Source organism: Schistocerca nitens, chromosome 9 (genome assembly GCF_023898315.1).
Source record: "Schistocerca nitens isolate TAMUIC-IGC-003100 chromosome 9, iqSchNite1.1, whole genome shotgun sequence".
NCBI lineage: Eukaryota > Metazoa > Arthropoda > Insecta > Orthoptera > Acrididae > Schistocerca > Schistocerca nitens.
The window spans coordinates 211,070,701-211,214,879 of NC_064622.1; the positions used below are offsets into that span (position 1 = coordinate 211,070,701).

Sequence of the window (144,179 nt, forward strand, 5' to 3'; positions counted from 1 at the left end):
TAAATTTTTTTTCTTAAATTTATATTGGGTGCGGTATTAAATCGACGTCGTGAGAATACTCGTGACAGAGAAATTAAGACTTTCTTACTGATTTCGAACTTGCAAACAGAGAAAGTAAAAACTGACAAACTGTTTAGGTCTCTAGCGAATTTGGAAACAAGGCGTAACATATAGTTCCATCCACATAGGGGACACGTTACAACTTAGGTAGCGAGGGAGGGCTGCCGATTGGACGCTATCATTGACATGCTGATTGATAACACACATAATTCACAACATGAAATATGAGAATAGTTGTACATTCAGCATGGAAACATCTCCCTGGAATCAAATCACGCATTTTATAACTCAGTGCGATGTCCTAAATGAGAATCATTCACATGATTTATTGGAAATAACAAGGATGTATCAAATGAATTTAGCAGAACAATTCTGAATTAATCCAGGGAGTAACTCGGCGGTAGCGTAGTTGCCACACATATTCTATAAAGTTTCCAATTATCCGGCAGAGAAGCCATAGGAAGAATATAATTACTCTTACAAAGTGTTTCTTGAGATAGCTGATTAATATATCCTGTAATGGTACAACTGTATTACGGAGCGAGACTGCATACTTAGGGAGGCAATGAATAGCGTTTGATCTCGAAATTTTTAGTTTATTGCGTCAACTGCATATAATCTAAAACCGGTGGCTTATTTCAAGTTCATGTCAAGTGCGAGGTGTGTAATTTCCAAGTCTCTTCGTTGTTCTGGTTTGTCTTTTTTACGTGTCGCCCAATATTTTGGACCGGATGAGCAACAGCAGAGATATGCCAATGCTGGACTACATATGCAGCTACCCATATTGAATCTAACAGGAACGTGTTTTTCCAAGAAAAAGCAATACACACCTGGTGTAGAGACTGGTAAATGATGGAGCTGCACCTGCTGCGTTCTGCTAGATGCCGCGTTTTGTACAGAGGAGGAATACTTTGGAAAGGGAGAAATTTGTCTAACTGGCACAACAAGAGTAACACACTTGTGGGAAAATCTGATCTTTGGCTTGCAGAAAGAATGACTTCAACAACTACTTATAGAGAGTCAGCAGCTGAGAAAGGATGATATTTGAAGACATCGCAATTCAATGTTGAGATACCAGTACTTGCAAATCCGGTCATGGCAGATGCAATAGCAGCTGCTTTCCCGCAGGCATCTCTAAAGATTACTGTAATCTGAAACTCTTTGACACTTTTTCCGATGTTCTCCGCCAGCCACAACCAAATTTACATTTCACTTGTTTAGTAAGTGCTCAAAGGCTTGAAAAATGCGACGTCCAGTGGTGTCAGCCTCTGAGTGGTGTGGCCAGATAGTGGCAAGAGGATCACGACATTATCACGTGTTAGATATGGGGTTTCCATATCTTTTAGTGTGCATTGAACTGGCCACCTAAGAGGAAAAACACTTCGCCCTCTTCACTTAGATTAGCTTTCTAGGAAATGCTTCAGGCGGACTACAAACGAATACTTGTTGACGTACCAATTTTCACTATTCAATGCAAGTAAAAGCGGTGCTCCAATCATTTTACCTCGTTACCTCGAGCATATTTAAATAGCATCACTAGTGGCACATAGTGACGCGATTCACTGACACAGAGAACTGCCGTAGTATGTGTTCCCCTTTCACCACTGGAAACAGATAAGAATTGTTCTTTACTTTTCAGTGCTAGAATTTTCCTTTTGAACTGACGATAATCCTGATTTGCCAACAATATAGCATCCACGAAACTCTCGTGGACAGATTTCTTCAATATGTCGAAGAACTCATAGACCATTGTTTCACTGAAACTTCTAGCTCTGGGAAGACACCTAATCTCAGAGTGCCTTGGGCTGGGTACAGGATGCTTTTTCTTGAAAGGTAAGTACCTTCATTTACATGCTCACTTTTTTTTCGTGTTGAATCTTGTTTGTATATCATTTTGTGTACCCACTTGACATGCAAGACATCGCAAATCTTAAGACATTATATCAAATTTACAGCTCTTTAGTTCTAACGTGTACTTATCTATCTCCGCTTCTATGTCATGAGGCAAATCACTGAGACTTCCTGCTACCTTCCTTCCATCGACACGTTGGTATTCATGCCATAATGATGATGATTAAGCGTAGCTTTTGGAACGTTGTATGTTCTTGCTGCGGCGTTAAGGTCCATGTCACTCTTCCGAAATGCACGTAAAGAACGCTGCATATTCTCCTCTTCCCATTTCAGCACAGCACTCCCTTCGACAATGAAAAATACATAATGGAATAGATAATGTTTAACTAGGCCTAAGATGTCAAAAATACTGGATCTTTTAAAAATAGTACTATAGACATATTTATTTATTTATTTATGCATTTATTTTACCTGGCAAGATTAGGGCCTTCAGGCCCTCTCTTACACCTAACCAGGCATACTCAGATTCAACAAATTTCAGTTTCTACAGAACATTAGGGACATACAGTATTAATGTTAAAGAAAAGAAATAGATTATGAAAGTAGTGCAATGATAATTATAACAATCAAAAAATAATTATAACAATCAAGAATAATAATAATAATAATAATGAATATGTATATGAAAGTAAACATATTTTTCTTTTATGAATGTCAGTCCTATTGCTATTTGGGAATTTTCTCGTTATATTCTTGCAGCTTGTGAGTTATTCTCATCAAGCCGAGACATAAGACGATAGAATGGGCTGAAAGAGATATAGAAGAGGTAGATAGGTTAGAGGAAGAGAAATAGAATGGTAAATTTCGGAGCTATGATGGAGAGGAGAAAGAAAAAGATGAGAGGGGCACAACAATGGTGGCTATACCGTCCCTAATATGTAAGTTTTGAGTTCCCTCTTGAATGTTGAGTGGTTCTGGATAAGACGCAGATCACAGGGGAGCGCGTTCCATAGTCGTATGGCTGAGATGGAGAATGACACGGAGAAAGATTTTGTGTTATGTAAAGGTACAGCCAAGATGCTGGACGTATCCGATCTGGTATTGCGGTTGTGGAATGATGATAGGTGTTTAATGTGAGAAGTATTGGCGGCACCAGTGGCTAAGAAATCGATGAAGTAAGCACATCGTGTGGAGATCACTTGCCTTATGTGGGCGTATCCAACCTAGCTGGGAGTATGAGGGACTTATATGATCATACAACCGTATATTGCATACGTATCTAACGCAAGCATTCATCACTAGCTCGAGGCATCTCGAATTTTCACTATTTGTGCCGTGTTGAACTACATCACAGTAGTAAAGATTAGGCAAGACTAGTGTTTGGACTAATTTTTGTTTAACATGGGTTGGAAATATTTTTCTAAATTTTTGAATTGCATGTAGGGAGGAGAGCGATTTCCGGCAAGCTGTGACTGTTTGTTCTTCCCAGTTTAGGTGTTCATCCAAGATTATTCCAAGGTCTTTTACTGTTTTCGCTACTGCGTCAGCAATGTTCTTGGGGCTTGCACTTATGTACAGTTGGATGTCGTCGACATATAGATGGTAGCTGCAGGAGTGAATCACTGATGAAATATCATTAATGTACAGTGAGAAGAGTAATGGACCAAGGACGGAGCCTTGGGGAACTCCAGAGCGCACGTTTTTCCATGATGACTTTTCCGACCCACAAATGACTTGTTGACTTCTGTTTTTGAGGTAGCTGTCGAACCAGTGTATTGCGCTGTTTGAGAAGTTCAGCTGCTTCAGTTTAATTAGTAATATATCAAAGTCAACTGTATCAAAAGACTTGCTAAAGTCAAGCAGTGTTAGGATGGTAGCTTCACGTCTGTCCATAGCATGTTTAATGTCATCAGTTACTTTGATTAATGCAGTTGCTGTACTATGGTGCTTTCGAAAGCCTGACTGATATTTGTCGTGGATGTTATGAGTTTTGAGGTAATCCGTCAGCTGTTCATGGACGATGTATTCTAGGGCTTTAGATATTGCAGGTAGTATGCTGATCGGCCTGTAGTCACCTGGCGACTTAGGGTTGTCAGTCTTGGGTATAGGTTGTATTAAACTTTGCTTCCTCTCAGTATGATATGTACTACTGACAAGCGACAGGTTGAAGATGTCTGTGATAACTGGAGTAATAGTGTTTACGACGTTCTTAATCATGCCAATGCTCACTCCATCATTACCTACTGCCTCGGAAGAGATTCTCATGATTGCCTTGTGTACTGTGCCAGTAGTGACATGTTTTAGGAAGAACTTGTCTCTCTAGAGATTGATATCTTGGGGCTGGTAATTTGTCGCTGTGTGGCAGTTTACAGCTGTTGAGAAGAAATCGTTTAATTCTTCTGCAGACGCTTGATAAACAGCGTCAGATCTTCGCTTCCCTATACCGAGACTGCGCAGCTTTTTCCACAGTGCAGCAGGTTTTGATATGCCGCATACGACAGAGCGGGCATGTCTGATTTTGGCATTCCTCACGCTTTGCTTGGTTCTATTTCGGAGTTTCCTATAAGCTTCGTACGCCTCAGGGGTTGGGTTACGCTTGAAGGCCCTATATGCAGCATCACGTTTATTCATTAACTGGCGTAATGCAGTGGTGAGCCACGGAGCTGGAGCTCTCTTTACCTTGACAGTGCGTTGAGGAGCATGTTTATCATACAGTGCAATAATTTTGCGACATAATTCCCGAATTTTTCCGTCTAAAGTCGGTTCATTGCCTATATCATGCCAAGGGATGTCTGAGCAATCCTTTTGAAGAGCGTCATGGTTAACATTTTTTAGGTTTCTGTACGTTACCAGGTGAGATTTTTCTTTGGTAGTATGTACTGAGTAATTTAAGAATATCACGTCATGAGCAGAGAGTCCTGGAGCGGATGTCTGATTGGCGCGAATTATTTTATCTGATCGCTTTGTTGCTATTATATCTATGAGTGTATGGCTGTGTGGCGTGTGATGAGTTGGGTCCAGCGGTGTTAAACTCATATCATTGGAGTGGAACAGTCTCCTTAGTTTTTCTGCAGAGGGAGATTTTAACTGTAAGTCGATGTTTGTGTCGCCCATAATGATTATGTGTTCATACAGTGTCACGAGCGAGGACAGGGCAGACTGAAAGGAGGACATAGCACCAACGTTTGGAGGTTTATAGATTACTCCAATTAGCAGTTTCTGATTTGATGTATTTATTTCGAGAAACAAGAACTCTGCTTCTCCTTCGCCCTTTGCATCCGATGTGCATAGTATAGTAGGTCTCAGATCAGAGCGAACATAGGCACCCACACCACCCCCGCGTCGTGTTTCACGATCTGCCCTTAGGACAGAGTAACCAGTGATTCGGATAGCGTCGGAAGAAGTGTTTGGTTTCAACCAAGTTTCAGAGACGAGGATAATGTGGAACAGCGATTGGCAGAACAGGTCACAGAACTCGTCGAAGTGAGCCGTTAGCGACTGAGCGTTCGCGTGGGCCACAAAGAGCCCGCCGCCGGAACCGACCCGTCCCATTGTGGCCGCCTGTAGGACCGAGAGCGCTCCGTCTACCTGCTGGCCGGAAGAGGGACAAAAGCTGGATTTCGCGGGGGAAGACATATTTACAGGTGTGTCAAAGGTCGTGACTGACTCAAGCGTCTGTGGGCTAAAGGTGAAAGACAAGCTGGAGGTATCGGAGAAGGTAGCGAAAAGAAAGATGGAAAGTGGCAGTAGTGGTTACGAAAAAGATAATAGTAGTAGTAGTGGTAGTGACGAGGATGAAAATAACAGATATAGAAAGGCGGTTTTAAGGAGATTCCTGTTAATGGAGATTGTTAATTCCCGTTTGACTGACAATATGAATATACATGAGCACTTATGATAGACAAATAAAGAAGCAATATTTATGTGAAACAATTGACTGATTTTAAATAGAGTACTTATGGTACTTATAGAAATAACGAAGCAATATTTACGTAAAAAAATGAAAAGAAAGAATAAAAATTAACTTATATTAGACAGAGTACAACATGAGAATTTGTGTCTCGCGAGATTTCGCTCAGTCTTTCAGTTCGGACATGTTCGTCACCGTTTTCCTCCCTCCTTCCGTCTTGACTACGATCCTGCCATCCTGGGTCCATACATTTTGAAGGCCGAACTGTGTGATCGCAGTGTTCAAATCTTTTAGTCTTTCGCGCGTCAGATCTTCCCTCAGGGTAATCCCACTCTTGGCGAATTTTCTTTTCTGAGCAAACACTTCAGCTCTTTTCCGGTATGACACAAATTTAATTACTATGGGCCTGGGTTTCATCGCACCTGGTATCCTGCGCCCAACACGGTGGCTTCTGTCAATATCGGCCACGTCGATCTGCACGCCAAGTTTCTCACGCACGAGGCTAATGGCCAGGTCGTCGGTGTTTTCACGATCGTTTTCAGCTACCCCGAACAAGCGCAAGCTGTTCCTTCGCTGATACTGCTCAATTTCATCGGTGGCCGCAGACAGTTTAGCTTCTAGGTCGGCGGCTTTTTTCTCTTGTGCGGCCAGGGACTTTTTACGAGACTGGATTTCGGTGCTGTTGCGCCCGACAGACTCTTGCAGTTTGTCCATGACCGCGGCCGTCACAGAGTCCGTGATGGATTGCACTATTACGTCTAGCGTGTCTTTACTGTGCAGCGCCGCACTCACCTGGGACCGGACGAGCTCCCCGATGTCTGGAAGCGAGGCCTGACCTGCCGCCGGAGACCGGGCGCCCGCGCTGCCTGCGCCCCTGTAGCCTCGCCTGCTGCCGCTTACTCGTGCTCTTCCCATTTTTCACTCACTTATCACTTATCACTTGTGGTAATCAACGGAGAACAACACACCACGGCAAGTAACACTTGTTTAGTCGGATGCACACGTTGTGGACTGCCGCACTTCTCTGTAACACCTTCAATGAGCGGAAAAACTCGCGAGCCAAAGAAACGCGCGTCACTCAGTGGCCGCCATCTTACTCTTAGTCTACATATTGGCCTAATTAATTTCAAGAAATAAGTTTAGGATCCGTTTTCAAATCATTATTACAGATTGAAAGAAAAATCATACTAATTAGAAACACACGCGAATTTTCTTATTTAAAAGATACGTAGCACTTCGTCCCAATCAGGAGTTTTTAGTGAAAAGGTTTTTACAACTTCGTTTTTGCAGTGAAAAGTGATTTTATTCTGAAATACGTTAAAATGTACGATAAATGCCTTCAAATAAACCTGAGATATCGTAATAGTTAAAAATATAATATATATATATATATATATATATATATATATATATATATATATATATATATATATATATATATATATATATATTATGTGTTTACTTTCAATTATTTCTGCATTTATAAATCTATTCCAAAAAATAAGCAAGGTACTGAATGTTTCATAACTTCAAAATATATATATATATATATATATATATATATATATATATATATCAGTAGTCTACATCCCTTGCCCTTTTGGGGTGAATTTAATATATTTTTAGCCTATAGTCGTATACATTTATGCAACACGTATCTTGCTACAGTGAATAAATACTAAACAATTAAAAGTAATGAGATTTTTTCCTATAAATAAGTGCTAAATGTAGGTAAATTTTGAAGTTATGAAACATTCAGTACCTTGCTTATTTTTTGGAATAGATTTATAAGTGCAGAAATAATTGAAAGTAAACACAAAACTTAATAAAAATCGATCTTTACTTGTTAACGGTTATTAGTGTTTATCGAACGATTGATACCATTTAATGTGCATAAATGCACAAGAAGAAAATTTGCAAGTTCCGTGAATGGTCTGGTCCATTCATAGCAATCAGAAGTGTTCCAGTCATGACAAATGCTATGATTTTAAACACGCACTACTTGTTTTTCAAAACGAAGAAGAAATAAATCCAATCCATCATGGACAAACAAATAATATATATCACTTTGTAGAAGAACAAGTGAAAAAAATTTATATCAGTATTTTATACATCTGAAAAGCTGTTGAAAATATTCAGAAATTACACAAAAATTTAACCCTTACCTTGTCATCTCTTTTCATTACCATACATTCAAACCTAAACAACTCAGTATGACACCTTCAACTACTCAAGTACTACATGAAAATATATAGATGCTGAACAGTTTTAAAAAAGTTAATGGACCATTGAAGGCAATGATACATCGATAGCGTACTTCCTCTGTAATCAGGAGACAAGTTGATATGCACAGAGGCTGTCTTAATAGCCTTTCTTCCCATAATTTATGTTGCAAATTATGCGTATTATCGATAACTATGTCAATCAGAGAGTGCTGTGGGCGGTCCTGGCTCGATAGTTAGTAATAATGCGTCCCCTATGTGAAGATTTGTTGAGTATTGGTTCCAAACCCGCTAGAGAAATAACCAGTTTCTCGATCTTTTACTTGTTCTCTTACCGATTAACAAGGATCCAGATCGAAAATGAGCAAGACTATCTTAATTTCTCCATCTAAAATATCCTCATAAGATCGATTTAGTACCGCCTAGATCTGTAGGTGAAAAAGTTAAGAATTTGTGACATTGCACCCCCGTTAGAACTTACGTTCTTCTGTCTGTACGGTTATCATTTTTAGTGTTTGTGAACACACGGTTTGACTGATTTATGTGTGCCACTGAATAAATAGTTAACTGAATACCTTTTAAGGTCTACTCTCACTGCTAGCTTTACAGATGTTTATTGTGGCTCCAAATTACTACTTGGGTAGAATACGTAGTTTAAGTTAAGTACTGGGATGTCCTTTTTAAAGGAGATAGTACGTTGGCCTCCAATTACTCCCAATTCTAGATTCTGATTAGAACCTAATGACCACTGTCGATGGAATGTTCAGTACAACTCATTCTTTCTTCCTTCTTTTCACCAAAACAGCCGACTGAAAGTAATTCTCTCGCAACGGTTAAATGGTGATGATTTTTCACATATGATAATATTCAGGTGGACGACAGCGCTAAACTGTAACGACGACCCTCATCAAAACCCATTGGTTTCTCGAAACGATTCTACTTCAAACAATAAAACCATTTTCTTACCGATCTCTCCTATACACTTGCTTGCCCCACAATTGGCAGTTTTTTCGAGCTGCCTCCGCTGGCTGAAATCCTTTATTCAAGCCAAAGATAGTAAAAATGTCACACATCAGTAAATGACAAAAAACAATTTAAAAGCAATGAAGAGAAAAGTGCTCCATATCCCTATTTTGGGCTTACACAGCGCTATACTTACCACTAGGTCGTAAATACCACAATCACAACGCCTTACATGGCAACACTTGTTGCAGAAATTTCTGCAACTTATCGTGTTACCAGTTAGTTCAGATGGCTGATATTAGATTTTATTTCAGTGATTACAAAACCAAGTCAGGAAGCTGGTGACGGACTATGGAGACGAACCAGGAAGTGAAAGGCTCTGGTCTGTCGCCAGGGAGCCATTGTTGTCATCCAGTGTGGAGCTTCACTCCTCACGACAAAATCATGAATCAGACATACGTACAGTATGGTGGTATGTTGGAATGTTGGGGTCACATATATATATAGGTAATCAGTTTTACCGAGCACGAATAGACCCCTTTGACCTCTAGTTAATCCAAGATGATTAACACGGAACTGCACCTTGGTTCAGATCAACGTTGCACATTATGTCTCTTCGATATCGACTGGAGGTGAAGTGTTGTAGTCTGGGGCACGACAGAGACGAAAGTGACGACAAATAGGAAGTCGGTCGCCAGTAAGCTTCTTAAGTCGGGAATTTTATTTTATAAGTGAACCAATGATCACATAAGGTCAGAGGTACTAATGACTCATTGGAGCTGAACTTGAGATGCCGAAAATGTTAGTATTGCAGTAGGATTCGATCCCTGATCTGTCCTTTCGCGTGACTTGTCCCCTTCAGGACGATATATCAGATTGGTGTATAAGTTCTTGGCGGTTTTCTTTTGCATGTTGTTGTTCCAGCTGATAATGGTTTATTTATAGATTGTCACTATTTATCTATAGTTCACTATTGTTGTTTGAGTTTACATATTGTCATTCGGAGCTAGTGAGCGGAACTGTGGACGTAAGAATATGAAGTGCGAAATGGAGAAATCTGACGTATTTTTCTGTTGAGTTTAGTAGTGGGGTAACAGCAGTGTAGGCAGCCAGAAACATTTGAGTTTTGTATTGGGACAATGCCATTGGACATAGCATGGTAACATAAGTTATCTCGTTTTAAGAGGGATCGTTTTGACCTTAGTGACTCTCCACGTTCACGAAGAACTTCGGGGTTCGATGAAGAACGTTTAAAGCCATTAACCCACGATCTATCCGTGTCAGTGTACTCGAGAAGTGGTAAATGTGATGAACGGTGATCATTTCGTCGTTGTATGACATTTTCAAGCAATGGAGAAAGTTCAAAAATCCTATTTATGGGTATCGCATGCTCCAGGCCAAAATCAAAAACATCAGTGCTTGGCCGCATGTGCATCTCTGCTTGCTCCTCGTCATTTGACTCTTGAACAACAGACCATTCCTATCCTGTATTGTTACTGGTGACGAGAAATGGTGTCATGAGGAAACGAAAGGAATGGTTGATCCAAAACAAAGCAGCAACTTCCCGCACAAAGAGACACAAAAGATAATGTTATGCATCTGGTGGGACGGCGACATTGTGGTGCACTACGAGTTGCTTCCCGGAAAGTGTAACCATCACTGCTGACATATATTGTCAACTACTGAGACGTCTTGTAGACGCAGTCCAAGAACGACGTCCAGGAAGACTGTGTGAAGTGCTGCTACTCTACAGTAACGCCTGCCCGCATTCTGCTAGACTGACAAGAAACACTACAAAGAAGTATATTTGGGACGTCAATCCGCACCCGCCCTAATCACCTGATCGTGCGCCCGCAGATTTTCACATTCTCCGCAATCTACCGAACAGCTTTCAAGAAACTTCCTTACTGGATGAAAATGCGCTCCGAATATGGCTCAACGAGTTCTTTGCCTCAAAACCACGTGGTTTATGCAATACCTGAATCGGTAAGATACCCCAGCGTTGGCAGGCTGTTGTAAATGACTAAATTCTTTGCTATGTGTGTCTGTTGTATTTATAAAACGAATGGAAAAACGCTACCAACTTACGCACCAACCAGATAATTCCATCGTTTTGTCGTCTGTCGAAGATCCTAAACTCAACAAGATATCCACGAAAATCGCATGTCTCGGTTCGCATTCCTGTCCAGTCTGAAACCTTTCATGGTATGATTTCCAGCTGTAGGTTGCGCACACCTAACTATAGGTGAAAAATAATCAACAATTTTAATGTTTCTCCATGTAGTGTCAACAACAACTGCTGGAGGTTTAGAGACCCAACTTAGGCACAGAAATTTTCATCACTTCATTTCAGGTTCAAACGTGCCGCGCCCAGCTACAGGTGAAATGGATTCAATAGTTAACGTCTCTTCGTGTGCAGTCAACAAGGATGGCATATAAATAGGGTTTGTTTCCCTTTCTGCACAGATCATTTTCTTACTTTATTTTCATTTCAGACTCACACACATCTCACTGCTGCTGAAATAAACTGATGCTTGACGTCTACACATGGCTCAGAAAATGATGTCGGTAGGTGCCGGGATCGAGTCCCAGTAAGGCAAAACTTTCACTCATTATTTTACAGTGTCACCTCATTAATGGTGAGAAAATTCTACCATTTGATTCTACTTAGTTATCAGTTTATTAAATGCTGTGTTCGAATCTCCATCCAAGGCTAAGTTTACATGACGTCATTTTAAGTTTAGAGACACAGACCCCCTTTTGTTTCAGATTGAAATGATATTTAAGACCTTCCGTGATTAGTTAATAGGGATAGTGATTGCTGGGCAGGAGTTTCAGGTCCTGATCCAGAATAACACTATTCGACTTGTAATCTGAAGTTGAAACTTGCTTTTGAAATGTTATTTATTGTAACAAATTTGAGTTCACATGCTTTGAAGTCTGTGTCATCTGAATTAACATGTTAACAGTAATTGATTCATTGTGTTATCATTTGCATCTCCACTGATGGCCATTTCTTGTAGTCGAAGGACATCGCCAAATAGAAATTAGCGGACCTGTAAGACAATTTAGTTAAATATGGTACATACAAATAAGGCAGAATATAATTTGGACGTTCGGATACATTTTAGCATGATACTACGACGGTAAGTCAGTAAATAAAAATCGCAAACACCAGACTATTATTTACATCAGTCTGCCAACGCTGGGGTACCTTTCCGATTCAGCTACTGCATAAATCGTTTTAAATTTCACACTCTTTATGTATCCAAAAGATGGCAGCACATGTCGCGTGGAAGGTATCCGATGCACAGTATTCCGCGGCCAGTGATTATGATTTGCAGTCAGACGAAGGTGACAGTTGTGCTCTGAGGGCGTATCCGAGAAGATTAACGCCATTTTTGAGCCGAGGGAACTTCCACACAGCACACTGAGACGCCATGTAAAACCCGCAGGATGGGACAGGTGGTTTAAATTGTGGAAAGGGGCCAGAATAAGCGGCTGTCCGTTACACTCGAACATACAACTTTATTTATTTGACCAAACATTACCAGAGCCAAGAAAATTAAAAAAAAAAAAAAACGCTGCTTTAATTTTTGGAACAAAATTACCGGCTGAATGCGCCATACAATCTCATGCCTTAAGCGCAAAACCACTTTAATTTAAAATCGGTTGAAAGCCAATAACTTAAGACTCAAACCAAAACCAGAAATTTAAAAGGCAGAAGCCTTTATCTTAAATCAGTTCTTTCAATTAGGCTGAAGGCCCAAACAATCTTACGCCTTAAGGGCAAAACAACCCTAATTGAAAAATCGGCTAGCAGCTAAGCCATACAAATACAAACAACAAGAACAAATAAGAAAAGGCAGCACACCAAACGGCTCTCCTAAGTTTCCGAGGGCTGGCCTGGAATTCAAACACTAACGCTCGCTTAGGTGAGACAGGCAGTTGGTACAACCACTCTCGATCGGACGACAGTCAACGGACACACCGACAAGATAACTTCCGCTCCACCCGACCATCACACAACAGGGAGTTCAATGGAACTACGTAGAAGGTATTGGCGCCCACAGCCAATTATACATTCAGCTGTCAAAGTGCACACCGTTCTGTACAGCGACAACACGATGAGGAAACTACAGTGCCTGAATTTACGTCAACGGCCAAGGCTGGTAACATGTCACAAGGCAGAAGATTCCGCTGGTGCACTTCAATTCAAAATAGCAAAGTACAGTTGAACTCCACCGGAGGGGGGCTAAAATTTGCCAACTTGAAAAACACACGTTGTTGCTCACGGGAATGACTCAACAGTCGACAACGAAATTCAAACGACACAATGTGAACAGTCGTGACTTGCTGGTAGATTAAGTCAAAACTCAACTTTTGTGTCCAGGGTCGGTGAGCCACGGACCTCGTAGCAATGGGAACAGCTCCACACACTCCGACACCATGTAGAGGCCGCCACCGGGCTCGGCCAAACTACGCGCCACAGAGATTTCCTCGCTGAAACACGCCAACCGATCAACTGCCGAGGCCCGGAAACGGTGAAAGGGCCAAATATACGTCGGCGATGAGACGACCAACCGAATAACCATCCAACGGTTGTCCCGCTCCAATCTCCCTCCGCTGGACAGTACATGTATGTCGCCAGCGGTCGGCGATCACTGGCTGTCGGCACCTCACCGGCGCTCCGTGCCCGACTTCACTGCTGCTGTGTCCGTAGTGCACTGCTGGTCCGTCCCGAACTGATTGCCAGACTCACAACGACCCGGAAGTACAATCGGTCGCTCCAGAGATGGTACGACAATGCACTTATCCGTACGCGCTGCTGCTGCCACTCACGGGCAAGTAAGGCAGGAAGTTAGTGACGCCAGTAAATGGAACAAGAAAACGAGGCTGCAGTACCGTAATAAAAGATGACAAACAATAAATAGGATAAACTCCAGCCATGCTCGGCTCACACATCATGCCGAAATTCGTCTCATATATGGCTAGAGCTAAACTGCCTGAAATTTGTGTTCAATTTGATTCAGCAATTCAGCACAGGACAAGAAAAATCACAAGCAAGGATCTTCCTCGCAGCCCTGGTTAAAAATGGTTCAAATGGTTCTGAGCACTATGGGACAACTTCAAAAATGGCTCTGAGCACTATGGGACTCAACTGCTGAGGTCATTAGTCCCCTAGAACTTAGAACTAGTTAAACCTAACTAACCTAAGGACATCACAAACATCCATGCCCGAGGCAGGATTCGAACCTGCGACCGTAGCGGTCTTGCGGTTCCAGACTGCAGCGCCTTTAACCGCACGGCCACTTCGGCCGGCTATGGGACAACTGCTGAGGTCATCAGACCCCTAGAACTTACAACTACTTAAACCTAAATAACCTAAGAACATCACACACATCCATGCCCGAGGCAGGATTCGAACCTGCGACCGTAGCGGTCGCGCGGTTCCAGACTGTAGCGCCTAGAACCGCTCGGGTATTTAGGCCCGCCCTAGTTATCCAGCTATGGAATATTATTTTTTCCCCTTGTTGGGGTATTTCGCTACCCCAGGACACATATGTCTTGAGGGTTGCAGCAGTTTAAGGACACAAATCAACCTGTATCCCTAGATGATGATGATGATGATGTTTGGATGGCGGAGCGCTCAACTGCGTGGTTATCAGCGCCCGTATAAATTGCCAACCTTTGCTCAGCCCAATTTCCCTACTTTCATGAATGATGATGAAATGATGAGGACGACACAAACACCCAGTCATCTCGAGGCAGGAGGAAATCCCTGACCCCGCCGGTAATCGAACTCGGGATCCCGTGCTCGGGAAGCGAGAACGCAACAAGACCACGAACTGCGGACTGTATCCCTAGAGGTAACTCGTTCGACACGAAGTCTTCCACAAAATTTTATGCTGAAGGTTTTCAACGCCCTATCGAACTATGAGACACGAGTTTAAGTTTACAAGTGCAGTACGTCGAGATGGAAAATAAATTTTAAGCTGGTACACTCTGCTCTGACATCTCTAATCCAGTTTGCCGACTTATTTATTAAGTCATCCTCGTACATTTCGAGTACGGACTGCCACCAATATTTATTTTGCATAAGAACTGTGAAGACAAGATGAGAGAAATTAGCCTTGTACTTTGGCATATAGGCCGTTTTTTCCATAGGTCCATTTGCGATAGCAACAGGAAATGAGGTGATTCGGATTAGTACAGGGTACCCTCCGCCTTGCACAGCATAGTGACATGCGGACTATAAATGTAGATGTAGCTGTAGCCAAAGAAGCATATTATTTCCCATCTCATTGGACAATACTAGACCTATAGTAAAATTACAATCATATCCAGCATTGTGTGAAAATTCTGTAACTTGTAGAAAACCTGTGGCTATGACATTAGAAGGGCCGTTGTTTTTGAGAGTTTACGATGATATGAATGAAGATGGACAGACTTTAACGTATATGCTTTCTATCAGTCGCATTTACACTTTTGTTATATTTAACAACTAACATCATTGACAATAATCGTGATTCAGGGTGGATCGCTTATAGTGTTTCCTTATGCGAATGCAGTTCCGTGTCGTATCGTTGCTGTTTTTCTCCGCATATCAGCGGAACTGAAACCAATCACCGTGACGACTGTCCACCGTCCCGTGTCAGGGTCCATTCCCTCGTGTCGTCGTCGTCCGACGACTCACCTCCCCACTTATCTTTCTTGTAGTGAGGTGGCGAATGCCTCGGCAGTGTCTGACCACCACCCGGCTGTACATGTGAGTGCTCCTCTTCCTACGCTGTCCCGCCACCGTGGCGAGACTTCTGGACACCCTGACCCAGTCGGAAAGTCCTCTGGCCGTCGCTCCAGATACTCCTCCACCCATACATGCTGTGGTGACAGCGGATCGTGTTCCGATACCTCCTTCCCGGTAGCCACTGCACTGGATGGTCCTGTGGATGAGGAAATGACTCATGCTCCTGACCCTCCTACTCAAGAGACCCCGTCAAGCCCTCTGAAGAAAGAGATGATACCCTCATTGTGGTTTATAATGTCACTAATTATACAAAACTGAACACTGAGCTTCAGCAGTTCATTTGTACCCAATTGCGAGCTGTTTACCAAAAAGATCATGTGAAATAGCTGCTTGACAGTAGGGACGACTATCTTACCAGTTTCGACTTTTTTAGATCAAAGGTGATGCCTTACTTTACCCACAATACGTCAGGTAGTCGCCGAACCAAAATATTCATCAAAAACTTGGCACCAGAGGCTACAGCAGAGGAAGAGGAACTGCTTCGGCTCCATTTCGAAGGTCCTTTGGTTCACCAGTATAGCAAGAGGGATCCTGAGACCCAGGCGTTGATACCCTGCCCTACTCACGTCGTCTCCCTTTCCCGGATAGAGGACATAGAGCGGATTTACCAAATCTGGTATCTTCCGTATATGAAAGTCCGGATTGAATCGTAAGGGGGCCCCAACGGGTCAGTCATCTGTCGCTCCATGCCGTTGCAGTGTGTTGTGTGGTGGCCCACGTTTAGTAGAGAACTGTACATTCCCCACTTTGGAGAAACCTACCTGCACCAGCTGTTTGGGCACAACTCACGATCCCCACCACATGGCATGCTGGAGGGGGTGCCCTGTTTAAAAGAAGGCACTGAAGTCTTCTCGTCCTCCCAAAAAGAAACCATGAAGAAATCACCTCACCCAATATAATTGGAAGCGACCAACTATCCTGTTTTGCGGGGCCAGCCTGGTGCACCACCCTCAGCACCCACTCTGGTACCAACCACTCAGGCACCGGATGGTTCTGTAGCTCCTGTGCTCCTTTCTGCCCAGACTGCCGTGACATCCTTTTTCTGTCTTCCATGATGGCTTCCACTGCTCACTGACTACAGGAGCCAGCTGCAGCTCGCTCCAGTCCACCTGTGGCTGTATCCCAACCCTCCGCCCCTATCCCCACTCTGCCTATTACTACACCCGCCACTGCCTACCGCAGGAGCGAGCATACCACCCATGACCCTCCCCCAATGGTGGAGACCGATGCGTCCTTTCGGGATGACGTACGAAATCTTTCATCTCATCTCCTTTTTCATGAAACCCCACATCTGGGCTATTATTCGTGACACTGCACAAAAAATCCGTTGATCTGAAGACGTGCTCGGCAAGGTCATCGACCTAGTGGAATGGCTTAGTCAAAAATTGTTATAATAGCAAATCGACTACCACACCACCACCAGCCCTCTTCGGGTCTTGTAATCTGCATTTTAATGCCAATGGCATAAAATAGATGAAGATGAATGCCTTCCTCCATGACCATCCTGTGGATGTTTTACTAGCCACAGAAACACACTTTAAACCATTGGACGATTTCCGCCTTCACAACACGGTGTGCTATCGCTCAGACTGCCTCGACCACCTTGGTGGAGGCATGGCAGTGTTCCTCAACAAACCTCTTGTCGATACCCAAGAGACTCTCCAGCCAATGGAACACATAGAGGACACAGCAGTTACCATGTCCATACGCCTTGATGCCATTACCTTTGCAGCAGCATATTTGAGCCACTGCTGGAAGCGGACCTCCGTACATTGGCATCCTTCAACACGATCATCATTGGGACAGATCTCAATGCCAAGCACCCATTCTCCTCCTTGACCTGGATGATACTTTAGCGCTATCGGTCTATAGCCCCCACGAACCTATCCACATCCCATTCCGTTCTGTGAGCCAGACGTTGTGGATGTGGCCATCTTCAAAAATATCACTGCTCAGTTTTCACTGGAAGTTCTCCACAAACTGGCCTCCGACAATGAGCCAGTACTCCTGCACCTCACCGATGCTGCCCTTTCAGTTGGTGTTTGTTCCACTGTGACCCTCGCCAATGGGGACAAGTTTTCCAGGGTACTTAATAACACCAGCCAATATGGTCTGTGCTGTGGATTGCCTTACCGCCAAAATACAGGAAGCAGTGAAACTCTCCACCTCCACTGCACCTCGAGATATAACCCCTCTCGACGATTGGCCTCCCCTGTTATGGGAGCTGAAGGTACAAAAGAACCACTAGTGCCAGCGTTGGAAGCAGTTTCACTATCCTCGAAGACAAATGCCAAATGACACGCCTCCAGCGCGAATTCTCCTACCGGCTCGCGGACTGGAGGTCCGAACGATGGGAGGACAGGATTTCCGCTTTCCTCCTCCACCATAAGTCTGACTGGGCTGTCATTCGTACCCTGCAGTGTTCTATGCCAGAGATCGCCCATCCTATTCTCACGGCAGTGGGCTTGTCGTATGATACCCTCCAAATTGTGGTAACGCTGGCGGATGCATTCGATATTCGATACCCAAAACCGCCCCCGTGTCCAGGACCTTTCTCCGGACGAAGTACAGGACAATCATGAAGTCCTGACAGCTGTTACTGCTTTTCGCTACCGCCCACCCCCGTCTGTCCCCTTCCTTACGTCCATGGCAGAAATTCAGCGTATCCTTCGACGGAAACGTGGCCGGTCGGCCCCTGGATTGGACGGAATTTTAAATTAACACCTTTGCCACCTTCCCTGCACGCCTCTCGTCTTCTTCACCAAGATTTTAAACTGTTTTCTCACATTTGGCCCTTCCCCCCCCCCCCCCCCCTTGTGGAAACAAGCCACGCTGATTGTGATCCCCAAGAGGTTCAAGGACACTATGGTACCCGCCAACTACAGGCCCATCAGCCTCCTAAATACTATGGTGATGGTCCTTGAGTCTGTGATCCTCCATCAACTTTCCCAACCTCTGGCGGCTCCTGGGACGATCCGTCCTGAACAATTTTGATTCACTTCGCACCTCTCTACCGAACTTCAGGTCCTATGTATTCCTCAACACGTGACTAAAGGCATCAACACCGCGAAGTCGACAGCTGCCTTTTTTATGGACTTGCAGAACGCCTACGCCAAGATCTGGCAAGACACATACCCCTATACTGGATATTTATGTCAAGATCGTGGACGACTTCCTCCGCAGTAGGACTTTCCTAGTGGCTCCATCGGGAATGCGTTCTGGCATTCGCCAATTGTCGGCAGGTACTCCACAAGGATCAGTGTTATCTCGCATCCTTTTTAATAACTATGTGAATGATATGCCAGTCATCCTCGAGTGCCATCTATCACAATATGCTGACGACACAGCACTATAAACCACTGGCTGCATTACTGACTCCGTCGTCGCCCGCCTCCAGCGACAGGTGGACGCCATTATCACCTGGTGCCGGACAAACAAAATAGCTCTCAATGCCGCCAAAACTATGTCAGTCTATCTCACCGAACGGCGCCCAGTCCTCCGCCGCAATATTTCGATTTTAGGCGTGCAGGTGCCCTGGTCCCCCACAACCACCTATCTCGGGGTCCAGATGGACTACAAGTTGGTCTTCAATTGCCATGCGGAGTATGTCGCCAACAAGGGGCAAAACCTCACCATGGCTTTATATCCACTCTTCCGCAGTAGGGAACTTAACCTGCATACCAAGCTCCGCATCTACCGAACAGTTATCCTGCCTGCCCTAACGTATGGCTCTGCTGCATGGGCCACGATTAGTGTCACCAGGATGCGGACGTTGCAGCGTTTGCACAACAAGGTTCTCAGGTGGAGCCTACACGCCGCGTCACTCACGAGAATTGTCACTATTCACGAGGAAGTGGATATCGTCCCCCTCACGACCAATGCGCGGCGGCTCCATGATAAAGTGGATGCCCTGCGGGACACTGTCCGTGAGTTACGCCAAGTTGGGACCACACTTCCACGCCACTGGCATCGTCATCCAGTTCCCCTAACCATCCTAGAGGAATCAGATTCCGACCGTGGCTAACGATAGGCCTGGCACGCCCACCACGGTTACATACTTTGGTGGGACTAGCCCCCCAAATCTACTTCCAGTACTTTCCCACCCCACGTGCCCATGTTGGTCAAAATGTAGCACTGTCACCGTCGGAGGATGGTACGGGGGTCCAAGTCCCACCGCCACACCTCCAAAGTGTATTGCAGTTACGCAGTGTCATTGCCCTATGGATAAATTTACTGCCCCACCAACACAATTAGACCTCAAAAGACCGGTGATGCTGTACTGTAACATATCACAAGAAAAGACGACAGCAATCATTGCAACGAATGGCAGGTATTTTTAATGAATAATTGAGAGTAATTTCAAACGATATCTAAATAAATTAACGAATTCGTGACAATCCAAACGAGGCGCATAATGGATGACAGACAGATTAGAATTGCGTTACTGAATGTGGATGCCCTTGTAGCAGTAATACCATTTGGATATTTTTATAACGTGTGTCTGTGAGTCAGTCTGAAAGCACATACTTTTCATTTTTGAACCTTGTCTGAACGAATGTTTTGTTGACTGATGTAGCGGACAACTTCTACATTCTACTGAAACATTGTTAGGCACCGTTAAACTGTCAAAAATCTCTGACAATGCTATGATAAAAGCTAGGACCACTTTCAACTTTTGTAAACATTACGATAAAAGTACACTGTTCAAATATTTTACAAAACTTCCTTTGTAAACGAGGTCTTACAAAGCCTTAGGTTTAAGATTCCGTGCTCAGTCGAGCGACTGAAGTGGAAAGTGTAAACGTTGATCTCAGTTGATCACTTGACGTCCATTCACAATTGCTTTGATCCTCAGTTTTGTTCGACATTGCTCTTCACTTTGCTTCCCATTATACAGGGTGTAATGGGTATGTGTGCAGATATTTTTATTGGTAGCTGAGAAAAGTTTTTTTTTTTTTTTTTTTTTTTTTTTTTTTGTCATCAGTTTATTGACTGGTTTGATGTGGCCCGCCACGAATTCCTTTCCTGTGCTAACCTCTTCATCTCAGAGTAGCACTTGCAACCTACGTCCTCAATTATTTGCTTGACGTATTCCAATCTCTGTCTTCCTCTACAGTTTTTGCCCTCTACCGCTCCCTCTAGTACCATGGAAGTCATTCCCTCATGTCTTAGTAGATGTCCTATCATCCTGTCGCGTCTCCTTATCAGTGTTTTCCACATATTCCTTTCCTCTCCGATTCTTCGTAGAACCTCCTCATTCCTTACCTTATCAGTCCACCTAATTTTCAACATTCGTCTGTAGCACCACATCTCACATGCTTCGATTCTCTTCTGTTCCGGTTTTCCCACAGTCCATGTTCCACTGCCATACAATGCTGTACTCCAGACGTACATCCTCAGAAATTTCTTCCTCAAATTAAGGCCGGTATTTGATATTAGTAGACTTCTCTTGGCCAGAAATGCCTTTTTTGCCATAGCGAGTCTGCTTTTGATGTCCTCCTTGCTCCGTCCGTCATTGGTTATTTTACTGCCTAGGTAGCAGAATTCCTTATCTTCATTGACTTCGTGACCATCAATCCTGATTAAAAGTTTCTTGCTGTTCTCATTTCTACTACTTCTCATTACCTTCGTCTTTCTCCGATTTACTCTCAAACCATACTGTGTACTCATTAGACTGTTCATTCCGTTCAGCAGATCATTTAATTCTTCTTCTCTTTCACTCAGGATAGCAATGTCATCAGCGAATCGTATCATTGATATCCTTTCACCTTGTATTTTAATTCCACTCCTGAACCTTTCTTTTATTTCCATCATTGCTTCCTCGATGTACAGATTGAAGAGTAGGGGCAAAAGGCTACAGCCTTGTCTTACACCCTTCTTAATACGAGCACTTCGTTCTTGATCGTCCACTCTTATTATTCCCTCTTGGTTGTTGTGCATATTGTATATGACCCGTCTCTCCCTATAGCTTACCCCTACTTTTTTCAGAATCTCGAACAGCTTGCACCATTTTATATTGTCGAACGCTTTTTCCAGGTCGACAAATCCTATGAAAGTGTCTTGATTTTCTTTAGCCTTGCTTCCATTATTAGCCGTAACGTCAGAATTGCCTCTCTCGTCCCTTTACTTTTCCTAAAGCCAAACTGATCGTCACCTAGCGCATTCTCAATTTTCTTTTCCATTCTTCTGTATATTATTCTTGTAAGCAGCTTCGATGCATGAGCTGTTAAGCTGACTGTACGATAATTCTCGCACTTGTCAGCTCTTGCCGTCTTCGGAATTGTGTGGATGATGCTTTTCCGAAAGTCAGATGGTATCGCCAGACTCATATATTCTACACACCAACGTGAATAGTCGTTTTGTTGCCACTTCCCCCAATGATTTTAGAAATTCTGATGGGTTGTTATCTATCCCTTCTGCCTTATTTGACCGTAAGTCGTCCAAAGCTCTTTTAAATTCCGATTCTAATACTGGATCCCCTATCTCTTCTAAATCGACTCCTGTCTTCTATCACATCAGACAAATCTTCACCCTCATAGAGGCTTTCAATGTATTCTTTCCATCTATCTGCTCTCTCCTCTGCATTTAACAGTGCAATTCCCGTTGCACTCTTAATGTTACCACCGTTGCTTTTAATGTCACCGAAGGTTGTTTTGACTTTCCTGTATGCTGAGTCTGTCCTTCCGACAATCATATCTTTTTCGATGTCTTCACATTTTTCCTGCAGCCATTTCGTCTTAGCTTCCCTGCACTTCCTATTTATTTCATTCCTCTGCGACTTGTATTTCTGTATTCCTGATTTTCCCGGAACATGTTTGTACTTCCTCCTTTCATCAATCAACTGAAGTATTTCTTCTGTTACCCATGGTTTCTTCGCAGCTACCTTCTTTGTGCCTGTGTTTTCCTTCTGTGATGGCCATTTTTAGAGATGTCCATTCCTCTTCAACTGTACTGCCTACTGCGCTATTCCTTATTGCTGTATCTATAACGTTAGAGAACTTCAAACGTATCTCGTCATTCCTTAGTACTTCCGTATCCCACTCCTTTGCGTATTGATTCTTCCTGACTAATGTCTTGAACTTCAGCCTACTCTTCATCACTACTATATTGTGATTTGAGTATATATCTGCTCCTGGGCACGCCTTACAATCCAGTGTCTGATTTCGGAATCTCTGTCTGACCATGATGTAATCTAATTGAAATCCTCCCGTATCTCCCGGCCTTTTCCACGTGTACCTCCTCCTCTTTTGATTCTTGAACAGGGTATTCGCTATTACTAGCTGAAACTTGTTACAGTACTCAATTAGTCTTTCTCCTCTTTCATTCCTTGTTCCAAGCCCATATTCTCCTGTAACCTTTTCTTCTACTCCTTCCCCTACAACTGCATTCCAGTCGCCCATGACTATTAGATTTTCGTCCCCCTTTACGTACTGCATTACCCTTTCAATATCCTCATACACTTTCTCTATCTGTTCATCTTCGGCTTGCGACGTCGGCATGTATACCTGAACCATCGTTGTCGGTGTTGGTCTGCTGTCGATTCTGATTAGACCAACCCGGTCACTGAACTGTTCACAGTAACACACCCTCTGCCATACCTTCCTATTCATAACGAATCCTACACCTGTTAAACCATTTTCTGCTGCTGTTGATATTACCCGATACTCATCTGACCGGAAATCCTTGTCTTCCTTCCACTTCACTTCACTGACCCCTACTATATCTAGATTGAGCCTTTGCCTTTCCCTTTTCAGATTTTCTAGTTTTCTTACCACGTTCAAGCTTCTGAGATTCCACGCCCCGACTCGTAGAACGTTATCCTTTCGTTGATTATTAAATCTTTTTCTCATGGTAACCTCCCTCTTTGCAGTCCCCTCCCGGAGATCCGAATGGGGGACTATTCCGGAATCTTTTGCCAATGAAGAGATCATCATGACACTTCTTCAATTACAGGCCACATATCCTGTGGATACACGTTACGTGTCTTTAATGCAGTGGTTTCCATTGCCTTCGGCATCCTCATGTCGTTGATCATTGCTGATTCTTCCGCCTTTAGGGGCAATTTCCCACCTCTAGGACAAGAGAGTGCCCTGAACCTCTAACCGCTCCTCCGCCCTCTTTGACAAGGCCGAGAAAAGTGTACTGAACCATATGACACCAGCATTTACTTCGTTTTCAAGACTAACAATTATAGATATTAACAGTAGTATGTTTTTATTTGGGTTAGTATCTCGAACTACATGTGGAAAGAAGAAGGCATTAAAGCTTATTTTTCCCTGGATAGCAGGTCAGATGTTGAATTGTAGTCAAATGGACGGAAAATGGTTAGGTTACACTGACAGGCGTGCAGTTACCATAGTGCAAAAAACGTCAGGTAGTAAATAATGTGATGCGTTTGTGGGAAAACTGTTCGACACAGTGAAAGAAACAACAACCAACACAATTATGTGTGTACACCACGTACAAAGTGTCTGCACACATATATGTTACACGATATAATGTTTAAGAGAATATACATACATATATCGTCAAAATGAATGACTGACGATTTAAATTTCGCAACTTGGACTTTTCTTAACAGGAAGGAAAGTAGTAAGGAAGAGTGAGGTTTAACATCTTGATAATGGTCTGGTAATTACAGAAGGAACAAACAATCGAACTGTCTAATCATTTAGAAGGAAACAGGAACTCTCCCCTCAAGATTCTACATCTGCATCTACGTGATTACTCTGCAGTTCACAATCAAGTGCCTGGCAGAGGGTTCAATGAACCACCTTCTTCTGTCTCTCTACCATTACACTCTTAACGGTGCGCGGGAGAAACGAGCACTTAAATTTCTGTGTGGGGGCCCTGATTTCTCTTATTTTATCATTATGCTGATTTCTCCCCATGTAGATAGGTGTCAACAGAATATTTTGGCAATCGGAGGAGAAACCTGGTGACTGAAATTTAATGAGAAGATCCCGTCGCAACGAAAAAAGGCATCGTTTTAATGATTGCTACTCCATTTCACGTATCATGTCTGTGGCACTATCTCCCCGATTTCGCGATAATGCAAAACGATCTGCTCTGTCAAGCTCGTCTCCTGATAGTAATTGAGAGTAGTGGTCTCCGTAGTGCATTTCTCGCCAGAGTTAAATAACATTCACCAGCTGAGGAATGGTTACTTTAAGGCGGCCTTCAGAAGTGCTGTGCAAAAAGTGCATTGGGGTGTTATCCGTTGCTCACGGTGGTAAACACGATATACAACATCATTTAACATCTGACAAACATAAAAGGGCAGGTACATCTGCGCTCTCAACTTATTTCTGCCAGGGAAACTTCGGTCACTACGACGGTTTGTGGGCTTTCCACACGGTAAGTCACTGAGTTTTAGATCGATGGTATGGACTTCTAAATTGAATCAAAAAGTGTTTCAAAAGAAGTTTCGCTTCGGGAAAACAAAGTGCGAAGTAAATATAAGGAATGTGATTGATAATTGTTCTTTAGATAACCTACAGACCTGACTTCAAAGACGTTCCATTTACAGACGTTTAAAACCACCAAGAACTCAAAAATATTTCCAATACTAGTGCGGTACTTTCATCCAAAGACTGGAATTATTGTAAAAATATTAGATACTCTGAATTTACTTGGTAAACCTGCAGTTATTATATATGATTCTTTAATGGACATTCTAGAAATCATGGGCTTAAGGAGAAAGTCATGAGAATTAGTGTAGATAATGCCAATACAAATTTTGCCGGAGTTCAACGTGAAGGACAACATAATGTTTCCTTCAAACTTCAAGAGGACTCAGGGCGAAAAGTAGTTGGCATGGGGTGTGCAGCGCATATTGCACACAACGGTATACAAACATCAGCAGAGTTGTTACCAGTGGGCGTTGAATATACTGTGACGAAGATTTATTCGTACTTTTATACATATACCTTGCTTGTAGAAGCTCCCAAACATTTTTGCGAAGAAGCAGAAATGCAATACAAAACAAATCCGGGTATATAGTAAAACACGATGGCTTGCTCTTTTACCTGCAGTAGAGAGAGTCCTGCAAATGTATGCACCATTGAAATCTTACTTTCTATCGAAAGTAAAATGCCCAGCTGTGCTACACGCATCATTTTCTAATGAATGTTCGCAGCCATGGTTATAATTTGAACATGTACAGGGCGCTTTATTTAATGACTCTGTGAAATTGATGGAAGGAGATAAAATTTGCTTTTCACAAGTTTCACAATTGTTTATGGATCTCAAAAAAAGTACACAAAACGATTATATTCCCCTGAGCATACGAAATGAGTTAAGAAGTCTTGTGGAGGGTGGGCAAATCAACAAAAATTATTTTGTCGCACATATACATAACTTCCATGAAATCTGCAACAAGTTCCTACAGACGTATATGCATCAGTACAACGAATTCAAAGCATATGACTAGATTGCGTTAAAAATAGTCTGAAATACATACCAACAATTAGTTGTGCAAATGCCAATGACGGCAACAACAACAGCAGAAAATAGATTGTTTGACGGGGTAAACTACATTTCATATTACGTCAGTCACGATGTTCTGAACAAACGGGAAGATACGAAGAGCAGCACGGAGGAACGGTGGTTAGAGGTGTTCAATAAACTTAATGAACACCACATAGAACATACAAACTGCCTGGCCGTAGTCCAATATGTAATCGGCTTATCGGGGACGAAGTCACCTTCAGGACGAGTATTTTCGTTGATGAATACCATGTGGACATCGGAAAAACTTCACTTAAAGTTGAAACACTTCGTGAAATGCTGATTGTAAAATCCTGTATGGGAACTTGTGAAAATTTTTTATGACATTCGAAATCAAAACAAAGAGTAAAAAATGTCACTCATCTCAGGAATATGATTTTAGAAATAAGTGAAAAATTAATAAACTATGTTTCATTTCTAATTTTAGCACCGTCAGGATACATGGTAACTTACCGTCAATTTCCATCCACATGCGACAAAACGTCCTACATTGAGCTTGGCCATCTTAAGCAAAAACCATTCAAAAATTAATAAATGAAAAACACCAGATTGCTTTTCTTCTACAGTATTACTTTTATTGCGTTAAGCGGTTTTCGGTTTACAAGGCGCTTGCGAAAATATTTATGAAACTAAAATAAAGATCTAAAATTCAAAATAGAACGTCACTTATGCTAGATATATTATTAGAAAAGTAAATGAGTTCTTTTGTCACCTAGTTTCAGAATAACCGAAACACTGAATCACGTGTTCATAGTCTCCATCAACATCCTCGAAACGTCCCGTGTTGGGACTTGAAAAAGTTGGCCACCTTAGGTTACTTCAGTAACAAGATTTATTGAACAGCGGGCATCTATTAAGTACCCACTCCCTTTTCATTATAAACTAGGGCAGTACTGAATATTAACAACCTGTTGCCTCCGTAAGAATTGCATTTCAAACAAAAAAAAAAAAAAGGCAATACTTACAGTATTACAAGCCGCCAGTTACGTTGTAAGGCACTGAATAGTTAACACTTTCACTAGTAACATGCCACAAGCATTCAGCGCAGCATATCCGCCACGAAAGATCATGAAATTTCATGTAATGAAATTTAAGTTTATGTGAAGTGCATATTATCTTTGCGTTACTTTTCGTAAATGCAGTTTACACGTTTCTGTACTAATTTTTAGTTGTATGTTGACTGCTGTGTTAGTCTGAGGAGCTACTGCACCTCAGGTTTACCACAGCTCAATAATATTGCAAGATCTAGAGAGAACAACAAATGAGAAATCTTACTTGTTTTAGAGAATATCCATTTACGCACCATGCAATGACGCCATGTGTTAAGCCCTCATAAAGGTTACAAAAATTGAATTTACTGCAATACACAATTCTCCTGGGAGCATACGTCCATCGTCCGAAAAGACTACGTGGTGACAGCACCGCTCAAGTGCTTTTGTCGGTCTCACTATTGTCGCCATGGCTCTCTCTGCTGGAGCACAAAAGGGAGCCGCAACAATGTAAACTGCGCTGACAATACGTCAGCCCACTCACATTGCGGATATTTGTCGTGCTGCAAGGAAACCTTTTTCCTGACTCAGGGAACGTGACTTGGCAAGACGATCATGCACTCCCAAGCGAACAAAAACCCTGTTCTCTCGGGCGATAGCCGCGCAGGGGCCGTTCTTATGCTGCAAAATTCTGAGCGATTCCCCACTCGCAAAGCAGTCGTTAGATCCCGACCAAAGTGAGCAACAATGTCGCTGAACAATGACCGACAAACTCGAGATCACGACCCTGACCGAACTGTGATATCTCCAGGTAGAACGTTCATCGCCTTACTGCAAGGATAACGCGATCTTCTCACAAACAAACGACTTTAAAATGAAAAACTTGAATGATTCAGGACTGCCATACTTCTGGGTTCCGCAGTTCTGTCCTGTTTTTGACTGTGGCCGGGAGAGTCCCGGGGTGGAGAAATTGTGCAATGTCCAATGCAAATCCGGACTGCCTTCGGTTTCTGGAGAAATTCAGTGGACTGGAAAGTAACACATTTCAATAAATCACAGCAAAAATGGACTAAGTGATAACTGCCGTGTAGGTAGTTCCATCAGTTTTGTTTTAAAAGTTCATCGTGAACCACTCAAAGATGCTTTCCTAATCAAACATGTTTTCATATTTCTTAAGTGAGAACAATGACAAGTCGACCATCTCATGCATCCCACAGCCACCCATTGCCAGTGCTGTGTATAAGTGTACGTTTCACTCCACATGTCTGTGCCACAAACACAATAACTCTATACTGCATCACAGCGACATATATAACTTTGTATCATTAACATTCGTTAACCTTCGTAATACCAGAGAGGGGGAGCGGGGGGGAGGGAGGGTACTGTATACCCACCTGTCGAAAATATTCTACTGTAGTCATGTAATCAATGTTTTACAAATTTCGAACAATATTTATTGTTTTTAATGATTTTTATTTATTTACAGAGTTACAGAAAAAAATCCACATCGTTTGCTACTAATTTTCTAAAGTTATTTCGCGACCGTTTTCGTAGCTTAAAGCTTCATCATCAGATGCAACCAAATAATTACGAAAACATAAATATGTGGGTCTTGGGCCAATCAGCCACTGGGCATCATACTCACGTGAAACAAACGCATGGGATCATAGTATCAGGAATCACACCACCCACCAGGACAGCACGATTTATTTTACCTGTTTTAATTTTTTTAATAAAACCTAACCCATAATTTTTGTCTTAGTAGTGAATTCGTTTTTCCCCAATAAATTTCGTATTCATATTTTCATGTTCAGGGCACTTATTACACATCTGTAATCTTTAAAAAGTGAATAAAGCAATGACAATTAACAAAATTTGTATTTTCATTTAATTGTTTTCGTTGGTCATAAGGTAACCCTCGAATAAGTGCACCCTCGAATAAGTGCACCCTCGAATAAGTGCACATTACGGAAAAATCGTTGATATTGCTAAGATCGCATTAAATGATATTTTATGGCTGTGGGCCCTACTTATACATCAGCAGCTACTTAAAAACGATGTTGTTAACAAAAGGTGCCATCACGTAACGACATTGTTTCTTATTTTTTTTGTAGACACCATAAACTACCCCACCTCCATATTAAACATCATGGAATAAGCGTTGATATTGGAAGGGTTAAGATCATCTAACGCCATGATGTTATTTGTATGAAAGCTGCTGATCGGTACACTGCACGCGTACTCAGGCGTTGTCAGCTCTGAAATATAAACGAGGATACAATCATGTCCCCACTGTCCGCTGGGAAATTCCGCCGATAGCTACACTATTGATGAAATACACCTGGAGACAGCGTCTGCCATAAAACGTTTTGGCGTAACTATCCAGAGAGACCTAAAATGGAATGGTCATATAAAACAGATAATGTGGAAAGCAGACACCTGACTCAGATTCATCCTAAGCAAATGTAACTCATCCACGAAAAAAGTGGCTTATAAGACGCTTTTTCGGCCGATTCTTGAGTATTTTTCAACTATATGAGGTCCCTATCAGGTAGGACTGATAGAGGAGATAGAGAAGATCTAACGAAGAAGGGCGCGTTTCGTCACGGGATCGTTTAGCTGGCGAGAGGGCGTTACGGAGATGCTAAACAAACTCCACTGGCAGACGTTACAAGAGAGGCGTTGTGCATCACGGAGAGATTTACTGTTGAAATTTCGGGACAGCACTTTTCAGGAGGAGTCGGACAACATATTACATCACCCCCCCCCCACCCATGCCTCCTTCCCCACCCCTCCCACATATACATCTCGCATATGACCACGAGGAGAAAATTCGAGAGATTAGAGCCAATACAAAGGCTTACTGTCCGTCAATCTTCCCACACATTATTCGCGAGTGGAACAGGGTTGGAGGTATCAGATAGTGATACCGAAGGTACTTTCCGTTACACACCATTATGTGGCTTGTGGAGTATGATGTAGATGTACTAGGTCTACGTGTCCGGAAAAATAAATCACCTTGACCCGAACGTCCCGTTTCTTCTAAATCTTACGCCGGGTTAAGTAATTTCAATGATGGCAGGTGTATGAATAAGTAACGCACTATACGATCTTTCCATATACACGGGATGTAGATGGATTCACTCCCAGCTGCTTCGTAAGATTGAACTGAAATGCCAATTTTTCGCGTTTCGAAGCATGTGCTACACTTTCCGCCCATTTGATGCTTCTTGTATTCCTTCTTCAAGGTGTTTCAAATACGTTGGTAACCTGATTACTTAACTGTATCAACAGCGAATAATTCACAGTAACAAAAATCAGGATGAGATGTGAATAGCGGTAGTTCACTTTAATAGTCCTCAAAATCTTTTCGTTACTCACTTTGTGCTGACGAAACGAATGTCGTGGAGTAGCAATATGCACATATAAGATGGCGGTAGTATCGCGTACACAAGGTATAAAAGGGCAATGCGTCTGCGGAGCTGTCATTTGTACTCCAGTGATTCGTGTGAAACGGTTTCCAATATGAATTAATAGACTTTGAACGCGGAATGGTAGGTACAGGTAGTCGCATGGGTCAGTCCATCGTTGGGGAATTCAGTTCTTCGAGATCTACAGTGTGAAGATTGCTCTGAGAATTCCAGATTTCCGGCATTACTTCTCAACACGGAAAACGGATTGGCTGATGACCTTCACTTAACGATCGAGAGCAGCGGCGTTTGTCTAGAGTTGTCAATGTTAAGAAGCGAGTCACACTGCGTGAAATAAATCGTGAATAAATCAATGTGGGTTGTACGATGGACGTATCCCTTAGGACACAGCAGTGAAATCTGGGGTTAATGGACTATGGCAGCAGCCGATCGACGGGAGTGCCTGCAGCTCCTCTCCCGGGCTCGTGACCATATCGGTTTGACCTTAGACAACTGGAAATCTGTGATCAGGTCAGACTGGTCATAATTGCTAAGAGCTGATGGTAGAGTTCGAGTGTGGCGCAGACACCAAGAAACCATGGAGCCAAAACATCAACAAGGTACTGTGCGAGCTGGTGGTGGCTTCATAAGGGTTTGTGCTGTTTGTACATGGAATAGATTGGATCCTTTGGTTCATCTGAAACTGTCATTGACTGGAAATGGATATGTTCGGTTTCATGGAGACCAAGCAATGATAGAGTTTGTATGAATGACAATATGCCGTATCACCGGGCCAAAACTGTTCGCGACTGGTTTGAAGAACATTCTGGACAATTCTCCCGAATCATTTGGTCACTCAGGTCGCCCGCAATCAGTCCCATCGAACGTTTATCAAAGATAATCGAGAGGTCAGTTCGTGTACAAATCCTGCGCTCTCAACACTTTCCCATTTGTGGACGGCTACAGAAGCAAAATGGCTCAATATTTCTGCAGGGGCTTTCCAACAACTTTTGGAGTCTATGCCACGTCGATTTACTGCACTATGGCGGGCAAAAGGGGGTGCGACACGATGTTAGGTATTATACCGTGATTTTTGTGACCTCAGTGTACGTGTGAAAATCTATCAGTTTACAGAGCAATTTTTGGTACTCCATCTCCACATCATTTTACTTCACGCACGTCGCGTTGACTCTTTACCTGGTTCAAATAATAATTGTGTAAGTTATTGATTCGTCACAGTAAGCTTAGAGTTTGTTCCTTTTCGAAATTATTTCAATTCCTATTGAGCTGTGTTACTCGATTACAATGTAAATTATCCTCTAGCTCCTTTTGTATCAATCTTACATAATTATACAGTTTTCCAGCCATTCATTGCAGTATTTTTACGTCTCTATAACACAAAAACATTTCCTGAACACTGTTTAATCTCTAAATCACTGTTATTGCGATCCTTCTCAAATACTAATGTTGTGCAGTCCAATGAATGCCCGTCTACACTCCTTTACGCCTAATACTCACTACTCAGGGTATCTGTCTCTTTCAGACCTACGACTTGTTCCGTTTAGCACACTTGTAACCGGCAATAATTTTCTGCATTCTGATTCTGCAGCGCTTAATGAGGTACAGCCTGCTAACTTCTTCGAGGTTTCTCTTTTATGTAGGGCTTATACAATCAGTAATCAACTTTTTCCTGATTTTCTTCACTACTGTCAATTATGGCTGCCGACCTATATTAGAAAAATTCTCAAACTGTTCTTGCGAGGTGCAGATTAATAATTCATTGCTACAATTGATCCAGATTTTGTGTTTTCGAAAATTAGGGCCGATTCTGGGATGTTTTCTGAATGATCAGAGATGCCATTAGTTCTCCGATGACTATGTTATCGATATAACGTCAAAAAAAACTTGAGGAACTTCCGTGGTGTTCAAAGCAGTTCCACTTCTGCTGACATATTACACATTCTCGGCCAATACCGAGCTACCTCCGGCTCCATTATCATTGTTCGGTTGACCATTCTTTCTACTCTGACGCGCGGTGGCTAATGGAGGGATTGTACTCTAGATCGACATACGTACATCGCTCAGTACTGTTTGGTGGCGGTTTCTGTATCCGCTTTAAAATTTTTGCCTCACTCTGTCCGAAAGCAAACAATGTGAACGTACTACGTTCACATTTACTTCAGATTAACTAAGTCAGACTTAATGAACTTAATGTTACTTACACCGAAGGAGTTAATATTTCGTGTTATCCATGCTTCGTTCATTAATCCTTCAATTCGGTATCATTTAACATTTTTTATCTCTGCCTCCTTCCTGAACAAAATAATCTTTTCCATTACAAAAACTTTAATCGCAAGAGACTCAAGTCGTGCTTTTAACACCTGATATCCCCAGTGCTAGAGATAACATTTTGATAGAGGATAACTTTCTATTCCGTACTACTTCGGGGCATTCTGAACGGGTCCTCCTGGGATATATAAAACCCGGTTTCAAAGAGGTCGAAAACTGTCTGACAGACAGGATGCAGATACCGAAACTGCATCTCGTGAGCCCCAGGCAGTGTAGTAGGGTGTTTGGTTTTCAAGATACACGTCAATGACTTTGCGGCCGAACTTAATTACAAATCTAAGGCTCTTCGAAAATGATGCAGTTGTCACTGAGGAAATTCTGTACGGTAAAAATGACAATAATGTGCAATTATATCTCGAAGAATTATCGGACTGCTGTAGAGAAAAGGGTAGTTGTGCTCTTTACGAAGTGGTACAAGAGTTGTTTCATTTGACTACTGGGTTAACTAACATTTGTATCTGGTTTACTGGAGATGCAATACCATACCGCTACTGCGAAATGCCGAAAATTTGTTTCCAGTGTATGTTAATATCAGGGCCGGTTCTAGAAGGTGTTAATCCACAAAAGTGATATATGATTACCACCCTTTTTTCTATACAACATCAGATTTAGCATCTTTATCCCTTTACTTCCCTCTCATATACAGTTTTTGCCTTTATTTGGGTTCTTTGTAAGATCTTTACAGATAAACTTACATCTTTTTGGCGTGAAAATGGGTTAATTTTGCCATTATTTATGATGCGGCCTTTGTGAAAATATCGCACTATGGGTGATCCTGGCGCTACTCTGAACTTGCCCCTCCTTTCCTCCCCCCCCTCACCCCCCCCCCCTTCCCCAGTGATCGAGTGTATCGCTTCATGCTTTAAACGGGCCCAGGGTAATATGCACAATCTGTCGTCCTGGCCTGCACAAGGGTGCACATTTCGTTGCCAAGCAACAGACATAGGGGCCATGTGCACAGTTGATGCCACACATACGGCGAAGCGAAACCATTTCCCTGTACTGGACACAGCCTTTACGGAATCACAAACTATATCACTAATTTGTTTAGTTTGAACAGCGTTTCATGTTACATTAGATACGGTACAGTCATTACCATGCACAGTTTTAAAACAAAAATATTCCCCATCTTTTTTTCCGTATAATCACGCTTCTTTATGAGGTACATATCCTGTAGTTTGACGGCGGGTTCTGTGACGTAAATATTTTAATAATTCATACACGGTGTTAAATTTCATATATCTGTCAATATTTTATTCAGCTTAATAATGGTCTTGCGTTGTCACACCTTCATATAAATGTTTTAAATGTGAAAACTAAATTTTTAAATTAAAAGCTGCCATCGAACTGTTTGAGAGTTTAGAAGAATGATAAGTTTTCATAATTTACGTCCATCGACGAATTACGTTTGTTTCCTATTATATAACTCAGTCGACACTGTCTGCAAACGAATCTAAATAACTCATCCACAAAATGCTGCAGTCTGCCTTGATAATTCACAACTTACTTCCGCCACTGCAATTTGTAATAGTTGCAGCCATATAGATGTATTCATATATAAAAGACAGCCTCGCCCTCAGTGACAGAAGAGAATTAGAGGAATGCAGAAGCGTTCAGTCGACTTTCTTCGTCTCCGTATCTCACGATCCACATCTGGCAGGGGCAGAAGGTTGTTAGCACACGGTTTCCCGACAGGAACTGTAGTAACGTCAAAAAGATCTTAAGTACTCGCTGTAAGACGGGCCGGATAAGAGATACAAAGGGTCTTAAAATGAAGGATAATTTGTCCTGGGCAGCCAGTGGCAACTCCGTTCTCAAGCTTAACATCCGACACCTGTGGCTGTTGGGAGTTTGGGAACTGGGTGAATCCCGCCTGTTCAAATTCCAATCTACTATCGCATTCGGATTAAGCTTATGGAGCACCGTGGAGTGTGCCCTAGCTGTTTACTTCATCTGGGGAGATCTGGAGCAAACCACCCTTGTTCTCCTGATCACCTTCACCTGCGGCAGCGGCGTCGCTAAAATGGCCGTCTTTCTGTACGACAGACGGCAGTACAACTCCCTGGCTCATCAGCTCGACAAGCTGCTGTCGCTCCAAAGCGAGTCCTGCTCAGAGGACCCTAACTTGGCAGCCATTTCTGAATGGTCCCGCCGGAAAGCTGCCCGCCTCACGCTGGGTCTGCTGCTCTTCATGCTGTCGCAGAGCTTCTTGTGGAACTTTGTGCCCCTCTTAGTCTACCCAGAGGAGCGGCGTCTGCCCTATGTTCAGCACCAATGGGACAACAACAGCCTGTACGAGTTCTCCTACACCGTGCAGGGCCTGTCGGCTATTTGGGTGAGCCAGATAAGCTTCGGTGTGGACTGCCTGTTCGCGGTCGTCATGATTCTGGTCGCGGCCCAGCTGGAGATCCTCGGACAGCGTCTTGTGAAGCTGAGAAACGACGTGGACATCGTCGGCGAGGAGAAAGCAGTTTCTGAGAAGAAGGAACTTGACAGCGAAACTGGTGAAACCATGTACGACGATTTGTGCCTTTGTATTGAAACTCACCAAGAAATCCTCAGGTAGGTTACTTGGCGCGATATCTGATTGCAAATACATTTCGATAGGTTACAGTTTTTGTTCCTTGCAAAACAATTTCCTAAATATTTCTCTAACCGCTATTTATTTTGAAGTATAAATGGTGTACCTATAATTTGACAGATTTCGATGTCATGTAGCGCTTTCATCACCAGTGTTATTATTTTCGCACTTTGATAGCAATATTTTGATTTATCGTCATTTTCATGTTTTCAGTAGTTCCTTAATTACTTTGTTACTGTTCTTATCATTACGATTGTTTTCCTCTTGGATATGTCGTCCATCTGCGGAACTAAGCAAAAATATGTTGATCTCTATACTATATGCGTTACGCTTCGATCAAACAGCTTTTCCTCTAATAAATCTAAGAGATTATGCTAGGAAAACATTCGTTTGTTTTATGATTTCTACAACAAACAGACTGAAACTGGCTAATGACCAGTTGTGGTACATACCAGATCTTCAGTTGTAAAGCTTATATCAAAATATACTCCCATAACAACATATCTGACGTTCAAAAGCTTTAAATCTTGACAGATACTACTTCATATCAAAATTTCACTAAGTTGCAGATGCGATGTATTCCATCAACTTTCACATAAGCTGTAATATATTTCCATTTACGATTCTAGAAAGGTTCGATAATGTATGTTTTGCCCAAGTACCCTTCACTGTGATGTAGACGTCGTAAAATCTTCACCGGGGTTCAGAAGAAAAATTGCTAAGCGAAAATATTTAAGTTTTTGGTATACCATTAACGTTCGTGATCAAGTGAATCGAAAGATCCCTTTCCATGGTATGTTGGGGATTTGGATTACACTTATTTTAACTTTTGTGCAGTATGTTACAAGGCATCATAGCTTCATGTTTAAATTGCTCACATATCTATCGTTTTCTGGCCCATTTACGAGGTAGTTTATACATGCATGTAGAACATTTATTTGCCGAAAATGGTTCAAATGGCTCTGAGCACTATGGGACTTAACATCTGAGGTCACCTGTCCCCTAGAACTTAGAGCTACTTAAACCTAACTACCCTAAGGACATCACACACAGCCATGCCCGAGGCAGGATTCGAACCTGCGACCGTAGCGATCGCGCGGTTCCAGACTGAAGCGCCTAGAACCGCTCGGCCACCACGGCCGTTATTTGCCGAGAAACGTTTCTTAGTTTCATGGTACATGATCTGGCTAATTGATGTACGTTTACACAAATATATTAACTAGCAACAGAACATCGTTTTACCAATTAGTTGTAGGCTTAAAACGAGTATGTTTTCATTGTTGTGTCAAGTGCTGCTCTTTACTCTTCGCTTTGAAAATTATGTGCTGAAACTTGATAACTACGCGCGACAAAGCTTGTTACTCAGGAATATTCCTTAGTACCATTACTCTATAGCTTCTGCAGTTTAACAGTAGCATACATTTTTATTTTTACTGTTTCTACAAGAATTCCGTGTCTCAAAGTACTACTAACAAAGTGAATGCACGTGTTCCTTGTTTAGAATGTGTTGTCACCCACTTATTTTGATCTAGAATAGAATTTACTATCCTTCTTCTGAACACGAAGATTGGCTATGCAAATTAATTTGAGTGCATACAGAACCAATGACTCTAAACTGAATCTATCTGTAACTGTAACTGAATATAAAGAATGGCTGCCAATAGTACACGGAATGGCTTCGTCATCATTCAGTCACAACACCCTGGCTAATAGTCCCATACTGAAAACCATGCTTTGTTAAAGAAATGCACCAACTGAATCATGTAAAAATGTTACAAGTGAATACAGTTCCTAATTCCAACTCAGAAAGTTCTTTTAAACCCTCCAGTTGTTTCTTACCTGCAACGGACCATTCAGCTCTGCCTTGTCTTGTTCCGCTGTAACAATACGGAATGCAGAAATGTAATTAATAATTGAGCAGCTAACTGCCTTATCATTCACTTTAGGCTACTTTGAAAAATGCAACTAACTGTTTACGCAAATGTGTAAGGAGTGAGCGTGTAGAAATATTACGATTTGCCGCCAGAGGTTACACTAACACGAAACTATAATCGTGCTTTTGCATTGTAATACACAATGTAAACTGATACGAATAAAGATTATTTAAGTTCCAAGTTAACTCTTTACTCTCTCTACAAAACATTTATAACTAAAAGTGATGGATGGCTAATAGTCATTAAGATTCTAAACACATGACCAATAATTTGCCCTGGTTACAAAAACGTAGATATTGTCGAACAAAGCGTAATCTTTACACTGCAATAATTACTCGGCTTGTGCTTGCAGCAGAGAAGAAGTATATTCATGTTTTTTTCCAAATGTGTCGCCTCTCTATGAAAGAATCTCAGAATTATTGTCTACTCCATTGAGTATCCAGATTAGATTCATTCCTTATCCAGCACGTCTGCCGTCAAAGCTACTCACTCACCGACGAGTCAACACACACACACTCTCTCTCTCTCTCTCTCTCTCTCGCTGCAGCCGACGCACTCTCTCTGTCCAGTTGCTACTTGAAACTTCAGGAGAAATCTGCTTTTGACTCTCCTGTCTTTCAAGATTGCAGTAGCAGTGTTTACATAGCTGCTGAGGCACCCTATTGCATTTAGGCTGGCTAGCTGAATCAAGCGTCCTTAATCTCATAGAAGATGTCTGGGACTGTTTGGATCAGCATGTGAAATACAGTGATCAAAATACCTACACTTTTGTTGCTCTACAGTATCTAATCTTCTATGAGTGCCTTCAGCTGGATAAGGCACTAAGTAAGGCCGAATAAGATTTCCATTGACTTTCCTTGCTACTAAGTCTACGTGTTCGAACTACTTCATAGCATTAGCCCTAAGTATTTAAACCATGCGACAACTCCAGATGTCTACCACTGAGGTGTAAATTGGATGTAGTCAAACCATTTCTCTCTCTTATATGCATTAGCATATTACCATTTGGTATAAAATGTAGAAATACTGAATAAGCTAAGACTAATGAAATTTCTCTCAGGGCTCAGTATGCAATCCAAGTGTACGTCCTCCACTATTTTCAGGTATTAGATGATTAACCGACGTTGCCCAATTACCTCGAATTCTCCAAAAAAACCAGGTCTTGAAAAAATTTTTCTAGTAACTTTAATCTCCGATAAACCATGCCTTATTGTTCTAAACGTTTTCAAAACATTCGGTATCTCTACTGCACCTGGGTTTAAATGTCGTTCGGACCATTATAAGTGACACTAGTACATATGGCGTCAAAGCCAAGAGCTGTCGTTTCGATTACTCTTTTATGTGACGCCTTCTCTTCACTATGCCAGCCTCTAGGAGTGATGTGTACGTTACCACCTACCCAACATACACTAAACGTAGAGGCAATTGTTGGAATGAAGAAGGTTTCAAGTCCACTATGCATAGTTCTACTGGAGATGAGGTTCCAACCCAGTTATTGTGCGATCCAAAATTTAAGGTAGGTTCCGAACCATCTGCACAAAGCGTTTTCCACATTCACAAGCATTCCCAGAGTTAATAAAACAGTCAAGAAGGCTAGGAGAGAGTTTCTACTAGATGGAGCAGATAAGCACTTACTAACGTCTTACTTATAGGGTGAATTGGCATCACTTACCATCAGTAAGAAGGATGTAGAGGAATTATAGGCAAAGTTTAAGCATTCTTGAGGGTATTTTTGTTGTGCTGTTGCAACTACAAAAATGTTCAAATGTGTGTGAATTCCTAAGGGACCAATCTGCGGAAGGCATTGGTCCCTAGACTAACACACTACTTAAACTAACTTATACTAACTTATGCTAAGAACAAGACAAACACCCAAGCCCGATGGAGGACACGAACCTCCAGTGGGAGGGGCCGCGTAATCCATGACTTGGCGCCTCAAACCACGCGGTCCCTGCACGCAGCAACTACAAAAATGCGTCATTTTTTAACCAGACGCGTTTCGCCTTTTTGAGGTAAAGCATCAACAGTGGTCTGTAATTAGGTTATTCACATTTTGATTTGCATTTATATCGATTAACGCTTCGTTAAGAATAAATTGATTTGTACCCAAGGTGATTTTCGGTTGATTTCTTGCTTACACTTGGAAATGCTGTCTGCAAGCACATCATTGTTTTTCTGTGTTAGAGACTGATAGTTTTGGTGTAATTTGTATCTGTTCTACAGCACTATGTTTATCACAACACACTTTTAAGCACACCACTTTCGTTTTTGTACTTCAAGTATGTTTTGTGGTTTGTTTTTAGTGTTGCCACCATAACCTTTCCACTATTTTTTCTTTGACCTGCAACTTTTTTTTCCCGATTGATTATTGTATGTGGGTAATCCTATTTAATTATCTTTCTGTGTACTTATGTATTGTGTAAGAGTAGATATGGAATATCGATGGAGAGATCTTTTGTGAGTGTAGGGGAGGGGGAAACCGTGATGAGTGGACATAACTGTGTAGCAGTGTGATGGAGTGTGGATTAGAGGAGAATGTGAGGTCACAGGTTCATTTCACTTCTTGCTCCTCACTTTAATCTGTTCTAAACAAAGAACTCTCTCTTAGAGGAAATACTGTAGTTATTTATTTAGTGGCTGTGTACTTGGCATTCACTGCTATGTTTATTTGAATATTCTATTAATCTCTTTACCCCCCCCCTCTCATTACTCTGTTCATCTGTTCATCTTCCCTATCCCTGTACATCACTTCCTGCCCCCTCTCTTCATCTGCTCCTCCAATATTTCTTTCTCTGTCCATCCCATCTCCTCTTGCCACTTCTCTCTGTCCACCTCCTACTACCTCCATTCTCTATCCATCTCCTCCTCTTTCCTTTTGATGTCCACCTTCTGCTCTCATCTGTGTGTCTAATTCTACTTCTCTTCCCCTTATTCTATTTACCCCCACCGCCCTCTCTCTCTCTCTCTCTCTCTCTCTCTCTCTCTGTCCATCTGCTCCTCTCCTTTCCCCTCAGTGTATGTCCTTGTCCTCCTCCTCCCTTATGTCTCTACATTATTGCTCTCAACCCTATTGCATGTTGCAGATCCTTAACCACCACAATATTTCATTCCAGAAGAAAATAATGTTTACCAAATATGGGCAAAATCGAAGCAGTGGCTAAGCTGAAGCTTTTCACCTGTGACTTTGCCTGCATAAACTCGAACATGTTTGAGACTGGTTCTGATCTATATTCCTACTATACTTGCCCAAGGATGCTGTGTGGGTGTTTTAGAAATTTGGTGTTGAACCTATGGCCTGTAAGGTAGGACGATGCCCTCTCACACATGCAGAGTTCAGAAAAGCAGCAATAACGACAGTGATGTAATCAGACAATTATCTCGATGTCGGTTCGACTACACTCCCTGGAAAGGAAATATTATCGCTAAAAGAAATTAGTGTACAGGCTGAGATGTAACTATATATTAGCAAAAGTGAAATCTTTGATTTTGGTATTTAAGGTTTATTTTAACTTTAAGTATGATTCCATGACATAGAAATATTAGCAAATTTATGTACAGGGTGGAAAAATATTATTATTGCGTCTTCAAAACTGCAATAGGAAATTCCTAAATTTTATAAGGTTCTTTAGTGGTAAGATGGTAATGACCATGTCTGGGAGTTGATAAATATACAAACAAATTAAATACAATTCGGGCAAGAGATATCAATTGCACTAAAATACACAGTGAAAATAACCAAAATTAAATGGGATCAGTAAAGAGCAATCAAAAAGAAGTACACAGTTAAAAGAATTCATAACTCTATAGTGACTGATCAATCCCTTTCGTTAGATGGGACATCTCACGTTTCAACTTTAATTAAGCCTGACAATTGTGAACATGTATAACTACAGGTCATGGATGAATGTACGAAAATTAGGATGGATGGAGACTACGGCAGTTCCGAGTGTCCATCGAATATCGCATGCTAGCGTGGGACAAGCACTTGTGATTACCTTGCATTGGCTGAGGCAGTGGCAGCTGCTTGTGCGAGCTATGAATCTGAGAACCTATTCTAAACCTCTCTCGATTATTAAACACCAGTCTGATACATTTCCTACGTCTTTGGTGAAGCTGAGACTCCTATTTTCCCCTAGCTAGGTTAACTGGTATGGTACACGCTATTTGGCAGGAACAGCGAGTATGTTGTTGCCCTAAAATCGCTCACAAGCATTAATTGATAGGTGCGGTTCTCTGTGCTTGGAGACTTTGCAATTTAACTCCTTACGACTGAAGAGGAGTCTATGAACAAGTGTTCTCATAATGACTGTCGCAACTGTCCTAGAAAGGCGCGAGTGACCTTGCTCAAAACCTTGACGTTTTTCGGCAAGAGAAGAAGCCAATTACTCTGTCTGAAGTTTGCCTATATCAGAGCTGGTGGCCACATGTTTTCTTTCTGGCCAATGAGGGCATACATACTTGTTTCTTTCGCAGGGCAGAGTTTAACTTCTACTGCTTAATACTAAGACAAACAGCTTTTTCTTTCATGCGAGTTTTAAAGCAGGTGGCCACAATGAGTCACCAATGTTTTTAGTTGGATTCCCCGGACGTTTATCTGCGATTTCCGGCCCTGATCCTGTAGAAAGGGTTTCTGAAGGTCGTCGATAAAAGCAGGGAGTAGGGCTGCTTTTCCCAGCAGCGTACACAGTGGGTGCAGCGTCTCATTGTGTCCACTAGGTATCCCGCAGTGAGGGTTTCAGCTGCACAAGAAGGCGTGCCGTCGTAAAATTCTCCTTTCTCTCAGAACTGCGTCTCGTAGCTCAGGTCAGGGCAATTACTTGCGTTCAGTTACTAGGGTGAGTGGCCGTGGTTTATATTCACGAAATGTTGGTTTCTTTATTCGCTTCACTTTATCTATCAATAAAAATCATGTATTTTTACATGACTATGTAGGGTGACATACTGAGTTAACTGCAATTGTTTCAGGAATTCAATGTAAGGTGCGTTATACGTTTGACACCTTACATATCACTACCCTTTTTTACTGAATTTAGACAATGGTTACGGCATTGTGTAAGTCAGTCGAAAATTATACTTTTTCTCAAGCATTGCATATTGTTCAACCACTTGGTTTAGTACTTATTCTATTTAATTCTGTTGGTTTGTATACTTTGTTATATGGTTAATTTTGTTACTCATTTGTCCCCCTTAAGTGAAGACTATAATATTTTTTTACTGACATCAATTTCTTTTTCTTTTTTATTTAAATGTGTTGTGTGTTTTAGATTTTATATTGAAGACAAGGAGCCTCTCACATCGATGTTTTAATACTTTTTTGTCAACCACTTACTATTTAAATCAGCTTAAAAGATTGAATACTTTATACGTAATCCAAAAATGTAGTGTTTACATTTTGCTGCTTCTTTTACAAAAATTATGATTCTAACAACTAATGTAAGCATCAAAATAATTCTTTGGCAAATCCTAATCATGTCAAAATTTTAAAAGTTTCTGTTCCTGATTTATGCAAATTCAAAAATATTGTAGCCACAAACAATGCTCATACACACATGTTATTATAAAAAATATTAGTCTAAGAGACAACAAGGTTTTTAAGAAATGTTGTATTGATAATTACACATGAATAAAATTTGAAAATATTACACTCATAGACAGTAAACGAACTTCACAAAAATGTTATCTTCAGGACACAATATAGATGAAAAGGTTTTCTTTTTAACATATTATTCTAACGAACGTTATACGTAAATAAAACATTTCTTTACAAAAATGCTTCTCCTGAATTGCTCATGAAACAGAGGTTATGAAAAGACTTTGGTGCAGTTCTCATTCAGACATTTTCACATATTGTATGAAGTGTTGCAAATTGTATGAAATCGATATGAAATCGCCAAAGTCCTATGTTAATTGATGTGCTCTTTGCAGGTTTTTCTTTGTCTGACACTGATCTTTACCTAAGTTCGATACTATTTTCATATGATGTCTATGAATGTTCTTGCGTGAGTTTGGCAACAATTGTCTTTGCATGAAGCTGAAGAACTTATACCAGATGTTTGTCAGCAAACCTTTGAGAGAGCAGCGACATTCTTCATCGAATTTTGCAACAGGTTGTTGCCATAGTTTGGTGTGACCCTCATAATAATGTGTACCTTTTACTGCTGCGTCTCATGGAGTATTGGCTTTAAAGACATGATTTTTTCATCTCAAGACATTGCTGAAGATAGTTTGTTTTTGTAGCACTTCGTAGACTACTAGTTTACAGTAGGATGGGTGTTTGCAAAAAGAGTATCTTGAAATATTTGCGCCCATCCTCTCTCTTCAACATCAGTCTTGGGACTCTTCATCCTCTGCTCTTCCAAGTATCTTCCTTTCTCCAGACTTGAACCTTGTCTCTTCTCTGGATAGCATATACGAAATTATTGACCACTAGTTGCTTTGAAATTTTATGTTCGGTAGTGTTGGGATGTGAGGTTCAGAATTGTTTTATTGATTTTCCTTCAGCTCTGTAGTTCAAAATAACATCGCAGTCTGACGGCAACAGTGCCATTCTACACGTAATATGTTTTTTCCCAATTGTGCCTCAGCCCGTCATTCCCTGCAGTCCTTCAAAATTGAGTATCGATCGAAAGGGAATTTTCGCAAGGCCTGAACCCAAATTCGATCTTTGGTGCTCATCTATCCTCCTTGTACTTTTTTATTACGGCAAGATTGCTACCGCAGTTAGGTACAAGAGTGCCTAGATTACAAATTGCCATCCTTCTCGTGTCCTTGCCAGCACCTCTGCATTGTAGAAAATAGTTTATCTCTTCCATTCACGTTCGATGTACATTTTCAGTTGCCATCTGCCGCATCGTCATTGGCAGTTGACGGTTGTTTCTTGCAGAGGTCGAGTACAAGAATATTTTCTTATAATCTACCTTATGCCTAATGCCTAATTTACGCGCTTAAGAAATTCTTTACATGGTCCGTCGTCCTATCTCTGTGTTACAATTCTCGTTTCTCTGTCAGGTTCTAGTTTGTTCCTGATATCTTAAGCTAATGACACTCCCTATGGTCGATATGTGTGGTGTCGTGGTGTGGCATGTTAGTAGGTCATGCTATTAGATCATCACCTTTGCAAACTCTATATATTATGTTAGTTGCTACATATGAAAATTTAAGGTACTTCTCAGTACTCTGTTTCTTCTTTCGCCCATACTCCTGGTCACGTCCTGTCTGGACGTACTTGACGGCTTCTTTGATATTATTTGCTGATGCTTATAAGTGATTATTTATCACACCTTTTAATATGGCTTACATGATGAAGTCCTAGAACATAACCTATCTCATTCTATGCTTCGTTCGTTCTGTCTGCACCACTTTGTTTGACTTGTGGAACATCGTTCCTTAGGTCTGGAAGCTCTTGCTCTTCCACCTACGTTTGACAGTGTTCATCCCTGGCCCAAAGAGAAGTGTAATCCTCTCAAATGTCATGCTATCCTTTCCCATGTCTAACACAGCTGTCTTTCATTCGAAAATCCGCCCCAATATCATGTCCACCGTTAATTTCGGTATGATAAAGAAATTGGCTTAGATCTTTTGACCTTGGCTGAAAAGCATTACCTTGTTTGTTCATCGACACCCGCAGCATGATTTTTGTTGAGACCCTTCACTTCAATCTCCTTCGTTTTCAAGATCGGTATTTCTTCGTTAGCATTGCATTGGTTTAATAAGTTTTCCGAAATCGCGGTTAACTCGCTTCTGCTGCCTGTTGACTACCTTAATTTGGACTTTTGCTACCAGGGTCTTCACAACTGGTTGAAACTCGACCGGTTTTCACTTTTCTTCCTCATCTCCCTGCAGTAAAACACCCTCTATGAATCATATATGAGTCGTTTTAGGAGTTTTACCTGTGAAATCGAACTTCCTGTCAGGTATGCCTCGACCACTATCTCTCTCTCTTCTACCAGTTCTTTTTCACATTTAACGTAGTCTTACCTCAATTCATCTATATTTGCCTTTTCTTTCTTTGTGTAAACTCCCAAATAGTCGCATCTAAATGCCCTTGATGTATCTCTGTAACTTTCATTCCTTGTACACATTGGAACCTATGCCCGATAGTTATTTATTTTCAGCTTCCGTCGACTGCGCATTATCGTCGCTGAGTTCGTTTTCCCTGGTCTCAGCCTCAAATAACTCTGCCAGTAACCACCCAATTAATATCTCCCCAGCATGATGTTATTGTTATCCTGCCTTTCTTTGATCCTTGCCATCCTATTTCCGCATTTACTACCTGTCGTTACTAAATGCTTATTTCTGTCGATGGTACGTTGTCCTCTTGGAATCGGCTCTCCCTAGTTTCCGTATTAAATAACTCTGCGATGCTAATTACTTTACCTGTTATCTCGACTTCCGTTATGCTTGCTTCATTTTGTTCTGGTAGTCCCATTTTTGCCAAATCCTCCCAACTACTTCGTGTCCAACCTGTTGTTTGTGGTATCTCGACTTCTTTTGGTGCCTGTGGTTCTGTTCACCTCCCGTGATTAGGTGCATATTTGTCTTATTACGTTGCTGCTGCTTGCGGGAGTAGGTGCGCTGTACTCCTTGTCTTTGCCGCTCTCTCTTCAATTCGAAGGTTTATTGGGGTTTGGTGGCCTTATCTCCACTTCTTCTTTCGGTCCTTCTTGTCTACGTTCGACCTGGTGACACGGGTTTCGTTGCTGGTAATTTGTCAGCCGGTTTGCCCTCCAATACCCATTGCGATTATCGTTATTCCCCTATAATAGTTATTGCCATTCCAGTGTGGTTAACCGTTGCCACTTCTTGTTCCGTAGCATACCCGTTTCTCTGTTGGAATTATTGTCACTTCTCTGCGCCAAGTTATCATGCGGTTTTGTAATACCTGACATTCCCTCGTGCGGTCTTTGGCGCATTTCGCTGTCTTTCATTCACGTTTTTCATCCGGGTTTCGCTTTTTTCTTGCCTCATCTTCCGAGAATATGAATTCTACTTCTCTTAAAATTCCTTTGAAGGCTTCCATGTCATTGCCTCCACGTCCTGCTAATGACTGTTGTTGCTTTAGCGTGGTCCCTCCCGCCGGAGGTTCAAGTTCTCCCTCGGGCATGGGTATGTGTGTTGTTCGTAGCATAAGTCAGATTAAGCTACTTTAAATGGAGTGTAGGTCTAGGGACCGATGGACCGGTTACGAATTGGACACTGCCGGTTCAGCCATCGCCATCTGCTGGCGGCTGCGCCGGCGCCATTCTGCCCATGTGGGCAATTGCTGACGGTACGTCACATTTTAACGTCCTGTCCGAATTTTAATACACTGCGCGTTGATCTTGGCCTGCCATGTACTCTGGATGCCATTTTAGCGGATGACCCAGGAGCAGCTGCTCACGTTCTTCGTTTTATCCACTTGACGAACCTGTCACAAAAAAAAGACCTCAGCAGTTTGTCCCTTAGGAATTCACACACACCTGAATACTTTTTATTTTAGTGGTACCTTCATGGTACACAATTTAATCAATTCTCCCTCACTGTACGGTACATCCAAACATTGGTTTTTCTTTCTGACTGCTTCGAAAAAATTGACACGGGTCTTCTCTCCGGAATTCTCGAAGTATGGATTTTGAAGTAGTTCATACTTCACCGTAGCGTGAGAGAAACTAATCTCTGAAATATTCACATGATCGACATATAGATGCTACATTTTACATCGTTTCTGGTACTGTTCGAGACAAATGGGCACATATGAAGTCTAGTTTTTGTGCTAATGTCGAATGTTCCGATAGAGTAACTCTGAATTGACCAATGAATGTTCGTGGATGCAGTGAGTTTCCTTCACGAAAATGCTGAAACTTCCTTACGGTGAGGAAATGACCATTATCGTACCTCGTCATGGTACCGTACGAAAGTCGAGAGTCCTCGCCACTTCTGTTCCAGATCATTTCACGTGTTAGTGTTTCACGTTGTGGTAAATCCATTACATATCGTCCACCGTAACATTTGCCTAGTAATGTATGAAGTCGTTGTAAAGGAACGCAATGACTTTCTTTCATCGGCTCTCCGCGAGTGTCGGTATGCTTTGCGCTATAACCTTCGCTCGCTTGCACTTCCTGCCGCTTCATCATGTGGTCCGCATTGTTCCGAGAAGTATGCATACGGTACCCAATGTCTTTGTGGTACGTTTGCTCTTCGTTAGTTTCGAAACGTGCCTGTGGTATCGTAGGTGGTCGGATATCGCGTAATTTCTTTTTCATCTGTGATCTGAGTTGTTTTTAGGTGAAATCTTTTTTTTTGTTTCTTGTGAAACTTCTTGCCTTCCTGGTGGTGTTATTGACTCGGAAGTTGTTACGGATTCAGGCCTTGCATGATCTTGATCACTTAACTCTTGTGTAGTTTGCAACAGCTCTTCTCTGAGTTTTTCGAACAGATTCTTCGATTTCGCTTCTATTCTCACGATGCGGGTATAGTACCTCTTGAGAACCGCTTTCGTGATGTGTTTTTGCAACACAGTATCTTCAAATGTTTGTCACGCTGTGCCTGTTGTTTGGCGTCTAATTTCTTTAACCTTTTCGGTTATCTTCGTAATTTCACCATGCGTGTTATCACGTAATGTTTTGTTGTCACCACGCAATGTTTGGATTCCAGTCTGTGTGTTGTCACGCAATGCTTTCACGCCCACTTGGACCTTGTAAATGTATGTTCTTAATTGTGTGTGAAATATTATTGAAGTTTCGATCACATTTCTGGATTCTTTAGCCTGTTCCTCTATGTGACATAACTGTTGTCTGACCTCACACAGTTGTTTCGTTGTTTCTGTTTTCTGCTCACGTATGTGCTGTTGCAGTTGTTTCGTCTGTTGTTTCATCTCTCTGTTTTGTATCTTTATGGTGCACGTTAATTGCTAAAGAATTTCCGACAGATTAACGGGTCCTACTACCTCTTCTTGCAACACTCTTCGCTTTGCGTTTACATTCTCGTGCCCGTCCGAAGCTAACTGCAGTGAACTATGTGATCACACATATCGACTTGTATTGCCTGTACTTGGTTGTGAGGGAGGCCTTATTATATATACTACGGGACCTACATATCGAGACGTTCCCCATCTTGCTGAACCTCTGCGTTAGGTGCCTCGTTGTTCTTTATTTACGTCCTGTTGCTCACCCTGATCTATTTCTCGCGGTATTGTGTGGTCTGTTATTCTGTCCTGAGATTCCTGCACATCTTGCTGGGTGTCAGTCTCAATTCAGTCAAGGTCTCGATCTGCCACTGCTAATCTCTCTGATTCCCGTATTTACAATTTTAACTGACGCGCCATACTTCGCTTAATCATGCGACTGTACAACCATACTCACTTCTTAAACTTACTACTTTCGCCCATTATCTAGTGTTCCTAATTCAGTTGACACAATAACAAGACTGTGCGACCGTGATTTACTAGTTGGGACAGAATCAACTTATGAACGCTGTGTCAGCTACGTGTTCATTTGCAAGAAAAACTTAGAGTTAACAATTGCACTGCAAATGTACTATGGGGATACTGCGTACGCCTCTCAGTGCATTGCACGTCTCTGTCTCCCCATTGACTTGTCAGTAGCCACTAATATTTACCATTGGTTGATACGACGCAAAAATTTAATACAATGTTTTTAAGAGTATGTTTTTCTCTGTCTTAGCAAATACATATGGTTGACCACCTTAGAATGGTATTTTCCATACTGGCAGGGTCCCCATTATCTGACACGTCTGCGAGACTGGTTCTGATGTGTCATCCTACCAGTTGTCCAAGGACACCCTGTGAGTGTTTTAGGAATTTCGTGATGAACCTACGGCCTGCCAGGTAGGAAGATACCATCTGCCACATGCAGAGTTCAGAAGAGTGCAGATTATGTCAGTGATGCAGTCAGACAATGATCTCAATGTCGGTTTCACTACACTCCCTGCAAAGGAAACGTTATCGCTAACAGAAATTAATGTACAGGTTCACACGTATCTATATGTTATCAAAAGTGAAAGTCTTAGATTTCCGTTATTGAGATTTATTTTTACTGTAAGTACGACTTCATGACATAGGAATATTAGAAAAATTATGCACAGGATGCCAAAATATTTATACTGAGTGTTCAAAACTGTGAAACGAAATTCCTAACTGTTATAAAGTTCTGTAGTGGTATGATGGTTGATGACCATGTCTGGGGACGATAAAAATACAAACAAATTAAATACAACTCGGGCAAGAGATATCTATTACGCTAAGATGCACAATGAGATTACACAAATTGAATGGGGTCGATAAAGAGCAACCAAAAAGAAGTAAACAATGACAAGAATTCATAACTCTACAGTGGCTGATCATTCCTTTCCGATAGATGGGACATCTCGCGTTTTTGCTTTAATTAAACAAGACTGTTGTGAATATGTTTAACTACAGGTCCGGGTTCAATGTACGAAAATTAGGAGACGACGGCAGTTCTTAGTGACAACTGAATATCGCTTGCTGGTGTAGCACGAGCGCGTGCGATTACCTTGAATTGGTGGCAAGCAGTGACGGCTGTCGGTGCGAGCTATGAAACTGAGAACCTATTCTAAATCTGATTAAATAGGCTTTCCCGGCGTAATAGGTCTTGAAAGTCTCTTCGGGTTTGCTGCCGGATCCTAAAATCAACTGTACTGAACGGTGGCCTATATAGGACGTCGATTTGCAACCTGGCGTCAGTTCTCAGCGGGACTCATCAGCAGAAGCAGCATTTTCCTGAAGATGGCGACCAGTTGGATCGCCGAAATATCGAGTCATGTTGATTTTAGGATCCGGCAGCAAACCCGAAGAGACTCTCAAGAATATTCTAAATCTCTCTCGACTGTTGAACACCAGTCTGATACATTTCCTACGTCTTTAGTGAAGCCGAGACTCTTATTTTCCCTAACTAAGTTAATTGGCATGTTACACGCTATTACGAATTAAGACGAATCTGTGAACAGGTGTTCTCACAATGACTCTCGCAATCGTCTCAGCACTGCGCGAGTCACCTTGTTCAAAATCTTGACGATTTCCTGCAAGACAAGAAGCCAATTGCTCTGTCTGCATTTTACCTATATCACAGCTCGTGGCCACGTATTTTCTTTCTTTCCAATCATGGCGTTTGTACTTGTTATAACTCCACCTACTAGAGTTTTTGTAGCCTTTCACAGCTGTCGTTTCTTTCGTAGGGCAGAGGTTATCTTCTGCTATGTAATACTGAGATAAACAGCTTTTTCATTCATGTCAGGTTTAACACAAGTGGGTATAGTGAGTCACGAGTGTTCTGATTTGAGTTTTTCCAGATGTTTATCTGCGATCTCCGGCCGTGTTCCTGTAGAAAGGCTTTACTAAGGTCGTCGTTAAAAGCAGGGAGAAGGGCTGCTTTTCACAGCAGCCTACACACTGGGTGCGGTGTCTCATTGTGTGCACTAAGTGTCCTGTGGTGAGGGTTTCAGCTTAGCAGGACGGCGTTCTGTCGTAAAATTCTGTTTTCTCTCAGAACTGCAACTCGTAGCTCGAGTTAGAGAAATTACTTGCGTTCAGTTACTAGTGTGTGTGTCAGTGGTGTATATTCATGATATGTTGGTTTGTTTATTCGCTTCGGTTTGCCTATCAATAAAAGTCGTACATTTTCGTGCAACTATGTCCTGTGACTTATCAAGTTAACCACAACTCTTTCAGGAATTCAATGTAAGGTGTGTTATTTTTTGACACCATGTCACACACGTGTCATATATTTTTGATATGCATGTAACTTATCTGGCACATATTTGTTTGTATATTCCACCGGTACCTTCAGTGAATTTCGTCATGCAGTTTCATTTTGACGCAGCTTAATGTTTATGGCGTCATATCTCCTGAAAGATATGTCATGCAATGACATACATTTTGAGGTACATCTAGTTATATATATGGATAATGTCTGTGGAGTGCATTGCGAATGGAGCAAGTAGTAAAGAAGTTATTAACTGAAATGTTATGCATGATTCGGCAGTTTTACTCTATGAACAACAAAAATTTATCTCAGTGTTTATGTTGCAATATCTCCAGAAATACATTCAGTGGTATATGTAAATACTGTATGCAATTCAGGCTGCAAAGAATGGTAGTAAAGAAGTAATAAATTAAAAGATCGTATCTGATGTGGCTGTTTTACTGTATTAAAAGCGAAATTGTAGTAAGTGATAAATTTCTTACCTTTCCTTAGTTTGTTGGCAGTTATAGCGAGAAAATGTAAAGGTTTGAAATCACGTTAAGTTGGATCCAAGTCACTAACTGCTCTCATTCTCAAATAGCTGATGAGTGTAGTCTCACTACTTGAGTATGGTGAGCTACGCTGCTCTTTCAGTACTGAGCACTATGGGACTTAACATCTGAGGTCATCAGTCCCCTAGAACTAAGAACTACTTAAACCTAACTAACCTAAGGACATCACAAACATCGAAGCCCGAGGCAGGATTGGAACCTGCGACCGTAGTGGTCGCGCGGTTCCAAACTGAAACGCCTAGAATTGCTCAGCCACACCGGCCTGCCCACCTTTAACATAAATGATGATTAAATTTTAATTGTTTTGAGACAGTTGACTTCAGAAACACGAGACAAAATTATAATATAGCAGCACATGAAAAATGGTATTTTTCCAAGATTAAAAACTGTACACTCGGTTATCCTGAATATAAATACATTGAACATTATGTTCAGAGTTAAGCTTAACCTTAAAATAATCAAATTAAACAATTACAAAAATTTATTTCTCACAGAAATAAAACACCTAAGGTTGAAATACGGTTAGCTCTTTTTCATGCATTCAGCACTGCATAATCTCAGAAAATGGAAATGCCAAGCCAGTTTCTCATACTATTAATGTACTGTCGCGTGCATATATACCGAGTACATCAAACTTGCTAAAGTACATTTCATTTGATGTTGTTACTTAAAACGTTTTCCTCTTCCAGGTTCGTAGCGTACCTCCAGGACACCATGAGCCCCATCGCAATGACGCAGTTCGCCCTCAGCGTTGTCATCGCTTGTATGGCGTTATTTCAAGCAACTTTTGTAAGTAAGACTTCTTCTTCACTATGTCCCATTCGTGTAATAAGAGTGACCGTAGTTTTCAGTTGAGAAAAACCACTATCATAAGGGACAAGCATGAGTGCAGAAGTAATAGACATTCTCCCGAACTTCATTCCAAAGAAAAATCAAAGGACGACACAGAAAACGGATAGAAACTATCTCGACTGTTTGCGATAAATAGTATTTCACCTCACCATCATAATGTTGCTAAAATAGAACGAGAACACATTAATGTAACAAAAGTAATATCCTCTTGTATCTAGATGTTCCCGTACACTATATATATATATATACACACACACGCAGTGATCCGTACTCTAGGTTAGAATGATGCTGAGCTTAGTGAGCTTAGATTAAGTCTCAGCCATTAGCCAGTCCACTAGTGAGTAACCAGAAATGGTGTGAAATCTAGCAAGGATATTGCAAGGTAGGTTGTGCAGAGAAATAATAGTTAATAAAAAATTTGATATGCTGCACCGTTTCCTATTTAAGTAACAATGAAGTCATCCCCTCAGGTCAGCGCGCGCGCAAATTCAAGCAGGCTTCCAGATGCAGCTAGATGCAGTTTGTTATTACGCACTTCTGGTAAGAAAAAAAGTCATACCACGGAACAACGTGGATGAGGGTTGTTTCATATCTTAGAATATGTATCACATATATAGTCTTCTGTAACAGAAATAAATATCGAAATCTTACTCCAGTGTGAAATATTAAAAGAGCAATCAAATCAATCTGTTCAGCGTAATTCTTGAGATCCTTAAAAACTTGTAGTGAAAGCAAATAGAACTTGAACTAGTGCATTCTTCTAGCATCAATAAAAATTTCCGGTCTATTAAACTAAATGGAGAGATGAAAATACAAATTTCCTTTTCTTTCTCTAGATTTCTAATGGAGGATTTTAATTTCCTAATTTACAAATTATTTCACTTCTCAAAGGAAAATGTGCGACATAAATACAAAAAACAACATCTAATTTCATAATTGAGTGCTACACATTAGACACCGTTACAATGCGTAAATTGTAGATCTGAAGGAAACTCATGAGTAAATAGTTACACATTAATAAATTTATCATGAAAGATCCTGATAACCGATAAAAAATTGCAAAGATTTTATATATGCAACTGTAATGGAAAATACAAGATGTGTGTAATACAATAGAGAAATATTCTCTTAATAAAGTTAAATATGATTCCTACAGTTGTTCAGGTTATGTACCGTTAATTTTTTCCCCGAATAAAACATTGTATTGACTTTTTATAATTTATCGTTTAGCAGTACTTTTCAGAACAGAGTCAGGATCTGTTCATTTCAAGGTATCCCTTTCAGTGGTTAGTCAAAAGTGCACCCAGTCCTTCTTGGGAAAGTATTGACCTCAGAATAGCTATCTCAACTTGAATTTTGGAAAGCTCCTTCCACTACTTGCCACAGATACTGACAAAACCAGGGTTATTTGTAAGCTTACAAGAGTTTTGGGGAAAATTTCGGTAAAACTGTTCCTTTTTTATTTTAAAACTAGATAATGAGCATTGTGGAGATCTTCCAGCATGAAAGTAAGGTCAAGGCATAATCGTTTATTTTCTCCCTTGTTACGTCACATCCGTCACCATCGTTTAACACAATCTCAGTGGTGAAATTTGAACCCAGTTACGAGGGTATTTAACTGAAAATATTACTTTTCAAAAACATTTATACTAAATAGAAGACCTGTAACCACACTTTCGCAGTTACTCTTGTTTACGAGATCGGATTACAGACTTTGTTATATGGCTTATGGGTCAGCGATAGATGATTAATCGTGCAGCAAATGTAGTTATCCCAACGAGTCGGAACTAGCCGTGTACCTCCAGTTTGTCTCAAGAATTTGACTGTCATTAACTATGTAAATACAATTTGTAGATGCACTTTTTGCTACTTGAAAGTATGTTTCGGGATTTTTACTTACAAGGAAATAAATTCTGTCACACAAATATTACTGTTCCTCACGTACTTCTTCTTTACTGTAAGTAGGTAGGTTACTAGAATTAAGTACCTACATTTTTCAGTCACCTAGTATGATGTCTTGTCACCTAAGCAGAATTTGCAGTTAACTGGTCGCTGCCATCTCGATGCAGTATTCGGAGATAGGTGGATAGGTCGAAGCGGCCGACGTGCATAGCTCACAAACTTAACTCCGTTAGACTTGTTCTTGCAGTTTTACATGAGAATTCTATGTTACAATGTCCTTGTACAGTAGGAAAAAGCCATTGCGTAAAATAGCGGTCGTGATATCGCATCTTACTGCAGTTAACTGCGTGAAAATTCATCCTTCTTAAAGCGAAAAAGAAATATCTGGTATGGTTTTGTAATGTGTTAACTAGCTACTTCCAGCCACCAGTTGTTATGTAAACTTTTATCTAGTAACTCTCCCTCACAGCCTCTAAGAAGTGTTAGTAAGAGAAATTTTGGATCTTTTAGCTTAACATGCAAGAGGCTTTCGGCTACTTGCCTTACGGGAAATTCTTAATAAGTACACTCCAAAAAGTGTTGTTAAAATATCTGCTCGGTGTGGGACGAAACATTCAAAGTGCTGTGATGAGAACGCATAATACACCGTGAACTGAGATCGAGATCGCTGGGTACTTAACTATTGCCAACTGGATTGTTGAAAGAGAGCTTCATAGCTTCGGGCAGCGTACCAGTTTAAGATGAGCATGCATTGTCGGTAAGTCGGGATAAAGTAAAAGAGCACAATAAATACAATGAACTGAATTCAGCGGGATAGTGAAGTGGATCTGCGGCTAGGCAGATGGGTATTCCGAATATACGTGTTGCATGTGAAATGTAGGAGCGACGGTGGTGGTAATCTTGTTCCTCACCCTGGATCCATGTATCAGTGTCTTTGAGATTTATCTGATGGGGTGCCGCACAAGCGATCATCCACTGCTCATCCTGTAACACTCTCACATCACTTGGCTTAAATGAATAGACCATGATCACACGTCGCTAACAGACTGGAAAAATGTGATGAGTGTGAAGTGCTCTAGTCGAAATGAAACGCGAAAGTATATTTCTAATTAGCAGAATGGAAATATATTCCTCTATCCTAGCAAACACTGAATTAATGAATTAGTACGTATAGTGCAGTTATAATGAAACGTAACAGGTGGAAGTATGACACAATCCACATCTACGTTTACATTCTGAAAACGCCGTGTGGTGTATGGCTGAGGGTATTTACTATGCCTCTGTCATTTCCTTCATTTGCTGTTCCAATCGCAAATAATTTTCTATCTTTTTGTCATTTCTAAACCTCAGTGGTGCTTGTAACATGTAGTTTGTGTATCTGTAGTTGTCTAATGTTGTCTCTGCAATGGAAATCGAGTGCCTACAAACGATTAAAGCGACCCTATCGTTGACAACCTACATCAAGGGATTTCCATAAAACGAAGTATCGTACCATTAGCATATCAAACCAGTCTTTCCTATCAGAATTCTAATAGACAGGATCACAACTTGGATACCGTAAATGATTTATTCGCAAAGAACACGTAGAGTGCAGAAAAATTGTATAAATATGAAGTACGCAATGTCGGATACTACTCTAAATGTAATTCCGAGACTTGCAGAACATTTGTTTCACTTTACCCTCTTTATTGGAATGAAAAAAAGTTGGCTGATAATAGCTTACACCCTTTCAGAAAAAGCTCAGACGATATGAAATGCAATTCAATACACTCACTGTCTGTGTATCCCTACTAGCCGAACCGGGATGTGCATACCACCTATTGAAGTACGGACAGCAGTTGTGCTGTAGCGATGATCTGCCGGTTCGGCTGTTGGCCGCTGTGCAGATGATGTACGTGGCGTACTCATAACTCTCTCCCCACACAGACGAAGCAGTATGCCGCCCACAAACCTGTAGGACTGAATGTGCCTCAATAAGGTACAAAAAAAATATGTCTGTTTGCTCACGAGTCAGGAACAGAAACTCGGTTCAGATATTCTACCATAAAGAAGCACTTCAATGTGATTCAGGCTCCACAGAGAGGTAATGAACCGTCACTTAAATAAGCAGAATGACAACTCTGTTCACAGAGAAACGACTTCGCGCTCCCGTCCCCGTTGTGCCGCAAGCAACACTTCTCAAAATCTAACCGCCAGATCCACAGCTGTGGCTCTCTCCAACGGAGTCTTCAGATCGATCCCCATAGGCAAGTGCTTTCAATCTATCCCAACAGGCAAGTGCCTCTCTATGCCGTACACCCTCTGAGCCTACATTTGCCCTCAGCCTACGAATACCAGCGGCTGTTACGAAAACATTATTTCCTACTAAATGGTTCATGCCATCTTCCAGCCAGTCTCCCGACGCTTATACTCTTTTCACAAGATTCCCTGGAAAATTCCATTTTTCCTTCAACGTCCTTAGCAATCTGTCAATCAAATATGCCTCTCTGCTATACAGTGGGAAAATGCCATGGCACTTCCCGTGACAACATTCATTGGAGGCCACGTCGCGACCTTCGTTTGTGAGCCCACACATTCCTTCATACTAAAATGATGTCTTTTATCCTTATTCCACCACTTGAGCTCTTTCACCAGATACGTAATTCTGATTTCTTTTTCGTCCCACCAAAGTGAAACCTCCTGACCGCACTGTCCGTGCTTGGGGGGGGGGGGGGGGGTTCTGTGGCCTCCAGCGTTGTAAAACGCCGTTTCCTCAGCCTGCTCTCTCTCAGGGTAGTAAATGTCCCCTCCTGTAGAACACGACAACTCTCTTCACAGCCCCTCTTCAGCCGATACCGGTTTCTAAGGAGTGGGTAACCAATGTCGCTTATTCTGTCAGTGATCAACTTTAATGAAATCCCAGACATGCCGTACTACAGAAATTAAACTAGTTGCACTATCCTGTTGCGCCGCTGTAATAATATAAAAGTCTTACATCCGCAGATATGACCAGAAACGGCCAAAGAAGTGATTAATAATCTTATTGTGGACCGTACCTAGTGATCTAATACAAATGCAAATGGAAAATAATTTACAGAGTAATGCATGGTGGTAGAATATTGCCACCTTACACATTTATTTTGACACCTGTCATTCTGATTTTCGAAAGGAGAAACAGGAGTACGATCTCGACCAGGGAAACAGTTTCAGAAAAAGGAACGTAGTATCCCTAATTTCTTTATGTCATTCTCCATTTCGGTGCCAATAAGACCACTGTGTGAGTGGACAGGTATATCCGTTTATTGATGTAATGTAAGGATTAAAATCCTTAGGATATTGTGTTAGATCATTACACAGTGTTTTACGTTACACTTCGACGAACGTATGTAGGTTTTCCATGTGCTCATCCTGATCTAGTTCACATTTCGCTTACGTACAAGGTATTGGCGACGTTTAAATGTGCGGTGAAGCACTCTTTGCTTTCGGAATAGCTCTCTAAGCCGGCTGTTGAACCACTGCGGGTTTTTCCCAGTCTTCACAACTTTTCTCGACACATAACTCTGTAAATTGTTCGTCCTTTTATACTCAAAGCTGTTATGATCAGAGATGAATGTTTGATATTGACTTCTCAGGTAATCGGACACTTATTTCTTATCACACTAACTAAATACAAATTCCTTCTCACTTTTCTATACATTCATATTGGCATCCATAGTAAGAGAAACTGTGTACATTACAGAATCCCTGTCCACGCTGACAAAGGCAAAACGTTCGATCTTTTCTAACCAGGATATCTAATATTCCCTCTAGTCGGTTCCCTGAATAATTACTTAGTGTAGTTTCTTGCTAAGCTATTTAGAAGAATATCAGATGAGTCCTGCCCATATCACTTGCTCTAATCATTTGAGTCTCCAATTCTGAAGGTGATGTAAGTTGTAACCCAGAGAAGTATACAATTTTATCATTTTTTTCTTGTCTCGCTCGGTACTAAAAATTTTTCCGATATGACCAGTCACCTGTAGCTCGTTGAAGACATCCGGGATTTCGTGGGATATTGAATTATTACTTTGGTGGGCATTACGGTTGAATTGAGTTAGTCGAACAGAAGGTATCTAAAATGATGCCGGCCGCGGTGGTCTCGCCGTTCTAGGCGCTCAGTCCGGAACCGCGCGACTGCTACGGTCGCAGGTTCGAATCCTGCCTAGGGCATGGATGTGTGTGATGTCCTTAGGTTAGTTAGGTTTAAGTAGTTCTAAGTTCTAGGGGACTGATGACCACAGATGTTAAGTCCCATAGTGCTCAGAGCCATTTGAACCATTTTTTCTAAAATGATAATCCTCAAAGAAAGTTCAGTTTCTGATTCACTCGATTACACAATTAGCAGATGCTCTCTCAGGGTCTTTCGAGTCTTACGAAACTAGTCAATATCGGTACATATCATTATCCCTGCTTCCTACTTATATTTCTTCGTTCAGTTCTATCACGTATGAAATATGACCATCGTCTTGTTGGCAAGCAGTTTTTTCACATAGATATCCATTTATTTCCGTTCTTTAGGACTTAACAAGAGCTTCATATACAGTGGCTGAAAATAGAGTGAAGCAGCCACTATCCTGCAACAGTCTGCATGTTGAGAAGGTTAGCACCGTTTATTGGTGTATAGTAGATTTAATTATAGTATTCAAATTTAATATTTGTTCAATATAGATTATTTAAGTTTTAGGTATTTAAGTTAACTTAATATAAAGTTAATTTTTTATTAATACATATTACAATAAATGATATAATTCGTTCCAATAAATCTATTATATTATCTGATGTCACTGTAACTTCGTACCTGTTCATACCATTGCTGGTTATCTAAACAATTACAGGTTCAATTCTCTGTGACAAGTATAACAGCCACCTGAGTGCATTATTGTCTTTCGTGTTTAGTGTTGTTACCAGGACTGGTAGGCTGTATAACTGGTGTGAATATTATCAGATATTACGAGATCGTGAGGAGGTAGAAATGCAACGCACTCACGTGAGGCAGCACTAGCAGCATCTTCTATCGTAACAAAGGGACCTCATTCTGGCATCAGTTTCGCTAGCTGGTCGAATCGTGCAGTATTCCAATTTGTGGGTATTCGGAAGTGACAAGGGCCCAGTGTGCGACTACAGGGAACTATGAGGGCGTGAGTACTTGTCATCAAAGTTTCGGTCGACCATATCTGATGATCACAAGGACTTATCGCTCAGCAGGGCACCAGGCACATCGCAATCCCTCCACGTCTGCCCCTGCTATTAAAGAACAACTCATGGACTCCCTGCAGCGTATTTTGCCATCCCACTGGTTCGTGAATTCCTTAATCTACCAAACACCATATCTAAAATACCATAAAAGAGGAAGCGGGATGGAATCATGGTTGATAGTCACAGTTCATAATTAAGACAATTTATTGACATTACGCCTTTTAAGTAATTTAACGATTACAAATTATGGACGAGCCACTACATAAAGCTTTTCAAATACAGTTACAAACCCAACATACTCAGTACTCAAATAAACAGTCCGTTATTAAGGAAAGAGAATTATTGACAAACTTTAGAATTTCAAACTGCCATATAGGATTTCCCTCAAAATACATATAATAAAAGGAATTACTAGTAAAGGATGACAATGACACTGGAGCACTAGTGTCAAGCTAAGATCCAATTACATAATGTGATAAAACCACTTAAATAAAAAAACTACAGCAGAAACACTGATCTTTGAAAGTAATTGTTGACATGCTCAAACGTGTTAATACAAAAGTTACTAGAAATAACTGCACAAGGAACTCAGCGGATGCTATGCAACTTAAGGTTTAGCCAGTTGCCGATCAGTAATATTTAAGGAAACAGGTTCATATACTAACAGGTTTCATATATTTATATACCTACCAGCTTAACCTGCCTTGGCGGAAGGAAGATAAATACTAAACTCTGGAAGGCGATATGTGAACAACTCCCTATAGTGGCCAGGTTCTTAAGGACTGCCAGCCTAGATCTCGGCCGACATTTCACTCCCCGCCAAGGTTCTGGCACAGTCAAAAGTTTCTGCCCGAATAACAAAGACTTTCCAATATCACTGAAACATAGAAACACTCCGCAGAACCTTCGACACGATGTATGGGTAAGCGTGTTAAGGAACACTTTACAATATTGACAAAATCGCAACTTTGACCTTAAGTATTTTACACATGGGCAACTGTATTAATAGAGTGCTTTGAAAACACCAACATAAAATCATTTGATTACAAGAGACACAAAGCACTAATAAAATTTCTGCGAAAACTTTCAAATAACTGCCACCATTTAACTAGGCCAACTGAACTCTTTCACACCATCTTAAAGGTCGACTATGAAAGTCTCCCCAGAATAACAAAGTTTAAATGCCTCTGAGTGCGTCGGTCAACAAAACACAATTACGACCACTTACTTCATATCACGTACACAATACGAGGAAGCGGGTACCACAGCTTCACCGCTTCACTTCAGATTTTGTTCTCAGTGAAGTCACAGAACTCGTATCTCCAAGCTGCCCATGACGCCAAAACACCCAACCAGTTCCACACCACAACATATAACGGTCATCACGCTCGTTCGGCAGCCGTTGACACTCGTCTTCCAGCGAATGTCACGAGATCTGAAGGGTTAACCGTCGTAGGCTACCAACCAACTCGCTTCGCCCGACAACCCGGAAGATAAGACACCAGAAAATCAAAGATAGCTTAGCTCAACCACAATCGCTCTCAACGATACATGGACAAAATAACACTGGCGCCAGCTCGCCACGGCTCAGCCGCACCGTCTCTCGGAATCCAGCAGTAACAGGACTAGTCAATTACCGTCCTATGCGTGGGCTACCACTGCCGCAACAACAATAATGGCTACGTCTCGAGTGGTGCGGTGTTCAGAAAGCATGGACTGTTCACGAATGACGTCGCTTTGTTTTCCGTGATGAATAACCGTCATCAGCAAGTATGGCGGCTACCTGAGAACTCGCCCCAGTCTTCCAGCGTTTTGGAGAGGTAAAGTGGTGTTACGCGTCATGCTGTGGCGTGAAGAGCCATAGGGTAAGACTTCAGTTCCCAGATGGTAGTGACTATGGAACCCTGATGGCAAACTGTATATCACGGACACGCCTATTCCTCGTGTGTTACTGGCAGTTTTCGTGGTATCATTTTTTGAATGGTACAATGCTCGTACCCTCATAGATGGACCGTGTAGGTGAAGCCGAGGCAATATCGCGGCCAGAAAGATCTCTAGAAGCACCCGCGATAGATCATGTGTGGGACCAGCTCGGACGTCAACAGCGTCCAGTGCTTGTGTCCGGAATATCAAGGTCCAGATACAACTCTTGTCAGCCAGCTTACCTTAGAAAAGGAAACGACTGCTTTATGACACTCTTGCCAACTGAATAACTGTATGCGTCCAGGGAACAGGCGGTACAACGCCATACTGTTAAGTGGAGTCATACTGCCAAGGTCTTTGTTAATTACACTCTGGTTTGTAATCACATACCCTCTCAACTTATAAAATTCGTCTCATTTACTCCTCTACGACTGGGTGCTTCACTTTTCTTGTCAAACAATGTATATCGATCAATAAGGACATCAGTGTAATTATTATATATTTCTACTTTATGTTTGGATTCTAGTGTGGAGACAAATGGCTAATATAGGTGCTATCGTGAAATGACTTTATTATTTATTCATTTATATTCACTTTATTTCTATTCAGTTAGACTTCTGTGTACATGTCTCACGGAAAATTATGTTACGCATCTACAAATTTTAAAATTGAAAGAGAAAAGTAAGTAAACGTTAAAGTTGAAAAAAATCATTTGAAAATTCAATGACAATATTAGTAAAGACGAATTTCTCCAATTTTATAAAAAATAATGGATATTTTAATCACTATGTAGTAAAATGGAACACCTGCTACCTTCCTTTCGATGTTATTTATTATATGGCTACGAGATGTGGTGATTCAGTACACCATCTTCAGGCCTTAACTGACTTTGAGAGAGTTGACGCAAACTGTAACACGATTACATTAGTGGTCAACACTCATGAACTGGTTTTTGCAGACCACCTGCAACAACGATGCTGGTGGTTTGAGATACAACATCGTTGTTACAGGCAGTTATGCAACCATTTATTTTTCGTACTCTAGTGAGAAACTATTACTTTCAACGTCTATTTTCTCAATCTATTTCGTCATACTGAAAAATCCTGTTAATATGCCAGCTGTAGCCTGCAGTCTATGAGAGATTCCTAGTTTCAGCTGTCGTACCGCCCCTCCCATACCTCTTGACTGTCCTTCACATCGGAGCCACCATCATTATCGTTGTAATCTTAGCCCAGTCGCCGAAAACGGTAAAGGGTCTCACTGGGTGAATGTACTCGTGAAGTCGCACGCGTTTTTTTTTTTTTTTTTTTACAGTGCTAAGAGGGAGCGTCATGAAAAAAAAATACTAAAACTCCTGACCAGTGGGGTGTGAGCATAGTGGTGGTGGTTGGGAGAGGGGCAATTAAATGTAATTTTTCATATTTAACTTGAATAATTCGAAAACAGCGACTTCTAGTGAAAATTTTTCCAAGTACAAAATCAAAGTGCATTAGATATCCTAGGACGTATAGTTTTCACATAGCAGGAGATGGAAGATTCGCGTATTTTCAAAAACAGAGTTTTAATACTGTTGTGTACATAGTTCCACGTAGTCAGCGCTTACACAACTTTCCCACTAGAGCACGCCCCGCTAAGCACAACAGCGCTCGCGCAGCGCTCGTCCGTCTCCGCACTACGAGATGGCGCTGCCATAGAGACGGACAAAATTCTGCTTCCGCCGATCCGCGTATTAATATGTAACGCAGCCAATGAGATTGCTGCTAATGTAGAACCTTTTATTCTCGCGGATCACACTCGCGCAGTGATACATGAATGCGCGAGGTATTATAACGAGTGTACAGACCTCCGATTAGTCTGCGTTTGTCTGCACCAGTCTGTACCAGCCTGCATTAGTTTTGTACCAGTCTGTACGAGTTCTACATTTGTCTGTACCAGTCTATAGTCAAGTTTCAGTCTGCGCCTAATAAGATTACCATATTCCTGTACATAGCCATGAAGATAAATGTATAGACACTTTTGTCAAGTATCAGAGATATATGTGACAATAAGAGTAATGTACCAATACCAAAGGAACTTCAGACTGTCAATTGTAAATAGCATCCAGAACCAAGTTAAGTAGTTTTCATGCTTGTTATTATTTTAATAAATGTGTGTGAAAATTAATCAAGTTCTGTTTAAAGTTGGTCACCGTCAATCTGCTACTCTAAGCGTGCAAGTGGCATTTCTATCGTCTGACCTAATGGCAGAAGATAAACATGCCGCGATAAGACCACGAGACATATTGCTGACACTCACCTACTTCGTTAGAGCGACAAGTCAATTAACCTGATGGTGTGTGTACTGAAGGTCTTACAGTATGCACACCACAAATAACATCCAATTATTTTTATTGTTAGATGAAATAGGTTGAGAACAATTTTGAAGGGTGCACCATATTTAAGTGCAGTAGTACAGTGTTAAGGCACTAACTATATTCTTGGTGTGCGTTCAGTAAGTATGATTGGTTTTATTCAGGACTCCAATGCACCATACTACTCCCTAATCTTTTGGTTACAAAGACCTATTTTTCAACATAATCTCTGTTCAATGCGACAGCCTTACGCCATCATACTGGGAGGACCTGTATTCGCGAAAGGTACCACACTACTGGTCGACGTCGGAACCAACGTCTTGCTGCCTCAATAACCTCCCCATCATCCTCCTGCTGCTTCCCGCGGAATAGATCCTTCACTGGATCAAAAAGATGGAAGTCGGAATGTGCGAGACCTGGGCTGTAGGGTGGAAGAGGATGAGTGAAGTTTTGTGAGCTCCTCTGAGGTGTGCAGACATGCGGGAGCCCTTGCGTTGAAGTGGAGTAGGAAAAGTCCGTTTGCATTTTTGTGACGACGAAAACGCTGACGTCCATTCTTTAGATTCCTGAGGTTAGCACGATACACTTGAGAGTTGATGGTTGCACCATGAGGGATGACATCAAACAGAATAACCCCTTCAATGTCCCAGATGCTCGTCGCCATGATTTTACCGGCTGAGGGTGCTGCTTCGAACTTTTTTTTTTTTTTAAAAAAAATAAAGAAAGAGGTAGTGTGGCATCACTCCGTACATTGCCATTTTGCTTCCGTTTAGAAAGGTGGCCCTTGTTTCATAAACTATGACAATGTTTGACAAACAATTGTCACAATCAGCCTCGTAACGAGCAACCATTTCCGCACAGATGGCCCGCCGATTACCCCGACAGAGAGTTCCACACGTTTCAACACTGCATGAGTCACAGCCGTATGCGGGAGATTGCACAGGGTTGCGCGACCTTGCTCAGATGACCACAGCCTTAGCACCTAACGATTCACCGTTTTTTGTTCACTGGCAGGTCTCTGAAAACATTCTTTAAAAATCTCTAAGAATATTCAAATAAAACGTTTGGTGGCATTTCTTTTCAAGATGTCCGCGTACATATTGACAGCATGTTATACACGCGGCAGGCTCTATAGTGCGGCAGAAACTTTACAGCTCCAGCTTTGATCCGTAAAAGCTCACTTAAGAGGTAAAAATAAGTATTCATTTAATAAACTATAAGTAATGGAATTATAAAACAGGAGCCCAATGAAGTTGTCTACTCACATTACAGAACTGGACAACAAGTGCTGGGAATGTGTAGTCTGTCTGCAAACGGAAAAGCCAGCTGGAGTCGTGGTGGAGGGGGTTTCCATTGCTTGAAGAACACTTCAGCTGCCGTATGGGATAACCAGGAATCAACTTCGCCTCTAGCGGTATAGAGCAGTGTGGAAAGATTTACGTACATTCTGTCAACATATATTTGTTGCTTTAGTACTACTGATAAGTGATATCTGTATTCCCTGTAGTGTTTATGCACTCAGTGGAAAATAAACTCCCCCTCGGACGTAAAGATGGGTCTCCAGTCGTTCATAAGTGCGCTGCAGTAGGGTCAGTATGTCTTCATGAAACATCATGCAGTCGCTTCTTCTGACGTAGTGAGGTATACAGAAGTGGGGATCGCCCGATTACTGTTCATTTAGCAGACCTATGAAGGAAATAAGCGCATGACCACAATCCGGCGACCTACCTTCGCTCACGTATATGCCATCCATCCCAATTTATCTCTTGAAACTGCTCTACTACAATTACGTGTGTTGTACATCTTTAAAATTTGTTCTTAATCCACTTTATTTAAAAATAAACAATAATTTCATACTAAAAAACACTATTTTTAAAAATATGTGATTTTCCTATCCCCGCAATGTGCAATCGAGTGCTTGTAGAGAAAAAATGAACAAAACCTTTTCTTACAGATAATTTAATGTAGCGGACTGCACTGAGAAACATTTTCACTAGAAACCACAGCGTTTCAGAAAAACATAAGTAACTGACTCCCCTCTGCTAGGCTCACACCCTATCAGTCAGGAATTTTAATATTATTTTAATTGCACTTCTTTCTGGCGTTGCACAAAAATTTGCGACTATACGAATGTTTTCTTCTAATTTGCCTCTCCTATCTCCCTGTCTGCAAAGTTCCGGACAAAACCATTTTGTATACGCCCTACCTACTACTTCGTTACATGTCCAACAGTAAGCGCAAAATATCCTATAGTGCCTCACCTGCGCACTTCACCCTGTGGAATCTTCAGTGAAACACATTGTTTTCGGTGGGAAGTGGCATCTTGTCTGGTGGAAGGCATGGAAGCAGACTTAGAGTTCTCCTTCGGAATGTCGTCAAAGTTGTCATTTTAGCCTTCAGGAATGATGACCACACACACCCTGAAACTCCCAAAATATTAAATAAGATGAAACTGCTCTAAAACGTTTTTGAGACTGGATATATGCACAGAATTATTCTACGTCTGAGTATACTCTGGAAACAGTGAGTGACATATTAATGTATGAGAGATATAGAAGAGAATATTTGTTAGGAAACGTGCCGAATGCTGCATAAAAGCAGGTGTATTACTGTTTAGCATGCAGTGCTCCTGCCTCCTGCGAAGAACACAGCGATTTATTGAAGCCGCGGTTAAATATCCACATCTGTGTACGTAAAAGGGAATCGGAAGAACAAAAAAACGGACTATATATTATAACGAATCCGTGGTACTCGCAACTGTAAGGGACATGTAGTTTTGTTTAATCTGTTGCTATCTTTGTGTTAATATAATCCAGGCCACACATCTTTTCAGGTATTTATATATTTGTTTTGTTTTTTCGCAGAGTGAAGAATTCAGTTCAGTATTGAAATGCGCATCATTTCTTCCAATTCCGGGAGGCCAAGTCTACCTTTATTGTTGGGCAGCAAATAACGTGACAGCGCAGGTGAGCGAGATGAACTTCCTGCTCAGAATTACTCGTACTTGTTTCCAGGCTTTTTCCGGGCAACTCTACCACAGTTATTAGGCTGATTTGAGATTCCAACCTATAAGGCACTCTAGCCAAGGTGTTATTGTTATTATTATTATTATTATGAACCCAGAATGTACCACTACAAGCAAAGGAAATATCGTATCGTCATTGTTTTTTACAACGTTAATGAATTTTTTACGTACTGTCTCTCTACTAGAAAAAGCAACTAATGGATCTATGACAAAATTACACGGTATTGAACTTAAGAGACACATATTCGATTTATGTATTGTTGAAGTACGTCATCATAATCGTCGTCGTCGTCATTAGCCTTTAGACATCCACTGCTGATAAAGGCCTGCTCCAGTTTCTTCCATGTATCCACGTCACTGCTGCATGTTCTCTAGTATAAGTGATCCACCTTCCATTAGGTCATCAAGTCGCTCTCTTTTTACCTCTTGGTACCCAACACAGAATTTTTTTTCGCGCAGACCTCGTTTAAATCGAAACATCTCATTCTGGAATGGAATATAGACGTTTCACAAAATGCAATAGACTCTTACGGTTTGTGAAACATTGATATTAGGAACTTTAGTCCAGAGATAAGTATAAGAAGGAAGGTGGAACGAAAATCATAGCCTTAAATGGTTCCTATATTTTCATCAAAGGAACTGAGCCCACTGCAAATGGGTATACAGGGTGGTCCATTGATCGTGACCGGGCCGAATATCTCACGAAATAACCATCAAACCAAAAAAACTACAAAGCACGAAACTTGTCTAGCTTGTAGGGGAAAACCAGATCGCGCTATGGCTGGCCCGCTAGATGGCGCTGCCATAGGTCAAACGGATTTCAACTACTTTTTTTTTTAAATAGGAACTCCCATTTTTTATTACATATTCGTGTAGTACATAAAGAAATAAAAATATTTTAGTTGGACCACTTTTTTCGCTTTGTGATAGATGGCGCTGTAATAGTCGCAAACATGTGACTCACAATTTTAGTCGAAGAGTTGGTAACAGGTAGGTTTTTTAAATTAAAATACAGAACGTAGGTACGTTTGAACATTTTACTTCGGTTGTTCCAATGTGATACATGTACCTTTGTGAACTTATCATTTCTGAAAAGGCATGCTGTTACAGCGTGATTACCTGTAAATACCACATTAATGCAATAAATGCTCAAAATGATGTCCGTTAACCAAAATGCATTTGCCAATACGTGTAACGAATTCCTCTCAACAGCGAGTAGTTCGCCTTCCGTAACATTCGCACATGCATTGACAATCCGCTCATGCATGTTGTCAAGCGCTGTCGGTGGATCACGACAGCAAATATCCTTCTTCTTTCCCCACAGAAAGGAATCCGGAGACGTCCGATCCGGTGAACCTGCCGGCCATGGTATGGTGCTTCGACGACCAATCCACCTGTCATGAAATATGCTATTCAATACGGCTTCAACCGCACGCGAGCTATGTGTCGGACATCCATCCGTGTTGGAAGTACATCACCAATCTGTCATGCAGTGAAACATCTTGTAGTAACATCGGTAGAACATTACGTAGGAAAACAGCATACATTGCACCATTTAGATTGCCATCGATAAAATGGAGGCTCTCTTTTTACCTCTTGGTACCCAACACAGAATTTTTTTTCGCGCAGACCTCGTTTAAATCGAAACATCTCATTCTGGAATGGAATATAGACGTTTCACAAAATGCAATAGACTCTTACGGTTTGTGAAACATTGATATTAGGAACTTTAGTCCAGAGATAAGTATAAGAAGGAAGGTGGAACGAAAATCATAGCCTTAAATGGTTCCTATATTTTCATCAAAGGAACTGAGCCCACTGCAAATGGGTATACAGGGTGGTCCATTGATCGTGACCGTCCTCCCATAATGTCGCACCATACATTAGCCCGCCAAAGGTCGCTGATGTTCCACTTGTCGCAGCTATCGTGGATTTTCCGTTGCCCAATAGTGCATATTGTGCCGGTTTACGTTACCGCTGTTGGTGAATCACGCTTCGTCGCTAAACAGAATGCTTGTAAAAAATCTGTCATCGTCCCGTAATTTCTCTTGTGCCCAGTGGCAGAACTGTACACGACGTTAAAAGTCGTTGCCATGCAATTCTTGGTGCATAGAAATATGGTACGGGTGCAATCGATGTTGATGTAGCATTCTTAACACCGACGTTTTTGAGATTCCCGATTCTCGCGCAGAATGTCTGCTACTGATGTGAGGATTAGCCGCGACAGCAGCTAAAGCACCTACTTGGGCATCGTCATTTGTTGCTGGTCGTGGTTAACGTTTCACATGTGGCTGAACACTTCCTGTTTCCTTAAATAACGTAACTATCCGGCGAACGGTCTGGACACTTCGACCATGTCGTCCAGGATACCGGGCAGCACACATAGCACACGACCATTGGGCATTTTGATTACAATATCCGCACATCAACACGATATTGATATTTTCCACAATTGGTAAACGGTCCATTTTAACACGGCTAATGTGTAACGAAGCAAATACCGTCCGCACTGGCGGAATGTTACGTGATACTACGTACTTATACGTTTGTGACCATTACAGCGCCATCTATCACAAAGTGAAAAAAGTGATCCAACTAAAACATTCATATTTCTTTACGTACTACACGAATCTGCAATGAAAAAAGGGTTTCCTATTTAAGAAAACGCAGTTGATATCCGTTTGACCTATGGCAGCGCCTCATAGCGGGCCAGCCATAGCGTCATCTGGTTTCCCCTCTCAAGCTAGACAAGTTTCATTCTTTGTAGTTTTTTCGTTTGACGGTTATTTCGGTTATTTCGCAGTTACGACCAATGGACCACTCTGTATAATCGAAAGATAACAGAAAGGAGTGCAATAGCCTCACAGAATTTCTACATTCGTTGCGAGCAGGGTGCTGTATCTTGGTGAAGTTACCCTGTTTGATAACAGAGAATCTGTGCCAATCCTGAAGAGATTTTGTTCCAAACAGTTATCTCCACAGTTTCCAAGCCTTCGGACCGCTGCACATCTCCTTGAAACGTCAGCAGCTCTCTGGATCACGGGGTCCCGGGTCGAATCCCGGCCGGTTTAGTGATTTTCTCCGCCCGGGGTCTGGGTGTTTGTGTAGTCCTCTTCATTTCATCGTCGTTCGTGGAAGTGGCGAGATTGGACTGTGCAAAGATTAGGAATTTGTACGGGCGCTGACAACCGCGAAGTTGAGCGCCCCACAAATCAAACATCATCATCTCCTCGAAGTGCAGAACAGCGAGAGCGCCCTCTACGTCTTGTTAGTGTGTCCAGCGTAGCTCGCGACAGGGATTCGGCTTGCCGCGCTCTCCACGGGTTACCCTAACACCTTCACAATGAGCCTCTGTGACCAGCGCTCTGAGAGCAGGGGGCACGGAAAGTTGCACGCTATCTGCCGATAAGAAATCTAACAGCACACGTTTTAATCGCTTCCATTTAATCCCATGTGGATGTGATTCCAAACACTCGAACGGTAGTTAATAACAAGAGTTCCATACGCAATCTCCTTTATAGACCAGCTACACTTTCCTTAAACTCTCCCAGTAACCCGAAGTCGACCAGTTGCCTTCCTTCATACCAGTCTTTACGTCCTCATTCAATTTCATATCATTTTGTAACATTACGCCTGAGAGACTTAATCGACGCAATTTTGTCAAGCAGACCATCACTAATGCTGTATTCGAAAACTAGGTCCATACTTATCTGCATTAACTTCCACTTTTATACGTTTATAGCAAGTTGCGGATATGAGATCTAGAAAGCAAGTTTGAAATAGTAGGACGTTTCGAGGGGCAGATGTGGACTCTGACCTAAATTTATTGGTTATGAACTATAGATTTAAACTGAAGAAACTGCAAAATAATGGGAATTTGAGGAGATGGGACATGGATAAACTGAGAGAACCAGAGGTTGTAGAGATTTTCACAATGATCATTAGAAAACGATTGACAAGAACAGGGGAAAGAAATATAGTAGTAGAGGAATGGGTAGCTTTCAGATGTGGAATAGTGAAGGCAGCAAAGAATGAAGTAGACAAAAAGACGACGGCCAGTAGAAATACGAGGCCTGTTCAGAAAGTAAGCTCCGATTGATTGCCAAATTGAAACCACAGTGAACATCAGAAATGTTTTACTTGTAACAATTAGCTACACCTTTCAGCTACTTCTCTACGTAGTCGCCGTTCTGACTTAGACTTTTGTCATAGCGTTGTACCAACTTTTCAATAGCCTCATCATAGAAGGCAGCCGCCAGTGCTTTCCACCAATTCTCCACGCTGGCCTACACCTCGTTGTCTGTGTCAAAATGTTGTCTTCAAAGACAGCGGTTCATGTGACCAGAGATGAAACTCAGGAGGAGACAATTGCGGACTGTATTGTGGGTAATCTCACATTTCCATTTGAAAACGATGCAGGAGCATCTTCATTGCCCCTGCAGAATGCGGCTGAGAATTGTCTTGAAGAAGAAACAGCACGACAGTTATGTAATATTAGCTGCATAGCTTCAGGCGAAATTTCTCACCAGGCCCTCGTACTTGGCGGCAGACACTATTTTCTAGACATCTTTACGCACTCACTGCGAGCTCAGAAATGAGAAGAGCGACGTGATGCTAACTGGGGTTATACTAGAGACACTACCCAACACATCTGTGCAAAGCTTTATCGGATTTTCATAGTCGTTTCCATTTCGCGACCGATCGGGGCTTACTTTCTGAACGCCCCTCGTACTTCAGTAACAGAAGAAATGTTGAATTAAATTGATGAAAGGAGAAAATATAAAAATACAGTACATAGAGCAGGAGAAAAGGAGTAAAAAAGTCTCAAAAATTGGATTGACAGGAAGTGCAGAGTGGCTAAGCAGCGAGGGCTAGAGGACAAATTTAAGAATATAACAGCATATACCACTAGGGGTAAGATAGATGCTGCCTACAGGAAAATTAAAGAGACCTTTGGAGAAAGCAGAAGGGAAAGCAGAAAGGTGAAAGGATTATATAGAGGGTCTATACAAGGGAGATGTACTTGTGGGCAACATTATAGAAATGGAAAAGGACGTAGATGAAGATGAGAAGAGAGATATGATACTGCGTGATGAACTTGACAAAACAGTTAAAGAGTTAAATCGAAACAAGACCCCAGTAGTAGACAACATTCCGTTGGAACTACTGATAGCCTTCCGAGAGCCAACCATGACAAAACTCTTCCGTCGCGTGAAAAAGATGTATGAACCAGGCAAAATATCCTAAGCCTTCAAGAAGAATATAATAATTCCCATACTAAGGAAAGCATTTGTTGACAGGTGTGAAAAATTACGGAACTATCATTTTAAAAGTCACGGCTGCAAAATACTAATACGAATTCCTTAGAGATGAATGGAAAAACTGGTAGAAGCTGACTTCGGGGAAGGTCAGTTTAGATTCCAAAGAAATGTCAGAACACGCAAAGCAATACTGAATCTACGACTTATCTTACAAGACAAATTAAGGAGAGGCACACCTACGTTTATAGCATTTTCAGACTTAGAGAAAGCTTTGGACAATGTTGACTGGATACTTTCTTTCAGATTCTGAAGGTGACAGGTGTAAAATACAGGGAGCGAAAGGCTATATACATTTTTACAGAAACCAGATGGCAGTAATAAGAGTCGAGGGGAATGAAAGGGAAGCACTAGCTGAGAAGCGAGTGAGAGAGTGGTGTAGACTGTACTCGATCTTATTCAAACTGTATACTGAGCTAGCAGTAAAGGAAACAAAGGAATAACTGCAAGTAGGAATTAAAATCTGTGGAGAAGAAATAAAAATTTTGAGGTTTGCCGATGAGATTGTAATCCTGTCAGAAACAGCAAAGGACCTGGGAGAACAGTTGAACGGAATGGATAGTGTCTTCAAAGGAGGATATAAGATGGACGTCAACAAAAGCAAAACGAGGAGAATGGAGTGTAGTCATATTAAATCAGGTGATGCTGAGGGCATTAGATTTGGAAAATAGACGCTCTAAGTAGTAGATGAGTTTTGCTATTTGGCGAGCAAAATAACTGATGATGGTTCTGAACGGCAATACCGTCTCATATACTGTACCGCCATCAGCAAAGGATCAGCCATCCGGTCCGCCAGGTCATTAAAGTATACAGAAAGCCAGACCGATCCTATAACGCATCCCCGCGCTGCTCATGACGATAAGATTGTCTCTGATGAACACTCATCACCGACGAGGACAACGAAGAGGGTTCTATTTACTTCTGTAATCATCGAGCAACTCACACACGTATTAGGAAAGCTCTTCCGTATGTTCGGACGTTCGTTAATAGACTGCAGTGAGGTACCATTTGAATTGATTACGGAAATCTCGGAATATGGAATCTGCCAGTCACCTTTATCCATGGTTCACAGGATGTCGTGTGAGAAAAGGTCAAGATGAGTTTCGCACGAGCGATGCTTAGTTAATCGGTGCTCATTTGTGGACAAAAGGTTTTCGATCTAAAAGATATTTATTACGATCGAAATGAGAATACGTTCAATAATTCTGCAGCATAATGATGTGAAGGATATTGGTCTGTAGTCTTGCGGGTCCATTCATTTACCGTTCTTATGTACAGGCTTCACCAGTGTTTTTAACCGTTGCTTGGGACTTGGCACTAGACGAGAAAGTAAATAAGGGACCAGGACCATGGAGTACTCTCTTAATCAAACTGGGATTCCGTCCAGACTTTGCGACTTATTTATTTTCAAATCCTGAAGTTGCATCTCAACGCCGGGAATGTCGATGTCCTCCATACGGGAATCTGTGCGACGGTCAATTGGAAGTATGTCTGTACGATCGTCCTGCATGAATAATTTCTTAAATGCGTAATTTAAGACTGCAGCTTTAGTTTCGATGTAATCCACCGCGATCCCAGACAAGTCGACGAGCCGCTGAATGTCCGGTGTGTTTGAGGGTTCAAATTGCTCTGAGCCCTATGGGACTTAACATCTGATGTCATCAGTCCCCTAGAACTTAGAACTACATAAACCTAACTAATCTAAGGACATCACACACATCCATGCCCGAGGCAGGATTCGAACCTGCGACTGTAGCGGTCGCTCGGTTCCAGACTGAAGCGCCTAGAACCGCTCGGTCACACAGGCCGGCGGTGTGTTTGATATTCAAACCCTAAAATTGATTTACATTGCTTACTTTCACTCTATTACCCCATATGGTTTAATATTTTGAGGCCGCACCGAGAATATCTTTAGCCCAGAAGAGGGAGTCAGACTGATCTGGTTCGCCAACTTCTTGGAGATCGTTGCTGTGGTATTTCAGTATCCTAACTCAGCTGTCTCTGTGCAATTTTTTTTCAAACTTGGGATTTGTTTTTGACATTATTGACTTATTCAGAAGAAACTGTCGCATTCACTCAGTGAAAACTAGACGATTCTGCACATACTAGATAACGCTTCCTTCATCGCTGTATAGAAAGATGTGCAATAATCAGCAGGATTCACTTTCAGTGAGCTTGCAACAAAACTGAGGAAGTGGAGCTATAAACACCAAGTTATTAATGTGGAACATGAATGGCAGCTGTCCTGTTACACTCCCCTGGGGCACAGCAGTGCCTCTAGATGACTCTCCATCCAGAACTGAGTCCTGTATAGGGCCTGTCGGTATACCTTGAACTACCGTAAACCTCTCTAGTCATCCCATAGGATAGTATTTTATTTGTAAAGCGTAGATGTAGTACTTAAGGAGAAACCTCCCGAAAACCAAGAAACATTGACGAAGCCTAGTTTCCTCTATTCATGGCGTCGAGGATATCATGCGAAGTGTTCGAATTGAATGCGACAAACTTCCACCATCTGATGTTCTGTAAATACATTAATAGGAGATAGTCTTCTTATTGAAGACTGTCATTACATTCGATTGGCGTCATTACCTCAAGTATAATATTGATTTTGCCATATACTATCTTTGTTGGAATTCGTATAAAAATGGTTCAAATGGCTCTGAGCACTATGGGACTTAACTTCTAAGGTCATCAGTCCCCTAGAACTTAGAACTACTTAAACCTAACTAACCTAAGGACATCACACACATCCATGCCCGAGGCAGGATTCGAACCTGCGATCTCAGCGGCCACGCGGTTCCAGACTGTAGCGCCTTTAACCGCTTGGCCACACCGGCCGGCGAATTCGTATAAATGTTACTTGGACATTCGTTGTAAACGTACTTTTACATCTCATTTTTACGTATTGATTAGTCCGTTTTCGTGCTTATTTTTCTTCTTGACAGTCTGGATGACAGTGGATCACTGACATTACATGTTTACATAGTTACCACTAGGAGTAGGTGATTTGCGGAAATTCGGCCATGCGTTGATTATTTTCTTAGGTTTGATTCCTATTTTGTCACCCAAGCTGTGAAGAAGGAAACTTACGCACAAAAACCGGCTACTTCCATTTTCTTAGCGTTTTCCAATAAATACAGTCAAAACATTATGCAACCAGAAGGGGATCATGAATCAAAATGAAATTTCATGTCTTGAGAGGGCATCTGAATTACAAAACAAATTCAAAGTTACAAAGAATTAGGCGATGTAAGCCCGCTTCCACACTTTCTGCCCTGGACCCGCACCTCTTCTGAGCCTAGTTGGTTCACAATTGTTGTAACTGGTCCATGGCATCCTGGATATAGTCACTGGTACAGAGTCAACGTCCTAACTGGCCCCACAAATTTTTTATTGGGGAGAGATCTGGACATCTTGGTGCGCACGAGAGTAACTCAACATCACGTAGACAGTTCAGGTTGACGGGCATTGTCCTGTTCAAAAATGGCACCACAATACTCTCATATGAGAGGTGACACAGGAGGACGCCAATGTCTGTCAAGTACAGCTGCGCCGTTAGAGTTTCCTCGTTTGTTACCAGTCTTCATCTGAGCTATACCTAATATCTGCCCACACCATGACACCACGAATAACACCGCTGTTCCTCTCCGAAACATTGGAAAAATGGGATCTCTCTCCACATCGATGTCATACTTGCTGACAGTGGCCATCGGAGGTACTTCATCACTGAGAACAATATGACGCCTTTCATCCCCAGTCCACGATTCGTGCTCATAGCACCACTTGAAAAACAACAGCATCTATTGTGGCGTTAGTGGAAGCGTACACATGGGATTGTAATGCCCCATCCCGACTGCTGGTAGTCTCTGAATACTAGTGTGTCATTGCACAGAAATTTTCTAGGAATCCATTACTTCTTGTCGGATCGGAGATGCAGATGTGAGAGTGTTTCAGTGATCTTGGTGCGCGATACTGCGATGCTCCCATGGTTGTGAGATGTGGTCGACCAGTACAAGTACCCTGCCCTCATGTTACCAGACAGTTCAACCTAATGTCGCATACCAAAACGTACAAATTTCGATATGGCATGAGTCCATCAGAAAGCCAAAAATGGTTCAAATGGCTCTGAAAACTATGGGACTTAACTTCTGAGGTCATCAGTCCCCTTGAACTTAGGACTAACTAAACCTAACTAACCTAAGGACATCACACACATCCATACCAGAGGCAGGATTCGAACCTGCGACCGTAGCAGTCGCTCGGTTCTGGACTGAAGCGCCTGGAACCGCTCGGTCACACCGGCCAACCGAATATGCATTGAGAGTAAATCGAAGAAAGACTTAAGTAATGTGGAGGAGCAGAAATGAGAACAGAGGGAATTTAACATTGCCGGACGGAGTGGCCGTACGGTTCTAGGCGCTACAGACTGGAACCGCGTGACCGCTACGGTCGCAGGTTCGAATCCTGCCTCGGGCTGGATGTGTGTGATGTCCTTAGGTTAGTTAGGTTTAATTAGTTCAAAGTTCTAGGGGACTGATGACCTCAGAAGTTAAGTCGCATAGTGCTCAGATCTATTTGAATCATTTTTTTTTTTTGAACTTACCATTACGATTGGTGATCACGAAGCAAATGAAGTTAAAGAATTCTCCTACCTAGGCATGAAAATAACCAATGGCTGACGGAGCAAGGAGGACATCAAAAGCAGACTCGCACTGTCGAAACGGGCATTCCTGGCCAGGAGAAGTCTACCAGTATCAAATATAGACCTTAATTTGAGGAAGAAATTTCTGCGAATGTATGTTTGGAGTGCAGAATTCTATTGCAGTGAAACACGGACTGTGAGAAAACCGGAACAGAAGAGGACGGTAACATCTGAGATGTGGAGCCAAATGCAGATCCACAAAATGGTTGAAATGGATCTCAGCACTATGGCATTTACCATCTGAGGTCATCAGTCCCCTTGAAGTTATAACTACTTAAACCTACCTAACCTAAGAACATCACACACATCCATGCCCGCGGCAGGATTCGAACCTGCGACCGTAGCAGTCACGCGGTTCAGGACTGAAGCGCCTAGAACCGCTCGGCCAGAGCGCAGGCGCAAATTCACAACAAGGCCTATTTTAATGTCTGTGGGGTGCAGGTAACACTGTCTCACACAAGTCTACAGCATCTCCGCGACCATCACCATGATCATCCAACATCTGGCAGTGTTTGGCCCTCCGCACACACTCTACCAGGCCTGGTAGCAACACTGAACTTGAGCGACGCAAGTGGACTCTGGTGGCCATTCTACCTGTTTCAGACACTGGAACTGTAATCATTAACATAACCACTGACGGCATGTACGTCTGTAAAAGTTCAATTGACACACGACCATGTCTCCTGGGTACTTCACTTCTTTGCCAAGAAGTTCATAAAAAAAATTAAAATTTTATAACATGTACACAGTAGCGTGTCTTCTTTACTACAGGCAGAGGCGGTCTCGGTGGCAGCATACAACAGCTCTTGGGTGGACGCGAGTGAGCGCTTCAAGCGTGCTCTGAGGATCATCGTCAGCCGTTCCCAGAAGCCGTTAGTTCTCACAGCTGGACATCTCTACCCTATCAACAGGGAAGCATTCCTCACGGTTAGTCTACATATGTGTTCCCTGAGTCAATAGAAATGAAAAACTGAACATAGTCGAAGTTGTCAGGCGAAAATTTACTGTGTGAACATCGTGACTGCTGTAAGCACCAAATTCATCTTTGTAAAATGACCAACGTGTTTATTTGAATCGTCCAACTAAAGAGTAAGCAGTTGTCAACCAGGTAGCTCGTCTTAACAGTGCATTGCTTTACTAGGCACAGTCTTATCTGGCGTAGTGTGCCACTGGCATCATCCAACGATGGAACTGACTTATCCATTCACTTATAGAGGGATGTAGCTCAACGTGGACTTTTCGAACGGTAGAGTTCTTCAGTCTGCACGGTAGTAAACATTGTCAGAGGTGAAAGAAGTAATAAATGGTAGATAAAGTAGTAGAGGTAGCTGGAGATCGAACCGCACACTTTCGGAACTGTGGACTGTTACTTGACCACATTTTACATATTCTGTCTTTCTAGGAACGATGAATACAAGTGAGAAGACTGTTATGGCGTATATGGTAATTACTGCTGGTAACATCGATTTAACCTGTGTTTCAACAACACGTAAACGTTCATTCATTAATAGTTGTGAATCTGAGTGAAAGTGTTTCCTAATTCGTTGGAAATGTCGGTGGTCCATCGAAAATTATTTCTTTATGCTTACTTAGACATCTGGAATGTTATCTTTGACATACACTGAAAATTACGGGTATCAATCAGAATTGCAATAGCCGAACCACTGAAATCATTAAATAACGGTTAACTTAGACAAGACATTTATGTAAAACTGAAATTCATAGAGCATTTCAAATAATTGTGTATATTAAATTTCAAGCTAGTATGTATCAGATTAAGATTAGATAACATAAATCATTTATTTGTCCTATTGTTTATGAATAATAACAATGTCGAACACTCTGTTTCAGTTGGTAAACGCTTCTTACTCATACTATGCACTGCTGAGTCAAATGAACAGTCGCTAGAGCTACCAACCACAACAGCCAGCGCCTGTGATGTAATGGAAGAAGAGTGATTTGGTGTAAACCATACCTTAAAATCTTCTAATTTTTTCTTCATCAACTACATTCACTGATTCACAGCCGACACTAGCTTATTTAAATTAATTTCTGTGGCATTATATTCTAAAATCTTACATGATTTTGTAATCATATTAATAAACAGTTAATGCTGCTTGAAATGCCAAATCATCAGTTATGTTGTTCGAAATTCAAATTATTGGTGACCTTTAATACATCTGAGTAAATTTGAAATGCAGTTCTATGGGCCTAATGAATTGTAAATAACTCTACATGCCGTGCAGCTGTCACAGACCAACTAAACTACAAGTTATGGTGGGTAAAAAATACCTAAAACGATTCAACCAAAAATTCATTTTATTCATAATTCTCGGTATTTCTTTAATGTAGTAACTTAGTGCTCCACAGTGCACTTTCTGAAATAACGCAAAAAGTGAAATAGAACACAAAACGTAGTTATTTTAGAAGTGTCACTGAAAATCCATAGTATAAAACAAGTCAGGTTATTTCTTTCCCATGTGCAGTGATAATTTTTGTTAAGGTAAACAGAAACTGCAGTCTTAAATAACACGAAATTGACTGCTGAAATGTGTACTCATGAAGTCCTCAGATAAGGTGGTTTTGTAGTAGGGTGTGGATATTATTTCTCACACTGTTGCTGCTAACTGAGAATAAGGGCTTTGTTCATGAGACAAATTGGTTTCTTAATAAGTGCAGATAATTTATCAGCCCCCCCATGAACCATGGTCCTTGCCGTTGGTGGGGAGGCTTGCGTGCCTCAGCGATACAGATAGCCGTACCGTAGGTACAACCACAACGGAGGGGTATCTGTTGAGAGGCCAGACAAACGTGTGGTTCCTGAAGAGGGGCAGCAGCCTTTTCAGTAGTTGCAAGGGCAACAGTCTGGATGATTGACTGATCTCGCCTTGTAACAATAACCAAAACGGCCTTGCTGTGCTGGTACTGCGAACGGCTGAAAGCAAGGGGAAACTACGGCCGTAATTTTTCCCGAGGGCATGCAGCTTTACTGTATGGTTAAATGATGATGGCGTCCTCTTGGGTAAAATATTCCGGAGGTAAAATAGTCCTCCATTCGGATCTCCGGGTGGGGACTACTCAAGAGGGTGTCGTTATCAGGAGAAAGAAAACTGGCGTTCTACGGATCGGAGCGTGGAATGTCAGGTCCCTTAATCGGGCAGGTAGGTTAGAAAATTTGAAAAGGGAAATGGATAGGTTAAAGTTAGATATAGTGGGAATTAGTGAAGTTCGGTGGCAGGAGGAACAAGACTTCTGGTCAGGTGACTACAGGGTTATAAACACAAAGTCAAATAGGGGTAATGCAGGAGTAGGTTTAATAATGAATAGGAAAATAGGAACGCGGGTAAGCTACTACAAACAGCTTAGTGAACGCATTATTGTGACCAAGATAGATACGAAGCCCACACCTACTACAGTAGTACAAGTTTATATGCCAACTAGCTCTGCAGATGACGAAGAAATTGAAGAAATGTATGATGAAATAAAAGAAATTATTCAGATAGTGAAGAGAGACGAAAATTTAATAGTCATGGGTGACTGGAATTCGAGTGTAGGAAAAGGGAGAGAAGGAAACGTAGTAGGAGAATATGGATTGGGGCTAAGAAATGAAAGAGGAAGCCGCCTGGTAGAATTTTGCACAGAGCACAACTTAATCATAGCTAACACTTGGTTTAAGAATCATGATAGAAAGTTGTATACATGGAAGAACCCTGGAGATACTAAAAGGTATCAGATAGATTATATAATGGTAAGACAGAGATTTAGGAACCAGGTTTTAAATTGTAAGACATTTCCAGGGGCAGATGTGGACTCTGACCACAATCTATTGGTTATGACCTGTAGATTAAAACTGAAGAAACTGCAAAAAGGTGGGAATTTAATGAGATGGGACCTGGATAAACTGAAAGAACCAGAGGTTGTACAGAGTTTCGGGGAGAGCATAAGGGAACAATTGACAGGAATGGGGGAAAGAAATACAGTAGAAGAAGAATGGGTAGCTTTGAGGGATGAAGTAGTGAAGGCAGCAGAGGATCAAGTAGGTAAAAAGACGGGGGCTAGTAGAAATCCTTGGGTAACAAAAGAAATATTGAATTTAATTGATGAAAGAAGAAAATATAAAAATGCAGTAAATGAAGCAGGCAAAAAGGAATACAAACGTCTCAAAAATGAGATCGACAGGAAGTGCAAAATGGCTAAGCAGGGATGGCTAGAGGACAAATGTAAGGATGTAGAGGCTTATCTCACTAGGGGTAAGATAGATACTGTCTACAGGAAAATTAAAGAGACCTTTGGAGATAAGAGAACCAATTGTATGAACATCAAGAGCTCAGATGGAAACCCAATTATAAGCAAAGAAGGGAAAGCAGAAAGGTGGAAGGAGTATATAGAGGGTCTATACAAGGGCGATATACTTGAGGACAATATTATGGAAATGGAAGAGGATGTAGATGAAGATGAAATGGGAGATATGATACTGCGTGAAGAGTTTGACAGAGCACTGAAAGACCTGAGTCGAAACAAGGCCCCCGGAGTAGACAACATTCCATTGGAACTACTGACGGCCTTGGGAGAGCCAGTCCTGACAAAACTCTACCATCTGGTGAGCAAGATGTATGAAACAGGCGAAATACCCTCAGACTTCAAGAAGAATATAATAATTCCAATCCCAAAGAAAGCAGGTGTTGACAGATGTGAGAATTACCGAACAATCAGTTTAATAAGCCACAGCTGCAAAATACTAACACGAATTCTTTACAGACGAATGGAAAAACTAGTAGAAGCCGACCTCGGGGAAGATCAGTTTGGATTCCGTAGAAATGCTGGAACACGTGAGGCAATACTGACCTTATGACTTATCTTAGAAGAAAGATTAAGGAAAGGCAAACCTACGTTTCTAGCATTTGTAGACTTAGAGAAAGCTTTTGACAATGTTGACTGGAATACTCTCTTTCAAATTCTAAAGGTGGCAGGGGTAAAATACAGGGAGCGAAAGGCTATTTACAATTTGTACAGAAACCAGATTGCAGTTATAAGAGTCGAGGGACATGAAACGGAAGCAGTGGTTGGGAAGGGAGTAAGACAGGGTTGTAGCCTCTCCCCGATGTTATTCAATCTGTATATTGAGCAAGCAGTAAAGGAAACAAAAGAAAAATTCGGAGTAGGTATTAAAATCCATGGAGAAGAAATAAAAACTTTGAGGTTCGCCGATGACATTGTAATTCTGTCAGAGACAGCAAAGGACTTGGAAGAGCAGTTGAACGGAATGTATGGTGTCTTGAAGGGAGGATATAAGATGAACATCAACAAAAGCAAAACGAGGATAATGGAATGTAGTCGAATTAAGTCGGGTGATGCTGAGGGAATTAGATTAGGAAATGAGACACTTAAAGTAGTAAAGGAGTTTTGCTATTTGGGGAGCAAAATAACTGATGATGGTCGAAGTAGAGAGGATATAAAATGTAGACTGGCAATGGCAAGGAAGGCGTTTCTGAAGAAGAGAAATTTGTTAACATCGAGTATAGGTTTAAGTGTCAGGAAGTCATTTCTGAAAGTATTTGTATGGAGTGTAGCCATGTATGGAAGTGAAACATGGACGGTAAATAGTTTGGACAAGAAGAGAATAGAAGCTTTCGAATTGTGGTGCTACAGAAGAATGCTGAAGATTAGATGGGTAGATCACATAACTAATGAGGAGGTACTCAATAGGATTGGGGAGAAGAGGAGTTTGTGGCACAACTTGACTAGAAGAAGGGATCGGTTGGTAGGACATGTTCTGAGGCATCAAGGGATCATCAATTTAGTATTGGAGGGCAGCGTGGAGGATAAAAATCGTAGAGGGAGACCAAGAGATGAATACACTAAGCAGATTCAGAAGGATGTAGGTTGCAGTAGGTACTGGGAGATGAAGAAGCTTGCACAGGATAGAGTAGCATGGAGAGCTGCATCAAACCAGTCTCAGGACTGAAGACCACAACAACAACAATTTATCAGCGAATTAAAAAGTTTTGCTAACAACTTATAAAGACTTTTTGTTTCATGACATCTGAAAATAGGTGTCAACAGCAAGGTGAAGCTTTCTACACTAAGATGTTGCAAATATAGGACTAATGGATTAACATAATGGTAGATAGCGCAGTCTTCAGTATTAAAAGATAGAAAACTGACGCTGATGCAGTTACAGACAGTTTTGTGCAGTTTGGAAGTTCTATAATTGTTCTGTTGGACAGATGTTCGCGAGTGAAAATTTTGCCTTCATGGTATCCACGTGGCATAATTCAGCATTCAACCACTGAGCATTTATGGCGAGCAGCGTTCTTTTTTTAGGAATCCATAAGAATTACCCAACGTATTAACTCAAATTAGAGGTGAAATTAATGAATGTAAAAACGTTGTTTAATTTGGATCGGGTTTGAACAGGTTTCTGGCTGCTTTGAGTGCGAAGTGAGTGTATTAATTGTGAACTTGACGAAAATGACCAATAGTTTAAATGTGGACTGAATAGTACCGTTTCTTTGGCTATAAGAACAAATAAACATTTTTGTGTGGAAATTTTGGACGTTATATTCCAGAAGCCAGTCCGTTATCTTACGGCCCGATAAATGTTTCAATGACCCTTTTTCTTCAGAACTTTATTTCATTACTAGAGTTGCCGGCCTCAGTAATTGTAGATATTAGATGGTGTTTCTTATCAACGCTGCTTTTACATCATCTTGTAAGTATCTACATTGCCGAGTGGAGGGACATCGACCAGAGGCCGTTCTGAGGTAGGTGAATATCTAATTTACAGCCTGCACACGGAAAACACGCAAAAAACCCGCGCAGCCGCAATGTGTCTTTTAATCTAGTGTCCAAGGGCTATAGTGAAGATTTCAATAAACTACCCGTTCTAGAGGTTGATCCTTATCCTTTAATTTAGGTTTCCTTCGCTAAAAGACGAAAACAGTGTGTGTTGCAAAAACTGCAAACGTTTGGTCGATGACATAGGCGTGTTTCCGCAACATTGCAATAATGTCCTCCTGTTCAGCTGAGTGGTAGCGTGTTATTCTACCATGCACTGGACCTGGGATGGATTCCCTCCCATGTTGGAGGCTTTCTCCGCTCGTGGATTGGGTGTTGTTCTCATCATGGTCTCATCATCACCGCCACACAAGTCGCCTAATGTGGCGTCAACTTATATAAGACTTGCAACTCGCCTGCCAGACTTCCAAGCTTGAGGCCTCCCAGCCCTCAACGCTACACCATCATTTCATTTCATTTCATTTCATTGCGATATTAAATGGATAAGGAGTGGGTTGTTCTACAACTCGAAAAGTTGTGGGTGTGTTACAGCATCACAGTAATTCTACGTACACACTGGTGTGATCGTTTCAGACTTCTGAAAAACATCTTCAGATGACCCAACAAGACGTAAGTACAATACTAATAAATTCTGAAGTAATCGTTCAAGTAGAAAATCACATCTCTTTCCTTCAATAGACACGTTTATGTTTTCGTCTTGTATAGATTCGTTTATGTATAGTATAGTTTGATTTGATGCTGCAAACGGAATTGTCTCTTGTTTTTGTGGTTGTAACACCCTCTGGTATTCCACTGTAAAATTAGAAAATGTCCTATATTGCTTCTAAAAGCGTGACACTTGAATAGACAGCTAACAGCTAAAATAAAATTTGTAGATCGAGTTCAGCCAAGCATCTCCTGAAGATATTCACCTGAAGCAGCAATGTTATCACCCATGCTCCACAGAAAGTAAAGTCAATAGTTCAAGAAGCTCACCTCCAAGTACACGTATAATATTTCACTCCAAAAATACGAACTGGAACGTTATTCGTATGACAAAAACGTGAGATTAGCTTACACCATAGAAAACGGCGTCTTTGTCTCATATACGAGACGAATAAAACATCTGTTCTATGATATAAGATTTAAAAAAAGACAGCAAAATAAACTAAAAAACACTAAAGAGCAACAAATTCACTCAAAAAATTGAAACAAGCAGAAAGGTCCCATTCAGTTCTACTGACACCTCATAAATCTCACCGACAGAAAATTTACTGATGAAGAACCGCAGCTGCCACAGAAGGGTTTAGAGCTCCCAGGTGAATGAACGTTACATGGAACATTTTATCATAAGATATGAATACATAATATCTCAATAACAGAGAAAGGCGACTAACATGAAGGAGTTAGGAAACTAATAAGCAAAGAAACTAAGACGGTCAATGATACAAAATATGAACACAATAAAACAATAGAAATAATCACTGAATGTAGAACTCTGGAAGTACTCATAGAAAAATGTAGACAGAGAAAAATTAATCATAACCAAGGTAGACAAGGGGAATACAATGGTTCTCATAGATAAAAGCAGTACATGAGAAAAGGCAAGAACATATTATACAGAAAAAAATCACAAAAATAAAGTTGGAGCCAACCAGTAGGTTCCATTCAGAAATGAAACAGTACTAAAACATTTTGAACACATATTCAAGACAAACGAAAAGCTCAGATTGTACGTATGAAACCAAATTCTCCAAAACTCTGTATCCAGAAACAAATTCATAAATTAAACGTACCCATGAGAACAGTCATAAAATACAGATAAGCACCCACAAATGCTAAACATACTTACATTACAGTACAAAACAAAGAAAAACTGAACAGTGAACGTCACAGACGAACTAAAAAAATCAAATAGAGGACACATGTATTTCACATACACCTATGTTAATCTCATTTGATGAGTTTTTTTTTTATCATCTGTCTTCTGACTGGTATGATACAACCCGCAACAAATTGCTATCATATGCCACCCGGCACTTGCAACCTACGTCCTTAGTTATTTGCAGCCGGAGTCTTTCTCTATAGTTCTTGCCTTAAACAGCTCCCTCTAGTACAATGGAAGTCATTCCCTGATGTCTTACCAGATGTCCTATCACTCTGTCCCTTCACCTTGTCAGTGTTTCCACATAATCCTTTGCTCTCCGACTGTGCGCAGAACCTCCTCATTCCTCACATTATCAGTCCAATATCAGCGCACACTCCGCTGCAGAGTGAAAATCTCATTCTAGTCCAATTATTGTCAACATTCGTCTGTAGCAACAGATCGCAGATGCTTCGATCCTCTTTCCCACACACCACGTTCCACCTCCAATAAATTCTATGCTCAAAATGCACATTTTCAGAAATTTCTTCCTCACATAAAGGCCTACGTGTGATACTAGTAGACTTCTCTTGACCAGGAATGCCATTTTCACCAGTTCTCTGCTTTTAAGGCCGTTCTTGCTCTGTCCGCCACTGGTTATTTTGCTGCCTAGGTAGAAGAATTACTTGACGGCATCTACTTCGTGACAATCAGTCTCGCTTTACTCTATTGTGCCTTTACCTTTCCTAAAAACATACTGATCGTCTCTAACACATTCTCAATTTTTTTTCCATTCTTCTGTGTATTCTTCTTGTAAGCAACTTTGGGACATGAGCTGTTAAGGTGATTGTGCAATAATTCTGAAACTTGTGAGGTCTTGTAGTCTTCGGAATTGTGTGGATGATATGGTATGTCACCAGACTCATACACTGTACTCATCAACGTGAAGGCTGCGAGTGGTAGCCGCACGGTCCAGGCACCCGTCGGATTTTCGAGTCCTCTCTCGGTCATGGGCGTAAGTTAGTTTAAGTTACATTACCTAGTTTATAAGCCTAGGAATCGACGACCTCCGCAGTTTGATTTCATAGGAACTTAACCCTAATGATTTAGGAAATTCTGATGGAATGATATCTTGCTTCCGCATTATTTGATCTTAAGTCCACCAAAGCTCTCTTAATTTCTGATTATAATTCTGGATTCCCTGTACCTCCTATATCGACTCCTATTTCTTCTTCTGTCACATCAGACAAACCTTTCCTGTCACAGAGGTCTTCCATGTTCTCTTTCGCATATCCGCTCTCTCCTCTGCATTTAACAGCGGAATTCCCGTTGCTCTCTTAATATGACCACCAATGGTTTTAATTTCTCCGGAGGTTCTTTTGACTTTCCTATACGCTGAGTGCTTCCGACAGTCATTTGTTTTCCGATTTCTTCACACTTTTCATGCAGAAAATTCGTTTCGCCTTCACAGCACTTTCTATTTATTTTATTCTTTACTGATTGGTATTTCTTTATTCCTGAATTCCCTGAACATTTTCGTACGTTCTTCTTTCATCGATCAACTAAAGTATTTCTTCTGTTACCCACGGTTTTTTCACATTTGCCTTCTTTGTACCTATCTTTTCTTCGCAACTTCTGTGATTGCCTTGCTTAGAGGTGTCGATTCCTCTTCAACTGTACTGCCTACTGGGCTATTTTTTATTGTTGTATCCGCAACCTTAGGGAACTTCAAACGTATCTCGTCATTCATTAGTACTTCGGTATCCCTTTTTTGCACATTGATCCTTCCTGCCTGATATCTGGGGCGCCAGCCTACTCTTCATCACTGATACTTTGTGATCTGAATATATCTGCTCCTGCTTATGCCTTACAATCCAGTATCTGATTTCAGAATCTCTGTCGAACCGTGATGTAGTCTAACTGAAATCACGCTATTACTAGCTGAAATATATTACAGAACTCAATTAGTTTTCCTGCTCTCTCATTTTTCTTCCCAAGCCCATATTACCCTCTAACCTTTTCTTCTACTCCTTCCCCTACAGCTGCATTCCACTCCCCCATCACTATTAGATTTTCATCTCCATTTACGTACTGTATTACCCTTACAGTATCGTCATATACTCGTACTTTCTATGTCTTTCCATTTCAGCTTACGATGTTGGTTTGCTATCGATTCTGATAAGAACATTTCTATCACTGAACTGTTCACAGTGCCACACTCTCTGCCCTACCTTCCTGTTTGAACGAAACTTACTCCCATTACACCTTTTCTGCTGCTGTTGATGTTACCCTATACTCATCTGATCAGAAATCCTTGTCTTTTTTTATTTCACTTCACTGACCCCTACTACATCCAGATTGAGCCTTTGCATTTCCAATTTCATACACTCCTGGAAATTGAAATAAGAACACCGTGAATTCATTGTCCCAGGAAGGGGAAACTTTATTTGCACATTCCTGGGGTCAGATACATCACATGATCACACTGACAGAACCACAGGCACATAGACACAGGCCACAGAGCATGCACAATGTCGGCACTAGTACAGTGTATATCCACCTTTCGCAGCAATGCAGGCTGCTATTCTCCCATGGAGACGATCGTAGAGATGCTGGATGTAGTCCTGTGGAACGGCTTGCCATGCCATCTCCACCTGGCGCCTCAGTTGGACCAGCGTTCGTGCTGGACGTGCAGACCGCGTGAGACGACGCTTCATCCAGTCCCAAACATGCTCAATGGGGGAAAGATCCGGAGATCTTGCTGGCCAGGGTAGTTGACTTACACCTTCTAGAGCACGTTGGGTGGCACGGGATACATGCGGACGTGCATTGTCCTGTTGGAACAGCAAGTTCCCTTGCCGGTCTAGGAATGGTAGAACGATGGGTTCGATGACAGTTTGGATGTACCGTGCACTATTCAGTGTCCCCTCGACGATCACCAGTGGTGTACGGCCAGTGTAGGAGATCGCTCCCCACACCATGATGCCGGGTGTTGGCCCTGTGTGCCTCGGTCGTATGCAGTCCTGATTGTGGCGCTCACCTGCACGGCGCCAAACACGCATACGACCATCATTGGCACCAAGGCAGAAGCGACTCTCATCGCTGAAGACGACACGTCTCCATTCGTCCCTCCATTCACGCCTGTCGCGACACCACTGGAGGCGGGCTGCACGATGTTGGGGCGTGAGCGGAAGACGGCCTAACGGTGTGCGGGACCGTAGCCCAGCTTCATGGAGACGGTTGCGAATGGTCCTCGCCGATACCCCAGGAGCAACAGTGTCCCTAATTTGCTGGGAAGTGGCGGTGCGGTCCCCTACGGCACTGCGTAGGATCCTACGGTCTTGGCGTGCATCCGTGCGACGCTGCGGTCCGGTCCCAGGTCGACGGGCACGTGCACCTTCCGCCGACCACTGGCGACAACATCGATGTACTGTGGAGACCTCACGCCCCACGTGTTGAGCAATTCGGCGGTACGTCCACCCGGCCTCCCGCATGCCCACTATACGCCCTCGCTCAAAGTCCGTCAACTGCACATACGGTTCACGTCCACGCTGTCGCGGCATGCTACCAGTGTTAAAGACTGCGATGGAGCTCCGTATGCCACGGCAAACTGGCTGACACTGACGGCGGCGGTGCACAAATGCTGCGCAGCTAGCGCCATTCGACGGCCAACACCGCGGTTCCTGGTGTGTCCGCTGTGCCGTGCGTGTGATCATTGCTTGTACAGCCCTCTCGCAGTGTCCGGAGCAAGTATGGTGGGTCTGACACACCGGTGTCAATGTGTTCTTTTTTCCATTTCCAGGAGTGTATTTTCTAGCTTCCCTACCACGTTCAAGCTTTCGATATTACACGTCCCGAATCGCAGAACGTTATCCTTTCGTTGATTATTCATGCTTTTCCTAATAATCACCTCCCCAATTGCACTCCTTTGCTAGAGATACGAATGGTGGACTGTTCCGGAATCTTTTGCCAATGGAGAGATCGTGATGATACTTTTTCAGTTACAGGCCATTTGTCCCGTAGATACACGATATGTGTCTTTAATGGACTCTTTCCATTGTCTTCTGCATCCTCAAGCCGTTGATCATTGCTGATTCTTGCACCTTTATGGGCAAGTTCCCACCACAAGAACAAGAGAAAGCCATATGTTACGCAGACACATGAGTACTGAAATAACAACCAAAAGTTTGGGATGAAAAACTCGTTTGGAGGAAGCTCAGGAGAGAGAACTTTGCAAAAGAAGTTTTCGACTCGCTGAAGTTCGATTTCAACAAAAGTGCTCAGAAAATGTGTGTATGTATATTGTTAAAATAATAGTGTGAAGAATCTGTTTAATGAGACGAAGAGACTGGCTGGATGCAAGTGGCTCAAGCTCTTCCTACAAAGATACGCAGACTTTGCAAGAAGGAAGGCACAAAATTTGAATCCAGGAAGAGCTGCAAAGCCCGACAAGGTTATTGTAATTGATCATTTTCATAAACTGAAAACGGTCTTGTCCGAATTTGAGGTATTCGACACACCCAACCTTATCTACAATATGAACGAAAAGGGATAGCGCCTCTCACTCCAGAAGTTTCCTAAAGCCTTAGCGAAGAATGGTGAGAAACGCTTCCACTTTGTTGCCCCAGAACATGGAAAAACTGCTACCATTGCCTCATGTGGGAATGAAATTGGACAGGTTTTCCTCCTATGATATTTTTCAAAGGAAAGCGACGCAAACCAGAATGGGAAGACTATTTACCACCTGCGATAGCAGTAGAAATTAAATGGCTCTGAGCACTATGGGACTTAACTTCTAAGGTCATAAGTCCCCTAGAACTTAGAACTACTTAAACCTAACTAACCTAACAACATCACACACATCCATGCCCGAGGCAGGATTCTAACCTGCGACTGTAGCGGTCGCGCGGATCCAGACTGTAGCGCCTAGATACCGCTCGGCCACCCCGGCCGGCGATAGCAGTAGAAATGACAGATCAGGCTCAATAAATACTGCCGACATTCATCTGATGGATACATCATTTTGCCTAATACAAGCCTGCAAAACATGTTATTTTAATATCTGATGGAGAATCGTCACATTTGGACCCCGAAATTTGCGACGTTGGTGAAGAGTAGAATATCAGACTTTAGTGCTTGCCCAGCAACACAGCACATGAGCTGCAACCCACGGATAATTCAGTGTTCAAGTCGTTTGAGTCTTACTGGGATGACGAAGTTGAGCCGTACTGGCCTACACATGAAAGGGAAGAAAACAGAGCAATTAATAGACGTGTATTTGGAAAAATCTTCAGCAAAGGGTGGCCAAAAGCAGCATCCCAAGTTAATGTCGTGTCTCGGTTCTGTGCATTCTCTCCATCTATTCAAGACAAAGAAGAAGTGTGCACCTGTAATTTTCCCGAGAACTGGTGACATGATTTTAGACTTGTTTGTTATACACCTTTGGACTCGGACACAGTCACGTGCCATCTGCTCCCATTACCCAATACGGGCTGCACGATAGGTAAAGTTCCATGTCACCATTTCATGTATTTTTTTCTCCATCTTAAACTTCACCTCCCTCATGCTTCAATCTAATACCTTGTACATCTGTACAGCCTTTACATACATTTGCGAGGGTAGGGATTTGTGAAATAACAACAGAGGCGGATAGTATTGAATTCATTTTTATTCAGAAATATGTATATTTTACAAAATTCATTCGGTTCATATCACAGCTGTTTGAAATAATTTACAGAGTTCTTTTGGCACACATTGCAGATTTGAAGAATCACTGACTGAAATACTTTGGCTCACATCACAGATTCAAAGTCATACTGTTTGAAATATTTGGATCTTGTTACAGATGCTTAGGACTGTAACTAATGCCGAGGCACTTTTTTTTTCTCTTACACCAACACTAAAGAAATTCAACCTGCACATACGAAATAATTTACGATGAACTCATTGAATCTACATGTTCATCCCAAAAGACGAAATAATTATTTTAAAAGTGGGTGGATCTATATACATGAATACTTAAAAACGTATCGGACTGGACGGTTAGGTATAGGGGAAACTTAAAAATTATTTCTACTTATACGACGCACATGGTGCACACATATATTTTCAGGTGTACACAGTACAGACGATTTGTATAAATAAGTAAATGTTGGGATGACTAGCAATAGAGATCCTGAAATATTTACCAGCACATACATATTGTGGGCATAAATAAATAAATAAATGTATAGTCACACACAAACAGAGTTACTTACGCCACGATAAGAGAGTCATACTACTCTGCAGACACACACACTGTCTCTATCACTAATTCTTTGCCTCTCAATCATTCAGAGTTCCCCAAATCTTTTTCTTGCTACATGTGAATAGTGTGAGTAATGGAGAATTTTAGTACTATCATCATGAATGACGCTTTTATCGCCATGACGCGACAGCCAGATTTTAGATGGCAGCACAGTACACACCTATTGTCCTCTCGATTGAATACTAGTTTGCCGTACCATATGCGGTGGCTGCGTTGCAACACCTTGAACACTTTTGTATGGGCACTGCAAATAGTCGTTCATACACAGGGCTCTCTATGCTGTACGACGCACACCCTCAACCCACCTCTGGGTGGTAGCTTCCAATGTGCGATACACATACGATTTTGATCCCAGACCTAGAAAGTCGACAAACGCCCGTCCATTCGCCTCGTCTTTAATAAGGCAGACAACCTTCTTGTACTGTGGAACAGTACCCTAGGAATTATCGGCCACACATGAAGACGTGTAGAATTCATTTCTGTGGTACCTTATTAATTCACATGAATCAGTTCTTCACCCAACAGTTGAAACTATCAGTATCCATAAAAAGTAATTTAGGATCTGTGAAATGAGTGTTCGCTGACTCATAATGGAATCGGTACACGTGGAGTTTGGATGGGTCTAGTATGCACTTCGCCACATAAACAGGCTTTGTAAACTCTACAGCAGTTTTCGCCATCTCGACTGGAACAAAGTTGATATTCAGTATGGTGGCCTTCTTAAAATTTGGTCTGGCGTTGCATTTTCTTAAGCCATAACGCCAATTCCATTCGGTTCTAATCAAAATTTCACGGTGTTCCTTGAAATTCTCCATTGTTTGGCCAAACATTTGGTTATTCATTAATTTTAAAAAATTCTTTATCGAAGTCACACATCACGGAAGCCCTCAATGTCTATTCAGATCAGTATACTCCTTCAACCAGGGGGACTGCTTGAAGGAGATAACCTGGGTGATTCTAGCTATCCCCAAGCTGAGACACTTCCGGAGATTATGATGATGAATACGTATCTCTGCTTTTTCTCCAGCGTTGTCATCAGTTCTAGGGTGGAGCCTCTTGGCAGAACTAGTTGCTCCGGACCCAGTGGCAAGTCGCCATACTCATAATGCAGACTAGTAAGGTGTGTGAGTTCTGCCTCCACCACATACCCTACACCAGAATCAGCCACCATACCCGCATAATTTTTCCACCTTATCCCTTTTATTCGTCTTCGGGCGTCAATAGAAACTCTCCAATCGGCAGAGAGCGTTGCATAGCGTCTTGCACAAGTTATTTACATTCAAGTACATGGTGTAACTCTAATCAAGAGATGCGTGGGTTATTTGCTTTTGTGTGCCTATCGCCACACTGGCAAAGTCCACACAGATGCCTCGCTTCAAGAAAAGTAACATGTCGGCATCAGTCAATAGTTGGATGTTGAGCTTCGGTTTCTTCAGCACTGCAACCCGATAAAACCCAGGTTCCATGCAATAAAAGGTGGGATTCAGAGAACATGTAGTCATGCACAGACTCCGAAATTTCTCAGAAACATCCGCAAGTAAGCACCTGACTGTGTTCAAGTGAAGCTGTATGTACTCTCCTAGAGTGGAGATGTAGAATTTCCACCAGATATTCACATCTTGCTCATACTCTGCATCACCTATAAGGTTTCCGGAGAATGCAGTTATGTCTGGTAGCCCTGTCTGAGTTTTGATATACTATCCAGATAATCCTATGGGAAAGTCCCCTTCCTAGTCATAAGTCGAAACTTTTCCCCGTTGGGATTTGCAGCTTGAGTGATATGCATAGCCTCCCCAGGTAGAGTTTCAACGAGTTTCTGGAGTGGTGCCTGCATAGAAGCCTGCGCAAAACATAGTGAGTCCATGAAGTGGAGCGTAATTCTTGGCGTTATTCATTTGGAGAATGAAATATATTTCTAAACGCTCTCAGATAGGACACTGACTTGACATTTCTCCATGCGGGAATCATCCAAGTGTTCAACAAGACAGAGAGCGTCATACCTGCTTAAATTAGGAAAGATAACGAGTATGTGCATTAGAAACTGGTACTTCAAATTGCATGTATTGTGAGATGGGAAACGGAACTTCCCCGTAAATATGACAGTGGTGCCTACGAGGAGTTTCCGCTTTTCTGTCTAATGGCAGTACACAAATATGACAGTAAGCCGCATTATTGTACAAATCTTCATTCTCATTCGATTTGGTCACGGGAACGTTGTCACTGTAAAGCTTATCGACCCCCCCCCCCCCCCCCCCCCGTGATAGTTTTTCGAGCCCAGCGAGAAGACAAATCGTAGGATTATTCCCGTCATAAGACTTGTAGCACTTAAGACTTGAATCATAGGACGATACAGTTTCGTAAGCTGCCGGATATGGTATGTGGTTTTCTGTAAAGGTAGTCCATGAGGCCATAGGTTCATCTTCACACTAGCGAGGAGCGAGAAGGCACTCGAAGTCGGCATACACCACAAACGGGCATCGTTCTTGATTGTGCTCTTTTTTAAACTTCATGAGCCGGCCGCTATTGGCCGAGTGGTTCTAGGCGCTACAGTCCGGAACCGCGCGACTGCTACGGTCCCAGGATCAAATCCCGCCTCGGGCATGGATGTGTGTGATGTCCTTAGGTTAGTTAGGTTTAAGTAGTTCTAAGTGCTAGGGGACTGGCAATATACTTTTTATCTTCATGTTTACTTATCCGGGGGACGAGAAGGTGCAACATGTCCTTGGTCCAAACAACTGCCGTTCTCCTTTTTTAATAAGAGCGTGTTTATATGAATCTTACACTCATCGTAAATTTTGAGAAACTGAGGGCGCTGACTACCATATGTTTGTTCTGCTCATCTGACTTGCGTTTCTCCAGACCTAAACCTTAATAAATGATCCTGTATTCTGCCCTCAAAATTGTGAATGTTCTTGATCTGGATCTTGACGGTGAACTCGATACCGCCAATGTTACAACACTTGCGAATAACAATAGCTATGTCTTATCGAGATGTGTAGTTTCTTTCACAAGCCAGAACTGATCCGTTTTATTTTGAACTTTAACGCATGCCTTCTTATGAGATAAACTTTAGGCAGTTCTATATAGCTGGGCTCTCTATTCACTGGAACATAGACATTTATTGATGTCCAGATGCAGTATTCAGCTGAGTGTTTTACTGACCCCCAAACTTCCATCTCAGCCCAAATTTCGAGGTGGATTTACAAAACCACTCAGTGATTGATGTGCTTCGTGTTATCACGCCATTTTTCTCGAAAGAGAATGAAGACTTGTCTCCTCAACATCAGAAGGGGGGGGGGGGTGCATTTCAATACACTGCAGTGCACCACATTTAATGGTGGGATACAACGGATCATTAACAACCCTGAGGAGCTTCATTTCCACAACAGGAAGGCACGCTCTTAGAAAGCCGTCAGGGTTCGAGTACCCTCCTCTTAGATCAGGGCTTAACAACCGGCCGGTTTTGAGCACGAGTACTCGCGTCTGCTCAGGCACCTGTTCGCGAGCAGCTGCAAGGTCGCGGAGTGGGGAGGGAGGGGAAGTGCGGGCGCACGTTTGAATACGGCCGCAGCGTGCCTATTGAATTCGCGCCGACTGTGTAACGTTTAAAGTACTACGATCAGCTCGTAACAGTCACTTCGCTGGTTAAGAATCATGTGAAGTCGCCGTTGTGTAACCCCAACCATGCTTTCGCAGTTCAACCCCCATTTGGAGGAATTGTATCTGTTTACTGAAAAAGATGGTGTTGCAAAATGATTAGTATGTCACAAAACGCTGAATTCTTTTACGAAATTTAATTTGCAGCGACATTATATGTCGTACCACGCGAAAGACTACGGACGTGGAAAATGTGATTGACCAGATCGTGCACAGGAAGTTATTAAACTTAAAAGGAAGCTATCCGAAGAAGATCTGGACGACGAAGAAAAATCAACTGAGGCAGCTCTCAGAGTGGGTTACAAAATTGCTTTGCTTTTAGCAAAATCCCTGCGCCCCTTAACTGATGGCGATTTAATAAAAGAATGTTTGGTAGCTGCAGCGGAACATTTGTGTCCGTCTCAAGTTGAACAGTTTCTGATTGTGCCATTATCTAACATGACCATTATGCGTCGCATACAGGACATGGCAGACGACGTCCAGAGCCAGTTTGCAAATATCTGTAAATTTTTATGGCGTATTCTCTAGCTCTGGAAGAAAGTGTTGATATCACTGGAACAGCGCAGCTTGCCATATTTATTAGAGGTGTTAATAGAGATCTTCAGGTGAGGGAGGAGCTCCACGATGTAGTAGCCATGAAGAACACTACAACTGGAGGTGATATTTTAAGTAGTGTTGAAGAAAGTGTTGAAAATATAGGATTGTCGTGGAATTCTTTAGTTTCAGTGTCTACAGATGGTAGAGGCATACACTAAGCTAATAAAATCATGAGGCACGTGTACATTCTCCTTTATTTGTTTCATTTGTCGCAGTAATAATTCGTGAGTCATATCCCTGCAGGTGGCCGCGGATTTACATCGACTGGCGGCAGCTGTTGTGTACCCCACGTGACTCTCCCCACTCTCCGCTCTGGTCCGGTAGTGGGGGTAGCGTGCTCGCGCTGCTCCTTGCTCGCGCCTTGCTGCTCACAGCTTGCTCCGCGAGCACGTATGTTGTGAAGCCCTGTCTTAGATCCTCGGTCTTAGTGAACGAGTTTCGCTCCTCAAAGGCGTGCGCAATCACCTAGTGTTGTAGATGCAGTATGGTGTCACTCACCCAATGTCCTTCACTAAAGGGTTACGAGAGAGAAATGCCACTAGCCACAGGATCATGCCTTTTACTACTACTACTAGAGGATGATACGTCCTGTTAATGATGGAGTCGGTAAGGTGCAACGAGGTACGCGCAGACGTACATGTACCTTGCAAGGTCCACGATTGTAATGACGATGAGAAGGACGATGAGGCGGCGCTACCAAGTCAGGCCAATGGGAGCGGCCTGGCTATGGCAGTAGCTTCTGTAGGCCTCGCCCGCTTGCTGGAGGGGTGGTAACTTGTAGGTCAATCCACAGAGGCCAGACCGGTGTGGGGCCACCGATGGCTGCGGCGGACGCAGCTTCTCCCACCACAAGGAGCGGAGCTCTTGCCGGTGATGTGCATGGCACTGGACCACACTTCGTCAAGGCAGGCTTAATTGCCATCGTTACCTGCGTCAGAGACAACTGTGACTTTGGTGACGAGACCACTGTACAATAACGAAAAAATTAAGTACATCGCCTGCAGAGTGAGTGAGTGAAGGGGTAATCGTCTTTCCCACACTACATCAAAGGCGACAGCATTTCATAAATTTTGTTGGGTGTCTCTACCACCCCTTCAGGGAAGTCATCCTTCTCTAAAAGGGTATTCCTGCCTTTGCAGCTCTTCTTCTACAGCCATCTCCAATCCATCTTAACTACAACGAAGACTATACGGATTTGTTAGAGAAGAAAACAAAATAAATTAGAATTACATTTTTCCGCTCACAGGGCTTCTCAGCTGTCTCACTGGGTACTGGAGACTGTTGTAGTTGATGAAAAGTCTCCGGCTGTCTGCCTGTGGCCTCTAGAAATGTTGCTGTAAGAACATGAAACATATTCTTTTAATTACAAAACTGCTAGTACTACATAGATAGTTTTCGATACTTACGTGACAGTTTCTGCTCTGTTTCCTCTGCCGGAAGCTGCTCCAGAGGGAGAGTTCTCTCCTCACCCTCCTCCTTCTTCCATATTTCATCATATACGATGATAAAATCCTGGATTTGTGCTGTAACAAGAGAAAAGAAAATGAATTACTGAAGATAATTTTTTTTTAAAATATGAATTTTTTTGCATTATTGCCACACCATAATCACACGTTTACAAAAATAAATGATTATTTATTTACATGGTAGCTCGTATACTTCAATTCTACGTCGCTTGCCACTGACACTACGGCTGATATTGGTTTGCTTTATTTTTCCCGAAAAAAACGCACACACACACACACACACACACTAGCAAATACCCAGGCGACTGACCACGATAATGGTTTGTATGACGTCTACCCCCTCTATTAGCCTGTATTTCACCCAGGGAGCCTATAGAAGTGCGGCATTCCTCCCCTATTGATGATGAATGCTGGTTTGAGCATACAGGATGAGTTGGTGCAGATTTACCAGCCACGGATTTTGCACGCTTTTGTATGTTTAGTACTAGTGCACTCTGGAAATACGCACGAAATGTAGCCTATGGCACAGTTTTGTACAGGATTTTGACAAGAAGTAAAGATAACGATGTGAATATAATTGTGTCGTGCGATTTCTTCTATCTCCGACCAAAACTCGTATAAAAAGGAGGAATCCACATTGCGCATGAGAAATTCGAGGTGTATTGACATAAAAACATTCCCCTTTCAGATTTTTTAAACTGAGGAGTCTATGTCAGAGATGGAGTTGCAGTTAGCCCAAATCGCATCACACTGTTTCGCGGTTAGTGGCGGGACTGATCCAGAAGGTGTCAGGTGACCGGAAGTTGTGGCTTTTGGCCGCCATGACTCACAGCATTCCTGGCATACCAGCTTTCCAGATACACAGTATACTCATTAGATGGCTCTGGACTAGACTGGGGTGCCTCGGCAATTTAATTTTTCGTCTTGAGACACCGTGTTCAGGTAAGATATTGAGCACTACATCGTAAAAAATATCGTCCAATACACTCCCCTTGTTTCTGTTGGTGACCTGCGACTCGTAATCAGGTATAGGTGTGTTTCATTCCCAAAAGATCTTCCTACAGGAGTCCTGTATACAGGGGCAAGGTGTTACAGACGCAGTGGGTCAGAAGGTCGCTGTTCGAGTATTATTATTCCTCATTCTTATGTTCCTTCCAGCAGCAGCTATTCACTTGTAGATCAGGAGGAGGCAACTCCCCTGTACTTCAGTGATAGCTTGCTGTCCTGTTATTATTTGCTCATCTTCCCTGTATATGGCTGTTGAATGGGCCAGCTGGAGAGACTCTCTAGTGCTAGAGTAGTAACGAAAATACCAACTCAACATGTGGCAGTTACTGACGAAACTAGACGGAGTGCTCGTGCAATGGTGACTACCCCTGTCCAGCTCAATCTGTTTAAACAAACAATATTCTGCACTATATACAAAATAAAGACTTACACCCCTCCTATCCAGCAGCCCAGCACTAATGAAACTTTCTCCTTCCAACTTACAGATGTAGGAGGGGGAGGGGTTTTGGCTCGGGGTAAGAGTGTGGGAAGGGCAATAGCGCCCTCTGAAAGTGGTGATGTTGTGAACTAGGTCAGTTGGTCTCCAAACCTCAAGGTGAAGTCAGAAAATTGGATACTCCCACCAATAAATTTCAATTCACAGCATTTTTTAATTTACCACCAAAATATCAATTTCCCATCATTTCTAACGTTCAGGGTGGGGAAAGGAGGAAGCGTAAGTGAAGGGACCCATTGTCACCTGCGGAAAGCCAATGATGTCATCAAGGGGTGGGGGTCATTAATTCTTCAATTAATTAATTTGGATAGTTAATTTGATACCAGAAGTGGGCCAGAACATGATTCGCCCTACTGTCTGAGCTGCACACACTCATCGAAAACTTCAGTGCCGATTTTAGTTGTGAAAATGCCTTTGTGCTTCGAAGGAAGTATCTTACAGAGAGACATCTGTGAACTACATAACTGTTAAACCCTATAACGGCGGGTATGTAAACAGGATGTCTGCATCACCCTACTGCTGAAGGCAGACTGCCATTTGAACTGTCTGAGCATTCCCCCGGTACCAATTAAAACTTCTATATGTTACGTAGTAACGGTTCTTATGCTCTCAAATTCGTGATTAGCGCACAGGGAGACTAACACCACATCGTCATTTTTGTCTGTCGAAGCATGGATATATCACTGATTTTTAAAATGTCTGTGTTTATACAGTCTCTGTATGTCCTCAATACAGTGTTCTTCTCACATCCATGCATGTCTGTAGAATTAGACACTGCCACTGACAATTAAAGCTGTCGTAAACATTACGCATTAGACACGCATTCTGGTACTACGCATTGACAAGAGCTGTTTATGGCATATGAAAATTTGTGCCAGACCAGGTATCCAATCCTGCTTCCCGCTTTTCTAAAGCGGTCGCCTTAAACCCTTCGGCAATCCGAGTGTGCCTCCAGGACGGATCAAACTTCGATGTCTCCCGTAGTCACAAATCCTTATGCTCGCACAAATTGTGATTTCTGTCAAGGAAGACAATTACCATACCGTCATTTTTGCCCACCGAGGCATGGATGTTCAGAATAAAATGTCATTCTTACGTGCATGCATGTGTGAAGGGCACTGTGTCGCGAAGATACAGACGCTGTAGAAACGCAGACATTGTAATTATCAGTTTATTTTAGGAAACGAAAGACTTTTCTCAGACAGGACGCAGCAAGTTTCCCTGGAAACAAAATCATGTCTAGAAACTGAAACTGTACCTGCTGTGCCGCAGGGGAGCGTAGTAATGCTTTTGCCTTTCAAGTTATACGTCAATGACTTTGACGATAGGCTACTTACAAATCTAACGCTCTTTGCAGCTGATGCAGTTATCACTGAGAAAGTACTCTAAAGTACTCTACAGTAAAAATTGCAGCAACACGCCACTATTTTTCGAAAAAATATCAATCATGTGAAGATACTAGCAACTCGCTCTTAATATAGAAGAAAGCGAAGTTGTGCTCTTTACGAAGCGTAATACCATCGTATGTTTTGACTACTGGATCAACTAATATTTCTATGTACTTTAAGATCTGAAGTACTGTATTCAACTGCTTCACTGCGTAATATTTGATTCCAGTGTTTGGTAATACACACAGTTCTGCTGACCAATCCCTTGGTAACAACCAAGGGAGTACGGTGCAGTGCGTACAGTTGGTGTCAAACCTCTAGAGAAGCGAAGCTGCATTTTTGTGATGAACTCAGCCTTTGTAAGACAGAATCACAAACAACGAGAGTGATTCAAATGGAAAACTTAAAATTCCCAGAAAATTTCAAAAAGTTATGTGATGCGGTTGATAGGTGGCAGTAACGTTTTCTGACGATCAGAAAGTGATAGACAGCTGGCAGAAGCGTCCACTACAAGATGGCCAGCCCACTGTGAACATGCACCGCTATTAAGCAGCGGTCTAGTAAGGACGTCGAATCAATCGAAATTCATTGCAGAATGACAGCGCAGTACGGTGATTCTTGTTTTTCATTCTAGAAATGGTACGAGTGGTACAGGAAGTTTAAAAGCGGCTTAAGTTCTGTGGAGGGTGCCCCAAGACCATAGTGAGGGACAAGAACACTGCGTTAGTGGAGCAGCTTTTAAGGGAGAACAGACGAATAACGCTGAATGGAATAGGCAGAAGTTTGAAAATTAGTATTGGTTCATCGCAGAATATATTTCACAATGTACTGCACTTCAGTAAGGTGTCTGCAAGATAGGTGCAACGTCATTTGACTGTCGAATTCAAAGGCTCTCGCTTCAGTGCCTGTGAAGAATTTCTCCGTCGTTTCCACTTCCAAAGTGACGCATTTCTATGTGAAGTGGTTACAGGTGATGGGACATGTGACTATCAACAGAAACGAAAAGGTCAAACAGGTAACGGTGCCACAGCTCATCAAGGAAACCAAAACAATTACGGACTCAACCGTCTGCTGGAAAAGATACGCTCATTCTCATCGGAGATGCAAATGGAGGGATTCTGGAGTACTACATGGATAGGGGAGCTACAGTAACCAGCAATTCTTATTCAGGCATCTTGAAAGATCAACTTCGCCGTGCAGTCAGGGGTAAACGATGCTGACCTCTGACTTCAGGAGTGTTGCTACAGCATGACAACAACGGACTGCATACAGCCAGTAAGGAATTTACATTTGAGCAGCGATAGGTAGCCGCGCGGTCTAGGGCGCCTTGCCGTGTTTTGCGCGGCTCCCGTCGTCGGAAGTTCGAATCCTCCCTCGGGCATGGGTGTGTGTGTGTGTTGTATTTAGCGTAACTTAGTTTAACTTAGATTAAGTAGTGTGTAAGCTTAGGGACCGATGACCTCAGCAGTTTCGTCCCAAAAAACCTAACCACACATTTCCAAAATTAAATTTGATTGTCTAATACAGCCTCCTTTTCACCACATCTCGCCTCTAGTGGTTTTCATCTGTTAGGTATATTAAAGGAAGCAATGGGAGGCAGGCGTTTCAGAAGTGACAAAGAGGTGAAAACCGCCATGCACGATTGGTCGCTTATATGGCCAGAAGAATTCTTTCATCGCGGTGTCTATAGACTTCCAAAGCGGTAGAATACGTGCATGCAACGTAAGGGAGACTATGTCGAAAATGACACTTGAGTTTTCTGTTCATCGTTACAATAAACATATTCTAGCACTTCTCAGGTTTTGATTTGAATCACCTTTGTATATCACTGACGCGTTTCTCATGGTACATCACATATTCCTCCTACATCGTGTTCGTATTGTCTGCCGTCGCTACGAGGTAAGTATCCTGTGATATGTTAGCTGACCTGCGACATGAATATTTCAATAATTCATAGAATACGTTACTTTTATGTAGGGAGCCTACTATTGTCAGTATTTTATTCATATTGATAACGGTCTTGCGTTGACACACAACAAATAAATGTTTCAAGTGTGAGACTAAAATTTTAAACTGTCACCGTCGATCAGTCTGATGGAAAAGAAAAATGAGAAGGTTCCATAATTTATCTCCATCGACGAATTACGTTTGTTTCCTATTACATAACTCAGATGGGACCACTTGCAAAATGACCTAAATAAGTCATCCACAAAATGCTGCAGTGGGTCTTCATAATTCAGAACTTACTTCCGCCACTGCAATTTGTAAGATTTTGCAATGACATGGATGTATTTATATATAAATAACAGCCTCACCGCCAGTGACAGAAGAGAGTCAGTAAACTACAGGGGCGGTGGGTCGACTTTCTTCAGCTCTGTATCTCACCATGGTTAGCTGACAAGGACAGTTGTTTTGTCAGAGTAGAGTATTCAGACAGAAAGTACAGTAATCACCGAAATATATTAGGTACTCGTTGTTATATTGCTCGGATAAAACATGCAAAGATCGCTAAAATGAACGATAATTTGTCCTGGACAGCCAGTGGCAAATCTGTTCTAATGCTCAACATCCGCCACCTGTAGGTGCTGGGAATTTGGGAACTGGGTGAAACCAACCTGTTCACACTACAGTCTATCATCGCGTTCGGGATGGGCGCTTTCGTCATCGTGGATCGTGCTGTAGCTGTTTACTTCATCTGGGGGAACTTTGAGCTAACCACGCTTGTTCTGCTCATCACTTTCACCGGTGGCAGTGGAGTCGTGAAAATGGCTGTCTTTGCCTACAACAGACGGCAGTACCACTCCCTGGCTAACCAGCTAGACGAGCTGTTGTCACTCCAGCGTGGGTCCTGCTCAGAGGACCCTAACTTGGCAGCCATTTTAGCATCGTCCCGCCGGAAAGCTGCGCGCCTCACGAAGGGGCTGCTACTGCTCATGCTGTCGCAGACTCTCTTGTGGATCTCGGTGCCGCTCGTAGCCTACCCAGAGGAGAGCCGTCTGCCACTTGTTCAGCACCAGTGGGACCATAACAACAACTTTTAGGGGATCTCCTATATCGTACAAAGCCTGTCGGCTGTCTGGGTGAGTCAGATAAGCTTGGGTGTGGACTGCCTGTTCGCAGCCGTCATGATTATTGTGGCTGCCCAGCTGAAAATCCTCGCACACCGTCTCTTGAACGTCAGAAACGACGTGGACATAGTGTGCAAAGAGACAGCCGTTTTCGAGAAGAAGGAACTTGACAGCAAATCTGATGAAAACATGTACGACGAATTGCGCCTTTGTATTAAAACTCACCAAGATATCCTAAGGTAAGTCACAGGGCACGATATATCTGATTACAAACACATGCTGACACGTATTTTTTTTTTTTCGCTTACGAAATAAGTCGAAATTTTTCTTAACTATTACATTGCTTATTAAATGTTGCAACAAATAATTTGCCAACTTTCAAAATCATGTTGGCGCTACGTCACATTGATTCCAGCTTATTCTCTCTCTGTCGTTTCTTAATTAATTCTGTGCTATTATTAATATCGTTACTATTACCAGCTTCTTGGAGAAGTCGTCCGTCTGTTGAACTAAGTGAACAGCTATTTGATTTCGTGCTATATACAGGGTGTTTCAAAAATGACCGGTATATTTGAAACGGCAATAAAAACTAAACGAGCAGCGATAGAAATACACCGTTTGTTGCAATATGCTTGGGACAACAGTACATTTTCAGGCAGACAAACTTTCGAAATTACAGTAGTTACAATTTTCAACAACAGATGGCGCTGCGGTCTGGGAAACTCTATAGTACGATATTTTCCACATATCCACCATGCGTGGCAATAATATGGCGTAGTCTCTGAATGAAATTACCCGAAACCTTTGACAACGTGTCTGGCGGAATGGCTTCACATGCAGATGAGATGTACTGCTTCAGTTGTTCAATTGTTTCTGGATTCTGGCGGTACACCTGGTCTTTCAAGTGTCCCCACAGAAAGAAGTCACAGGGGTTCATGTCTGGCGAATAGGGAGGCCAACCCACGCCGCCTCCTGTATGTTTCGGATAGCCCAAAGCAATCACACGATCATCGAAATATTCATTCAGGAAATTAAAGACGTCGGCCGTGCGATGTGGCCGGGCACCATCTTGCATAAACCACGAGGTGTTCGCAGTGTCGTCTAAGGCGGTTTGTACCGCCACAAATTCACGAAGAATGTCCAGATAGCGTGATGCAGTAATCGTTTCGGATCTGAAAAATGGGCCAATGATTCCTTTGGAAGACATGGCGGCCCAGACCAGTACTTTTTGAGGATGCAGGGACGGTGGGACTGCAACATGGGGCTTTTCGGTTCCCCATATGCGCCAGCTCTGTTTATTGACGAAGCCGTCCAGGTAAAAATAAGCTTCGTCAGTAAACCAAATGCCGCCCACATGCATATCGCCGTCATCAATCCTGTGCACTATGTCGCTAGTGAATGTCTCTCGTGCAGCAATGGTAGCGGCGCTGAGGGGTTGCCGCGTTTGAATTTTGTATGGATAGAGGTGTAAACTCTGGCGCATGAGACGATACGTGGACGTTGGCGTCATTTGGACCGCAGCTGCAACACGGCGAACGGAAACCCGAGGCCGCTGTTGGATCACCTGCTGCACTAGCTGCGCGTTGCCCTCTGTGGTTGCCGTACGCAGTCGCCCTACCTTTCCAGCACGTTCATCCGTCACGTTCCCAGTCCGTTGAAATTTTTCAAACAGATCCTTTATTGTATCGCTTTTCGGTCCTTTGGTTACATTAAACCTCCGTTGAAAACTTCGTCTTGTTGCAACAACACTGTGTTCTAGGCGGTGGAATTCCAACACCAGAAAAATCCTCTGTTCTAAGGAATAAACCATGTTGTCTACAGCACACTTGCACGTTGTGAACAGCACACGTTTACAGCAGAAAGACGACGTACAGAATGGCGCACCCACAGACTGCGTTGTCTTCTATATCTTTCACATCACTTGCAGCGCCATCTGTTGTTGAAAATTGTAACTACTGTAATTTCGAAAGTTTGTCCGCCTGAAAATGTACTGTTGTCCCAAGCATATTGCAACAAACGGTGTATTTCTATCGCTGCTCGTTTAGTTTTTATTGCCGTTTCAAATATACCGGTCATTTTTGAAACACCCTGTACATTCAGTAGTTGTATAGACGGACAACATCTCAAAGAATATCCTAACAATAAACTAGCTTACTTTGGACTGTGCTCGAGAAACAAACCGAAATTGCTTATGATGAATAGTAGTATCATCTTAAGTTGAAGAAGCTCGTATCTAAATACTGTTCCATAACAATATTTCTCTCGTTCCGAAGGCTTAAATCTTGGTAGATATTGTTCCATAGCCAAATTATGCTAACATAAGTTACAGACGTGACATACACTAGGAACATGCAGATAAGCTGTAATACATTTAAATTTATTCGTCAGGAAATGTCCGATACGCGTACTCGGCCTCCCCACCCCTCACTGTAATCGAGATGTTGTTAAATTGTCTCTGGCACTCAGCAGATAAGTTACTGAATGAAAGTATTGAAGTTTTCGCTACGTCAGTAAGATAATTGACTAAATGAGTCACCCTGATTATTGCTGAAATCATATTACACGCGTTTTAACATGTGTAACTGTCGGAATTCTAACGAATTCTTCTACAGATTATTCGCGGACACTTCATATGAAATGCCTTTTACTATCCAGTCCTAGAAGTTACAGTTTGGTATGGAATCTTGTAGCTTCACATTTACATTCTACTTACATTTACCGTATACAAACACATGTACAAAGCAGCTTGTATATTAATAGATAACTAAAAATAAACGAAACAATTTTTAGAGTTTTACAGTTTCATGCGTACATTACTGAACTCGTTTGTGTACATAGGTATAAGCGTAGCGGTAATAAATTATAAATACAGATAACCAGTCTATCTCATAGTGAAAATTGTGTCAAAATCCCTACAACTGCTCTCGAGATTAGTCTTCACATATAGACAGAAAAACGCGACAAGGGACTTTATAATATGATCCAGCGCTTCCCACCTATTCTTACGCGTATAACTATTCTGCCGGAAGAAATGTAATTGTACGTCCTTTCATAGGTTTCCAATTCACTCAAAATTTATTACTGGAACGGTGCATATGGAGTACAAGAAATGATTACATTAACGGATCAATAGCACAAGCAGTTCTGAGTTATCAAGTACTGACCCATGTTGGAAGATCCATATTCGCACGTGGTGTAGCCTGCACGGACAGTAATGCAGGATGTGACTTTGATATCCAGTCGATCCTACAGACGGTAAGTACTGTCCTGGGCGACGTTCACGCCCGCTCGACGTGTTCACGTAATTCTCTGACAGTTGTTTGTTGACAAGTCACACGAGTCACTTGTCGTCCTATCATATCCCACATGTACTCGATTAGAGACAAGCCCGGAGATCATGCCGGCCAGGGAAGTTGCTGCATGTCTTGCAGGACACGTTGAGTTTCATAGGCAGCGTGTGAGCGAGCATTATCTTGTTGGAACAACACACCACCCTCCTTTTGTATGAATGGAAAAAGAAAAGGTTCAGTAACATTCTGCACGTACCGAGCGTTCTTTACCATCCCCTCCAGTAACAAAAAAATTGAACGAGAGTTCTGGCTTATCGCACCCCAGGACATAACGCCTGGAGGTGGGGCCAGTGTGTCTTGCGCGAATGTAGTACCACGAAGGTAGTAGGATTAATCCACTGCATTACAGGCCCATATCGTTAACGTCGATATGCAGCAGGATTTTAGAACATATATTGTGTTCGAACATTATGAATTACCTCGAAGAAAACTGTCTATTGACACATAGTCAATTCGGGTGTAGAAAACATCGTTCCTATGAAACGCAACTATCTCTTTATTCACATGAAGTGTTGAGTGCTATTGACAAGGGATTTTAGATCGATTCCGAATTTCTGGATTTCCGGAAGAATTTTGACACTGTACCACACAAATGGATCGTAGTGAAAATACGTGCTTGTGGAATATCGTCTCAGTTATGTGACTGGATTTGCGATTTCCCGTCACAGAGGTCACAGTTCGCAGTCATTGACGGAAGTCATCGAGTACAACAGAAGTGATTTCTGGCGTTCCCCAAGGTAGTCTTATAGGCCTTTGCTATTCCTTATCTATATAAACGATTTTGTAGACAATCGGAGCAGCCGTCTTCGATTGTTTGCAGATGACGCTGTCGTTTATCGACTAATAAAGTCTTCAGAAGACCAAAACAGACTGATAAACCATTCAGAAAAGATATCTGAATGGTGAGAAAAGTGGCAGTTGACCCTAAATAACGAAACTTCGGTTACACGATAAATCAGTCTAATCTAAGAGCCGTAAATTCCACTAAATACCTAGCTGTTACAATTACGAACAACTTAAATTGGAAGGAACGCATAGAAAATGTTGTAGGGAAGGCTAACCAAAGACTGCATTTTATTGGCAGGACACTTAGAAAATGTAACAGACCTACTAAGGAGACTGTCTACACTACAATTGTCCGTCCTCTTTTACAATACCGCTGCGCGGTGTGGGATCGTTACTAGATAGGACTGACGGAGTACATCGGAAAAGTACAAAGAAAGGCAGCACGTTTTGTATTATGGAGAAACATGGGAGAGAGTGTCACAGAAATGATACAGGATTTGGGCTGGAAATCATTAAAAGAAGCGTTTTTCGTTGCGACGGAATCTTCTCACGAAATTACAATCACCAACTTTCTCCTCCGAATGCGAAAATATTTTGCTGACACCGACCTATATAAGGAGGAACGATCACCACGATGACATAAGGGAAATCAGAGCTCGTACGTAATGATATAGGTGTTCATTCTTTCCGCACGCTATACGAGATTGGAATAATAGAGAATTGTGGAGATGGTTCGATGAACCCTCTGTCAGGTACTTCAGTGTGATATGCAGAGTAACCATGAAGATGTAGATGAAGCACTCTACGAGCCAGCGTTCACGTGATCTACGTCGTAAGCGCAGCGTACAGGCAGAATCCGCTTTCATCGCTGAAGGCCACGGCGCACCATTCCAAGTGATCCTCTGACGGCGCCAGCCGAGCCGTGCATATCGGTGCTGTGGCTAGATGGGTGGGTTCAGAAATGGCTCTGAGCACTACGGAACTCAACATCTGAGGTCATCACTGAAGCGCCTAGAGCCGCTCGGCCACAGAGGGGTGGGTGCCCGTAGTCCCACTGCTAATAACCGGTTCACAACTGCTTCTGTTCACACGTCTGGCCTCACAAGCCCTCTTACCTGTGCTGTGGTAGCTGTACGATATAGCAATGACGCCCATACGATACGACGATCCTGGTGGGCGTCTGTGGTGGGTAGGCGTCCACAACCTCTTCTACGGGCGTGAGAAAATTCACCTGACCTCTGATACCAGCGCCGTTGCACAACTCTCGCAGCACGTCCAACTCCAGCGGCAGTTCTCCCTAAGAACCGTCTAGAGACTCGGAAGGTCAGACTCCACAGTTTGACCCCTTTCAAATTTGCTCAGTTGGCTGTAGAGAGCACGAGTGCGTCTCCGTGGCATGGCTGCGTCCTTGCTTCATACGATTGCACCAAACTAGTTCTCCTGTTAGTGAGCATTCCCTGTCAAAGGGTAGACACAGGTGGCGCTCTGATAGCTGTTCCACTACACTATCTCTTGGCGGGCGACGTTGAAATCATTATCACTACGTCCACTATATCCCAGGCATGGGCGGTCCTCGGATTAAAATCGACGTCGCCTTTGCCGGAGGACTAATTTCTTTCGGCAGTGTATTTGTCTGGCGTAGAGGCAGCTTTGTTTAAGGGGCTCTACGTAGAGTTATGAATAACTATCAGTGAACTACTTGAGGTATCTGAATATCATCGCTTTCATATAACTTAAACGATTTAAGCTGCATGGACCTCTTGCCTCGTGGCTGCTGCGCCGAAAAGTGTGAGCACTCTTCCAGACGGCAACCCACTAAGGGTGTGACCCTTTCATCAAAGGCACCGCGGTCGATCATTTGTCGACAAGGAAGACTGTGCCCCTCCATCGCATGTATCAAAATCTGTACAGTAGTATCTGAGAGAAGCCTTCATATGCAGACAGAAAAACGTACTCAGGGACTGTTATTAACCATATCTCAGTAAATATGCATCAAATATTTATATATACACCAACCTGTCTGGACCCGCGAGACCGCTACGGTCGCAGGTTCGAATCCTGCCTCGGACATGGATGTGTGTGATGCCCTTAGGTTAGTTAGGTTTAAGTAGTTCTAAGTTCTAGGGGACTAATGACCTCAGAAGTTGAGTCCCATAGTGCTGAGAGCCATTTGAACCAACACCAACCTCCCTCGTTAATCAATATATCTATTAGAGAAACCGTATCAAAATCCCTACTAGTTCCTGCAGTTGGCCTCGAAGTATAGGTATAAAAGGGCTGCGTGGAACTTAGATTTACAACACATATAGAAGGAGGATTTTCGTATCAACACTTTCGCGTGGCTTGTCGTTCTCTGGTGAGTGTTCTGATTCGACCTCACATCGACGAATTGCGCTTTCTTTGCCAGTTATCCAACAGACAAAATGGAATCTAAAACACGTTTTGTTTGTGGTGAATCTCTATATTATTGAGAGGTTGCTACGTAAAAGACAGATAAGAAATTCGTTTCCCACCTAAGATTCGTCCCGTGATGTCTCCGTTATCAAGCCAGCGCTTTATCATAGCACACTTCGTTTTCTTTTCTTTTTTCTTGTGGGAGGCGGGGGTTGGGGAACTTTCTACTTCCCCTTCAGCCTTGCGCTCTCCAAATTCGCCTTCTTTTGCGTCGGCATCAACTATCTTGAAATGAAAATAACTTCTTTTGGATTGCTTTACCGTGAAATGTTTTATTCGCCTTGAATTTGGAGCATTTTCTATTGTACATCTTCTAATCCTCACAGTAGGAAATTAAAGATTGGTGTGAGATAAACATAAATTGTAACTCAACTCTCTTCACAGAATACAAGCAAATGTCATCCTCTTCAAACTTCCTGGCAGATTAAAACTGTGTGCCCGACCGAGACTCGAACTCTGGACCTTTGCCTTTCGCGGGCAAGTGCTCTACCATCTGAGCTACCGAAGCACGTCTCATGCCCGGTACTCACAGCTTTACTTCTGCCAGTACCTCGTCTCCTACCTTCCAAACTTTAAAGAAGCTCTCCTGCGAACCTTGCAGAACTAGCACTCCTGAAAGAGTCATCCTCTTGATTTAAAAAAAAAATGTGGGAATGAATCATGCACTATAAAACGAATAGGATTGCTTTCCTTTCTTGTGTCGTCAAGTTTTCTTTTTTAAATAATACTAAACTCTGTTAGTTTCATTCGCTGTGATTAACTTATCAATGTTCTTCTGAACATTATTGTTATCCAAATGAATGAGAAAAAGTAATTGACATGTAACCAAAAAGGCACACTGTTCCATGACGCAACACAATGGTGATTATACCTCACGTGTTGTGTATTTCAAAAAAATTATATGTGTCTCCTTACATTTTTTCGTCTCGGATAATTTGCGATACTGCGTGGTAAGATATACCAAAATCCTTTCTTACATTTGGCATCTCCTGTCAGGATCCAATGAATCGAATGTAGCTTATACCAACTGTTGGCATTCCTTTTTGTTTCGGGTATTCAGCTTCATCTGTGTATAAAAAGTCTGCTGGTGTGACACTGGTGCTATCTTAAAGATGCAGTCTAACTTCTGCGTAATAGTTTGCCAGATGTCCTATACTTTGTCACAAAATAATGTGTGTTCCTCAGCATCTATTCAAATAGAGGAAGCATACAGAGAGGACCCTGTTAGGTGGATGGAGTGAAATTTGGAGTTGGTGGGTGTTTTTCTGTTCACAGCCTTGTACCAAGACGCTTTCACATGCGAAGGTAAGTTCCAGTACTAATGTTTTCTCCAAATATTCTTCCTCTCGTAGTGAGGGTATTTCTGCTCTGTCACATTCCTGTTCTTATACTCTCTTAATTTCAACCATTCACTTTTGCCATACTTTTAGCAGTGAGTGTCATTTCGATACAACTAAATTATATTAAAAATAACTTTAAATGATAAAAACGGTTTGGAACGTGTTGCACATGTAAGGGCGTATTCACATTAACAGGAGTGATCTCATTTAGTAAATGGGGCGTTAAACTATTGGGCTTGAAGGTGTTACGCAAGTATACAATTGCGATTTAACACTGACGTCAGTGAGGTATAGCCCTCCGTTTTCTACCGAAAGAGATAGGCTGCCGAATTTTACTGTGAAATTATTGCCGCAGCTCATGTAGCGTCCCAAAAAAAATTGTTCAAATGGCTCTGAGCACTATGGGACTTAACATCTTAGGTCATCAGTCCCCTAGAAATTAGAACTACTTAAACCTAACTAACCTAGGCACATCACACACGTACATGCCCGAGGCAGGATTCGAACCTGCGACCGTAGCAGTCACGCAGTTCCGGACTGAAGCGCGTAGAACCGTACGGCCACCGCGGCCGGCTGTATCGTCCCAATGCTGACATTATTCTCATATATATGTCCTTTGGTACTGGCAACAGCTGGGCCACATAGTTCATTTATGATATTATGTGTGTATTTGCAAGTTCTGCTCTCTGAACATCGTGCAGGTTTCTGAAGCTGTGTACCTGGACTGCAATATGCAGCCAGATGTTCTTGTAGCTGGCCAAGATGGTGTGTGTTATGTTACACCTATACTCGATTACTAATGTATGCGTGTGGGAGACCACTTTTATTTCCTCAGTGTTTTGCCCGAGAAGTCATCGCCCTATATTCATTATCCTTGATTTTGCCTACTTCAGTTTTGCACCTGACTCTATTTCGTATGTGCGTATAATGTGTATTGCGACCTGTATGTCGTTTACGTTTGTTATTACAAACTTACATCGTCGGCGTATCCATTGCAGACTCGCCCGTGTAATCCTCGAAGCTATTGCTACGGAGTGAGGAGCAGAGGTTTAATAGCGATGGAAGGAACACAAGGCCATCGAAATCAGGCAGCAATGCATCCCTGAATTATTCAAATCATAACTCCTCGACAACTGACAGTTGATCGTAATTCTTGATGTTCTTAATTATTCTACGTAACATTTTGATAAACCATAGTGAAAACCTCAAGGTGCTCGTTGTTTCTAGGAGATATCGATGGTTGACCGTGTCAAAAAACTTTCCAAAGTCAAGTGACATTACTGTATATCCAATTTCAAGAGCTTCCACTGTAGCTGTAATCCCTATATAACAATACATAGTGTGGAGGATCGATATATCCTTGCCTCTACTTGTTTAATAGGCTCGTTTGCCCTCACGTATTATTCTTTTGAGACTACGTGCTATGATGCCGGCCATTATTTTTTAGTAACTGCTAAGCCGTGCGATGTGTCATAGGTTTCCAAGAGACATTCTGTGGGTATCTTGGAATGAGTACAACCGTTTATTCCATGTAGTCTTTCTGGATTTCGAGTCAAGTCTCGTAAGTTCGTTATATATTTGCAACAATTTACGTGTCAGTGGGGCCTAGAAGACCTGGAAAACTCTGCAGGTATGCCATCTTGATCAGGCGATTTCTTTTCCGGACTAAATGCTATTGCGGTATGTGTATCACCTACATCTATCTCCTCTGTAAGAATGTGAGACTCTATAATGACAAGTTTCCCATGAAAATTTCTGCACAGTTTTTCTGCCTGTGCGTTGTTAGCAATAGCACTCTGGGACATAATTTGTGCAAAATGTCTATATATTCCTTCTTTAATTTTATGTTGGGTGGTTAAAACGGTTCCATTTTCGCTTGTGTAAAAATTTTCGCTTGCACCCTATTTCTTTCGCGTGCAACGTAAGAAACCGATGCTCCTTCGTGGAAAACGGTGTCCTGCCTTCTCAACTAAACTTTGTGTTGTGGTCTTCAGTCCTGAGACTGGTTTGATGCAGCTCTCCATGCTACTCTATCCTGTGCAAGCTTCTTCATCTCACAGTACCTACTGCAACCTACATCCTTCTGAATCTGCTTAGTGTATTGATCTCTTGGTCTCCCTCTACGATTTTTACCCTCCACGCTGCCCTCCAATGCTAAATTTGTGATCCCTTGATGCCTCAAAACATGTCCTACCAATCGATCCCTTCTTCTAGTCAAGTTGTGCCACAAACTTCTCTTCTCCCCAATCCTATTCAATACCTCCTCATTAGTTACGTGATCTACCCACCTTATCTTCAGCATTCTTCTGTAGCACCACATTTCGAAAGCTTCTATTCTCTTCTTGTCCAAACTGGTTATCGTCCATGTTTCACTTCCATACATGGCTACACTCCATACAAATACTTTCAGAAACGACTTCCTCACACTTAAATCTATACTCGATGTTAACAAATTTCTCTTCTTCAGAAACGATTTCCTTGCCATTGCCAGTCTCCATTTTATTTCCTCTCTACTTCGACCATCATCAGTTATTTTACTCCCTAAATAGCAAAACTCCTTTACTACTTTAAGTGTCTCATTTCCTAATCTAATCCCCTCAGCATCACCCGATTTAATTTGACTACAGTCCATTATCCTCGTTTTGCTTTTGTTGATGTTCATCTTATATCCTCCTTTCAAGACACTGTCCATTCCGTTCAACTGCTCTTCCAAGTCCTTTGCTGTCTCTGACAGAATTACGTTGTCATCGGCGAACCTCAAAGTTTTTACTTCTTCTCCGTGAATTTTAATACCTACTCCGAATTTTTCTTTTGTTTCCTTTACTGCTTGCTCAATATACAGATTGAATAACATCGGGGAGAGGCTACAACCCTGTCTCACTCCTTTCCCAACCACTGCTTCCCTTTCATGCCCCTCGACTCTTATAACTGCCATCTGGTTTCTGTACAAATTGTAAATAGCCTTTCGCTCCCTGTATTTTACCCCTGCCACCTTCAGAATTTGATAGAGAGTATTCCAGTTAACGTTGTCAAAAGCTTTCTCTAAGTCTACAAATGCTAGAAACGTAGATTTGCCTTTTCTTAATCTTTCTTCTAAGATAAGTCGTAAGGTTAGTATTGCCTCACGTGTTCCAACATTTCTACGGAATCCAAACTGATCTTCCCCGAGATCCGCTTCTACCAGTTTTTCCATTCGTCTGTAGAGAATTCGCGTTAGTATTTTGCAGCTGTGACTTATTAAACTGACAGTTCGGTAATTTTCACATCTGTCAACACCTGCTTTCTTTGGTATTGGAATTATTATATTCTTCTTGAAGTCTGAGGGTATTTCGCCTGTCTCATACATTTTGCTCACCAGATGGTAGAGTTTTGTCAGGACTGGCTCTCCCAAGGCCATCAGTAGTTCTAATGGAATGTTGTCTACTCCCGGGGCCTTGTTTCGACTCAGGTCTTTCAGTGCTCTGTCAAACTCTTCACGCAGTATCTTATCTCCCATTTCATCTTCATTTACATCCTCTTCCATTTCCATAATATTGTCCTCAAGTACATCGCCCTTGTATAAACCCTCTATATACTCCTTCCACCTTTCTGCCTTCCCTTCTTTGCTTAGAACTGGGTTGCCATCTGAGCTCTTGATATTCATACAAGTGGTTTTCTTCTCTCCAAAGGTCTCTTTAATTTTCCTGTAGGCAGTATCTATCTTACCCCTAGTGAGACAAGCCACTACATCCTTACATTTGTCCTCTAGCCATCCCTGCTTAGCCATTTTGCACTTTCTGTCGATCTCATTTTTGAGACGTTTGTATTCCCTTTTGCCTGCTTCATTTACTGCATTTTTATATTTTCTCCTTTCATCAATTAAATTCAATATTTCTTCTGTTACCCAAGGATTTCTATTAGCCCTCGTCTTTTTACCTACTTGATCCTCTGCTGCCTTCACTACTGCATCCCTCAGAGCTACCCAATCTTCTTCTACTGTATTTCTTTCCCCCATTCCTGTCAATTGTTCCCTTATGCTCTCCCTGAAACTCTCTACAACCTCTGGCTCTTTCAGTTTATCCAGGTCCCATCTCCTTACATTCCCACCTTTTTGCAATTTCTTCAGTTTCAATCTGCAGTTCATAACCAATAGATTGTGGTCAGAATCCACATCTGCCCCTGGAAATGTCTTACAATTTAAAACCTGGTTCCTGAATCTCTGTCTTACCATTATATAATCTATTTGATACCTATTAGTATCTCCAGGATTCTTCCAGGTATACAACTTTCTTTTATGATTCTTGAACCAAGTGTTAGCTATGATTAAGTTATGCTCTGTGCAAAATTCTACAAGGCGGCTTCCTCTTTCATTTCTTCCCCCCAATCCATATTCACCTACTATGTTTCCTTCTCTCCCTTTTCCTACTGACGAATTCCAGTCACACATGACTATTAAATTTTCGTCTCCCTTCACTACCTGAATAATTTATTTTATCTCGTCATACATTTCATCAATTTCTTCATCATCTGCAGAGCTAGTTGGCATATAAACTTGTACTACTGTAGTAGGCGTGGGCTTTGTGTCTATCTTGGCCACAATAATGCGTTCACTATGCTGTTTGTAGTAGCTAACCCGCACTCCTATTTTTTTATTCATTATTAAACCTACTCCTGCATTACCCCTATTTGATTTTGTATTTATAACCCTGTAACCACCTGACCAAAAGTCTTGTTCCTACTGCCACCGAACTTCACTAATTCCCACTATATCTAACTTTAACCTATCCATTTCCCTTTTTAAATTTTCTAACCTACCTGCCCGATTAAGGGATCTGACATTCCACGCTCCGATCCGTAGAATGCCAGTTTTCTTTCTCCTGATAACGACGTCCTCTTGAGTAGTCCCCGCCCGGAGATCCGAATGGGGGACTATTTTACCTCCGGAATATTTTACCCAAGAGGACGCCATCATCATTTAATCATACAGTAAAGCTGCATGTCCTCGGGAAAAATTACGGCTGTAGTTTCCCCTTGCTTTCAGTCGTTCGCAGTACCAGCACAGCAAGGCCGTTTTGGTTAATGTTACAAGGCCAGATCAGTCAATCATCCAGACTGTTGCCCCTGCAACTACTGAAAAGGCTGCTGCCCCTCTTCAGGAACCACATGTTTGTCTGGCCTCTAAGCAGATACCCCTCCCTTGTGGTTGCACCTACGGTACGGCCATCTGTATCGCTGAGGCACGCAAGCCTCCCCACCAACGGCAAGGTCCATGGTTCATGGGGGAAGAACTAAACTTTGTGTCCTCGTAAATGTTTGCGCTTCACGCTAAAATTTTTTGATTTTATGTTCTTGATCTGGATATAGTTTCCAGCGGCCGTTGAATCTAGTTTGTAGCGATCTCTTGAACACTGGTAAAAAAAAAAATTCAACCGTTTTCTTATAACAGAAAGTTTTTCGCGCGAATAATCAATTACCGCTTTTCGTAGTTTCGGTTAAGCTTATTGAGTTCACCATGTCAAAGCAAAGTTATAAGAAGTAAACTTCCTCTCATATTTCCTCCCTGCTAGGAAGTTCGCGACCTGCGGCATCCTGCAGATACCCGACATTTAATGCCCATGTCCCCGCAGTCAACGGTTTTCTGGCGTTCCATGTCTAATGTGGATATGTAACTAGCATGGTTGGAAACGCTTACGGGACACACCTCGGTTGGAATCACTCAGTTTTTCAAGTTGCTAGACACGTAGATCTTCTCTAAGTGGTTCACTGAAGTGTTCGTAATGAAAATAAAGTCAGGCACGTCGTCGTTTTTAATCACTCACATATCATATAGTCTAAACCCTTTGACTATGTATGCTATCTCAATGGACGCGCTAAAACTGGAGTCTTGATCTTTCTGATTTAAAACACGGTTAAAGTCTCCCGAAATTATGATGCTGTCATGGCGCACACCAAACAGATGAGTAATTTCCTGTTTGAGAAACTGCTCTGTCGCGTCGGGTACTGCTTCCTTGCGGTGCGTAGATATTGATAATACTCGTGTTATGGAATGTGCAAGCAATTCCTCTACTACTAGGAAGTGATCCAACGTCATTAACGACAATTCCTTCTTTCGTTAGTATCGCTGACCCTAGTTCACTTCAATTCCCAGAGTCAAAAATAGCATTATACCCATTTACTCTTGAACCAAGCATATAAAAAATCGTTCAGGCTATTTAACTTACGTGAACGGAAAATACCATTTATATTCAAGTTTGCAGTTCGGTAGGCTTGAAGAAGAGGCGCATAATTTTTTGTGCATTGTTGATGCCAGCTATGATTTGCCAGTTTTACTATGTATCTGACACATAATGACTTCCCATTGTCTCTTCCTTTCGCGTCAATCATTCACTGTCCTACAGATCCTTAGTAGAGTCAATCTTTGCTTCGTCCGTAGGTGTCGGTATTTCGTTCATATGGAGAAGATGGAGCTAGCTACCGCTTAGAAAGGCCTTTTTTCCCATGAATGAGACGCTCTGTTGCCTCAGTAGATGGTGGTTTTGGACACTGCACTGTGTAAAGGCTCTATCGTTTTTCGGTATACAGGAGAAAGATGAACTGACAATGGAAACCTGTGTCCATTACCGCCATCCACCAAGGCAACAGTCTATCTTATTAATAGGAGAAAACCGAGCGAGTTGGCGCAGTGGTTACCACACTGGACTCACGTTCGGGAGGACGACGGTCCAAACCCGCGTCGGGTCATCCCGATTTAGGTATTCCGTGATTTCCCTAAATCGCTTCAAGCAAATGCCGGGAAGGGTCTTTTGAAAGGGCATAGCCGATTTCCTTCCCGATCCTCCCCTAATCCGAGCTTGAGCTACGTCTCTAATGACCTCGATGTCGACGGGATGTTAAACTCTAATGACCTCCTCCACCTCCTCACGGGAGTAAGGGCTTGTCCACTCAGCAGCGAGCTTCATCTTCCCCACTAGCATTCACGGCAGTCAGTCGCGGTCACTGCATAACAAGCAACATTACGAGACGTTCCTCCTATGATTCACTAGCGTAGAAAGGCACGTCCGCGGCCGAAGGGGTGGTCTAATGGCAGGCGCCAGCGTCTACAGCTTCAGTTCTCTGTAGCATCGTTGGAGGGCTTTTACGGACACAGGTTGCTCTCCTAGAATTGTTTTTCAACACACTCTCTAAAGCTATTAGAAGCTCGTCACGACATTTCTGGAACACCCTGTGTTAGTCAGGCACAGCGATATCCAGTAGTCCATACTACTATTGCGCCACATCATGTACACACACTATTTACAAATAAACTCTCATCCACTCTCAATAACTGAAGTGAATACTGTGCTACCGGGAGGCTTCGGATCATATCGTCACAGATGAACTGCCTGTCAACATGACATGATAGACCCACTTTCAGCTGTGATGCACTGTGTACCCCCTTGTCTCTCAGTCGAAACACCACTTAGCGACCCATATGCTGAGATCGAGACGGAGAACTACTGACACCACCGAGCAGACACTCCTTCTAATCACTGACTGTGAGAGTTATTGAGTTCACACGATACACAGCCTTATCCCGCCTTTGGTTGACATTTTGTTTGTTTATGGTACGTAAAAACTTTCTATGTAAGCCCCACGAACGTGCCTTTGTGTACCTCTGCATACAATAGCAATCCCCACTGAGAATTCTGTGTTCGAAAAAGAGTAGCATGTCAACATCTTTCGACAGTTAGATGCTGAAACATGTTCTTTTATCCACTGTGTCCCACGAAAGCCCTGATCTGGTGTAATAGAAGGCTGTGTCTAGTGTGTATATATGCGCTCACCCTGGAATTTCTCAAAATTATCTGCAAGCTGGTGTAAGTCTGGGTTCATGTATATTCTAGCATACTCCCATACATCAGGAATGTTGAAATCCTGCCAAACATTGACTGCATGCCTGTATCCACCATCAATTGTGTCTGTGCCTGTAAGTTTACTGGAGAATGTGTCTATGCCTGGCAATAGATTTCCACCGAGTCTCATCTTCGAATCCAGTTCTTTTCACAAGCTGAACTTTGCATCATATGAATATGTATCTGCTATGACATCCACGTTCTCCTGAAAATTGTTTCAGCACGTTTTGAAGAAACACATGCATAAAACGTAGCGTATCCAGGAAACAGAGCGTTATTCTCAGGGTGGTACACTCGAAAAGTAAAATATATGCTTTGAAAGTGTCACATGTGACCCTGATATTTTTCATTTTCTGCCCTAAATTACCCCTAGTTCTGAACAAGGAAGTAAGAAACACACTTTCTCAAATTATGGAAGAGAACAGGTAAGTCTTATGGTAGTTGGTATTTCAAGAGGCACCCATTTTCTGCTGAACCTGAGATCTTCCCGCTAGATGACAGTGGTCTCTTCACGGAGTTTCCAGTTTTGCTGCATAATAGCAGCCAATACAGATGACAGTCACCTGCCTCCTCATAATAAGACATTCTCCAGCAAATTAATTATGGAAATGTTGTGATAAAGTGGATCAACATGTCATACAAGATCTTCAAGGTTAGTGAGCAACCATCCCACTGGATTATGTTCAATAGATGAAACGAAGTATTCCACAGTGGTATCATATGAGCATACAATTTTGTATGCTACCACATATGGCACATGCAGTTCTGTGAAGGTTATATGGGAGGCAATGTGGTCATCTTCACAGGATTCTACAAGGCGTAGGAAGCATTGGAAACCCACATATACAACAAAGGGACATCCCTATTGCTGGTGTGCATTCTCAAACTTTTAGAAGTTGTTTGTTTCAGAACGCACTTTCCACATGTACCTGTTCCTGACTGGAGCAGTGAGTTAGATGCTTTTCTAAATACTTCTGCATACAGAATCGGTTGAGGCTTCTGACAAAAATGCGTTGCAATGCTATATTTTGACAACTGGAATGAAAATGGGCGAGGCATATTTTTAATCCAGAAGTAGTGTTGTATCTCAGCCTCAGAGAATAACAACGAATTTCTTACTTTTGAGAAGTAGAGCAGTCCATCTACTTTACGCTGTTGATCTTTGTTTTTATTTTGCACTGTGTGCTCTTCAACTTCTTTTGGCTTTCTATCGCATAGTTCTAGGCCACTTATGCTTTACATACTTGTTCAGCACAGTGTGTCCTTTATCATCTTTTGGCTTTATGACATATACCTCCAAATCCTGATTCTTCATATCAAATTTGGTAGGGGAATGTGATATCTTGTAATGCTCCCAAATATTAAACACGTTGTACATTCTTGTATGATCTATATATACCGGGCACTTTCTATTGCAAGCTAGATATCGTTATATAAAGTAAAAATCATAAGCAGTAATTTGGACATTAAAAGATGTGTGATTAGGGGGGGGGGGGTGGTATCCTGTGGAAGAGAGAAAAGGCTGCAACCACATTTACTGAATCATACACAAGGGAGTACTTATCGGGTACATGGCTTAGTGCTTTACCGGATCCTCTTCCCTGGATTTCAGATTAATGGTCGACTATGACACTCATGATAATAGTTCTGAAGAAATCTTCAATTGAGTGCCCCACTTGTAGACAATGCTTTTTTGCTCCACATCACTACCTTCTTTCGTTGAATGTGTGACCTAATGACAGAGACCTACACTTCACTTAATGGGAGGATACCGCTGGCTGTTGACGATTCTGAGAATCACACTTTCCAGATTAGTTTGAAATGCATTAACGATAGAGGCAGTGTCTTGGTAGCATTAGACTTTTCTGTGTGTGCATGTGAGATCTACCACCCCAAAGCGCCTGAAACCACAGAGAAGTTCAAGCCCGGCTTATGCCTGACCTGTTACTCTTTAACAGGGCAGGCCGCTTTTCCATAATCTACATGTCGATACACAAAAATATTTGTGCTATAATTGCTTACAGTACCAGAGTTCTTTAGCACCCAACGGGGATGGATTTGACACACCAGGCCAGCAGGAAATCACTTGTTCCTCTTCTTTTTGTTCCACTCGTCAAACGAGGAAAAAAACTCCTATTAACATACACTACTGGTCATTAAAATTGCTACACCAAGAAGAAATACAGATGATAAACGGGTATTCATTGCAAAAATATATTATACTAGAACTGATATGTGATTACATTTTTACGCAATTTGGGTGCATAGGTCCTGAGAAATCAGTACCCAGAACAACCACCTCTAGCCGTAATAACGGCCTTGATACGCCTGGGCATTGAGTCAAACTGAGCTTGGATGGCGTGTACAGGTACAGCTGCCCATGCAGCTTCAACACGATACCACTGTTCATCAACAGTAGTGACTGGTGTATTGTGATGAGCCAGTTGTTCGGCCACCATTGACCAGATGTTTTCAATTGATGAGAGATCTGGAGAATGTGCTGGCCAGGGCAGCAGTCGAACATTTTCTGTATCCAGAAATGCCCGTACAGGACATGCAACATGCAGTCGTGCATTATCCTGCTGAAATGTAGTCTTTCGCAGGGATCGAATGAAGAGTTCAGCCACGGGTCGTAACACATCTGAAATGTAACGTCCACAGTTCAAAGTGCCTTCAATGCAAACAAGAGGTGACCGAGACGTGTAACCAATGGCACCCCATACCATCACACCGGGTGATACGCCAGTATGGCGATGACGAATACACGCTTCCAATGTGCGTTCGCCGCGATGTCGCCAAACACGGATGCGACCACCCTGATGCTGTAAACAGAACCTGGACTCATCCGAAAAAATGACGTTTTGTCATTCGCGCACCTAGGTTCGTCGTTGAGTACACCATCGCAGGCGCTCCTGTCTGTGATGCAGCGTCAAGGGTAACCGCAGCCATGGTCTCCGAGCTGATAGTCCATGCTGCTGCAAACGTCGTCGAACTGTCCGTGCAGATGGTTGTTGTCTTGCAAACGTTCCCATCTGTTGAGTCAGGGATCGAGACGTGGCTGCACGATCCGTTACAGCCATGCAGATAAGATGCCTGTCATCTCGACTGCTAGTGATACGAGACCCTTGGGATCCAGCACGGCGTTCTGTATTACCTTCCTGAACCCACCGATTCCATATTCTGCTAACAGTCATTGGATCTCGACCAACGCGAGCAGCAGTGTCGCGATAAGGTAAACCGAAATTCGCGATAGGCTACAATCCGACCTTTATCAAAGTCGGAAACGTGATGGTACGCATTTCTCCTCCTTACCCGAGGCATCACAACAACGTTTTACGAGGCAACGCCGGTCAACTGCTGTTTGCGTATGAGAAATCTGTTGGAAACTTTCCTCATGTCAGCACGTTGTAGGTGTCGCCAACCTTGTGTGAATTCTCTGAAAAGCTAATCATTTTCATATCACAGCATCTTCTTCCTGTCGATTGAATTTCGCGTCTGTAGCACGTCATCTTCGTGGTATTGCAATTTTAATGGCCAGTAGTGTACAGTGCTGATTGCCAAATGCAGCCCTTACATGCGCTAAACAACACATTGACTGCAGTGGTTGTGAAGTGCTGACTTCAGGCAATTTAAAAAATACACCTTTATTCATACTGATTCATACAAAATGTCACTCCATGACCACGTGAGAACGATGACATACATTTGTAGTGTCTCGTATGTTAATCAGAAAAGAAAAACAGTCCAACTATGGGTGTGAAAACTTTGTATACACTGTAAAGCTACAAAATGCATGTAACAGATTGAAATAATAATTGAGACACTCGCTTTATCCTATTGTTAATACGCATTGCCTAAATGTGCTATTTTGGTATGTGAATGTGTTGATTACTCTCTTCGGTTCCCCACTGTCCACAGTATTTTAGGGACAGAGTCAGGGCTAGCGTTCAGAGGTGAATCAACCCTGTGTTTGATCTGGGGAAGCTTTTGAACTGGATCCACCAGTGTTACACCCGCGATAGTATCCAGAGGTGAGTGCACTCCACATTCAGTCTGAGGCTACTGGAGAGGGATCCACCCATGTTACGTCCGAGGTAGCTCCTGAGATGGATACATCGGCGATAGGTCCGAGGGGTATGGTCTGGGAGCCCCTGCACGAGATACAGAAACATGCACACACAGAGTAATTGGGCTAAATGTGTTCACAATAGAATAAAGACAGTTCGTCAAGCATTGTCAACTCTTAAACAAATACATCCTAGATCTCCAGATCACACTGATCAGCCAGAACAGTATGACTAACCAGCTAATAGCCAGGATGTCCAACTCTGACACGGATAACAGTGGTGATGCATCATTTCATGGAATCAATGGGGCCATGGTAGGTCGCTGGAGGGAGTTGGCACCACATCTGGACACACAATTCACTTAATTCTCTTAAATTATGGAGAGGGGGCAATGATCCTTGATGCCCCATTCAATCAGATCCGAGATGTGGTTTCAGATCTGGCTAGTTGAGGGAGGGGGGGGGGGGCAGCACAGCACCTGGAAATCGCCCTTTGTTGCCTGACCCACTTCATCGGACTCTTGGTCTTTTGATAAGGTGCATTATCTTGCTGAAAAATGCTCCTGCCATCGGGAAACATTATATCATGAAGGGGTGTATGAGATCGGAAACCAGTGTATGATAGTCCTTGGCCATCATGGTGCCTTCCACTGCTTTCACTGGCCCCATGGATGTCCATGTGAATGTACCTCAGAGCTTAATGGAGCCGCTGTCAGCTTGTCTCTGCCCTAAGTTTGGTTGGCAAGGAGCTGTTTCCCTGGAAGACGATGGATTCGAGCCATCCCATCGGCAAGATTAAAGTTATTGGGATTCTTCAGATCATGCAATGTTTTGCCATTGTGCCAAGGTCCAGTGCTGATGGCTCTGTGCCCATTTCAGTCGTAGTTGGCGATGACATTGGGTTAACATTGATACATGCATGAGTTGTCAACTGAGGGGACACATCGTCAGGAGTGTTCAGAGCACTATGTGGTGAGAGACACTTAAACTCTGCCCATCATTTAAGTCTGATATTAGTTCCACCACAGTTGCCACCTGTCCAGTTTTACCAGTCTGCCCAGACTACAACATCTGATATCGGTAACAAGATGTGGCCACCCAACCCCACGATGTCAGGATGTGATTTCTCCTTGGTTTGGCCATGTGTTTAAGACTTCACGTCAGCACACCTTCAACACGCGACAAGTCGTGTATTTTCTGAAACGCTCATGCCAATCTTCCAGGCCATGAAAATCTGCCCTCGACAAACTAAGATAGATCCCTCTCTTTCGCCATTCTACACATGGACAGCGCACTCACTGGCTGTACATGCACTGTGCGTGTGCCTGCCTAGCAGTCATTCTTCGCGACGTGACGCTTCTATCGCCTGAATAGGTCATAATGTTCTGGGTGATCAGTGTATATTAGACCGATAACAGAAGTCACCGAGCGTTCTCAACGTCATGTGACACGTATCTTGTAGTTTCGGAGCGTATATACGAAGCTTTGGCAACAGTAGTTGAACTGCACTGTGTGTTATTAATGTAGGAGAAAGTCAAAACAGATGTCATCATTCTTAGGGGTCCAAGGACCAATATTTTGTAAGGATCAGAAGGTGTAGAGCAGTATGCTTTAAGATATCTAAAGACAGCATTCCAAAACCACAGCAATCCATGAGTGTCTTAGCGTATATAAAGTTTGATTGAAGTTTGTTTCTCGGTTGAGATTGGGAAAAGGAAGAACAGAAATAAGTGACCTGGGAACCACTTCGGGGATTTTTTCTCGCTTGGTGGGTTAATCCGAATCCATGTTAGATGCTAAAAAAAACCGTAAGACAAGCAATAAAATCACAAAAATAATTGTGCATTTAGACATAAAATATGGCCAGCAACATTAGACAGCATTAAAATATTGGAAATATGGAGAAATGTGGAACAAATTTCAGTAAAAAGCGTTAGAGCAATGATGAAACACCAATCTGATTCATCTTCAGAGGCTGCAAGTGCAATCGAATTGAAGACATTGCTCGAATATACACTCCTGGAAATGGAAAAAAGAACACATTGACACCGGTGTGTCAATCCCACCATACTTGCTCCGGATACTGCGAGACGGCTGTACAAGCAATGATCACACGCACGGCACAGCGGACACACCAGGAACCGCGGTGTTGGCCGTCGAATGGCGCTAGCTGCGCAGCATTTGTGCACCGCCGCCGTCAGTGTCAGCCAGTTTGCCGTGGCATACGGAGCTCCATCGCAGTCTTTAACACTGGTAGCATGCCGCGACAGCGTGGACGTGAACCGTATGTGCAGTTGACGGACTTTGAGCGAGGGCGTATAGTGGGCATGCGGGAGGCCGGGTGGACGTACCGCCGAATTGCTCAACACGTGAGGCGTGAGGTCTCCACAGTACATCGACGTTGTCGCCAGTGGTCGGCGGAAGGTGCACGTGCCAGTCGACCTGGGACCGGACCGCAGCGACGCACGGATGCACGCCAAGACCGTAGGATCCTACGCAGTGCCGTAGGGGACACTGAATAGTGCACGGTACATCCAAACCGTCATCGAACCCATCGTTCTACCATTCCTAGACCGGCAAGGGAACTTGCTGTTCCAACAGGACAATGCACGTCCGCATGTATCCCGTGCCACCCAACGTGCTCTAGAAGGTGTAAGTCAACTACCCTGGCCAGCAAGATCTCCGGATCTGTCCCCCATTGAGCATGTTTGGGACTGGATGAAGCGTCGTCTCACGCGGTCTGCACGTCCAGCACGAACGCTGGTCCAACTGAGTTGCCAGGTGGAAATGGCATGGCAAGCCGTTCCACAGGACTACATCCAGCATCTCTACGATCGTCTCCATGGGAGAATAGCAGCCTGCATTGCTGCGAAAGGTGGATATACGCTGTACTAGTGCCGACATTGTGCATGCTCTGTTGCCTGTGTCTATGTGCCTGTGGTTCTGTCAGTGTGATCATGTGATGTATCTGACCCCAGGAATGTGTCAATAAAGTTTCCCCTTCCTGGGACAATGAATTCACGGTGTTCTTATTTCAATTTCCAGGAGTGTATTTCAGTCGGTAGCTGCGGATAGAAGTGCACCTTTACCACTAAAGCATGTCAGACAGTACCTTAGAAGTTCTAGTGGGGGTAATAGGCACTTCAGAAACTGATTCATGGTTCATAATTGGTGAACCTAAAGCATTAACAGGCGAATTTTATGACGGTAAGTAAACGTTTCTTCTCTCTCAGTATGTGTGAAAAATAATGATAATAATTATGGTATCCAAGGTAATGCCTTTTATGTGTAGAATTTGTCAGGGTGGTTGAGGGAATGGGGTGGATGAAGGAAAGCCCTATGATCGTGCACTCACAGATTATATCCAGTCGTTATGGTATAATTAAAGTTGACACACTGCCCCTACTATCTCCGTGAGAAATCCAACTGAATGACCAGTTCCAAGCTGTGGCATCTTTTTCCAAATGGGTTATGGGGAAAGGGACAGATACCTAAGTTGTAGTAGTAAATCCCTTTTTTGTCATCGACAATGATAATTTTCCACGCTTGAATGTATTGCTTATGAGATTTATTTCCTACTATTTTGCTGGTGCATAAATCAGAAATCCAGACGCCGAGTGTCTACTCAGCAGGCACACCATTTGTTTATAAATCGCTTGTGAGGAAAGGCGTCGAAAGCCTTCTGGAAATCTAAAAATCTGGAGCCAGTTAACTTCCGCCATCGATAGCAGTCAGTTCGTGAGAATAAGGAGCTAGCTGTTTTTCACGAAAATGATATTTTCTAAATCAGTGTTGGCCATTCGTCAATGTGTCGTTGTCATCGAGGTAATTCATAATGTTTGAAAACAATATATTCTCCAAAAGCATACCGTAAATCGACGTCAGTGATGTAGGACTCCAATTGAGCGAATTACTACTATACCACTACTTCTTTCCTGAATATTGGTGTGTCTGGCAACTACCCAGTGTGTAGGTACGGATCTTTCGCCGAGTGATAAGATTGTGAAAAGGGTATCTATGGAAAACTGGTGAAAATGTTGAAATTTTTTGCTACCAGATAGGTCTGTAGCACCTTACAAATATTGTCTCCAGTTTTCAGAGTTTCATCTGTGCTACAAAGGATATAAAAGCTACCAAAATGCTGTGCCACACCAACTTTTCTACATGACCCTGTCCTTGCTTTCGATATTTTTTTACTTTCCGCGATAAGGGAAAAATTCTGTAGAGTATATGATTTTACGAGCCCATTTACGATGCGACTAATAACGATTTATTACAGAAATGCACACATGTTGCGACATAAAACCCAAACTAAGCCTTTAATATTCTCGTCTAAAAGAGACGCCGCATACATTATGCACACCTACTGTTGTTAAGATTTGTTCATGTGATGCTTGTCTGGTGTTCAGTAATGGCAACACTGGATGAATGAGCACCCTAATGAGACTGGGATATGTTGCATCTTGCTTCACTAAAACATACTGAATAAGGTGGGCGGTGATAGTTCTTTTAGATGAATGCGAGGTGCCTGTTCTTCCGGACATGTCCGAAACAACGGACACCATCCATTCAACTCATTTATTTGCCTCAAAGGGCAGTGGATACACGACATACAGTGCGGATGCACCACTACGTCAGACCTTCTACGGGAATCTCTCACTTGTGAACAAGTAGGGCATAGATGGTAACTGCGGATATGTGGGGCGAGGCGAGAGTAAGGTTCGGCTGATAGGCATGCCGAGTGAGTCTGCGAGGGTGCGACAAACACTGTGTCCGGGTGGCGCAGTGGTTAGTGCAAATGCCTAGTGAGCAAATGGTCCCGAGTTCGAATCGCTGTCTAGCACACATTTTCAGTTGTTGCCGCTGATGCTGCATACTGTTGATGCAGCTGACAACGGCAATCCCTGCCCTTTACTTCCTGCCCCTCTTCCTTCAATCTAGATAAAGTGCTGGATCTGAAGAGTCAGTGAAGGATTTTGCCAAAAGGATTAGACTAGAGTAAAAGAGGTACGTGAAGACAAAAAAAACACCAAACGTATGGGTATGCCCAGCATTAAGGTACTTTTTTCTGGCATAAATGCAAATAAAATATTTTTTCTGCATTTCCCGCAGGTCATTTATCAGCTCATAAGAAACATTCTCCGCTTACCCATTGCAGATAAAAAGACCAAATTTTGTACTGACGTTGTAAGTACTATAACGCAGCTCGATGAGATACAAAATTTTTCATACTGCATTACTGTCAGCTTTATTTAAATTCATGTGAAACAAAAAAACTGCTGTGTATTATGCACATAGACTTAAAAAACTTGTGGCGAGAGTTCTAAGTAATATTAAAAACCGGTACAAAGATTTGTTTACCTAATTACTAAGAATAACCTACCATTTTTGGAAAGTGGTAGATTAAGTAACCATTGAGGAAATATTCCTGAGGCGACAGTATGTGTTCTAAAAGTACTAAGCAGCATCCAGATCAAATCATTTGAAAAAAAAAATTACACTACAGCAAATAACGTATTGAAAACATGTGCAACATTTGATTGAATTATCTTTCAAACTACGAAAGTTACTTTACCTTATAGCACGTTGCTGTGTATTCTCTCATCCATCCCCCATTAAATATGAACATATTATATCAGTACAGTGTGAAAGAAATCTAATTTGAAGACTCACCTATATTAAGTTATTTTAATTGCTTCATTAGACAGAAAATACCTTCTTCTAAGTCACTTCCGTTGGCAGCAGTTCTTGATTCAGAGTCGGGAATATTTGTTTCGTGTTCTTTGGCAAAGAAATTTGGAAACCTCCAGTCATTGATTCCGTTTTAATGCCACTATCATCGCTAATATTTACTTTTACTGCTCGATTTAGAGATAGAGAGGGACTGTTGACACTCTGTCAACATGGATTCAGAAAGTATCACTTTTGCACAGGTCAACTAGCTCCCAATCACATAAAGTAATGAGTGCTATTGACATGGGATCTCAAACTGATTCCATGGTTTTATATTTCCAAACTGCATTTGATACGGTTCTCCGCAAACGAATTCTAAGCAAACTGCCTGCCTATGGAGTATCGTACAATTTGTGTGAGTGGATTCGTGATTTTGTATGGGAAAACTGACAGTTTGTAATAATAATAAAACCGAAGTGATATCTGGCGCTTCCCAAAGAAATTTTATAAACGGTCTGCTGTTTATAATCCATATAAATGATTTAGGAGATATTTTGAGCAACCATCTTTGGCTGTTTGCAGATGATGCTGTCATTTACCATCTAGTATAGTCGTCAGACAATCGAAACCAAGTGCAAATTGATTTAGACAAGATATCTATGTGGTGTGAAAAATGGTAGTTGAAATTAAATAACGAAAAGCGAGTAAATCATCGAAATGAGTACTAAAGGTAATCCGTCAAATCTCGTATTCACAAAAAGTCACACAAAGTTGAAAGCTTTTCATTCAACTAAATATCTAAAATTGAGAATTACGAACAAGTTGAACTGGAACGAGCACATCGTTAATCTGGTGGAGAGGTCGAACCAAAGACAGTGTTTTATTATGAAGACACTTAGACGTTGCAACAAGCCCTGTTGAGCAGCAGTATAATTTTATTGTTCATATTTGGATTTTTTAAAGTTCTAAGAGGTAACTCAGAACAGAGAAGGTTACCTCTTGGCTGTTGTGTCACTTGGTATGTCAACAATATGCGCCGCTCATGTTCCGGATGTTAGGAGGTGAAGCGAGCATTGTCACACAACCACCAAGGCATGAAGGCAAAAGAGTAAATGTGTCAGTGGTGCATATCAAAGTATTGTGAAGTAAAACTTCGAAACTTCAGCGGCAGAGCGCCACTGCAAAGTCAAAAGTAGGCACAAAGACCTAAGATCAGCAATCCAGAATAATTGTACAATTACTAAACAAGGCAAGTAGCGCTGTTGGCACAGATAAAGGAAGGACCAACGCACCCATACACCCTGAGACACTATTTTATAGGTAGGGCTCGGTTCTTTTATTAGCGAGGCTTTCAGAACCCACAGAAACATTCATTCATTCTGCCATTCTGTCCACGTTGCTAGAACCAGACATAATGACGATTTATTGAGCTTCAGTGAAACCACTACAAGCTTATCGATAACGATCTGACAGCCAACTGCTTGCTAACTTCAACATGGAGACACAGCCAACCCGGTGCATTACACAGCCCTGACCTCCCGTTGAAGTCTACAATGCTTTAGCGAATGAAGAAAATGAGGGTGTGGGGCCAACCCTTCTCCTGTGAGAGTCGTCGCGGATGATCTGCAACCTGTCATCTCTACACAGACCAGATGCAGCGCCTTCGATCAGGCCTCTGACCGACTCCAATCCAGTATGGATCGACCAAGACTGCAGCACTGCTGCCTTGATGGATCAATGCCGGATGACCAGATCCTAATATTCACCATAACCGACATCCTGAACCACTGTCAGCTGACCTCACGTAAGCACACGAGGAGATGTGTTCGGGAACACTGTCCTGTAAAACGTCTGGAATGACGATGCCTTCATCCCCCCCCCCCCCCCCCCTCGTTGCCCCGGCTGCCGCCAGCAGAACTAGTGGCCATGGCTCACTGTCGTATTGGGCGATATCAGCACGCCCTGATGAAGCTCAGTCAAAGGGTGTGTGAAATCTTATGGGACTTAACTGCTAAGGTCATCAGTCCCTAAGCTGACACAATACTTAACCTACATTACCCTAAGGACAAACGCACACACCCATGCCCGAGGGAAGACTCAAACCTCTGCCGGGACCAGCCGCACAGTCCATGACTGCAGCGCCTGAGACCGCTCGGCTAATCCTGCGCTGCCGAAGCTCAGTACTTCTTCGCAGTACTCGTTTACACCTGGACACTGACAGGCACCCTGAACGCTCTGTATAGCTCTGTAAAGTCGACCTCACAAATAAATGTTATTGCTTATACCACTTCGTTACTGATGCCTCTGGGTTTAAACTGGTCCACTAATACTCACTTCATCCCCTTATTTTTACACACAATTCAACCGTAGCTCTCTGTGTCGCAAAATCGGTGTCGTGATTGGCTGTCACAACAGGCAATCGTGGCATGTCTACATCATCGACCGTCGTCGATCTGTACCAGCACAGTGTTGTGTGGTGAGTATGGTTTTTCTTTGTTGATGGCCATTCTACTGCATTTGTGTATCTATTTGAGCCATATCAAGTCACAGAGACATCAGGAGCACCCTTAAGGTGTAACTTCTGAAACCAAAAGAATCTCCTGATTTGTTATCGTTTAGAAAGAATGTTATACGAACTTATTTAACACTAATCTGGAGTAAGGCATATGTGTTGTATCACGAAGAAACATTCCAGCAGTTAGCTAATGATTTTCGGAGAGCATATGAGAAGCAATATAGCACGAATTTTTCCGGCAGGAGGATAAGGAATGAGTAGAGACCCTATCACATAGGATCTGGAGTATCAATGCGCAGACATAATATGTGATGCAAAACGCAGAAGCGGATAGAGCCATCCTCCAGGAAACAGATAATGTAGTTTTGGATGTTCTTCTGCATGGTATCACCGTCGAGATGTCACGTAGGGATGGAAAATCCTGGAATTGGTTTGGGCTCTTATGGGTACAATGAAATTACACGGTCTAGTCACATTAATGTAACGACCACCCAAGCTAGACGTCAACGTACAGTAACCATTCACGGACGGCAGGTGTTAGCAGTAACAGTGGAGCATATATAGAGTGCAGTCGTTGTCACAATGCAGAAACAGAATGATTTATCTGGTGTGCAAACAGGAATGATCATTGGATTTGGGGCCAAAGATGGAAGCATTCTCGAAATGGCTAAGTATGTAAGGAGTTCGCATGGGAAAATAACAATATTCCAAACCGGTGCCTCGGAAAAATTACTGCACCAAAGGCCATACATGACAGGGGTGCATAGTGGCAGCTGAGATGTTTACGGACGAATATACGAGCAACTGCAGCTGACCACTCAGACGAACCAAAGGGCTACCAACAGCGTCTGTCAATGACTTCAGCGAATGTTGCTGAGGATGTGCAGCCGCACAGACGACTGTTTCATGCTCCCATGCTGACTCCTATACATTGCAGATTCTAACCTACTTTAATGATACACTGAATACTGATCTCCTACACTCTTCGGGAACACTTATAGCGCCACAGCAAGGCAAAACTTCCATGCATTAAATACTGCAACATATACAGCAATATTGAGTCCGACGTATGGTAACCATAGGGAATAATACCACCAGCGTTGCAGTATATGTGATAGCAATTTACGTACTTCTCCTTTGTCTCAGACCTAGAAGTATCCATTTTCCAATATCACCGACATAACATATACCTGTAGATTGGTTAACTAACTCGAGAATTATAGCCTAACAATCTGCGAATATGAACAACCGTAACCTGTTTCCCGCTAACTCCGAGCGGTCGCATTACTATTAGGCTAACCTCGCAAGCTCCACGGCCAGACCAAAACTTCCAGGTCATCAACCATCTGTCTACAACCTGTATTAGTACGTTCACTATATATATTCCCGTACAGGGGAGACATTTTAACTGAAAGTCGATTGCCATGTGCGGACGGGTAAATACGATATTGCAGTGCCTCTGTTGATCAGAATTACTGTGCTATGTTCCTTCGGACATGAATGCATGTATGAATGAAAAGGCATTGCGGCGACTACAGCCATTGTGAACCTCATGAAATCTATTCGCAGTTGTAAATATTTACAACCATCGGCTGTATAATGGAATGACGACAGCGTAAATAAGTGCAGGATCGGGACTCGAACCCAGATATCACGCATATCACGTGCGGCCGCCTTACCATTACGCTATCCGCGCACGCTCTGCGGCCAGACACGAACTTCCCTTACGTCGCCCACCAGGTGTCTTCAGTCCGTACTCGTACATCCATCCCGCAAAGGAGTTGCCTGCCTGGTGTCGGCAAATAAATACGATACTGCAGTGGTGGTGTTGCTCAGATTTACGATGCAAAGTTCCTTCGGACATGCTTGCATGTGCGAAGGAAAAGGCACTGCTCCGCCTACAGCTGTTATGAAATACTAGAAATGTATTCGCAGGATCGAATATGGAAAACCATCAGCTGTATAAGGGAATGACGGCATTGAAAATTTGTGCCGGACCTGGACTCGAATCCGGATTTTCGCTTGCTGCGAGTGGTCGCCTTACCTTACTATTACGCTTGCAATATTGTATATGAAACTTCCTGCCAGATTAAAACTGTGTGGCGGACCGAATCTCGAACTCGGGACTTTGGCTTTCGTGGGAAAGTGCTATACCGTCTGAGCTACCCAAGCACGACTCACGCCCCGTGAGTCGTGCTTGGGTAGCTCAGACGGTATAGCACTTTCCCGCGAAAGGCAAAGTCCCGAGTTCGAGATTCGGTCCGCCACACAGTTTTAATTTGCCAGGAAGTTTCATATCAGTGAACTCTCCGCTGCAGAGTGAAAATCTCATTCTGGGAATATTGTATATATTCGCTGACACCAGACAAGCTACCTTTAATTAAAATGCCTCCCCCTAAGCAGGAACACACATAATGAATGTACGAGTACAGATCGTAAAAGCATGACTGATGACATATCGAGGTCTGGATCTGATAGTGGAGCGTGTTCGAATAGCCTAACGGTAAGGCGACCGCTCGCGATAAGAGGGATATTCGCATTGAGTCCCGATGCGGCACAAGTTTTCCATGTCGTCATCCATTATATAGCTAATGGTTGTCCATATTTGCCACCGCGAATACATTTCAAGTAGTTCATAACAGCTATAGTCGGCGCTGTGCCTTTTTCTTCGCACAAGCATGCATGTTTGAAGGAACATTGTATCATAATTCTGAAAAATACAGGCGCTGGAATATCGTGTCGCAAATATATACTAGGATAACTAAACCCGAGCCGCTGAAACATGTCACTTCAAGGTCACTCACCAAACGCCGTAGAGTTGGTAGTATAACTAACAAGCAAGTGAGGAACGGGGCGCCGCGTCTACTGAACCAATAACAGTACCGAACAAAAGCCGGTTCCGGCGTCGACGCTACCACGTTGCCAGCTACCGTGTAAACATTTTATGTTAGTTCGCGAACGCCTGCTGTTGTGTTGTGTTACCGCCTCGACTACAATTTTTGTTTGTTAAACAATGTCTCCCAGACGATGTCGTTCACCAAGCGATAATCCATTGCACCGTGGAGTGCCATTAAATAGTCAGGCTTTTGAATTACTACGGAGGACGCGTAAGTCTTATGAGCAAGAAAAAGAATTTGTTTCTCTTCATGGGCATGCTTCGATTCCTGCCGATAGAGTTTTAGAGCGTACCTCGAAAACTCTACGACTCAGTGAAAGAACGGTTATAAGGAAATGGGTGCTACTTCAAGACTTACAAGTCAGTGAAATTAACAGCGTGGAAGAAAGCCCCTGTGGAACAAACTGTGTTTTTAAGTACTCCGGGCAAGAAAAAGAAGCAGCCTCGTCCTATTACAGATATTGGTTCTTTCCAATCCGATGCAGTTCGTCGGCACATATACGGATACTATAAAAGGAAAGAATACCCCACAATACCGAAGTTGCTAATTTCTTTAAAAGAAAGTAAACTTTTCTCAGGGGGGAAAGCGTCACTTAAGATTATATTAAAAAGTATGGGCTTCCGTTTTAAAAAGTTAGATGGACGAAAACTGTTACTAGAAAAAGCTCATGTCGTTGCAGCTCGTACCATATTCTTACACAAAATTGTAGGAAAGGACATATACTCAGTCATTTGGTTAGACTAAACCTGGGTCAACGCTGGAGAATCAGTTGAGAAATGCTGGACAGATGATACACCGAGTGGCAGCGGTCATCAGCCCACAGGAAGAGTATCACGATTAATTGTGGCCCATGCAGGATCTTCAGAGGGCTATGTGCCTGAAGGACTTCTAGTTCTTCGATAGAAAAAATCCGGTGACTATCATGAGAAAATGGACCACCCACGGTTTCTACAGTGGTTTAAAAATTTGTTGCTCCAGTTTAGTGTTCCGACAGTTTTTGTGATGGACAATGCACCCTACCATTCCATGTTTTTAGATAAAGCTCCCGCCACTAGCGACCGTAAAGAAAGTATGATGCAGTGATTGCAGGAGAGAGACATTGTTGCGGACATGAGCATGATAAAGCTGCTGTTATTACTCGCTTGTGGAAAAAAATAAGCCTGTGACGCCTAAATACATTGTAGATGAAATTGCAAGCGAGCAGCGTCACTTGGTAATTAGGCTACCGCGTTATCACTGTCATTTTGATCCAATTGAATTGGTATGAAGTGAAGTCAAGGCGTACATTACAAGTAACAGCAAGACTTTTACTGTAACAGAAGTGGAAATACTGCTACGTGAAGGTCTTGCTACGGTAGACGCCACCTCATGGAGGAAAAAAGTAGACAATGTTGCTAAACTAATAAGAGAAGCACAGACTATAGAAGGTATTATAAATGAAAACGAACAGTTAATGATTTGTCTTAATGATGATGATGATGACGAAGACAACGGTTTTGGCGCCGATTCCGATGACAGTGAAGGAGAACTGGATGGAATTGCGCCATTGACATTTCAAAAATTGGTTCAAATGGCTCTGAGCACTATGGGACTTAACATCTGAGGTCATCAGTCCCATAGAACATAGAACTACTTAAACCTAACTAACCTAAGGACATCACACACATCCATGCCCGAGCCAGGATTCGAACCCGCGACCGTAGCAGTCACGCGGTTCCGGATTGAAGCGCCTAGAACCGCTCGACCACCGCGGCCGGCATTGACATCGTAAATTGGTGAGCGTAAATGTATGCAGAATTAATTCTTTTTCTCTCTGCAGTCGGGTAGGCTATGTATTTTTTGCTTTATTTCTTTCTATGATTGTGGATAGCGTGTTATTTGGCATGCTTAGATTTGCATTGTTACTGTAACAATTTGGACGAATTTTCATAGATATTGTCATTAAATTAAGGTGTTGTCATTTCCGGTTTAATATACCATCAAACGCTTAGTCTTCGTCGTCGTTCTCTCCATTGTTAGAAAAACTTACTTTGTTGCACTTACGTGTTTTTATTGCGGTTTTCAGTCCAGAGACCGGTTTGATGCAGCTTTACGTGCCACTGTATCCTGTGCAAGCTTCTTCATCTCCCAGTACCTACTGCAACCTACATCCTTCTGAATCTGTTTAGTGTATTCTTCTCTTGGTCTCCCTCTACGAATTTTACCCTCCACGCTGTCCACCAATACGAAATTGGTGATCCCTTGATGCCTCAGAATATATGCTATCAAGCGATTCCTTCTTCTAGTCAAGTTGTGCCACAAATTTCTCTTCTCCCCAATTCTATTCAATACCTCCTCATTAGTTATGCGATCCACCCATCTAATCTTCAGCATTCTTCTGTCGCACCACATTTCGAAATCTTCTATTCTCTTCTTGTCTAAACTGTTTATCGTCCACGTTTCACTTCCATACATGGCTACACCCCATACAAATACTTTCAGAAACGACTTCGTGACTCGTGTGAACGTTGATTGTAGTTGGGAGTTGTGGGCGTGTGCGGTGGCAGCTATTGCAACCTCGCAATCGCAGTGAGGCCAACCACACGCGAGCTGTCAAGTACATTTTTCACCGGCCCTGGTATATAGTACTATAGTAACTCGCAAACACGAAAATAAGCAAAATGCAGAATGACAGTGCGAAGGGCTTAGCTAACTGAAACGTAAGAACAATGGTATATAATTAGGAAACAAAGACAAAATTAATATGAGCCAGCACTCACGAGCAAAAACGTTGGTGCAATATTCATGATGTACTATTACGTAAGTAGATCTATGTGATAGTTGCAGAGGATAACCACAGGCAACATTCTGGACTTTTTTTTTAATTAGGGGAGGAGTATTGCACAGCAGAATAGCTTATTGGTACATGTTTAAATCTTTTAAAGTTTTACCAGGCGAGCTCACAAGAGAGAAGGCTGTCTCTGATTCGGTGTGCCAATTGGAATATCAGCATGAGGTACCGACGACGTAACGGACGTCAGAAGAAGAATCAGGCATTGCCAGACGACGCCAGCGGTAGAACAGCCGGAGAGCAAAAATCGCAGTGCTACACAACAAGATTATGAGAAGTAGCACCTCAGAACTTCATCAGCGGAGTGTCACTGCAAAGCCAAACATAGACAGATATTGACTCCTTCTTTTCAGTGTTTACCAGATGTCCCACTCCACGCCGATTCTTCGGAGAACCGCCTCATTCCTTACCTTACCAGTCCAAGTGATTTTCGACATTCTTCTGTAGTACCTGGACTCAAAGGCTTCGATGCTCTTCTGTTCTGGATTTTCCACAGACCAAGTCAGTAACAATGCTGTACTCGAAACAAACATTCTTAGAAATTTTGGGTACCAGCAGACTTCTCTTGGCCAGGAATGCCTTTTTCCCCACTGTTAGTCTCAATTTTATGTCCTCCTTGCTCCGTCCGTCATAGGTTATTTTCCTACCTAGGTAGAAGAATTCCTTAACTTCGTCTAGTTCGTGATCCCCGGTTGTAATGTTAAGTTTCTTGCTGTTCTCATTTGAGCTACCTCTCATTACCATGATCTTTATTCGATTTCCTCTTCATTCAATTTACTCCACAATCTATACTATTTAGAAGGTTCACTCCGTTCAATGCATACCGCAATTCCACTTCACTGACGATAGCAAAGCCATCTACGAATGTTATCACCCTGAATTTTAATCCTACTCTTGAACCTTTCTTTCATTCCCTCATTCTTATTCGATGTACCTATTGAACAGTGGGAGGAAAGACTGCATCTCTGTATTACATCCTTTTTTAATCCGACAACTTTGTTCTTGGTCTTCCAGTCTTAATTTTCCCTCTTGGTTCTTATATATACTGTATATTGCTCGCCTTTTCCTGTAGATTGCCCCTATTTTTTTCAAATTTCAAACATTTTGCGCCATTTTACATTGACGAACGCTATTTCCAGGTCGACAAATTCAATGAACGTGTCTTGATTTTTCTTCAGTCTTAGTTCCATTATCAACCGCAACGTTACTGCTGCCTCTCTGGTACTTTACCTTTCCTAACCCTAAAATGATCGTCATCTAACACATACTCAGTTTTCTTTTCCATTTTCCTGTATAATATTATTGTCATCCACTTGGATCTATGATCTGTTAAACTTATTGCGCGATAATTGTCGCACTTGTCCACTTCTGCAGTGTTCGGAATTGTATGGATTATATTTTTCCGAAAGTCACATGGTATGTCACCAGACTCGTACGTTCCACATACCAACGTGAATAGTCGTTTTGTTTTCACTTACCCCAACGATTTTAGATATTCCTATGGCATGTTAATTAACCCTTGTGCCTTATTTGATCTTGTGTCTTCTGATTATAATACGGGACAACCTAACCCCTCTCTGTCGACTTCTGTTTCTTCTATAAAGTCATCAGATAAGTCCTCTCCTCTGCCATTTTATGGTGGAATTCCCACTGAACTCGTGATGTTGCCACACTTGCTTTTAATTCAACCGAAGACTGTTTTGACTCTCCTGTGTGCTGAAGCCGTCCTTCCGGCAATGATTTCTTTTCCGATGTCTTCACATTTTTCGTTCAGCTTTGTGTCGTATCTTCCCTGTCTGTCTATTTCTTTTATAAGTGACTTTTATTTCTGTCTTCCTGAATTTCCTTACATATTTTTTGTTCTTTTTCTTTCGACGATCAGCTGAAGTATTTCGTCTGTCATCCATGCTTTCTTCTTTCCATCTACTGTGAATGTCCTCTTTAGAGGTGCCCATTCTTCGTCAACTGTACTGCCTACTGAGCTATTGATCATCATAGTGTCTATAGCATCAGAGATGCTCAGTGACCCTTAATAATCACTGAACTACCACAGCGAGGCAAGGAGCGCTGACCATACTGCATTCATACACCCAGAGCCACCTCGTCATAGGGGTGCGTTAGGTTCTTTAAATAATGAGACTTTCGGAGCACAAAGGAACATCAGTCGTGCTGACATTCTGTCCATGCCGGTAGAGTCTAAGCTAATGATGATCTGCTAAGTTTCACTGAAACCACCAGGGGCTGATCGATGATGGTCAGTCTGCTATCTCTTCTCTGAATTCCACACCGGGATGCGTCAAAACTGATGCATACTACAGCCATGATCTGCCGTTGCGGTCTACTGTAACACTGTGAATGAAGAGAAACCTAATGTGCAGCCAGCTGCTCTCTACTAAAGTTCATCGTGGGTCACCTGGAACTTGTCACCTTCACAATTACCAGACGAGGCACATTCGAGCATCCCCTCCCCGAATCCTGAGTATCTGCTGCAGTCTTGCGGGATCCATGGTGGATGACTAGAGCCTTGTCTTCAAAACAACTGGCATCCTGGAGCACAGTGGGCTGCACTCACCTAAGTGCCCAACGGGATGTACGTATTTGAGAGTAGTGATGTGGGGGGTGGGGGGGGGGGGGCGCAATGTGCCGCAGGGTGTGTGGGTAGGCGACGTCTTCTCATCTCCCCAACTACCGCCGAACAACTCGTGGCTGTGGCTCTCAGACTTACAGGGCTACGTCACGTCTCGCTGAGGAGGTGTTAGCAAGTCTTCGGGGCACGAGCTTATGCCTGCCTGCAGACTCTGCCAAGAAGATGCAAACGCAGCCTGCGAAATGAACGTTATTGCTAATAACACTGTACCAATGACACCTTTGGGCGTACACCCGAACTCTCGGTCACACTCGGTGCCTGAACTTCCCCATACAATGCGACCCAGCTGTGTGGATCGCAATGGTGCTAAAGAAACTGCCTACACTATGATTGTTCATCATCTGATAGAATACTGCTGTGCGGTATGGGATACTTACCAGATAGAACTGACGGAGGACACTAACAAAATTTGAAGAAGGGCACTGCGTATTGTATTGTGGCGAAACAGGGGAGAGACTGTTATGGACATGATGCTGGAGTTAGGGTTGCAAAGGCGGTTTTCGTTTCGGTGAGATCTCCAACTTTCTCCTCCGAATGTGAAAATATTTTGTTGACACCCAACTTCATAGGGAGTCATCATCATTGTAATAAAATAAGACAGACCAGAGCTCATACGAAAACATTTAAGCGTTCATTTCTCCAGAGCACTGTTCGATAGTAGAATGGAAGAGAAATTGAGTGAAAGTTGTTCTATGAATGCTCTGCTTGCCCTCATGCTTTCCTCGGTCGTTTCTTGTTTCATCCCGGACCTGTCCATTCACCTCAAACGTCATCCACTGAACAATTTGCCAGCTGCTTATGCTTGGCGCTCATCCACAACCAACCACATGAGTTCGTTGACTATGTGGTCTGTCGATCCTATGACTTAAATTAAGTACAAGTTGATGAATTCAGAATCTCGGCCATATTTTGATTTATTTAAATATATTTCCTGTTACGGGTTTACAGCCATCATCTGAGAGTAAAAATAGCAACAATGTGTTGTACCTACAGCAGTCAAATGGGACACAAAACATTGCATTCTGTGCTTTCCTGAACATGCTAAGATTTGAAAAGGTTGTTGGGGCAACTCATGGTCGTTCCACCAAATTCCAGTGTTGGGCAACGAATCTCATTCTGTTGCTGTAAACATTTAATCTCCAGTAGACATACAGACCAATTTCGCTAATTAGTAACGTTTCCTACATATTTTGTGAAAGAAGATTAAATAATTTAGTTCAGTAGGCGAAAATTATTTTACTTATTTAACTTCAAATGCGTTCGGGGCATTTTATACATACAACCCAGCGCAAAATTCAGAAATCTGCGACAAAATTGTAATACAGCAGGACATGAAACACGCCTTAAGAAAATTAATATCCGCATACTTTATTTTCAACGTACAGACGTTGAAGATTGTGTCATTCAAAGTTAACCTGACCCAATACCTAATCAAATTAAAAAATCACGAAGTTTTGTTTATCAGAGAAATAGCATTCTTTGCATTTACCCATCGCCTGTCTGGCTTCTACACTGCATAATATCAGAAAATGAAATTAACTTACGAATTTCTCGTTCTATTAATGTTCCCGAGTGCATGTTTGATGACTACAGAAAACTTGCTATAGTACATTTAGTTTTATGGTGTTGCTTAAAACATTTTCTTATTCCAGGTTCGTCTCGTACCTCCAGGACATCATGAGCCCCATTGCAATGACGCAGTTCGTCATGAGCGTTGTCATCACATGCATGGCGTTATTTCAGGCAACTTATGTAAGTATTCTTCACCGCGATATCACGGTATACATTTCATAACTGGCACCAAAGCAACAATTTGAAGAAATGCCATTCCTATAAGGCTACACCCTAGATTAAAAATGGAAGTTTTCCGTGAATCAGTGCTTCCATTGTCTCCGTACCACCATTCTCCTACTTCGATGGAGTCTGGCAGGACCACCTCTGAAGGCTACATCAGATGCCTTTCTTCATACGCAATTAATCACACTGTTCTTCGGTTTCTATTCACTTCCTCGAAGGGATGTTAAGCTAGGAATGACTACCCGCAACACTAGTAAAAACAATGAAGTCTTCTAGAAGACTGAAAGAGACATCAAGTGAGCTGCTGCTGAAAAATGTTCCAAATATGTAGCAAGAGCTCAACGTCGATTACATCAAATCCACATAAGATTTGGAAACATTGTTTATTAAAACGTGGTGATCTACCAGAAACAAGTCATTATAAAAAGATTGGAAAGGATTTAGGAAACGATAATCGTATGTCTTAAAGACACTACTAATTCGTAGGCTTCGCCTGGACACGGTAGTTTACACTTCCCTATCACACACTTGTAATAACAGAAAAAGTCATACATGTGAACTTACGACCAGTAAACATGTTCTTGCCGCAAAGAAATCTATACGGACTAATGTTTATCTTTCATCCGTTAACCATACCAAGTCTTGAGTGTGTGTAAATGAATTTAACTGAACTAGAACTAATCGTGATACGGACACATCCTTGAGAACCAAGGCTAGAATAAACATAGGCAACGAACTGACAAACACTATGAAAGATCGTAGCCCTTGCAGTGAATCTTAAGGTGGGGACTTTACATTTTATCAGATGTAATAAGGGAGACCAAATTTACACGAATCAAGGACATGATTTAAGTGAACTCTTCGCATTACTACTAAAAGCATTGGAATGGACTGACATCTAAACAATTCATTGAATAGAGAGATGTACAAGCCCAAAACATGGTCTACGAGAATCAGAAAAGTAGACTATCAGTTGGCAATGTGATTTGGTGGGAGTGCTATACATATCTGGGAGTCACATAAGTATCAGACTTTGTGAAATTTATGTCGACCTGGCTACTGTATCTATTACGGTGATTGTTTGTATGTGCGGAAAGCAAAAGAAGACCCATGCAAATGAGAATGCACTGACGAACGAGAGAGAGATCGATGTAAATCATGAACCTGTGCTCCTAGCTTGTGATAGTCCTAACATGCCTCAGCTCCTAATTATGGTCACCACTTTGTTCCGTGCGATATGTGCAGTGCGGCGACACCGTACGATGCTAGAATCACCCTGCCTAGGAGTCGAATATTGGTCCCCAGCCTGCTGAAGGAGTCTGCTGATCCAGTTGAGAGTGCAGCTCGTGGAGTACCAAGTCCAGAAATGAAGAAATTTTCTCCGTTGTCAGTTAAGAACTGACTGTACCATTATTCCCACCAAGAATCTTGGCAACCAATGATCTTTATAGTTATAATGGTCCACCAATGCATTACAGTCAGTGCCCTCTCAAGCAGCGGCCAGCCTTGCATCACTGGTTCCGGGGTAAGCTAGAAACGCTTTTCTCGAGGCTAGCTGCAAACTCTACGGCGTCATCTGAACCTCTGGTATGTCAGAGCTGTTTTACGAAGTTTTTTGGGAAGATGGGAGACGTTTATAAGCTGATTGCACCTACCTTAACGTGTCTATAATGCTAAGCTCTTCTCCACAGGGCTCTGACACGTGGAACGAATTCTTGCGACTTGGCCGTCCAAACTGGATACTTGCAATAAACCGCACAGTATGCTTGGAGCCAGTATGTCTTGGAACATAAGACACAAACTGCCGAGATGAGATGGCAGAGACTGGACATTCGCGTGTGCAACATGAAGCTTGGTTCATCTGCTGAGCAGAGCGTGCGAGGATGCCGCTGCTGGTCACCTGCAACTCTGGGTCAGCGCTGGCGAGGGACCGATGCATAACTAAATGGACTGAGATGGGGGACAGCCGGTTCTCGGAAGTGAAAGCTGCAGGTATCTTTTCGGAGGACGGCGTTCTTGTGGCCACGGACAGAGGGTTTTGTATTGGAGTAAGCGCATATTTGTATGTATGTGCTGGAGCGCTGTATAGTAAATGAATATATATATATATATATATATATATATATATATATATATATATATATATATATGCTGTAAGTGTGTAAGTGTAAAAAACGAATT

General features: G+C 42.3%; 1 protein-coding gene across 1 annotated transcript; it reads left to right on the forward strand.

Annotated features, from left to right (window-relative positions):
* Positions 1-34,702: 34,702 nt before the first annotated feature.
* On the forward strand, positions 34,703-79,093 carry LOC126203676 (odorant receptor 43a-like). The gene is made up of 5 exons (XM_049938042.1): positions 34,703-35,633; positions 52,545-52,644; positions 66,961-67,062; positions 77,916-78,071; positions 78,996-79,093. The coding sequence occupies exons 1-5, from the start codon at positions 34,843-34,845 to the stop codon at positions 79,050-79,052; spliced, it is 1,206 nt and encodes a 401-aa protein (XP_049793999.1). The 5' UTR covers positions 34,703-34,842; the 3' UTR covers positions 79,053-79,093.
* The last annotated feature ends 65,086 nt before the right edge of the window (positions 79,094-144,179 follow it).

Coding starts and splice junctions, on each gene's coding strand:
- LOC126203676 (XM_049938042.1), top strand. CDS start 34,843: ATGAAGGATAATTTGTCCTGGGCAGCCAGTGGCAACTCCGTTCTCAAG. Junction 67,063..77,915: donor CAAATAACGTGACAGCGCAG/GTGAGCGAGATG, acceptor TCTTTACTACAG/GCAGAGGCGGTCTCGGTGGC. Junction 78,072..78,995: donor ACAGGGAAGCATTCCTCACG/GTTAGTCTACAT, acceptor ACTCTGTTTCAG/TTGGTAAACGCTTCTTACTC.